The sequence below is a fragment of the Panicum virgatum genome, chromosome 5N, assembly GCF_016808335.1.
Source record: "Panicum virgatum strain AP13 chromosome 5N, P.virgatum_v5, whole genome shotgun sequence".
Lineage (NCBI taxonomy): Eukaryota > Viridiplantae > Streptophyta > Magnoliopsida > Poales > Poaceae > Panicum > Panicum virgatum.
Window position 1 is genome coordinate 51,483,945 of NC_053149.1, and position 132,789 is coordinate 51,616,733.

At 46.7% G+C, this 132,789-nt stretch overlaps 12 protein-coding genes, 2 long non-coding RNA genes and 2 pseudogenes across 20 annotated transcripts in view; 8 read left to right on the forward strand and 8 right to left on the reverse strand.

Moving 5' to 3' along the window:
- Positions 1-1,792, reverse strand: part of LOC120675247 — a 2,513-nt gene extending 721 nt beyond the window's left edge. For 2 of the 4 annotated variants that reach the window (XR_005675275.1, XR_005675274.1), the window contains exons 1-3: positions 1,021-1,791; positions 218-828; positions 1-60 (exon numbers count right to left, since the gene is read on the reverse strand). The exon at positions 1-60 is cut by the window's left edge and continues 11 nt beyond it. This is a non-coding gene — a long non-coding RNA (uncharacterized LOC120675247). Of the gene's footprint in view, positions 61-217; positions 829-1,020 lie in introns of all 4 variants that reach the window. The other 2 variants (XR_005675277.1, XR_005675276.1) reach the window with 2 other exon arrangements.
- A 12,450-nt stretch (positions 1,793-14,242) lies between these two features.
- On the reverse strand, positions 14,243-17,293 carry LOC120675249 (two pore calcium channel protein 1-like). The gene is made up of 7 exons (XM_039956362.1): positions 17,191-17,293; positions 16,775-16,855; positions 16,584-16,689; positions 16,379-16,456; positions 16,191-16,252; positions 15,581-15,653; positions 14,243-14,883 (listed from the first exon to the last, which is right to left on the reverse strand). Exons 2-7 carry the CDS (start codon positions 16,828-16,830, stop codon positions 14,791-14,793), a joined length of 468 nt encoding a protein of 155 aa, XP_039812296.1. The 5' UTR covers positions 16,831-16,855; positions 17,191-17,293; the 3' UTR covers positions 14,243-14,790.
- A 703-nt stretch (positions 17,294-17,996) lies between these two features.
- LOC120675250 (translation initiation factor IF-2-like) lies at positions 17,997-19,285 on the reverse strand (the record flags this gene model as incomplete). Its single annotated transcript, XM_039956363.1, has 1 exon — positions 17,997-19,285. A coding segment is annotated over one exon (1,053 nt), but the record flags the coding sequence as incomplete, so codon positions are not given.
- A 1,552-nt stretch (positions 19,286-20,837) lies between these two features.
- LOC120675251 (30S ribosomal protein S20, chloroplastic-like) lies at positions 20,838-24,368 on the forward strand. The gene is made up of 3 exons (XM_039956364.1): positions 20,838-21,092; positions 21,207-21,403; positions 23,825-24,368. Exons 1-3 carry the CDS (start codon positions 20,942-20,944, stop codon positions 24,059-24,061), a joined length of 585 nt encoding a protein of 194 aa, XP_039812298.1. The 5' UTR covers positions 20,838-20,941; the 3' UTR covers positions 24,062-24,368.
- A 1,104-nt stretch (positions 24,369-25,472) lies between these two features.
- LOC120675252 (transcription factor-like protein DPB) lies at positions 25,473-29,420 on the reverse strand. Its single transcript, XM_039956366.1, has 9 exons — positions 29,237-29,420; positions 29,018-29,139; positions 27,791-27,834; positions 27,325-27,375; positions 27,089-27,229; positions 26,938-27,006; positions 26,725-26,820; positions 25,948-26,018; positions 25,473-25,845 (listed from the first exon to the last, which is right to left on the reverse strand). Exons 1-9 carry the CDS (start codon positions 29,326-29,328, stop codon positions 25,770-25,772), a joined length of 762 nt encoding a protein of 253 aa, XP_039812300.1. The 5' UTR covers positions 29,329-29,420; the 3' UTR covers positions 25,473-25,769.
- Positions 29,421-32,579: 3,159 nt separating this feature from the next.
- Positions 32,580-33,413, reverse strand: LOC120675253. The gene is made up of 2 exons (XR_005675278.1): positions 32,937-33,413; positions 32,580-32,827 (listed from the first exon to the last, which is right to left on the reverse strand). It is a non-coding gene; the product is annotated as an uncharacterized LOC120675253 (long non-coding RNA).
- Positions 33,414-35,142: 1,729 nt separating this feature from the next.
- On the forward strand, positions 35,143-43,551 carry LOC120675254 (annotated as a pseudogene).
- An 11,121-nt stretch (positions 43,552-54,672) lies between these two features.
- Positions 54,673-59,351, forward strand: LOC120675255 (aspartic proteinase NANA, chloroplast-like). Its single transcript, XM_039956367.1, has 3 exons — positions 54,673-55,684; positions 58,207-59,127; positions 59,218-59,351. Exons 1-2 carry the CDS (start codon positions 55,041-55,043, stop codon positions 59,114-59,116), a joined length of 1,554 nt encoding a protein of 517 aa, XP_039812301.1. The 5' UTR covers positions 54,673-55,040; the 3' UTR covers positions 59,117-59,127; positions 59,218-59,351.
- A 1,132-nt stretch (positions 59,352-60,483) lies between these two features.
- On the forward strand, positions 60,484-62,636 carry LOC120675256 (UPF0678 fatty acid-binding protein-like protein At1g79260). The gene is made up of 4 exons (XM_039956368.1): positions 60,484-60,775; positions 60,894-61,034; positions 61,759-61,827; positions 62,247-62,636. The coding sequence occupies exons 1-4, from the start codon at positions 60,599-60,601 to the stop codon at positions 62,364-62,366; spliced, it is 507 nt and encodes a 168-aa protein (XP_039812302.1). The 5' UTR covers positions 60,484-60,598; the 3' UTR covers positions 62,367-62,636.
- Positions 62,637-63,142: 506 nt separating this feature from the next.
- On the reverse strand, positions 63,143-66,565 carry LOC120675257 (60S ribosomal protein L37a-1-like). Of its 2 annotated transcripts, XM_039956370.1 has the most exons (5): positions 66,439-66,565; positions 64,198-64,237; positions 64,022-64,110; positions 63,554-63,636; positions 63,143-63,435 (listed from the first exon to the last, which is right to left on the reverse strand). In XM_039956370.1, the coding sequence occupies exons 1-5, from the start codon at positions 66,439-66,441 to the stop codon at positions 63,372-63,374; spliced, it is 279 nt and encodes a 92-aa protein (XP_039812304.1). In that variant the 5' UTR covers positions 66,442-66,565; the 3' UTR covers positions 63,143-63,371. The 2 variants fall into 2 exon arrangements, with proteins under 2 accessions (XP_039812304.1, XP_039812303.1); XM_039956369.1 differs by lacking the exon at positions 66,439-66,565 and having other exon boundaries at positions 64,198-64,264.
- Positions 66,566-74,260: 7,695 nt separating this feature from the next.
- Positions 74,261-80,438, forward strand: LOC120675258 (YTH domain-containing protein ECT1-like). 3 transcript variants are annotated; one of them, XM_039956371.1, is made up of 10 exons: positions 74,261-74,519; positions 74,619-74,761; positions 75,631-75,695; positions 75,841-75,985; positions 76,059-76,126; positions 76,936-77,391; positions 77,480-78,007; positions 78,486-78,698; positions 79,220-79,375; positions 79,683-80,438. In XM_039956371.1, the coding sequence occupies exons 2-10, from the start codon at positions 74,731-74,733 to the stop codon at positions 79,794-79,796; spliced, it is 1,776 nt and encodes a 591-aa protein (XP_039812305.1). In that variant the 5' UTR covers positions 74,261-74,519; positions 74,619-74,730; the 3' UTR covers positions 79,797-80,438. The 3 variants fall into 3 exon arrangements, with proteins under 3 accessions (XP_039812305.1, XP_039812307.1, XP_039812308.1); XM_039956373.1 differs by having other exon boundaries at positions 74,297-74,527; XM_039956374.1 differs by lacking the exons at positions 74,261-74,519; positions 74,619-74,761 and having other exon boundaries at positions 74,782-75,695; positions 75,875-75,985.
- Positions 80,439-85,999: 5,561 nt separating this feature from the next.
- On the forward strand, positions 86,000-87,656 carry LOC120675259 (probable purine permease 4). The gene has a single exon (XM_039956375.1). It carries the CDS (start codon positions 86,077-86,079, stop codon positions 87,247-87,249), a length of 1,173 nt encoding a protein of 390 aa, XP_039812309.1. The 5' UTR covers positions 86,000-86,076; the 3' UTR covers positions 87,250-87,656.
- Positions 87,657-92,954: 5,298 nt separating this feature from the next.
- Positions 92,955-94,196, forward strand: LOC120674909 (annotated as a pseudogene).
- Positions 94,197-119,272: 25,076 nt separating this feature from the next.
- LOC120675262 (transcription initiation factor TFIID subunit 11-like) lies at positions 119,273-123,132 on the forward strand. The gene is made up of 4 exons (XM_039956378.1): positions 119,273-119,669; positions 120,293-120,380; positions 121,802-121,901; positions 122,735-123,132. The coding sequence occupies exons 1-4, from the start codon at positions 119,359-119,361 to the stop codon at positions 122,860-122,862; spliced, it is 627 nt and encodes a 208-aa protein (XP_039812312.1). The 5' UTR covers positions 119,273-119,358; the 3' UTR covers positions 122,863-123,132.
- A 422-nt stretch (positions 123,133-123,554) lies between these two features.
- On the reverse strand, positions 123,555-125,834 carry LOC120675261 (cytochrome b561 and DOMON domain-containing protein At3g61750-like). The gene is made up of 4 exons (XM_039956377.1): positions 125,381-125,834; positions 124,850-125,246; positions 124,239-124,525; positions 123,555-124,089 (listed from the first exon to the last, which is right to left on the reverse strand). The coding sequence occupies exons 1-4, from the start codon at positions 125,543-125,545 to the stop codon at positions 123,829-123,831; spliced, it is 1,110 nt and encodes a 369-aa protein (XP_039812311.1). The 5' UTR covers positions 125,546-125,834; the 3' UTR covers positions 123,555-123,828.
- Positions 125,835-127,136: 1,302 nt separating this feature from the next.
- LOC120675260 (O-acyltransferase WSD1-like) lies at positions 127,137-132,296 on the reverse strand. The gene is made up of 7 exons (XM_039956376.1): positions 131,812-132,296; positions 128,792-129,430; positions 128,586-128,652; positions 128,407-128,483; positions 128,111-128,326; positions 127,774-127,911; positions 127,137-127,647 (listed from the first exon to the last, which is right to left on the reverse strand). Exons 1-7 carry the CDS (start codon positions 132,115-132,117, stop codon positions 127,471-127,473), a joined length of 1,620 nt encoding a protein of 539 aa, XP_039812310.1. The 5' UTR covers positions 132,118-132,296; the 3' UTR covers positions 127,137-127,470.
- Positions 132,297-132,789: the final 493 nt, after the last annotated feature.

Sequence of the window (132,789 nt, forward strand, 5' to 3'; positions counted from 1 at the left end):
CTATCCGGAACCTTCGTTTAGAGGAGGTCTACAACATTTCATACCCGCAGACTGCATGGTCTATCGCAAAAGCAGAATTGTCATATACTACCAGGCCATTCCAGTACTCGATGGTTCAATGGCATGATGATGAGAAAAGGAACAGAATTGTCAAGGAACAAAAAAAAAAGGGGGGGGGATGTGTGATTGAAAGCACAATCTCAGGCAGGTGGCTAACCTGATAGAAATCACCGAATGATAGGACAGGGAACCGCACGGGCTCGAGTAGCATGACTGCGATGTCGAGACTGGCGTTGGCTTTGTGCGCCTATTCGGTGAGCCACAATAGATTTATCTTTTCTTTGGCTAATAAGAGTTACAAAAAAATGGGTGGAACAACAAACCTTGTGAAGTCAACAACTATAACAAGAACATGCTAATAACTTGGGGCACTTAGGAATAAGTTTTCCAGTAATGTGCTGGTAGTCCAAATTCTAGAATAAGGGAAAAAGCCTGTCCCCAGCCCCAGGCACTGAAGTACTAATTCACCTGCTAAATGTACGAGCTGTACAGTAAAGCAGAGCGCTCCAAAACAGCACAAGTAATCTAGATCATGATCAAACCAAACACTTTTGTATACAACCCAAGTAATACAAATAACTACAAAATAAATAGGATGATGGAATATCACACCAGAAAGCTGATAATAAATTAACAGAAGTCAGAATACTGACGCAGTGAAGCTGTATTTATTACCTTAATCTCATGGTGCCGCTTCGGCAGCTCATCTGCAGACAATTTCTTGCACATCAGCTTCCTTCTTTTTCAGCTTCTCTGGATCAGAATTTCCTGCCCCACAAAGGCCAGAAACATTCAGCTAAATACAGAGTTGTCTTTATATGCTCAAACTCAACCATACTCTACAACACAAATGCAACATCAATTATCCACTGGCCCAACTTTTTTCCTGTAAAACTTTAAACTCCCAAAGAAAATCAAAAGAACGTACAACAGAATTTAAGGGGTTTGGGATTCCCGTACCAATAGCCCACTGCAGCATGCTGTGGAGGGAGCCGAAGCCACCACCGAACGCGTCCTCTTCCACCGACGAGCCTCCAGCAGCATCCCCCCTCCACAACCAAATTCACCTCCACAAGCCCACTAATGATGCTTCCATGGATCTCAAGGAGCTCACCTGTATTGGCAAGGTGGGCGCGATGGCATCGCCGAGGATGCCGGCAGGCAGACCGTCCGCGAAGACCAGCGTTGGGGGAGGCGGCGCGGCGGGGAGCACGCGTGCATCTGCGAGCAGCGGTCCGCAATGGAGAGGAAGGGGAGCACCGACGGAGGAGTCAGAGAGGAGTCCGCTGTTGGATCCGCCAGCTCGTGGTCGTCTGCCACTCGCCCTGCCGCCTCCTCCGCGCCGAGTGGACGGGGTCGTCGAGCGAGACGGCCCAAAGCGCGCCGCTAGGGTGGATCCGCGCCGGGTGGACGGCCGCGCGGCGAGGTCGTCGAGCGAGACAGAGACCGTGTCCGGTTGCAGGGGCGGAGGCGAGGGACGGCAGGCGGCAGCCGCGCGGACTGCGCCTCGCTTGGTCCGCGCCGGGAGTCCGAGGGGACGGGCGCGGGGGAGGGGGATTGGAACACCTCAGTGTTAGCGGTAGGCTTAAATTGCTAATCTTGGCCCTAAGCAATGTCATTAGCGCTAATCAAATTTGCATAGTAACCATCAACTCAGCTGAGTTCGAGCACGTTTTTCTCCCTAATCCAAACTCCAAATCAACTTTACCCAAAACCAAAGTTGTAGATTTTCTCTACTTCTATGATTTCTATTTTGGCCAAATTTCAAGTTCCAATATAAATTTTTGAGTTTTGGATCGTCAAAATCTGGTCAAAATATTCAAATGTGTTCACTGTGCTCCCCTGTGCACCACTGTGCTCCCACGCCGCCCATACCGGCGACTGTGGCCGCCGGCGAGCTCCTCCACGCGTCGGCCATCGCGCCACGAACTCGCGCGAGCTCAAGCTTATCCCTTCCCGGCGCTCAACTCCGTTTTCCCCTCCCCTTCTCCTTCATCCTCGAGCTCATGCCGAGCCGAGCCCGAGCAGAGCCGCCGCCGGCGTTCGTGCCGGCCAAACCCTGTCGCCCCTTTTTGGTTCCCCGCGCCCCAACCCTCCTCGCCTCACCCCGCACCCCCTCCACCCGTTCCCGAGCCCGGCCGACCCCTCTCCCCGGCCTTATCGGCCATCTGCGCCGCCAGCCGCCATTGTTGCCCCGCCAGAGCTCCCCCCACCCATCGAGCTCCCTCTCCTAGCCCTCCTTCGTCCGAATCGATCGCGTGGTGAGCTTCGCCGAGGCCCCCTCGTCCTCCCCGAACCCTTTCTCCTCTCCTTCTCGCGCCGCCGCCACTGGAACGCCGCCACACCGCCGCAACTGCCCTGCCTCCGCCGCCGCGCAGCCACGGGCCGCCCCTGCTCCGCCCGGGTGTGCGGGCCGCGGGTCTGCGCCACCCCGCCGCCGGCAAGGCCGCCCGCCTGCGGAATGCTGCCGCCGTCGTGCCTGGCCGGGCCGAGCTGGCCACGACGTGGCGAGCACGGGGCTGGGCTGGGCCTCTCACTGACCCGTGGGGCCCAGCTGTCAGCCCCTGTTTAGGGTTTAGGGTTTTTTTCCAATTAATAATTAATTGGCTAAAAATTTGAAAATACTTAGAAAAGTTTAGAAAAATGCTAAAAATGCAAGCTCAATTTTGTTAGTTTAGTTAGATCCAGGGCTTTAGAGGAAAATTATCTATGCCTGTGTTATATTAGTTTTGCATGTGATATATTTTGCTTTGTGCTCAAGCTTATTTAATTTATTCCTATTGTTCTGTTGCTCGCAAAAAGATGAAATTTATGCAGTGGCTTACTCCTTGCACGTGCAGTTCACTGTAAAATTCTCATGTGTAGAAGCTTAATGTATGTTGGTAAAGAATATTTTTGCTCAGTTTAGGTGGCTAGGGGCAAAGTAAATGCTTTCTTGTTGCAATAAATGTTATTAAATTTTTCTTGCATGTGATATCAGTATATTATCATGCTGGTAAAATTTTGTTGCTATGTCATGTCTGCAAGTTAAGGATTTGCAAGTGTTTAGCTCCTAGCTGCAGTTTTACTTTTTCTGTTATGAAATAAATTCTTTTCCGTAATGTACCTTTTCAACAGTGGCTTGGTTCCAGCTTAACCCATGTGTTCTTGCATTAGGATCAAAATAGGTTACACTTGGAAATATTTTGGTTCTATTTGCTTGCTAGTAATTAAAATCTCTAACAAATCGTTGCCAAGTCATTTCTTTCTTTAATTGTCGGATTGCATTCTGAGTGTCTTGCATCATTTCATTGCACCGTTTTAACTTTTGCACGACATCTTTTTAATACGTATAGACGCCGCGAACGAAGCAGTTTACGAGCTTGTTGCTGAGCCGGTCTCGGAGCCACAAGTAGGAGAGCAGCAGGAGGGCGCAGTCGAAAATGCTCCCGAAGAAGTCGCTAACCCCGCTGACCTGCAAAGCAAGCCCCGGAGCACAACCCTTACTTTAAATTTACACAATGTTATTAATTATGTACTTGTGCATTAAGTTTCTAGGAGTTGTATGGAACCCTAGATGCATAGTCTCTAGATTACTCCAGTGTCCCTACTAGTGTGGGCAGATCGATAGCACTGCTACGCTTAAGTAAAACCCGGTAGAAGACGGGTGATTTCCTTTCACCCGCGAGATATTGGTTGTTACTTCAGTAAGAGAAGTGAGAATGTTACGTAAGGCTGAAAATGGAGACCGGGCGGAAGAAAAGTTGGACATGATTATGGATTTAAGGAAAATTGAATCTCCGCCTGTGTCGATTGAGGACCGTTCCGTTATTGGCCTTTTGACTGAGGATTGAACAGTACTAACCACATGCCGGAAGTAGGAGGTAGTCGAAACCGGTAAGCTAATTACCTAAATTGTGGCGGAATCTGATTCTCGACCTGCGGTGCTGGGCAAGGGTTGACGGATGGGATAGTCGTCCACGGGTTCACCGGGTGTTCGCCGTGTGGGGCTCCTCATCCGGGTGTTTGCGGGCTTGATTCAGGCTTCGGGGTAATCATGGGAACAGTTGCTCGGTGTGACTCGACGGGGTCGCACTTGGCGTGTGAGTTAGGTCCACCTTGCAAGGTTAAATCAGATCGATTCGCCATGACTCACGGATATGAGAGCCTTGGTCAATACGTCACATCGTAGTAAAGATTGAAAGGACAGAAAGATGGAAGTTGGATGTATGGTTGTATTCTTCAAAATATAATATGATCAACCATATATGCTCTAGAGAACTAGGCGAACCTAGTTTATTGTTGTCAACTCAATTGGAGTTAAAATATTGAAAGTAAGGATCCAGTACTAGTGGCTTTTCAGCAAAAGAAACTACAGAGCCAAAGAACCTTGCATATTAGGAGTCGGCTAAGTATATACTAATAGTCGGGTAAGCCTTGCTGATTATTAGAGTACTCAGGATTTTGGTTGTAACCCTTCTGAGCAGGCTGCGTTCCAGAGGACTTCGAGGAGATCTGTGCGTCCTGGATTGGTCAGCCTCTTCCTCCGGGTTGGACTGTCGAGTGGGTTCCGTCTTCTCCGTGAAGTACGGGCAATGGGCCTCACATCAGTGGGCAAGATGTGAAGCTCGTCTTTTGGTCCTCGACGTTATCTACCGTATTGTACTTTAAAGCTTGTTTCAACTTTGTTGTACTTTCCGCAGCGTTTAAACTCTGAGGTTTGAAAGGTAACCCTGGTTTGTAAAACCTTATTGTAAATTAATCCGGTGACTTTTGTGTTAAACTCTTGTTGTAATTTATTTTGAACTCTTGTTTTTCTTGTAATCATCTGTGCTCGTCCTTTGGCGAGAGTTCCCGTGTAATCAATCCTGGTTAGCAGGCAATCTGGGTGTACTGGTTGAGAGCAGTAATTGTGGATTAAGCTTAAGTTGTTAATTATTGCACTTGATCGGTATCATTTTGGACTGTTCTGTGACAGGGATAGGGCGGAGAGGGTGTGGCGGCGGCGGCGGCGAGCAAGCGAGATGGGGAGGCGAGGGCGGCGCGAGTGGGACGGCGGCCCGGCGAGGTCATCGAGCGAGACGCGGAGGTCGAGGGTGGCGTCAGCAAGCGAGACAGGGAGGAGAGTGCGGCGGCGGCGGCGAGGGAGAGGACCGCGCGAGAGGGTAGGTGGGAGGCGCCCGGGCGAGGGAGAGGAGGCGCGGCGGCAGCGTCCCGGCCGCGAGGAGGGATAGGACGCGCGCAGAGGAGGCGCGGCGGAGGAACTGTCGGGGAGGAGGCGCGGAGGAGGAACCATCAAGGGAGAGTGGGGGAGGGGGGGCCGACAGACGCACGTGGTTGTAGGTGCAATCAACCATATAGCATAGTTAGTAGTCATAGTCAGAAACATGTGTGCATATGTAGGTGCAATGTATACGTGTGAAACGAACACCACGAGCACCACCACTACCACCAGCACCACCACCACCACCACCACCACCATCAGCATCAGCACCGTCACTATCATCACCATCATCGGCCGAGCTGCTATCCTTGGACTCCTGATACGGTGGACTATGCTCACCTTCGCCATCATCAGTCTCGGTATCGCTGCTCACTGGTTTTGCTGTTGTTTTGCATTTTTGACGCTTCGGGTCACCCTTCGTAGGCCCCTTCTGGAACTTTCTCTTCCCTAGGTGAGTGTCACCCACATTTTTACGTGCCCAATCGCTGATGGAATCATCCCCCGTAGCCTTACATAGATCTGAGAGGTTTATTTGATCTCTGGCAATATGGGACGGGAGAGGGCCGTCGCCCTCATCATCATCCTCGTCCAGAACTGGAGCCCGGTTAGATCTACCATATTCCATCCATTCCCGCACCGGATTATTCTCATCATAGAAAGAAAGATGGGCCAACTTTGGAGTACTTGAGCCGAACATCATCCACCAGGACGCTGCATGTGCAACCGAGTATGTAAGCAATATATTCGAATAGAGAAAAAACAATGTCGTACGGAATAACTCTTACATAGGGATGTCCTTGGGTCCATCACCATTTTCATTGCCATTTCACCGCCAAACTCGCCAACCTTCTGCCGAAACAGGTCAAGCTCCTGTAATGCCTGCACGGCGCTCTAGAGATCCATCATGCGCTGAAATGTATCCTTGAGTCCACGAAATATTTCTTGAGTTAGATCCATCGTATATGAATACCTCGGATTTAGGACAGCAGCTGCAAAATATAAATCACTTCAAATAAGCATAAGGTCAATAGAGATTAAAAATAGATGACTCGTATAGTCTTACCTGGACCGACATACGTGCCTATGAACACGTCACCCAACCTCTCATCCACCACCTCAAGATACTCCTTCAGAGTGGAAACATTTGTTCCAAAGAAAGACCGCAGCTCCCGTTTCATAGTCTGGTAGGCCATCACGATTTTGCACATGTTGGGCCTCTTGTCTTGATCAGCAAAGCGAAGGAACTTGTATATTGGTTGAACAGTGTCGATGATATATTTCAATCCATCCCACCACTCCAGACTTGATAACCTACCATGAGTAAATCTACCATCTTCGGTATCCACTCATTTACTATGTAAAAACTCAGTAGATGTCATCCACTGCATGAAACGATCACGTTTCCGATAGATGCTATCTAGGAATATGTAGTTGGTTCCAAATCGAGTGGCATTCCACTTGACCAACTCACCACCGATTGCGTTCCTCATCATTGTATTCAACTGACCATGATTGTGTAACCAATTTGAAATTCGCTTGCACTACTTGATCGTAATAGCATGTTTAGGCCTTCGAGCTATATCCTTCAACATCAAATTGACGGTGTGTGCTAGACAAGGTGTCCAAGCAATGTGTTCATACACCTCTCTTAGTTCCTTGCATGCTTTCTTGTAGTTGGAGCCGTTGTCGGTGACTACGTGCCCGACATTCTCCGGTCCAATCTCCTCGACTACCTTTCGAATCTCCTGCAAACAAAGACAGATTCTTTAGTAACATGTCAAAACATACTCAATGTGAATGGAACATGTTTAGGGGCTACCTTGAGCAAATATGCGGCATCTTGAGTTCTTCCACTCGCATCAATAGACTTGTGGAACCACATAACCCCATTGCAATATATCAAAAAGTTGATGACACTCATCCTCGTCGGGCCAATCCATGAATCACACATCAACGTGACGCCAAATAAGGGCCAGTCTTTCTGTAACTTTACGTACCTCGTCTTCAAGTCTTGCTCGTTCTGATCAAGGTACTTGCCATCAATATCCCGTCTAGTGGGTGATGCGATATCTTCACCTGCAACCATATGAAAATCATGAGATAGGAACATAAGCTCATAGGTGTCATTCCAATGAAAGAAAACTTTGACTGTCAGCCTGTCTTCCAGGTACTCCTGCAATATGGAAAAACTTTGACCAAGCTTTACCAATAGCTTCCTTTGCATTCTTCCCTTATGCGTCCAGGATCCTGTATCAATCCTTAGTTGCGTCATTCATCTTCTCCCACCGGCTGCCAAGTTATAGTCCTCCACCACAGGACTCTCCCTCTGTGAAGTGGCCCTTCGAAACATTCTCTGCATAGCATTCTCCCTCGTCGAACCACTACCCCCTCCACGCTCGTATGCACCTCCTCTCTGTTCCACCCCCCGTCGGAACTCTGCTTCCGCTCTCGATAGATCCATGGCACGCTGTAGCTGTGCCTCCTCATCTTCTTCATCACCGGGATAATTTCCTTCCGCTGCAGACTTCTCCCGTCTCAACCTCTCTCGAGCCCGGTCAGCAGTTGCCTTCTTTGCCCTCTCAATGTCACGCTGAAAGAACTCACGCACATCTGGTGGCACATTCCTGCAATGGACCACCCCGCCCCGCGCCCAGCCAAATGTTGTTTCAATCTAGTCGCACCACCTCCTCCTTTCTGCGTACGACAATAGTTGCATCGCCATCCGGGATAAAGATTTTCACCATGTTACCATATAACATCTCTATCTCTGGCTGCCATTGTCTATCTGCATAAATGGACAACAAAAACATATCAATCACATAAATAAAATCCTAAATCCTACACCTAAATTTTACCTAAAACCTAAAACATATCAGTCATACACCTAACTCTTACCTAAATCCTAAAACAAAACATCTAATATTCTAAATCATACACCTAACAAATCATTCTAATAAAAAAATCAGAGTTCATACCTTTGCTTTCGGTCGGACCGGCTTACCGGCTCCTACGCCCGGCTAGCCGCTCGACCCGGCCGGCTGGCCGGCCTTGCTCGCCGGTTGTGCGGTGCGGACCACCAGATCCGCGACCGGGCCGGCTTACCAGACCTACCGGCCGGCTAGCCGCGCGCACCCGGCGGCTTGCCGGCTGATGGCGCCGGTCGCCAACTGGGGGCGGCGGACAGGGCGTGGGGTGGGGAGGGTAGGGTTCTGGGGTCGCGCGACCCCCCAACGCTCAGTTGTGGACGCTATGAAGGTCGCCATATGTGGTGGGCCTTAATGGGCCGGCCCATTTTTTCTTTTTCTTTTTTGATTTAACTTCAAATCCCCGCAAACTATACTAAATGAATGATTTTTGAGAAAATTTGATACCATTAGATTCGTCGCACCTTGAAGTATTTTTAGAAATTTTTTAGAAATTTTTCATTTTTTTGAATTCAAATTTGATTTTTGAATTTGGGCCGGTTGGGTACCGGCCGAAACCGTAACCGGCCCGGACCGATTTGACCGGTAATTGGTCAAACCTAACCGGTTCCCAACGGTTTTTTTAACCCTGATCAGGACAAGCAAGCGGTTCGTCGTGCGGCTCAGCAGCAAGGGTGTGGGCTCGAGCTGAACGACCTGACGCTGACGGCGCCCGGCCGGAGCGATCGCCTTCTATCTTGAACCGGCGCAATGGCGCGACCCTCCCTCCCAGTGTTTTTTTATGAATCAATGATCAAGACAGGACGATCATTTCACCATCGGCCTCGCCTTAAACGACCATTTCGAAACTACCTGATAGTGTTCTACAAAAAAAAACGGTGGGTGAATAACAGGTATGTGAGCTCCGGCACTTGTGATGACGATTCTTTTTTTTTTTGGTAATTTTCTCATCTATATCTTTCTCTCTTTTTTTTTGGAAAGTTATAAGTTTTGCACACAATATTTTCGAACAACCTCTCCGGCAACTTGAAAGAAAAGGCTTCTCTACTCTCTAGAGAACCTTTTTGCAAAAACATCTCAATTTTTTTTCTGGGAAACTTTTCATGAAGGCTCTTCCAACAAGTTCTCCGGATAACTTTGTCAGGTATGTTTTCCTGAATACTTCTCCAAGCGAAATTTCTCAAAAACATCTACGGACAAGATGTTATCTAATCCGTCTAATCCGCTGTCGATCGCCTCTTCCGTTACACACCCTACTGAAAATTGCAACGACGTGGAGCTTTCTTGACGCGTGTTCAAAACAGACAAGCCCGAGATGGATCGGAAGCTCCCGTCCCACGTCATCATGAGAGTCCTCTTCTGCTAGTGTCCCAGAAAAAGGCACCGCGGACGTCTCCCTCGTCTCGTACGCCGAGAGCGACGTCTACACAAGTACAGCGGGCGCGCCTGCTGCTCGCCGACGCCGCCGCGAGCCCCAGGCTCAGAACAGCAGCTTCTCTTGCTCTGCCCTCGGAGCCCGGGTCGTCACGTCACCAAGAACAGGCTGGAGTACGGGAGCATGCGCGCGCCAAGCACCTCCCGCCTACCTGCCATGGTTGCGCGAGCCACGAATGAACGTGAACCGGGTGCGTTGCGCCACGAACGGTGCGGTGCGCGTGTACGCAGTGTTCTCCAACGACACGAGCCTGTGGGCGCCCTGGGGCGGGATTTCTATTTATCGTGCGTGCGAAACGGCGTGCACGCGTCGCAGAGGAGGGCCGGCGACCGCTGCAGGTGGGCCCATGCCGCACTGTGCTTCTTCCTCCTCACGATGGTGGTAGCCGCCGGGTTACTGGAAGGGGGATGCAGGGGTCTGGGGGTGGTTCGTGGTGGTGGGGGTAGGGGTGGGGGGAGCGGCGGCCGGTGAGGTTGCCGGCGGCCAGGTGGTGGCGGGAGGAGGCAGAGCTTTAGGATTTCGAATTGCTGGGGGCTGGGGCGGGCTCTATGGCCACCGGACCTAGAGGAGAGGGCCGGGGGGCGGCTCAAGATGGCAACGGGTACAGAAAACCCGTAAATCCGCGGATACCGAACCCGTTGGGCGCGGATTCGGGTTTGGGTTTGTACCCGCGGGCACGGGCGCGGGTACAACTTCATACCCAACGGGTATTTGCTAACGGATTTCAAAATTTGATACCCGAATCTGCAAACCCGCTGACATGTGGATATAAAACAGCTTCTAGGGTTTGCTCTCCCGCGTCCACCGCTCCACTCCCAGACCCAACTGCCACCCACGCAAACCAAGCGCCCCCAACCCCATCCGCTCGGGCGCTCCGCGCTCGGCCTCCCCAAGGCACCGGCGCACCGCTCCCCGCCTCCCCCTCTGGGCTCCGGCCGTCGCTGTCCCTTGCGGGCTCGGCATCTCGGCGGCGAGATCCCCTCCGGTCGGCGGCTCGGCGTTCCCTGCAGGCGTCCCTTGCCCAGGCAGCCAAGCTACCTCCGGTCGGCGCTTCCCCTCCGGCTGCCGCTCCGCCGGGCCCCTCCGGCCGCCGCTCCCCCTACGGCCGCCGATGCCAGGAGCCGAGGACCAGAACCTCCTGCACGGGCGCGGGTGTGCCCGCGGGCATGCGAATATCCGCGGGCAGCGGGTATGGGTATTGTTTTATGCCCGTTGCGGATTACGAACGCAGGTGCGGGCACGGATTTTGGCTCGCGGGTGCGGGTTTATCAAGTCCATATCCGTGTGGATTTCACCCGTTGCCATCTTGAGCGGCGGCGGTTCGGCCGGCGGAAGACGAGGCAGCGTGGGAGCGCCGCCGGCCGGGCTGGATCACCGGTGGGCGGTGGTGAGGAGAAGGCAGCGGCGCGGCGGCAGGAGTGGTAAGCGACGGCGGCAGTAGGAGGGCGGCGGCGGAGGCCACCAAAGCTGGGGAAAAACGGAGGAAGGCGGGGCGAGCTCCCGCGACGGGTCATTCCTTTTTTTTCTCGAAAGACGCAGGAGAACTGCGCTTCATTATATTAAGAAGAGAGGGAAAATTCCCCAAAAAAATACAAGAGAAACACACTCAGCTCAACCAGACACACACCACCACACGCAACTTAGCACCCACTCACTCACACACACCCACTAAACCCCAGGATTCCAAAGAAACAGACTCGCCCGTGACAGGAAAGGACGACCTAAAAACTTTCTTTCTAATCTACGGATGTAGGGGCTATTAAGAATGAAATTCCTCGAGCCCCTGACATCGACCACAGCTTCCTCTCCTCGCTGTCTAGGGTAAGAGCCCGTGCCACATCATGAGAGGCTCCATCAAAAACACATCTGTTTCGCTGAGTCCATATTGTCCACGCCCCAAGAATTGTAAGAGAGCTGAGCCAAAACGTCGCGGCCGGGGTGACCAAGCCGGCGGTGCCAGGTGGTGGAAGAAGGCGTCACGACAAAAGCAGAAGACGAAGAAGCCGAAGGTGAGGCAGCGGAAGCAGGAAGCCGAAGAGTGTAAAGGGGCCCCGGGCTGTCACATCGGAGGAGCGGACGCCGGGAAGCCGAATCCTTCACAGTAAGACCAGAGGAGTCAAATTCGATAGAATAAGAGTTGTCAGCAGTAAACTGGCAAATAGAAGGAAGATTGTGAACCATTTGAGGAGCAACAAGAACATTAGGAAGACGAGGAGCAGAACCCACGGCGGTGAAAGGAAGGCAAGACCCATCACCAACCATGATAGAAGAAGGACAAGAGGGGTGTGGGGGTCGGACAGAAGAGAGGATACCAGCATCGGGAGTGGTGTGGAACGAGGCGCCCGAGTCGGCGATCCACTCGGTGCTGGTCGGCGGCGTCAGTCCCATGGTGCTGAAGGACTGCGCTAGAGCGGTTTGGTCCCACCCCACAGGCCAGGTCGGCTGCTGGCTGGGCTGAGTGGGCGGGGTCCAGGACGGCGCGAAGGGTGGAGCAGCGCCAGTGAACATGGCCGCCGGCTGGAGCTGAGGACGAGGCCCTCCTCCCGGACCCTGAAACGGCCACATCGAGATGCGCCCTGACCATGGGTTGCTGAAGGATGGCCAGGGCGTACCTCCAGCGGTAGGGGCCGGAGCGGGAGCCGGAGCCTGTGTCGGCGCGCCCCGACGGCCCCCACCCGCACCGGTGCTACCAGAAGCAGGGCCACCAGTGCCCCCACCACCACCCCGTCGCCGGCGACGTCCACGCCCCCCCCCCCCTCATCCAGTCTGTCCGGCGGGAGCAGCACCAAGGAGGGAGGTGGCAGGAGCAGAGAAGGAGGCCGGTGGAGTAGCAACGAGCGCGGCGGGGGTGGGCGAGGACGATCCGGGCGCGAGACCCCTGGTGATCTCCTCGAGGGCGAGGTCGTCTCGGACCTGCAGGAAGGTGGGGAAAGGCCTCTGGCGGGCGATCCAGCCCTTCAGGTGGTCGTAGGTGCTGCTCAGTCCCCGTAGGACATTGAGCACCAAGACCCGATCGGACACCGGATCCCCGAGGTCGTGAAGAGCATCGGCCATGCTCTTCATCCGCCGGCAGTACTCACCGACGGAGAGGTCCCCCTGCACGAAGGTGCGGAAGGTGGCGTCGAGCTGGAGGGCGCGGTACTCGGCGTTGCCGAGGAACTGCCCCTTGAGCGCCACCCAGGCCTGCCGCGCGGTGCCGCCGTGTGTCCTGACGAGGTCCTGAAGATCCAGGGAGATGGTCCCGAAGATCCAGGACAGGGCAACGCTGTCGAGGCGCAGCCACGTCACGTCTCGTGCCTCGATCGGCGAGTCAACGAGGACGTGGTCCTCGAGGGCGTAGCGGCGGAGGGTGAGGAGGACCTGGTCCCGCCAGCGGCCGTAGGAGGAGGACGCGGGGTCGAGGAGGACGGAGACCAGGGCCCTGATGTTCTGGACGCCGGCGGCCTGGAGGTGGAGCTGGGCGACCATGGGGTCGGTCGGGTCGTACCGGGGTCCAGAACCAGCGGGCGGGGCCTGGTGGGAGGAAGAGGCGCCGTGCTCGGGGTCGACGGGCAGGCCGGAGGAGACGCGGAGGTAGCGCTCCGCCTCGGCGACCCGGAGAGCGAGGGCGTCGGCCGTGGCGCGCTCGCGCTCCCAGGCGAGGGCAGCCGCGCGGACCCGCTCCTGGGCCGCCGAAGCCTCCGACTTGGCGGCGAGGAGGGCCGCGGCGAGAGCGGCGTCGGCCTGCTGTCCTCGGAGGGCAGCGGCGGAGAGCGGCGCATCCGCGGGGGCCATGCCAAGGCCCAACCACGCGGGATCGAACGCGGCGGCGTCGGCGGTGGCAGCCTGCTTGCCCGCTGCGATCGCGGCGCGGTGGGCCACAGCGGCAGCGGCGGCCGCATCTTTGGCCAAGGGCTGCAGCAGGGGCTGTAAAGGGCCGGGAGGACCCCTACTGCCCCCTGCGCCTGCACCCCCCTGCACCAGCGCCCTGCAAGGGGCCGGGAGGACCCCGCTGCCCCCTGCGTCCGCGCCCCCTGCAGCAGCGCCAGCCGTGGTGGCGGCGGCGGCATCAGGGGCGCGTTGTGCAGGCGCGGCGGCACCCCCCCCCCCCCCCCCGCGCTCCCTGCGTCCGCGCCCGCAGAGGCAGCGGCGGCGGTCAGGGTAGTGCTGGGCGGGATCCGGGCCTGGAGGAGGAGGAGGCGGGCCGCCCGCGCCTGGGAGGCCTGTGCCGGCGGCGGCGGCCATCGCAACCGCGGCGTAGGGCGGTCGCGGGCCACCCAGGGCACGCATCGTTGCTGCAGCAGAGGAGGGGAGGCGCCAGGCGGCGGCGGCGGCGCCCTGCGCGCCCGGAGCAGAGGGAGAGGGAGGGAGGGGAGGGAAGGAGGAGAGGGGAAGGGAGGGGGCCGGCGGCGCCGGCCGACCATGGCCGGCGGCGGCAGGGGCTGCGGGCTGGTGGGAGGGAGAGACGAAGGAGAGAAAACCCTGACCCTAGGCTAATGATACCATAATGACGGGAATAATTAGTGTATTCCTCCAACCCTAGATGGGTGGATATATATACAACCTATACATGGGCCTCTAGATGGGCCTCTATACACATTGGCTCAATATTCTCCAACAATAACAGAATGAGATCATCAAAGTAGACGGTTCAAAGCCGTCAAAGCAGTACTAAACTCGATCTGAAAAGAACATTACGTTTACACCAGTGGCGGTCATATTGTTCAAGTGTAGGCTTGTAGCTAGTGCTAACAGTTAGCGCTTTCATGCAGGAAGGAAGCCAGAAAGTTATTATCAGGGGGGCAGGGCCATATAGCTGTAACTAAACATTAGATAATGCTAAGTAAAGTTTTTTCTCTTGTTTACATGAAACATTGTAGTACAATAGAGAAATAAATAAAGCATTGGGGAGCAAGGCTCCCCCTTTGCCCTCAACTGCATCCATGCCTGCTTATGGTTGAGCATAACAACACTATTATTCATACATTGCAAAAAAATTTGTATAGGCCCTGAAAAATGACAGTGTCTTTTTAGCGTAAAATATGATTTCATAAATTCTAAGTTCAAATATGCTGTATTATGGCTTTTGCTTGTATAATGACCACTTAGTGTTCAAAATTCTCAGTTAACTTTGGATCAAACTAGTCCAAATTTAAGCAAAAATTTCATGACACGGAATAAACATAGGATTATGAGCATCTAAGAAGTAAACATACTGGTGGTTCTTTCTGAAATTTTATTGCAATAGTATTGCATAGATCGGCAAATTCCTCCGGGGTAACCTGTATAAGGGTACACAAACCAAAATCATTAATACTGAAAATTATTATTTCTTCACCGTGATGCTATTGCTAATGATTTCAGCAAATTAATTTATTTTCTGATTTTATAAATGCTAGAAATCCAAATGCTCTTGAAAAATACCAAATAAATTCTAAAAAACAAATCACAACATTTTTGGAGCTCAATATTATTCTAACTCAAGTTGATATTTTATTTTGAATATTCATAGTAAATCAATTTTAAATCCAAAATTCCAATAAGGCATTAGACAAATCACCAAATAAAAAAATAAAAGCTAGTATTTAGGGGTCATTTTGGGAGAGTTCCAGCTCCAGCTTCTCCGAAGAGAATTACTCCCAACCAGCCAAACGCTCAAAATGCCAATTGATTCAGGTAGGGATCAGGGGAGAATCACTTCTCCATTTACACTAGGAACTGAGAGCTAAAAAACACCTGCTTCACCCTGCTCCCTGTTACATTCTGGTGGGGATCACCGAAGAATCAATTCGCATCACCTCCCCACCCAGCTCCCTCCTAGGAATCTCATAGAATCACTCCATCGGAGAGGAGCAGAGCTGAAGAATCAGGGAGCGGAGCTCTCCCAAACGGGGCCTTAAATATTATATAACAAACCATTTTGCTTGTGTGTGTGTTGGGGGGGGGGGGGGGGTATTACAATATAAGAACAGAGAATACCTTGAAATCACCACTCTGATCAAGCTCGGTAAAGATTAGTTCAAAATCTTCCCGTGAGGTCTTGGGCAACGACCTAGAAAGAGGCTCCATGGCATGAGTCATAAGGCCGTTAATCTATTCAATAATTTCTAATGCAAAAGTTCCATCTTTAACTTGTGTGTTCACTAATGAATAATTAAAAGTTCGAGTGTAAACTGAATTGAAAGTTTGTATCAGTAGTAACACATAGAAAAACTGAAAAGCAGAGTATAACATGATGCATTTACTATAGCTGCCAAATGAGGATATTTATACAAAACTGGTTCTGAAGTTAGTTATGAATGTCCTAAATAGAGGAGGAACTTTTATAATGTGTATACAATGCAACAAAAACAAAGCTTCTTAGACCCAAAAAACTGTAGGCTATAGATAAAACACAACCAAGAATCAACAGCAACAATGATGAAAACCAAAAGAAATTTCAACTAATAGAGGATGAGAACCAATATACAGTCAGAGTGTCAAAATAACATAAACTGATAATTAATATCATTGCTAAAAATTTAAAACATTTTTTGAATTTCTCAATAACAATAAAAATGTACCAGAGTAAAGGAGATGCTTCGGTTACCTGTACTTGTTTAGCTCATCAAGTAACGATAGGCACTGTTCCTTGCTGAGATAGCCCTGACCCTGGTGCACACAAAAAGGCAAGAAAGCAATATCAACAGCAAAACAGTAAAAGTCTTGGTAAATGCTATTACTACTAAGTGAAATAGTACATGTGTGTCCAAGAGAACATAAACAAAAAGTACTCACATTAGTATCGATGAGATCAAATGCCCTCTGTAGAATAGTTTTCCTTATAGAGTCCATCTGAGCAAGTTGTTTTGCTAGCTGGATCACAAAAACCATGCCATGTGCATATTCAAATTACATTTACGCATAGCAAGAACACACCAGAATTCAGAATATAATAACATACTAATGATCAAGATAATTAGGAAGTAAGGAACGAATCTACCTGCTCTTTAAAGCTATCATAAATGACGGCAAGAATTAAATTTGTTAGGAAATAAACTCCCAACAGCACATAGATAACAATAAACAGGGCGTACCAACGAGAGCTCCTGGTCAAATATATGTGAGAATATATGAGCACATCAGAAAGAGGAATTATCATATACGCTTTCGGAATGGAGATAGGTAGCTTACTTGTAAGCAGGGACCCATACATCAGGATTATTGGATGTGGTGAAGAGGACAAACATCTGGTATAATGTTGTACCATATGAGTTAGAGCGCCCCACCTAGCCAACCCGACCATAAAACCCAGGTGTTATAGTGGGAGGGGTGGGGGCCTTTATCCTTAGTCCAACATTCCCCCTACGGCGTGCGAGCCCGGCGTAGCCCGCAGCAGGTTCTAGTGCCCGGCGTAGCCCGCAGCAGGTCTCAGCACACGAGAGACGCAGGGGAAATCGCGCAGCGGAAATGCGTGGCCGGGAGGGATCGAACCCAGGACCTCGGCTCTGGTACCAAGTTAGAGCGCCCCACCTAGCCAACCCGACCATAAAACCCAGGTGTTATAGTGGGAGGGGTGGGGGTCTTTATCCTTGGTCCAACAATATGACGTAAAAATGGTCTTTCCTTGTGGTGTGTCCTCAAATGTTACATAGGCTAGCCAGCTTGCAAACAATAGAAATAACAGCAAAAGAGCCTGGAAATGCAGATGGCAAAATTATATGATGAACTGAAAAGTTAATGTGCACAATGAACTCATGGAAGCAAGAATCTCAACATGAAGAAGCGCACAACTGATGAATGATGAAATCAATTGCAGATTAAAAAAAAAAGATGACCACCTTACTACCAGTATCGCTATAACTACACCTCAAAAGGTATTTAGTGCAAGGATGATTATGGGAAAAAAAACACTTACTTCACTATAGAAAAGCACAAATAATTACGAGCAAATATATGTGTAACTGAATGGCCCAGCATTAGATTAATCATAAAACTAATTACAGAACTCGTCTGTAAACTCTGAGACGAATCTAATGAGCCTAATTAATTCATCATTAGAGCATTGTACTGTAGTAATTACTATAGTAATTTAGTGTCTAATCATAGCCTAGTTAGGCTCATTAGATTCGTCTCGCAATTTACAAACAAACTATGCAATTTATTTTTTATTTCGTCTAAATTTAATACTTCATACATATAAAATTCTCTTTTGATGTAATAGATTTAGAATTTTGAATTTCACAACTAAACAAGGTTCAAATGCGCTCCTTGTTTGGTTGGAAGAACGAGGTGGTAACTATTATAACTCCATCGAGCACCGTTACATAGGGTCTACGGCCATGTTTATTTCCCAAAAAATTTCAAGATTCTCCGTCACATCAAATTTTTGGACACATTTATGAAGCATTAAATATAGTTTTAAAAAATAATTAATTGTACAATTTAGCTGTGAATGGTGAGATAAATTTTTGAACATAATTAGTTCATAATTGGACACTAATTATCAAATAAAAACAAAAATACTACAATAGCCAAATCCAAAAAAAATCGCCAACTAAACACGAGCTCCCCCAGCCATGGCTTCTTTTTCTCTCTTCCACCCTCTTCTCCTACACGTTGACCGCCCGAGTTCCTACCCCCACACCAGCTTCACCTGGGCGGAGCTCCCGCCCCCACGTACATCACGGCTCGCACCACCTCTACACCAAGCTTCGGTGGAGCTCCGCGACGCCGCTCAGCCCCTCCTCCCTTCGAGTTTTGGTCAAGTTTTGCCCCCGCTCTTCCGCCCTTGCCCCTAAAGCCCCGGTGGAGCTCCGCGCCCAGTGCTCCCACTCGAGCTCCGCCCCTCCCTCCCCTCCGAGCTCTGGTTGAGCTCCGCCCCTTGCCCCCCGTGCCGCACCCCGAGCTCGCCGCGCCGCGTTCGCCGAACTCCGAGCTCGCCGCCTCCACGCCTCGAGGTCGCCGCGCCGCGCCCCGAGCTCGCCGCGCCGTGCCTGCCGAGCTCCGCCCGCCTCGCCGCCCGCTGCACCCCGCGCTCGCCGCGCCACGCCCGCGCAGGGGAGGGAGAGGAGGACGGCCCGTGCGCTCTGCTGTGGCCATGGAGGACAGCCGCGCGCGCGCAGGGGAGGGAGCTCGAGACGCCGCGCGATTCCGAACGCCGATCGCTGCTCCCTCCGCGCAGGCCCGGTGCCGACCACGCCGCGCGCAGGGGCCGCCCCGCCGCGTGCCGGCCGTGCCGCTGCCGCCCCGCCCGGAACTCCGGGTCGCCGCCGTGCCCCCCCCCCCCCCCCCCCCGCCGCGCGCCATGGCCGCCGTCGACGAGGGGGGCCGTGGCCGCCGCACGCGCGCAGGGGACGGGGATGGCGGTAGAGCCATGGCGGTCGCGCACCGCGGCCCGCGCGGCTCGGCACGCCGCCGCGGGCGGCACGAGCGGAGGCACCGGGAGCCGCGCGCACCACAGGGGGAGGCCGGGCCGCGCGCCGGAGAGGAGGCGAGGAGCGTGGGCGGCGGCGGCTCCAGCAGCTTGCGCGGCTGCTCCGCGGGCGAGAGCTGGGGTCGCGGCACGCGTGGGCGGCGGCCTCGGTCGGAAGAGGGGCGACGACGGCGCGGGCGGCGTCCTCGGTCGGAACGGGGGCGGCAGCGCCTCTCCAGCGCAGCTGGACGGAGCGGCGCGGCCGGACCTCGCAGGCGGCTTCGCGGGCATCAGCAAGCTGTAGCGGCTTGCCGGTGTCCCGGTCCGCGGCCGCTGCCACCGGGCGAGCAAGCCACGGCGTCCGGGCGGCATCGGCCAGGCGAGCGGCGGCGCGGCCACTGCCACCGGCGAGTGGGCGGAGGCGAGGAGCATGGATGGCGTTGGGAGGAGGCTCGCCGCTGGGTGGAGGAACGCTCGCCGGCGAGGGAGATGCAGGGGAGGAGAGAGAGATGTGGGGAGGGGGGGAGATAGGTTAGGAGGGTCCCACTCGTGGTCAGTGACTATTGAAGTGGTGGGTAAAATTGATTTGAGTATAAAATATAGATGACTAGGATATAGAGGATGTGATATAGAGTATGACGAGTGCAGGAGAAATTGAGATAGAGTAGAGAATCTTGATGATCAGGACATAATATTTCATTTAGAGGAAGAATATAGAGGGTCACGAGTGCAGACAGCCTGAACTAAGGCTCTGTTTAGTTTTCTCGTCACATCGAATCTTCGAACACATACATAAAGCATTAAATATATAAAAAATAATTGATTACACAGTTTAATTGATTAGCACGAGCTGAACTTTTTAAGTCTAATTAATCCATAATTGGATATTATTTCAAATAACAACAAAATATGCTACGGTACTAAAACCCAAATTTTTTTCACCAACTAAACACACTCCAAATAGGATGGAGCGGCTTCCTCTGGGTGGCTACTCAATCAAACACACCCTAAATGAAAAATTCTAATACCAAGCTTATTGTTTTTTTCTAGAATAGGCGCGCAAGGTATCATTATATTAAGACGAAGAAAAAATTGGTACAGTATTTGGTTACAACCCAAATGGAACAGACTTCAGATGGACACAAATCGGCAAGTCAGCTGAACACAATCCGAAAAAGAAACTCTAACATAAACTACTCATATCCCGCACAAACTAAACGACTAACTCTAAGCTAACTCTCAGTCAATGCTCCATCCCACGGATGGAGAGCTCTTGCTCTTGTTCTTCAACATCGGAAAATATGTCATGCGTGTGTGGTGCAACGAATGTACTTCGCGAAAGAGTTTCTCCACCGCTTCCTCTGTCGAAGCCGCCAAGGGCAGAGGCGCGGCAACCTCACCGAGTCGGCGCATCAGGAGCACCGCCCTCGCTGTGTTGGCTTGACGGCCGAGAGAGGGTCTAAGGCTTGGCGATGGCTTCGCCTGAGGTCATATGCCTCAGACGAGGAATCTGAGGAGACGCGTCAACGAGGACAGAGTCAACTCGACGGCGACGAGGCGGCTTGTCCATAAGAGGCGACGGGATATTCTTCGTAACTTTGCTGATGAAGTCCTCCAAAATCACGGAATTGTCATCCTCCGACCCGATCAAGCTTATTGTAGGAGCTACAGGTACTAGTGTGTACCAGGTTAGAATTTTTAATCTAAACAAAGAACACACGTTTTTTTTAACCCGTTCGGCACTTCCTCACTGTTCATGCTAGGGAATAAACGTATGCAATGATCCCGTATCCGCCTTTCGCTTGCGTAAAAGGTAACCTCCGCCTTCGAACTCCTTGGCCTGACCACCATACCCCACCCGCGGTACCAACTCGTCCCGGATAAGATAACACCACCTGCACGAGCACGAGCAGCAGCTCGTCCGCGGTCCGCCTCCCAGCGCAACCATGGCCGCCACCTCTACCTCCCCGCTATTCTCCCTCTCCTCCATCTCCGCCTCACTCCCTTCCCCTACCCGGCTCCCCACCACCCTCTCCCTCCGCGCCCTCTCCCCACGCGCCTGCCTCTCGGTCTCCCTCCCCTTCGCCTCCCCACATGGTACGGCTCTTGCGCGCTTTTGGTTTCCCTTCCTCGATGTTCGTGTTGCATGTGATTCTTCCACATGTCTCTGTGTCGCCTCATCGGTGTTCGTGTTGCATGTGATTCTTTCAGGCGTATACGGGACCTGGGCCGCGGCGTCGACGTCGACGTCGTCGGCGGGGAGGTTGAGACGGCGGGGGCTGGAGGTGGTGTGTGAGGCCGCGACAGGCCGGCGGCCTGACTCGGTCGCGAAGAGGGAGCGCCAGAACGAGAAGCACCGCATCCGCAACCATGCTCGCAAGGCTGAGATGCGCACCAGGATGAAGAAGGTAGCTGACTGACGCCTAGTGGCGGCGGCTGCATTCCTCTCCCCTTTCTGCTTAATTTCGCCAGCAATTTAACGGGATATTTAACTTTTTACCATCATACCGGATGGCCACTCTTGAGATAGCATTCTTATTTTTGACACTACGATTTTATCATCAAAGCCGCAAAAGCGATACAAATTTACCACTTGGCACGCCACCTCTGCTGTCCACCTCAGATCTGAGTCACCAGGCAATGTGAAATAGCCGTCCCTGCCCCTGCCCATTTCCTCTCCTCACTCCTTCCTTCCACTGACGCGTGGGCCCCAATCGTCAGCTTCGTCTTCCACCTCCAGCCACTGAGGCTCACTGATTTCAGTTGCCCAGCTGCCCATCTCCTCTCCTCGCTCCTCTCCTCACCTGCCCAGTTGCCCCTCTCCTCTCCTCAATCCTTCCTTCCACTGATTTCAGTTGCAGCTTCGTCTTCCACCTCGGCGCTGCGGAGCTGGATCCCAGGGCTCGCCGGAGCCAGGGTTAAATAAACCGACCGGTCCGGTCAAACCGGCGTGGTCCGGTAGCGGTTTATCGGACCGGTTTGACTGGAAACCGGTCAAATTCAAAATCGCATTTTCAACCGGTTCCGACCTGACCAGTTTACCGGTTGGTTTGACTGGTAACTGGCCAAATTTAATTTTTTTTTCTTTTTTGGTTTAAATTCAAATGCCCGCAAAGTATACTAAATAAATGTTTGTATAACATATTTTAGCCTAAATGAACCCTCCAACCCTCTTTTGTACTACTTTTACATTGTATTTGTATACTTTTGTATACACGCTTTTTTTTGTTTAACTTCAAATCCCCGCAAACTATACTAAATGAACGAATTTTTAAGAAAATTTGACACCATTAGGTTCGTCGCACCTTGATGTATTTTTAGGAATTTTTTGGGAATTTTTCATTTTTTTGAATTCAAATTTGAATTTTGAATTTGGGCCAGTTTGATACTGGCCCAAACCGAAACCAGGCTGGACCGGTTTGACCGGTCCCACCGGTTTGGTGAACCATGGCCGGAGCTCGAGCGCGGGGAGGGCGAGGCCGTGCCGAGGCTGGCCACGAGCGCACGCCCTAGACTCGGCGACCTCCTGCGCGAGCCCTCCTGGTGCGCGCCGGCTACAAGAGCCGAGCGCTGCCACCTGCCGCAGCAGGGCCATGCCCCGTCGCCCGCCTGGCCTTTGCCCATCTCCGTGGCGCGCGGCACCTCCTCCGCCCACCTCCTGGCGCCACCGCCGTCCGGCTCGGCCGAGCCGAGCCCCGCACCCGAGGCCGTCGTGCCGTCCCTCCCCTGCCTGCGACCCTCCCCTGCCTGCGCCCCGCCGCCGGAGCTCCTCCTGTCAAGCCGAGCCGAGCCGCGCTGCCCGGCGCCCCCATCTCCCTTCCCCAAGACTCGCCAGGAGGGGGGTCCATCCCTTCGCTCGCAATTCCTCCCTTCTCGTCGGATCGAAGCAGCGAGCGCAATGCGGATTGGCTGGGAAGGGGAGGACCACCGGCGCCGGCGCACCAATGCCACCATGGGAAGGGAAGGGAAAGACCATCCGAGGGGCAGTGGAGGTCATTTCACACCTCCGGCTCTCTCCGATCCACGCTGGACAGCCTCGGTGGCGTGCCACATCAGCGAATGTGGCAAATATGTATGCATTTTGCACTGTAGCATGGTAAAATTGTAGTGCCGTTTGGTATGATGCTATCTGAGGAGGCGCCTCTCGTTATAATGGTAAAAAGTTAAATAACCCCAATTTAACCGCATTGTGTCATAGAATAGCTTTAGTGGCACTGCGCAGTTAGAAAGGGAGTTTAGTTTTGGAGGTGCACAGGCAACTGGCAAGATTGCAGTTATGCAGTACTAGTACCTTTTACCGAATTAGCTTTGTCTTGAGAAATCTGCTTGTTAGATGGACTCGATTTGTGAACCACAGGACCAATCGGATTACTGAGCTTGTTCGTTATAAGTAATTGGGAATTTTGGTCTACTTAGGAAGTTTGGCTGTTAGCCGGTATATATATCATGTGTTAATGTGTATGGATTGAAGGGCATGGAGAAATGCACAAGAATTTCTTTGGCTATGCATTTGCAGAGTAACGGTATGATAATGTAGATTGATTTGATGTTACTTGAAATATTAAAATGTCAGCTCATTATTTGAATATATGTGGAAGTAAATAGTTTGCTATTCAATTACAAGGTAAATAGGTAATAGTGTAGGAATCATTGCCATTAAAAAAAAGACAACAGCTCAAGAAAAAGGAGAGACCTAGTTAGTGAGTTTTATTCCTTCGTTTCTTGCATGTGAATTATAGTTGTTTTCTGTTATGAAACCCCACTCTCATAGAGCATTCAATACTGTTTTTCTTTTTAAAAAAAATCATAAGCTGTTATGCTTTCATTAGGTCTTCAGAGCACTTGAAAAGCTTAGGAAGAAAGCTGATGCCCAGCCTGAAGAAATAATTGAAATAGAGAAAATGATCTCTGAGGCTTACAAAGCCATCGACAAGACAGTGCAAGTTGGTGCCCTGCACAGGAACACTGGGAACCATCGCAAGTCCAGATTGGCAAGGAGGAAGAAGGCCATTGAGATAGTCCGTGGCTGGTATGTTCCAAATGCTGAACCTGTTGCTGCCACCTAGGATTCTTGAGAAATCATTGTCATGGATTAGTGGAAGCTTTTCATTAAAGCTCACCAATTTTGGGCGACATATGTTATTTCACGGATCTCAATTGCTTGACAAGTTTTCTCCATTCAAGTGGTCTGTTTATACCTTTTGTATCATCTTCTATTGTTATGTGCTTGGTCTGTACTAGAAGCCGTGACTAGAGTGGCAAGTTCTCCCCTGTTTCTGTTATTGTTCACCTCGCTGTTGTAAAACTTCAGATCGGAAAATTTGAAATATAGCTGTCAGCTGGTCTGTCCAGATTCTCAACTGGAGAAAAATATATCAGTACGCATAGTCCTATTACTGCCCTGCCAACTGCCATTGTGCAAATTGTTAGATATCCATCACGACCATTTTACTTGGTACGAGGGACAAGGTATGAGGCTGGATAACACGTTGCTTCCTTTCTGAATGCTTTAACTACAAAAGGGATTATTTCTTTTACTTCATACCCTGACATTTTTATCAAAATGATCCTAGATGCTTTGGATTGTTGCAATATATTTCAAACTTCAGGAACAGATTGCCAGCAGCTACGTATTACTGAATTTAAACTTCTGTACAATGCCCAGCAGTTGTGTGTGCGGAGTTCTCTTATGCTGCAGAAGCGCTTTGCTGGCATTTAAGGTCGGGCTTTCGGATTGGGCTGCTTGGCATGTTGAGCTCGTCTAACTACTAAGGCCGTGTTTAGTTCGTGAGGCTTGTAAAGGCAAAAAAAAATTTGCGTCGGAATCTTCCCAATTTGAAATAGTAAATGAAGTCTATTTACAAAACTTTTTGCATGGATGGGTTGTAAATCGCGAGACGAATCTAATGATGCTAATTAATCCATGATTAATCAATAATTAACGGTTGGTTAGTGTAGCATCACTGTTGCAAATCATGAATTGAGTAGGCTCATTAGATTCGTCTCGCGATTTACAACCCAACCATGCAAAAAGTTTTATAAATAGACTTCATTTAGTACTTCAAATTAGCAAGATTCATTTTCACTTTAATGCGTTTACGGCTTTTTTGCATTTATGGAGTGGGAACTAAACAGACCCTAACTAACTAACTGGAGCACGCCAATTCTTGCCACTTTGGATCACTTGGCCAAGCTGAGCTCTGTTGCTTTCTTGGGTTACATTATAAATGATCCAATTAGTTTCTTCCACACCTTTACTCTTCATCAGGTACAGGTTCAATTAACCAAAAGAAAAATCATACTTTAAACTATTTTTTCTATACTTGGAAAAAAAAGACTAGACAATATTATATGCTTAAAAAGGCTGCTCAACCAGGACCGCAAGAGGCATTAATGTTAAACTGAAGATTCATACTGATGGCCAGTGCAGCTAGAGAAATACATGAACTTCCAACAGCAAAACGCCCAGACACCATATAACAAGCAAGCTTGTGCACATGCTTTTAAATTGGACCAATTATAAAGTTAATACATAGCATCATATATGAAAATAATCTATCTCAGACCTAATAACCCGCTAGGCACAAAAAAGGGGGCAAAATTTGCAGGTTAAATCTTCATCCGCTTGATATGGTGTACTGAAGATCAGGTCAAGGTTTCATACTATATATACACCTAAACATACTAATGGCTGTGCAAACAAAACGGGTTGTCCCAGTCTTGTCACTTTCAACTGATCATCATATTCGCGAGCATCTATTGAAGAACGCGAAGCTACCCAGCTCTTCTTATGCTATTGCGCCTGATCCCATCAAGGATTGAGACATCATCATGCAAGGTGAATGGTGCACTGAAAAATGGAACCGAAAATACTTGGTTAGGACTTGGGAGCAAGACATGTTAACTTGGAGGGAGCAACAGTTTTGAATTTTGGTGGTGACCAGAGACATACCAGTTGAAATCGAAACCTGCGAACTTTGAGTCCTCTGAAATCTCAATTTCCACCCTTGCTTTTCTGGATGCCTGCTCAACAATAAACGTGGTTACTACTTAAAAAACTACCAAAGATGTCCAGCACAAGTTATTACAATTAATCTTCTTGTTTATCAAACATGAGGTGTGAATCCTTTCGATTGTGTAACTCAAGGAGTTGTGCGCTACTAGACGCCACCAAGTAGTAGATACTGTGTGGACGAGTCACCAGTGTGGGTAAGTAATTTGCTTTGAGATGTGTTGAGAAGCAAAGTAAGAAGTATCAGATTCATCTCCTGCCTGGCGTGTTCTTGTGTGTGTTGTTTTTTACTGTGTTGCGCCGGCATTTGTAAATCCTAAGTTCTGAACAAACACAAGTTACAACCATTGTTGATGACAAGATTGATTCTATTCTGTTCCTATATATGAGATTATGCAATAAAAATATAAAATTGAAATAGTGTACCATCTAAAGTGGTGCCTAATCACTAGTAGTTATACTAATCTGCATTTGAAAGGTAGCTGGTAGCATCTTTGCAGATACAAACTAGTCTAAACAAGACCATCTAAGTCAACCATTTATATGGAACATTTGAAACATGCAATGAAACAAGTCTGGACAAAACCATTTAAGTCAACCATAGTAGAACACTTGAAACATGTACAAGCCCAATATATGTACAGCCAGATGTCACAGCTGAGTTGCAAGCGACTTGGAGGGCAAGTAATTTCGACAGTTGCAGGTCAAGAAAAATACCTTGACCAATAAGAATGGAAGGCAGATACCATTCGCACTCTCTGCTGGCCTCTGTAGTACCTGGTTGCGAAACTTGATGTTCTGGAGGTCATCAAACTTGAAATACACAAAAAGGAATCATCAGAGAATAATAAATACACCAGTTATAAAGAAGTGGCTATATCCCTGCATGAAAGCAAAGAAGAGGTATTGCTAGATTCGCAGACAACTTACCTGTTTTTCAATTTCCTGGAGAAGTTTCTTCTTGTTCTTAATCCTGGTCATGAGTTCTTTGTGAGCCTCCTTTAAGATAGAACGTGACAGCAATCATATCACAAATCATCCTCAATTATTATTCATCTGTCTGAAAAGCACAAATACTGACCTCTAACTTCTTAATCTTTTCATATCTGAAATTAGAAAGGCCCACCCACTTTATTTCCTTTTTGTCTTTTGCAATAACACGTAGTGCAATTAGCACATTAAAAGCATCATTCACTCTCCTCTTAATATTCTTCTCATCAAACTACAAAGACAAAATTAGTTTCTTTAGATCAACATATTTTGGTGGGGAAAGTACACAAGCAGATCAAATTTGTGCAGCTTAATATATGAAGTAACCTCTTGACCATTAAGCGTCAACTTTAGCTCCGCACAAATTTCATCTGCAACCTGGAATGTACAATAACTAGTTGAGGTAGCTAACAACCCAAAATGAAAAAGAAAACATAATCACATTGGAGGGCTATGTATCTAGGGAAAAAAACAATACTTTACAGTTTACACTAATCTACCAATGTAATATGATGGAGATGCCTTTCAGCATTTATCAAAGAATTATCTTTTGATAACAATATTGTACCAAACTACCAATGTAGAGATGCCTCTTGTCGTTGGTAATATTATTGTTACTACTGAATTTTTATATTTGATTTGAGGTTTATTTCTGTTGGTGGCTCGTGATGTATTTTATCTATAGCCTACCCAACTTGCTTGGGACTCTTTGTTCTTCTTGTTGTTGTTTGTAGCCTTCTTTATGAATCACGGTCTGTTAGTGAGAGTTCGAGGGATACACATAAGAGAATACCTCATTATAAGTAGTCCGTCCTTTGGTCTCAACTTTTTTAGAAACTGCAATGTCAAATCAAATGCTGATTACATCATAGTATCAGGTTGGCAAGTTAGTTTACATCGTGAAGGGAAAACATATGTTAAGGATAAAACATCAATGTTCGCTTTACGTTTATCCTATTCTATTATCTACCGCTTATGTCCAAGCATGTGTAACTTGTAAACTGAAAGAACCCCAGTGGTTGAATAATGTTGCATGTACATCATTTGCACCAAAAGATGCCTGCACCACCCAATAAAGAATGCTCCATATGCAACCTCTTCACAGTAAGCAATAATTTTTTGAGCAAACGTAAACAATGTGTCAAAGTCAAAACATAAATTCCATTTCTCTCAGATCAAAATACACAGAAGAGGGCCTCATAAGTCACAGCAAACATTTTCCAACCTAAAAATGCTTTATATAATTTTGTTGAAAGGTAAGCTGAGTAACATTCACCTATACTATGCCAAAATGAATAGAAATTATCCTGTTAACCACACTAACAAAACTTGTTTCAGCAGAATCAAATTAATTTCAGTGCTGAAATCTGCCCAACAAAGTGATACATTCACCAAAAGAAAATACATATGCATCACACATATGTGGAGGGCAGTAGCATCGACGTCAACCAAAGGGACACCAAATTTCAAAATGGAAAACCATCCAAAGAGGTGTAGAAACAAGACCCAGGGCCTGTTTGGTTACCACACTTGCCACAAATGTGGCGCGCCACAGTTTTTGTGGTGGGACAAGGTCACATGGGCAGGAACTGTGTTAGTACTTGGCAAGAAAATGAGTCATTGACAGTAGGGTCCCAGTGAAGAGAATGGCACGGCTAAGTTGTACCTGCCACGGTTGGTGTGGCTGCCTAAGGTGTATCATTGTGCTGCCGGCCAAATCTCTTATATGCTTGTGGGATTATAACAAGTTATTCTCTAGAAAAAGACTAGAGGCTCACACACATCAAGATTTCACAATCTTTAAAGATGTAGGAGCTGGTAGCTTAGGGTTTAGATTTCCCATCACATGAGGATCATTTCGCAACTTCTGTAGATACAATTCCATACAGCTAGATCAAAATCGGAGCAAGTAGAAAATTTGCTCCACAGCTGTTACCCCTAACGCTCAATGTCATACTCCCACGACCTCTGTCAAGAACATAAGCCACAAATAGTCTTTGGGCGAGGCGACGCTTCTCACCTATCTTGCTGTACTCGCGGAGCCCCCACCCGGCGATCCGCTGCGCCCCGGCCTTCTCCTTCCTCGCGCTCTTATCGCCCTCCTCCTCCCTCTCGGCCGCATTGCCGCCCCCGCCGCCGCCGCTGCATCAACAAAACCCCAAAACCCAAAATCCTCGCTTGAAGGCTGGCACAAAAAGTTCGTCAAGGAATCCAAAGTGCGCTACAGAATGGTCGGTACCGTCTGGGAAGCGGAGGTAACCCGGCTCCATCGGGGATGCGCAGGCTGGTCAGCTCGGGTGCCGCCGCAGCATCGCCGCAGGGGGGCGCCATTGCGATGCGCTCTCGTTGGGAGAGATAGGGAGAGAGAGAGAGAGGACAGTAAAAATTGGGTTTGGAGTTTGGACGGCCTAGGACTAGGAGGAGCGAGAGCGCACCGCGTAAAGTTTAGATGCACCCATAAAGTTTTTGATTTAGAAATTTTTTATATTTGAAGTAATTATAAAATTACTTATAGATTCCGTCTGTAAATTGCGAGACGAATCTAATGAGTCTACTTAATCTGTTATTAGCATATGTTTACTGTAGCAATTTAATATCTAATCATGGTTTAATTAGACTCATTAGATTCGTCTTGTAATTTACAAGCAAACTATATAATTAGTTTTTTATTCATCTAAATTTAATACTTCATGTATGTAAAATACTTATTCGATATGATAGTTTTGGAATTTTGAATTTTGTATCTAAACAGGGGCAAATTTCGCAGTCCAAAAATGGAGAGCGCACCAAGCTTCATTAATTTTTCCAAAAAAACTTTATTATCTTCCTTTTTTCCCAATAAACACCTGCCATTAACTTTCTGCCGAAGTGAAACAATACCACAATAGTCATTTTCTATACTAAAAAACTTGAATCTATCTAATAGAAGTATTTGTATAGGCATCTCGATTTTGAAGCGTGTGGGTTGTCTGCTAGCGGCGGCTGCGGCTGCGGCTGCGTCTACCGCACAGCCATCCAGCTCCAATGTAAGACCGTTTAGAATAACTAGTTAGGTTGGCGCGCTATGCGCGTCTATTTAGAAGAAATTGACCTAAACTAATAATGAAAAAAATATTATCCCTTATTATATTCAAGACAATATGGTATCGACATATTGAATCGACATATTGAATCAAATATAAAAATTATAGTAAATTAGCATGGTAGTTTAGAGTCTGAGAGGGTGCCAGTTCCAAACATTTTAGTGAAGAGGTACATATAGTTTTTTTTTAGGAGTTCACTATTTTTTTATGCTAATAGATATAGTTGATGGATTGGTTTACATTGATTATTAGTTTTTGTAGAGGAAAAAAATAAGATTAGCGATGAATGAATAATTCAATTATATTTTTCGAGTTTATAAAGTGAAAGCAAAGTTCAAAAAGTAGTAGAGCTACCGCATGCGAACGTAATATACAAAGTCTAGCAATTATATTTGTATATAGAGAGTAATTAAATATATTTTGTATTTTCAAATAATGGAAGAAATATATTTTTTAAAAAAAGGGACCCACGGTGGGTCCCACGAAATAATATGCGCGGGTCCCAACTGAATAATACGTGGGTCCCACTTGAATGTTACGTGGGCCCATCTGAACAGTGCGTGGGCCCCACCTAAATAGTATGTGGGTCCAAGGGGGCCGCATGAACAGTACATGATTATGTGGGCTCCACGTGGGTCCCGCCTGAATAGTAAATGGGGCCCGCATGAATAGTATGTGGGACCCGTATGAACAGTGCACGGGCCCACGTGGGCCAGAACGCACGGCGTTGCTCCAAATCTTGGAGCCTTAGTATAGTATATTAATTAATTAATTCTGCGTTCGCTTGACCGTGGCTGATGGCTGGTGCTGAATTTGTTATAAGAGAATAATACTGCTGATTCGTTGGTAGCTGGTGGCTGGTGCTGATTTAGTATGAGAAAACAGTATTGCTGGTTGTTTGGCTGACAAGCCAAACAAACATAGGGTTTATAAAAAATATATTATATACTATGTAAATTTTTATATACTAATCAGTATATTTATATAGTGTTCTATAGCAATGTACAAGTATATTTATCAGTAAAATTATATGGAGTCTCGTACCCGGGCGGCAGCCGGTGCAACGAACGAGTCGAGTAGCTGTTACGGTCATGCTCAGCTGCTGCTGGTCACTGCCTCACCGCTGATTAAACCAGGGCATACTAATTTACGGGCGCCTGTTAGTTGGCGTCCGTACCGTCGATTTTTCGGCCAGATAAAATATTTTCATTTTTGGTAATTTTTTGTCGTTTTCTGAAAAAAGTTTTTTAGAGAAATTTTTCAGAGAGAGAAAATTTTTGATGAGAAAAAATTTGAAAGAGAAATTTTGAGAACAAATTTGAAAAAGAAAATTTCATCCAAAATAAAAAAACTCAGGTAAAAAAACTTTTGCATCCTCAGAAAAAAAGCTCGAGTAAAAAAGGTTTTGTAAAAAAATGAGAAACAAATGAGAAAAATTGGAAAAAAATTTTGCATCCAGAACAAAAAGTTTAGTAAAAAATTTTGCATCCACTCGAGAGCGCCGCTGCCCACCAGGGGGAGCGCGCCGCCGCCGCCAGGAGCGGAGCGCGCTGCCGCCGTCGCCGTCACGTTGCTCGCCGGCGGGAGGGTCGCTGCTGCTCCTCTCGAAGAGCGCACCATCACCGTCGGGAAGGTCGCCGACGCTAGTCGCCGGTTGAGCTCCCCCACCTGGACCTATCTGGAGGAAAGCAAAGGGCAAGGAGAAAGGAGAAGGAGCTCCTCCGCGCCGCGCCGGCCCTCCCCGCCGCCAGCACGCTGCGCCCTAGCTCCCTGCCGACGGCACGCCGCGCCGCCCCTCACCTTCCGCCGCCATGGAGCCGGAAGTGTGGAGAGAGATGAAGGAAAAAGTAAAGGAAACGGAAAAGGAGATAGAGAAATGATGACAGCAGAGGGAGACACGGCCTGCGGGGAGCATTGAGTGCGGTAGAGTGGGGCCCACTCATGTGTGCATCGACCGCGCCGAGCGCAGTGCGCGGTTGACTGCAAAAGCAACATTGGGGATTAAATCAATCCACCGCGCCCGCGCGCAGCTCACGCCTGGGGTTGGTATCACAACCCAACGACGGCTGCCCACCGGTCCTTGGGAAAGGTCACAACCGCCAAGCCGTCGAGGCGATGCGCAGTAGGGATGCTAATGGGTGACTCTTATGAGCACCTCCAACCCTATTTAGTTTAAAATATTGTACTAATTTTTCAAAATAAAATGCACCTCCAACCCTGTCTAGTTCAAAATATTGTACTAATTTTTCAAAATAATTTTATTTTGAAAAACTAATACAATATTTTGAACTAAATAAGGTTGGAGATGCCTCCAAGGATCACCCATTGTCACCCCCTAATGCACAGATCGAAGATCACCTACCTGTCTCTCCGGCTGTACTCAACTGAACTTGCCAGTAGCGCGCGCACTGCACTGGATGTAGGCGATGCGATGCGATGCAAATAAGGCACGATACTCCTCAGATGTGTCAAGGAATTGGTAAGTTGCAAGCAAGGGTAGATGCACGAACTAATAAACTTGAAGCACAGTTCGTTGATGTGGTGTAACTTGGACAATTTTACACGCGTAGTGAGTACTCGTGTTTTTCACAATCCACAGGAACACGACCTGGAAAGCTATCTACGCCGGTCGAGGGGCTCTACTTCACACCAGCGATCGATCTCCTTAATCCGTCGGCGACGATCTCCGCACCTCGATCGACCGGGACCTCACCCGATCTGTCGGTCAGGCCACGAACCCTAGGAAGCTGCGGAAACAAGAAGCCCCTTTGCCTGTGAGAGAGAGATCGCGCAGAAAAGAAAAGAAAAAAAAAAAGCCCCTCGCCGGGGCGCGGGGGCACACGGGACGGCGCGCACCTGATGGGCCTGGCGGCGACGTGGCGCGGGGCGAAGAGCGCGCGGAGGAAGAGGCTGGCGCCGTGGAGGAGGAGCACCACGCTGCTGCACCCCACCAGCAGGAGCTCCAGCATGCTTGCTGCTTGCTGCTTGATGGCGCCCGCCCTGCAGTTGCCCCTGCCTGCCTGGCTTCTGCTCGGGTTCGCGGTTCGCGTCGCGTGCGGCCGTTCGCAGGGGACGCTGGGGTCTGGTTGGGAATTTTAGATGGCGCGGCCGTGCGGGCCGAAGGTTTTCCCTTGGAAGCAAACCAAAATCGTCCGGCCGGCCGCAAGATTCCTTGCTTGCTTGCTTGCAGCCTCTCGATCCGCTTGCTCTTTGTCTAACAGGTGGGTGGGGGGTTAAGTACCGAGAGGGAGAGATCGGGGACGACAGGGACCGGCCTTCCTTTTCCCTGTTTCCTCTTCGCTATCACCTCAGAGACGGCCTTCCTTTTCCCGGATGCTGATGCTGTCCCTTTCGGAGAACTAATTGGGGGTTTGGTTTATTCCGTTGCGTTTGGACTTTGGAGCTTGGACGGGACCGGCGCGGCGTATAAACAAACAGGTGACGATGAGATAGTTCTGGTGGATAAGAATGATCGGCCGGGCCGACCCGACTGACTGATCCCCGGTCCAGTCATTGATCGGCTCATGCCTGGCTGCCTGCATACTTTAGATAAAAAAAAAAAGAAGCGCAATACTCTCCCTGCTCTAGTTTCTACGTCTCCGCCTATAAACAAAATTGTCTCCTCCTCCGTCTCTGCTAACATATAAACAGAAATCAAAGTTACTGAGATGGTTCCTGTAATTACGATATACCTCTGCTTGAACATTAGAGAAGAGTATAAGAGTGTCCCTTTCTGCCAATGCTTGAACATTAGAGAAGGCTAGAAGAGTGTCCCTTTCTGCCAAGGAATGTGTGTGGTGGTAGCGAAACAGAAAAGAGAAATGCCGCTCGCGTTTACCTCTTCCTACACGGATAACCCGCACCGCATTATTGCTGCGTTTTTTTTTAATCTGGATGCGGTCTGCGTGCCGATATGAAAGGCCAAAGACCCGCTGCAATTGGTTCGCGTCACTGTGTGAGCTTGGGATCAACCAATGGTTGGCTTTGGCTACTTGGCCCAGCGAGGTCAAAGTTTCTCTGCTGTCTGCTCCTCCGGTCCCCGGGGCTACAACAACCTATACAAGTTAAGTTTTTTGCGATTGATGTCATGTCCTACCTAGAGTTTATGCTCCGAATATCTTCATCTCAACCTTTCCTTTTAACTCCAAGCTCGTCAGATTGTCCTTTTCACCATGGTTCAGTGAAACCGCGAGCCACCTACAAGACGAGAGGGGGCTCCTATACATCTTGTGGAAGATAGATAAGCTATCTATCTTTAAAGTTTATTTGGCCTAATTATCTACTGTAAATATGTTCAATATTTTAATAGTATTAACTCAACATTTTTTAAAAAATAGATTCAACATTTTACAATCAAAATATTGAAAATTGTACAGACGAATGTTGAAATTGGAAGTACAAAATGTTGAAAGTACTGAATCGAAATGTTGAAGGCGCTTCTTCTCCGGCGAGCTCGGCACGAGGCGGCGGCGGTGCACGCCCGCGCGGAGGAGCGGCGGCGTCCGTGGGGCGGCGGCGGCCGGCGAGCGTGCCGCGCACCCGCGCAGAGCAGCGGCGGAGCATCGGCGGCGGGCGGCGGCGCGCTCCCGCGCGGAGCAACAGCGGTGCATCAGCGCGGAGCGGCGGCGGTGCGCGCCCCCGTGGAGCAGCGACGGCGGGGCAGCGCGCGGTGGCGGGGTAGGGGAGGGCCGACGCGTGGGGTAGGAGAGGGTCGGCGGCGCTGTGCGAGTGCGGCGGCGCGGGTCGGCGTGGGTGGCGGCGGGGGCAGGGGAGGGAGCGCGGGTGAGAGAGGAGGGTGAGGGTTTTGGTTTGGGTGTGTTGATCCAACGGTTATAGATGGTTGCACGAATCTCAAACACTGGAAGGTGAGTAAAAAAATCTACCGGAAGATATATAGGATCCACGGACTTGAGAGGGGATGGATCAACAAAAACCCATGGGCCGGCACGCGGCCCGGCCCAAGCACGACGCGAGCGTGCCTGGAGCCGCACGATTTTAGCTCCACCCAACCAAGCCCATTAAAAATACAGCCCATCACTCCTTGCCAACAAACCATCACATCCACTCAAAAAAAAAAACATCACACCGGCTGCTGCTCCCTCGTTCCCTCGACGAGGGTTTAGGCGCGGCGAGCCGGCGAGACCACCACCGGCCTGTCCGGTCCGGCCACCGCATCTCGCACCCCAAACCCCAGCGCATCCCTCGCCGCCGCCTAGCGCGCGGCCATGGTATCGCAGCACGGCATCCTCCTCGCCGTCAGCATCATCTCCGACCACTTCGGCCCCCTCGTATCCGTAAGCCCGCATCCGTCCCCTTCTCCTACTCCTCCCCTCCCCGTCGTTACTCGCATACTCGCCGAGCGACCGCACGCGCGCGTGCGAATGCGATGCCCTAACGCCCGCACTCCCGATTCCCCTTTCGCAGAAGGTGTGCGGCTGCCTCCTGCGCCACGGCGCGCTGTCGCTGCATGAGATCGTCCGCCGCCTGGGGCTCTCGCCGGGGCAGGTGAAAAACTCCCTCCTCGTTCTCATCCAGCACAACTGCGTCCAGGCCTTCTCGACCCCTAGAGGCAAGTCCATCTGTGAAATCCTCTCTTGTAGTATTTGATTTGCTGCACTGCTGGACTTTGACACCACAATTGGGCAGCTTGCAGGGAGCGGCGGTAAGACGGTGACAGTCTACTTGGCCATCTTCGACAATGTCCTGCACCGGCTGCGCTTCTCAAAGTTCCTTTCTGTTGTCCGTGCGGATATTCCAGAGTTAGTTTACATGAGTTTGGTTGTAGTCATTCCGTTTATGCTGATACATTTTAAATGTCGGATAAATTTGGAGTCAGTTGCCGCAGTTCTTTAATTTCTGAAATTTGTCAGAGGTTGCTGAATGTGTAGATGCATCTTCACCTTGATTAAAATTCCAGAGTAGTGGTAGGGTTAAGTTGAGTTTCTGAGTGGTACACTGAAGATTATTATGACATGCTAAACAACCTAGAATGTGCACAAGTAGTCAGATTTGGTGCTCAAGGTAGTTTGTACTCTTCGACTTCAGTATCATTTATGTATTCATAATACTTCAATCTGCACTTCATGTTCAGAAAACAGCAAGTAGCTAATGTTCCAAACATATTCTTCTCACTCCTTCAAAGAGCAAACTGTCCATCTTTAATTCATTATGCTCTCTTGCAATTTGTTAGCAGTTATTGGTCCGTGACAATTGAAAAGAGAAATAACGGACATGATCTTAAGTCTTCACATACAACTTCTCTTTAGTTGTTGTGCTACTTCTGGCACTGAAATGACTTTCATTTCATCTAGTTATCTATTAGAAAGAATAATGTGCTGTAACTTTAGGGATGTGTTTGGTTGCCGCCTGGCGCCTAGGCATGCTGCAGTTTGCCATGCCGAAGCTATGATGAACTGCCTTGGTGTTTGTTTGGCACACGAGTTGGCGTGTGCGACTTGCCAGTTGATTTTTGCTGCCTAAGATCGCCATAGGTGTGGTGAATGTTTCGTCTGTCGCACTTTAGGCGTGGCACCCTTAGGTGGCAACCAAACACGCCCTAGGTCCCAACATATTTTAGTCATCGTTGACATTTTGATGACATTATGCAACTTGCAGTCAGAAGCTCTTCTTGAAGGATTACTTCAGAATGGTAGGCTAACATTTGATCAACTTGTGTGGCGAACAGTCTCTAAAACACCAGATGGTATGTCTTTTATTGAAGTGGTCTGACCATTATTTACTCGTTTGCTTTTTTATTTTCTGTACTTTGGCCTTTTCCAATGGCATGACTTTTTTTTCAACTTTACTTCCCCCATTAATGGATCAGTACATGTTTCAGGCAGCCGCAAACCAACAAGGGAAGAAATACGAATGAACTTCAGCAAACTTGTATATGCGCATTATGTGGAACGTTGCCCAAAACCAGAACCTGTTTTTGACCCTCTTATAGATGACCAGTCTACGTCCACAAGGAAGCGAGCTCCAAGAGTAAGTAACTTTTATTCCTTATTGGCCATTATGGACATTAGTTTGTAGTGTTTAGTGTTCTGGACATATTCTACCTTGCTCCCTAATGTTCATGCTCGTTTTGTTTTACAATAATATTCTATTTTCATTGAACTTGTTATTTCACAAAGTCCATTGAGTGCCCCTGTTTTAATACTGTAGTAGAGAAGGCATTTGATAGCTGCATGCATAGTCCGATACCATGTAATGTCTTTGATTTGGTGCCTCCTTTGTTTGTGGCCATTGCTGGCTTGGACCTGTATTTCGAAATACTTGCATATGGTAATGTGTGCAGGAATTGATAAAAGTTGACTAGCCTACACGTAGCCATAGAGCATTCAAACCAGATTGTTAGATCACTGGTTAATGAGTGTCATAACTGACAGGAAAGTAGATGAGGGCAGGGATAAAAGGGAATAGCATACTATTGCCCCCACATGATAAGGAGTTGCACATCTTGTTTTGATCCTGGGCTGCTGATGAAAACATATCTTGCCATTAACTATGTTTCTCATGTTAAACTGGTTTTTTTTGTCTCCTCCCCTAATACCAGTCTTGATCTTGTTGCATGTTATATACATCATGATTGGCTGGGTTAGCTGACAAATATATCTTTGGGACATGCTGTTGAGAAGGTTCTTTCACTTGAGCAAAAAGTTGTCCGTACTGCAGCTCTATCTGATGCTGAAAGATTTTCTGAGATCCCATACTCCATGGAAGAGTCATCGAATGCAAATGATGATGATCATCATGCTGTTGCTGGTGGAAAGGTATTATGCTCTATTCAGTTCTAGTTTATTAGTTATCATTATTTTGTCACGTGTTGGCTTCATGCTTACAGACCAAAATGTCTATGATGATCCTGATTCTGCCTTGTGCTACACTAGAAAAGCAACATGATATTCGGGTTATTGTGATTGAAGACGATGATATATAGACTAGAGAGATGTCAAATCTGTATTATTACTTAGATCCAAATGAGTGATGTTTTCGTTGTCCACACCTCTTTTGTATTTTATAGCTTAATTTTTCCTAGATACCTTCTTCTTTAATATAATGATATTCCTGCATGTTAGCGATTTTTTTGACACAAGGTTGATTGGCAGACACATTTGCCTGCATGGTATTCAGGATATATAGACTTGTGAAACGCCAAAACTGAAATTTTACTTAATATGGATCCAAAGTTATCCCAACTCCTTTCTTTTTTTGAGCTCAAAATTTCCCAGACAATACATTTCTGGTGTCTGTTTACTTATTTAGTCGTACTGCAGATTCGCTAAATTAAGTTCTGGATCAGTTGCGGATAAACACATTTAATGGTGTGGATGTAGTCTTAATTAGAATCCACCAAATTTTGGACATATGTTTCCCCTTTTTATAAGTTGCAATACTTCTCCTTCTCTGAGATACTTCTGCCACACATCATCATTGTGATCTGCCTAGTTGAGGACTAGAACTTTTTCTTTGTTAGAATTTACATCATATTCTTTTTTATGAAAGCTTCTAAACATGCATCATTGGTTTTCATTATATAGTACTGCACTGTTTGAAACATGTATGAAATATGCTTCTCTATTCATCTGCTAATTATCTTAAATCATTTTTTCTCAGCGGAAACATGAAGCCCTAGAAGTAGATGAAGAGGATTCAATAATTGCAGAAAATGAAGTACTCTGGCGGGCAAATTTTGAGAGGTTCATATTTTGTTTAAAGAAGAAAGTGAGTACTCGTTTTTTTCTTGAACATGCTTATGTACTCATAGCACTACTATATATAGCATATCTATGTAGGTGCATGTATTGATGTTTTTTCCCATGTGCATTTGTGCTTACCTACTTTTCCATGTCTGCAAATGGGACTTCTTGAAGCAGAATCCTAGTCTAGCTAATTGCAAGCCAATTTATTCTAATGATGTTCTTTTCTCAACTAATACTACCTTTGTTCTTAAGTATATGACACCAATGAGTTTTTTCCTCAAATTAGTTAGTAAAGTAAAACAGGCACCACTAAATCTATCATCAAATGTATGTACTTTAGGTTTGACTTGCAATTTATGTATCGACATGAATATTTATATAAAAAAAGATGAAAATTCAAATGGATGAAAAAGTCAATGGTGTCATATATTTAAGAACGGAGGTAGTATATTCTATATACAAGCACCGTGCAACTTTTACCAGAAAAAAATTTGGGATAATTTTTTTTTGGGGGGGGGGGGGGCTTCTGGAAATTATATCAGCAGTCAGCACATAGAATTATGAACGGATTGGAACTACAGAAAAAGGTTTTGTTAAAATAAAAATTCATATATGTTAATTTCACATCAGACGTAGGTAAGTCGAACTTTGCTTCTCTATAAAGAAAAAAGAATCATCCACCGGGAGAGGCATCCCCTTGGCTGTCTTTAGAGAAGGGAGCACTGAAACCTTTAGAGAGGTTACTCACATGCTTCTTAACTGGAGGGTCTATCAACCGAGCTATTACTCGGTTCTCTCTGTAAAGACATCTTACAGAAGCTTATCATCTGTGGCACAGAGTTGGGTGTACTTTACAAGTTAAGTTGAAGGAAAATACAAAACTGTTAGCTTCACAATTTATTTATATATCTTGTCTATACATGCATGGGGTACAGAAAAAGAAGAAACAAATATTAACATCACATTTGATATACATTTTATTTGTCTATACATGCTAAGTGCAGGTCAGAGAAGCATGACCTTGAACTATGTCAATGCCTACTGCTTATTCTTTCTTGTACTGTAAGTTCTGTGCAGACCGAAAGAAAGCAAAGCTGAAGGTTGGTACCCTTGCTATATGCGATGCATTTTTTGAGGCCAATGTAATGAACAATGACAACAAGACTGGTAACATCCAATATCTTGCTCAAATGCTCTCAATACTTGAAATATAAGTGTTATGCAATATGCGCATTACCAGGAATTGAGCCTGGCTCAGTTATGTTATCCACACCAACCAAGTTCAATCCTTTTCAAGGTGAATATGGGTGCCTATTTCATATATAATATGAAGCCACATTGTTGGTCCTAGGTTGATCCAGCTTTTGTTTTTTAATAGCTCTCCTGCGTACTTCATGAAGTTAGACTATTTTTTAACATATATCTCTGTTCTGAATGTGCATCTGTTTTTGTCTTGCCTCATGGTGCTGGCTGCAGAGCTGTCAGGCCAAAAAAAAAAACTTGCTGTGCGTCCACAGCTCCAGCTCGAAGAATTCTTGGAGCTGTGTATTCCTAGCTCCAGAAATTTGTGGAGCTGAAGTTCTGTGTACTCAGCAAGTATTTTAGTGATAGAATAAAGTATATATTAGGCAAATTTATTTTAACGTCAAATCTGTCGTGGAGCCATTAGCTGGAGCTGTGCCAAAGAGGGCTTAGTTTGAAACTATACTAATGTTAATGAAGATACTATAAATTTTATTTTATAGTAAACCACAATGTGATATTTGTTCATTAAGTTAGCGATTTTGAACCTATTTATCAGTAAGGGTCTTCTATGAGCCAGATACTTGGAGCATGTCATACATTATTCCATTTCAAAATGCTACTCTATATGCAATGACCAAAGAGCCAAGAGGCATAAAATCTTGTTAATAACTAATGGTATTAGACCATTATTACTGACATAAGAGGCCACTCATATCGTTAACATCATTAGTAGCAGAGGTGAAGGGCTTGAAAACACAGTAATAATTGCAATGTTGATCTCTCTGTAGGATAACTGTTCAGAAATGTGGAAGCTCGATAAACTGATAAACTATTATGAAATGAAGTGACTAATAGTTAATTCAACAATTGTATGGCCTTAGATGAAGTTGTGCTGTTTTATCATTTTTCTGACTCCCTAAATCCTAAATTTCATTTCTTATGTGATCCTCACTTTACTATACACAATAAAAATGTTGGGATTGTCTAGGGCACTGTGGGGTGGGGGCATTTCTTATGTGATCTGCATATACAATTACTTTTTTGGTTTCCAAATCCAAACTAAAAATTTTGAAAGCTAGTTGATGGACAAAGTATCAAATTTGATTGTATCTTGTCAAAGTTTCAATTATTTTGATGAGATGAACTACTTTAGTAGTGAATTTCTGACTTTTGCAGTGACATCACCAATGAATGGAATTTTTTAGAGAGTAGGACAGAAGGAAGGAGGTTCATCAATGACAGTGGATCAGATAATAAGTGTATTGAATGATCTGGAGTGCATTTCTACCACTAGGGACCCAGAACAGTTCACTTTCGGTAAGACTTGTACTTAATTATTTGTTGTACATGAACTGGAGACTAGACTGTTGTATCACTGTATACATGAATTGTCTGGTTATCTGAATTCCTCTCTGCTTGAAACTTTAATGCTTCAGTTTTGTTTCATTATTTGGTACATACAACCTTAACTCTGCTCTCAAAATGAACTAGTTTGTGAGGTTGCTGGCCAAATGCCGGTGGTTTTGACTTAACATGCTATTTACCTATGTAGCCTTTCTTGAACTGTTGAACACTGATGTAATTCTTAATTTGGACTTCCACTATGACACTATCAGCCTTGACATTACAAGCTATTTATGTAAGATTTTTGCATGAAAGTTGTGTGTTCTTTGCAGATTTAAATAAAATGGTCGAGACATGTCGAAATGATGAGGTACGTCCGTACGTGAGTGCTTTACTGTTCGTCCTTTTATTGTTTAGGGTTACTCAAATATCCTTAAATCAGACCCATATGGTTCCTCTTCTTTTTGCATATAGGTAGAGTCTCTTGTGAAAAAGAAACATGGGCAAGAAGCTTATACAATTTTTAGGTTATTGCTGAAACAAGGCGGTCCAGTTGAGACTGATGAAGTAACTAAGTAAGTAATTTTCTATGCTGAGTAAATTGCACTCTTTTGTATGTTTTCAGACGCACTTTATATGCATCAATGATGCATTGACCTCCATTACGCTGGTGTGTTCATGTTTTTTTAAATTTTCACTCTGTTACAAACTTCGGTGCATGATGCTAGACTTCCATCGAAATTTGCAGATTACTGACAGGACAATTCTAGACAAGCAGATTATTCATGAAACTTTATACAAACTTTGGAAGGATGAATGCATAGATTCAGAGGTTTGTTGCACAAACTCTACACATGTAGCATTTCTTGCTTGGACAAGTTGGAGTTGCTGCTTCAAAATAGTTTTCAGTTGAAGAAAATAACAGTTATTGCAATGTTTTTGCTCTCTACCACTACTTTAATGATGTGAAAGGGGTTGACTGGTTTAGTATGTCATTTGATAGGGCAGATTTCCATATTACTTCGAAGATGATTTGAGACCTAAGTATACAAGGCGACGCTGGGTTCTCAGGGTCAGAAGAGGCAGAGAAAATGCCTTGACCCAGGGTCCAACAACCAAGTGCTGAAGTAGTATGAGTCCCATGGACTAGCCATTGCATCTCCAAGAGGCTCATTTCTGTGAATGTTGCTTGAAAACTCAACTTTTAACTCCTCAACCTACACGGAGACTTCTGCTAGCAACTATATTTAGCTAATAAATAATTTAGGTAAACACAAATAATTTACATGAAAGTGATTTTACGCAGCTGTCAATTCCTAAAGCTGAAGGCTAGAATAGGAAAATTTTAGATGCTTATATTACCACTGTTCTTTATGCTTTTGCTTGCTCTTAATGATTTATTAGTCTAAGTCTATTACAAAGTAACTATTCTTCTAGAAACATATCAGCCGTACCACCATGGTCCTTGCCAAACATAATAACATTTTGTGGAGAGTTCAGTTTTTATTTTTATGGAGCAAAAGTTTCAGAATACTAATACCTGATCGAAAGATTAAGCCAAGCATGGATTCAGCAGTGAAGACAATTGCTGAACTGTACACTTGCCAGTTCCCACGCATCCAGTAGAGTAGTAGTGAATTAAATATTTGTAAGCATATTGGTACTTAAAATGGACACAACAAAAGAACTGCTCCTGCTGGGAATATAAGTCAATTATTTTTGCAGAGAGTCCCTTCTGTGGCATCAGGAACAAGAAACACACAGTTTTTTGTTTGGAGAGTGAAAAGTACATATCGGGAACACTACATCGATCATCTTTATCATGCTGCTTTAAACTTGCGCCTGATGGTCAATTGCATAGCTGAACTCGAGGTTAGCTATTAATCATCTTCGGCAATTACAATAATTCCTTGTAGTAACTTGCCGTACTTGAAGTCGCGTTCTTTAATCTAGAGTACAAATTGCAATGTAAGTTCCTAGGCTTGCATCCCATGTTTGCCGTATCTTGTTGTCCAGATTTGCATCTGAACCTCATACATTGCACTCGAAACTTGTTCCGTCTGTCAGGTAAATTTGGTGTGCATATGCACCACCTGCTAATTGGACTCCTTTGATATGCACCGACCATTTGCTGCCTTTCTTTTCACAACCCAATAGTCATGATGCCAAATAATTTATCGTTCGGTGCGAAAAGCACTTGCTGACCCGAATCCTGCTCTTACCGGGCTGTCACCGATGATTGCAAGTGGATAATCAAGTTGCAAGGGCTCGGATATTGCGCCACTTGTAACGGCCACCATCGTTATCGTCTGAACTGAGAGGTCGCAAACGCGTGTGGCCACGCATGTATGACCATCAGACCATGGACTTCCCTCAAGACGTGCACTACCGTATCACGCCCATGTGCGTACCGGCGGTTTCCAGCTCAGGTACGCCGCCGTGTCAGGTCAACTGAAATTAGCTGGAGGCGAATACGGAGCCAGCCAACAACCGATGCTACGAACCATCCATCCGCGGGGGAATGTTCGGCGGCGTACCCATCGGCGCATGGAAAGGCTGTGCGCAAGTCAGAAGTGTTCAGCGTACAAGATAAATGCCGTACGTACTTGTCCATGATTGTACTGTAATCCGCGCATCAATCCAGCATGCGCGTGCGTATTTACACGATGGGAAGCAGCTGCCTTTGGCATGGCCCTTTCAGTGCGCGAATGTTAGAGGTCACACACTCTACCTGCGAGTAGACGCGTTGTGGAAGGCCCACTGGCGGTCCGGAGGAGCCGCTGCCGGTTTAGGGTTCCGGGGTTGCAGGATACTGAGGTTGTCGGGATCCTAAGCAGCCGAACCTACTCTCTCTGTTTTGAAATATAAGGCATTCCAATATTTTTAGAGTAAAAGTTTTCAAGTATGATCAAATTTTTAGAGAAAATAATAAAAAATTTATGAACCAAACAGATATATTATAAAAATATATTTAATGAAAAATTTAATGATATATATTTGATATCATAAATGTTATTATTTTATTGTATAAATTTGGTCAAACTTGAAAAACTTTGACTCTCCAAGAATATTGAAATGTCTTATATTTCAGGACAGAGTGAGTATAAAAAATCGTCGGGAGGTTGCCGGACTGCAGTGGGTCGGTCGAGATGGTGGGAGGTGGGGTGGTGGGCGAGTGGTTCACATCAAATTGACTAGTGAAAATAGAGGTTCCCAAGCTAGTCAGTGTCAGTCCTAAGTAATTAAACGCCCTGACTCGAGTAAAAATAGTGATGTTTTCATACTCGCCCTCGCAAGAGGGTTAGGGATGCCATCTGTGGGGATACGCATCCCATATACTAGATCAAATGAAGCTCCTTTCAGTCACACCGGTGACTGCGAATAGCCCCCCTTTCAGTGCGCCAAATAGATGTCAATATGGATCGAACGGAGCATACGGTTTTATATAAACTTTACTCCCTCCGTTCTTTTTTATATAACACTGTTGAATTTTTTCTTCAACTTTGACCAACATTATTTAATTAATCAGTTAGTTAAATGAAGTGAAATGAGTACTTTTACGTCTATTATCAAGAGTCTCTTGAATCTAACTTGAAGATTTGGCTATTTGTATAACTATTTGTAGAAAAGACGAATAGTCAAACGAAGAAAAAAAACAATGGTGTCATATATTTAAGAACGGAGGGAGTATTAAAGTATAGGTACTTCCGAGTGGCTTCTGAAAAATTACCATGTGCGTGTAAAAAAAAATTGACCTGGGGTAAGACCGCCCCCACGGCATTGTTTGAGAGGTAGAATGACATTCTCACAGCAGGCCAAGAAAACCCCCGAATCCCTGCCCCACCCGTACACGGGGGGCCGTTGCCTTGTGAGTTAGGCCAGGCTCCACAGTGCTTTGGACATGGGACAAGCGAGGGAGTTTTTTTTTCCTGTGCGAGCCGGGGATCGAACCCCCGACCTGGTGGTTTTCGCTGCCGCACTCCCACCAGCCGAGCTAGCGCTCGTTCGCTGTGCGTGTAGTTCTTATAACACATCTCAAGCTTGAATTCCCTGGATGCTCAAAAAAAAAAGCTTGAATTCCCTGTTTCCAGGCTAAATGTCAGTTTCGTAACACGGAGAATCCGGAGTGGATGAAGTGGTATGCAGCTGTAAAAATACCTTGCTGAGCAGTTCTCGTCTGAGTTCTGAGGTGAGCATGTACGTGTCTGCGGTTGTTGGCAAAGTTGGATGTCTCTTGAAGCGAAGGCTAGCTCCACCGCTGGCCGAACGGCGACGAGCTGCGCCTGCTGCTGCCACAACTTGCTGTAACATTGCAGTACAAGCAATCCTGAATCCTCCACGACAATCAAAAAAGAAAGAAAGAAAAAAAAAGCAATCCTCCATGCAGACATCCTCCGTCTGCCGCCCCGAGAAAGGTGAAGCAACGTGCCAACGTCAGTCAGCTTCAGCGTTATCACCAGGGAGGTTCGGATTTCTGTATGATCACCGAAGACTCGCAGAGGCAGACGTGCAACCTCTGGTGATGCCTCACCTACAAATATGAGCCGAAGAGAGAGAGAGAAAATAGAGGTCACGGAATCCTTTTGATTGGCTGAATGCAATGCAAATCACAGCAGAATAAGCACCGGTTCCGCATGATTGGAATGTGGAAGACCCTTGACCCGTCTGCAGAAATCGTACAGTATTCGTCCTCTGAGACTCTGGAGCAGCACCGAACACGCATGTGGTGGTGTCACCGGTCACCCTGCGCCCCTGACGCGCCACGGTCGATGGACGGTGTGCTGGAGCCCAGAGCACCAATGGGCACCACGCTCTCCGATCCCCTGGGGTCCGTCCCAGCAGCCATGTGAGTGACGTGACAGCATATTTGCCTGAGCATGTGGCCCGCCTTGCTTCCTCACCCCGCTGAAAAAGGAAATGAAAAAAGAAAAGCTCGATCCGCAACACGCAGGACGCAGCTGCGGATAAATTTCAAGCCTCTCAAGTCCCCCTCCGCGACGTCGCTTTTATCGTGTCCGACCGGCATGGTCCCGTTGCCGGGTGGGAACCAGGTTTTTTTCCCGACCGGAACCGGTCCGGAAACCGGTTTACAAACACGGTTTCCCGGTACCGGCCGGTTTGAAATCGGCTCAATTCAAAAGTTCAAATTTAAATTTTAAAAAATAAAAAATTTCAAAAAAATCCTAAAAATACGTCAAGTTGCGATGAATTTAATGGTGTCAATTTTTTTTAAATATTCTTTAATTTATTATACTTTGTGGGCATGTGAAGTTAAACTAAAAAAGAAAAATAAAAAATGAGCCGGCCCATTAAGGCTCACTTTGGCCCGAATGCGCCGGCGACCTATTGAAGAGTCCAGAACTCACGCCGCACCCCAGAACCCTACCCGCCCCCCACCGCGCGACCCCTCCGCCGCCCCCACGCCGCGACCGGCGCTCGCAGCCAGCCAGCTGCCCGGAGCGCGCGGCTAGCCGGCCGGTAGCTCCGGTAAGCCGGCCCGGTCGTGATGTCCACCGTCGAATACCAAATCGCGTCTCAAATGGGGGTCTTCCCATTCGTACGTTGAACTTTTATTTATGTGTATCAGTGTATGCACGATTATGACTATGGTATTTGTATGCACGCTTATGACTACGGTATTTGTATGTACGCTTATTACTATTGTATTTGTGTGCATGATTATAAATTATTGCTTTGGTGTGGTCTTTTACATTAATATGTGCATAGTTTATGCCAAAATTTTCATTTATTTCACACCGGGGAACCACTTTAAAACCGTCGGTTTTTTTGTTTAAATCACCAGTTACCGCTCAAACCGGAGCGGTTTGCTGGCCTAACTGGGCGGCTAACCGGTAGAAACCGGTTGAACTGTCATTTTTGGTTTGGAATTTAAATTTGGCCGGTTTTTTCCGGTAAACGGTCAAACTGGTCCAGTATACCGTAACCGGTGGGCGGCGGTTTGATCTCACCTGTCGATAAAAAAAAACCCTGGTGGGAACTGGGATTCGGACGCTGCCCGCCGGCCGCCTCCGGACTCATGTTACCCGCCTCCGTCCTCCTCTCGTTCGGCTCGGGCATGGAATACAGTTGGTAGCCAGAATCGGAATTGAGCGTTTGTTTAGGCAGATCAGATAGGGCAAAAAAAAAAGAAGCTAAATGATCTGGACGTAGCAACCGCTGACTGTTCTGGGCCAATCAGTACGGTATCGCGTCTCGTGAACATGCACGGTCGTATTGGCTCACACTGATTGCATGTTAGATCGAGATGATGCGTTTGTTTATCTGACGGCCTTCTGTGAGGGCTTGGATCATGTGACTTGTGAGCCCTCGATCCATGGGCATGGCCTGAGGGTCATGCAAGTACTCTTGCTGAGCAGAATCCGCCATGCGCGCGACGATGTGGCAGAGAGACTAGAACCAACGCCCCGCCATGCGCGCGAGCTCCGGCCAATGGATGCCTCGCGAACCAACGCCCCGCCGCGCTGGAGAGCCGCCGGCGGCAGGCCTCGGCCGCCGCGGGTGGAGGAGGAGGCCATGCACGCGCGTCGTGACGTGGGTTCCGTTGCTGGGGTGGCGGGGGCTGGGAGGGAACCGGGTGACACGATCCCCATGCGACCGTGACGAGGACGCCCTTTTTGTCATTAATCGACGCCATTACTGCGCTTCACATTTCAATAAAATCCAGCTTGCCTGCGATAGTCGTGTGCGTACACACAAGGGCTGCGTGCCGTTGGTTTCTTCTGTTTTCCCACCGCACGGGCCGCGCTTAATTAGTCTGCCATGACGATTCTTCATGCGTACGTTTTCCTCCTCGATCTTTCCCTCGACATCCCAAGGGTTATCGAGAAGCACTGTAGACATCGCATTCCCTCTAATACATTTCTAGTATCCTTCGATGCTCACTTATGATAATTGACATGCTAGGATAATCGTGTAGCCCATGCGCTGTTAACGTTGTCTTCGGATTAAGATTTCCAAAGGAGAACGGACAGCTAACGGTAGGATCCGTAGAAGCTCCGGATCCGACGGCAGGCGGCTCTCTCCTGGATAGGACGATATCGACCGCACAGTACGCTTAATAAGGTATCTCAAAACACAAAATACAAAATTTTTATAAATCATTTGTATGGTGTACTAAATGTAGTCGAAAAAATAAATCGCATTACATAAATAGACTATAAATCGCGAGACGGATCTAATGAGCATAATTAGGAAGTGATTAGACACTAAACTAATACAGTAATACTACAGTAAACATATTCTGATGATGGATTAATTAGGCTCATTAGATTCGTCTCGTAATTTACAGACGAGATCTGTAATTAGTTTTGTGATTAGTCTACATTTAATATTTCAAATATTGAAAATTCCCTTTAAAAATGCAAAAATTCAAAATGCACACCCTAAGTATGAGAGGGCGGTCAACGGTACGTACCGAATCCACACGACAGGACCAGCCCTCTAGCTAATAAGTGCTGTCATGATAACATTGATGATCACGTACTCTAGTAAGTACAGAGCACGGAGCTGGACATGCTAACCAACCAGGTCGTCCTCCCGCCTGCGCTGCGCTCTTCAATTCGTACATTCCCTTACACGCGTACGCGCCCGCCCCGAACGAAACGCGTTGACCTGCTCGAGTTAGTTGGCTTAATTAGTTATATAGTTACATATGTATTTACTAAACAAATATATTTGTGCATTATTATGGATAAAATTGGTATAATTATTTGATACATAAAATTGTTTGTGTGTTAATTTGTAAAGGATCTATGTGATCGAGTCGTTGATGAGGAGCCGGTCCGACTCACATACAAGATGAACCAAAACTCACTTGTTAATGATACAAGACGAATCAACCTAAAAATTTAGATGTGCATTTTAAAATAGGTATAGATATAAATATAATCACCGCAGGTCTGTCGAACCAGCCAAGCCAACGAACGGGTGCTCGTACGTTAATCAACCATGTTTTCAATCTTCCGCGGAGCCGAGAACGGAGCGATGACTTTTGCCGGCGATCATTTGGGCCAGGGGAGCTATAGCTCGTGTCGTGCATGTGGCTTGCGCGCGCGCGGCTGCCCGGCGCGGTGCGCCGCCGCGTTCAGCGCCGGGGATTAGGGGCCGGCGCCAACTTAACCACGCGCGTATACATTATCCAACCCGCCGCGGCGGTTGCTGCTGCTGTACAGCGCACAGGCGTGGCATTATCTCGCGCGCGCGTCGCCGCCGGCCACTAGCTGGTGTGTGATGTGAATAGTATGGCCTCTTGCATCACAATGGGCTCTATCGCCATGGCTCCAAGGTGACCTCCATTGCCATCCGTCCTGTCTTGTGGTGATCATCATCGCCATCATGATTGAAATCTCCATGAAAAGATACTAAGCTACTACATCTAATAGCTAGTGAAATAATTACATGAGGATTCAAACATCACAAGTCGACACGCAGGTCGTTATACAATAATGGTGCAATCTCAACCCGGTTGTGTTAACTTGCGACACGCAGGCCGCACAAATCATCACATGCATCATCACATGATATTGAGGCCATACCATTCACATCACACCCTGCAAAAACAAGTTAGGCGTACGACGTGTTCTACCAAAGTAGCGCTTGGGAAGCCGCTACAGCGAGAAAGCAACGGCGGTCCCCCGCGGGTCTCAGGGCAGCGCCCTGAAAACCTCATGGAATTACACAGATCGCATCTATGGAATCCCTATGAAAATCTCATCAGAGTGATCGCATCACCTCAAATCCGAGCCATTCATAATGCCTCAATTTTCACTAGGTCAATCACCTTGACCGTGCAAACATTGCACTTGAGAAGACTGCATCTACACATGACCTTGATCTGTTGGTTCAATCTGCTGACTATGCACACAGTTAGTCCCGATGGTGATTCCAGCCGGTAGGGACATATCGTATGCATAACAGAGAAAGAACACAAACTAATCTTTTGTCACATGCCGCGCAATCAACTCGCTCCAGTTTTAACCCCTTATGATCAATTGATCTAATCAAACCGTGCAAAAGTAATAGATCCAATCTACTACAACAACATATCACCTATATGCAAAAGATCCAGACCAAAAACTACGCAAGATGGCTCTGGTACCACTGTAGGGAAACGGGTAGGCTACGCTAGCATCACTACCGCATAAACCCAAGATACTTGCGAGCAGAAGATCATAGATCGTTACCACTAGACGCGCAGCGCAGCGGAAGAAGTCGCGCGTCGATGTAGAGGAAGTAGTCGATCACGTCCCACGAACCGAGCTCCTCGTACTTGATCCCGGCAGCCGATCAGCGCAGCAGTCGCAGCAGCGCCTCCACGGAGTCCACACGTACGGGGATGAAACGCCGGGCGTCGGTGTGCTAGCACCGCACGCACGGCAAGGGCGGCGGCCGAGAGAGAGAGGGAGGGGCGGCGGCTAGGGAGGTGGCGCCGCTCCGGTCATCTCTCCCTAGCCCCTCCCTCATATATATAGGGCGTACTAATGGGCTTCTATCTCATAGGCCCATTAGTAACCCTAATCCCTCTTGGATCAATATCCACATGGGCCTTTAAACCGTATTGTGATGATGGGCTCTTGGGCATATCACCAACAGTTGCACGTTATCCGAACGAGCGAGGCGACACGGCAGCGGCAACGCATGCTTGGCCCGGACCCGGGCCCGGCCCCCATTTGTTGCGTGCCGGCAACGCGGAGGAGTGCGATCGAGCTCTTCAGTCCCGACACGGCCAGCGGAGCCTCGAAAGCAAGAGGGGACGACGAAGAACGCCGGCCGCAGACATTGACAAGTACGCCTGCAGCTAGCTGCAGGCTGCAGTGGAGTGTGGATGCGATCGTAGAATAGAGCGGTCTATTTTCGTTTTCGGCTTCATGTACGGCTTTCCGAGGAGTGTGCGTAATGTTGCTTCGAAGCTTTTGGAAGTAAGGGCACCCGCAGTGGTTACAGTAAACAGTTTACTATAAAAAAGTACACATAAGATCCATATAAAATATAGCATGTATTATAGCATATTTGTCCACTAAACTATCTATAGTGCTATAATTTTCTAATCATGTGGGGCCATCTCTTCTTTCTTTCTCTCCTTGGCTGTGTTTAGATCCGCAAAAAGTGGTAAAAATGTCACATCGGATACTGTAGCATACTGAAGCACTTTTTATTTGTTTGTGGTAAATATTATCCTATCATAGGCTAAGTAGGCTTAAAAGATTCGTCTCGCAACGTACATCAAAACTATGCAATTAGTTTTTTTATTTATCTATATTTAGTACTCCATACATGAGACAAAAGATTTTATGTGAAAAGTAAATAGTGAAGTTTGGAGAGAAAGATTTTGTAATTAAACACAGCCCTTATTTCTTCCTGCCGGCTGCGCCTCTAGCCTATCACCGCACGTTGTGTTTGTGGGGCTTGCCACGTTCCTTGAATTTTGTGCTGTAGAGTGTCGATGGGTGTATCGGCAGCTCCTTCTCTCTGTTCTACTCTCTCTCCTACGTGGTGGACTATCGGCAACTGTTATCGACCCACTGCCGGTGCCCTAACGCAGCGGCAGCCACAATGTTTGGTCTGGCGTGCGTTCGTGCCGCAAGATCGAGTGTGATATCGATCGACGTGTAACAAAACCCACAAATTGCGTTGATGGAGATCGGAGAGATATATAGCGAAATGATGAACTGATCATGCAGCAGCGCTTTACACGCATCTGCTGGTGATGGGTTGACTCGACACATTATCAGTGGAAGCATTATCTTTGGATAATGCTCGGATGCTTATTGTTTCTTTCAGGTCTCTACTTGTAGATATAATGCCATTAATTAATTACAAGGGAAATTGGAAATGAGTTTGCCACATATGGGGGGAGCATAGCACAAGCGTTTGGATTCACCCTGCTAATGGTTTGGGTTGAAATGAGTTTCATGGATTGGATTTTGATATGAATTATGTTTGGGTGGATTCAAATGGGTTATATATCTAATGGGGTGGGTTGGAGTGGGTTCTATGTAAATATGGATTGGAGTAGATTGGGGTGGGCTGAAATGCAAAACAGTATGATTATATGTAAATGTCGGTCACGTAAGAGCCGGATCTTAAAAATAAAACTCCGCGTTCATATTATAAAATTTTATCGAAATTGACTGAAATTTATTGAAGATGTCTCAATATGACTAGTAGCTACTTTATGCAAAGCATTGTGACTAGAATTATACGTGGGTCCCACATCAAGAGCCGGACCCGAGAAATAAAACATCGCATTCACATTATAAAATTTTGTCGAACTTGACTAAAATTTATTGGAGATGACTCAGTATGACTAGGAGCTACTCAGCGTGGCTTGGACACGTGGGTCCCACATTAAAAGCCGGACTCTAAAAATAAAACATCGCGTTCACACTATAAAATTTTATCGAAATTGACTGAAATTTGTTGGAGATGACTCGATATGACTAGCAGCCACTCTGTGCAAAACAGCGTGGCTAGAATCACACGTGGGTCCCACGTCAAGAGTCGGGCCCTAGAAATAAAACCTCGCGTTCACACTATAAAATTTTATCAAAATTGACTAAAATTTGTTGGAGATGACTTGGTATAACTGACAGCTACTCTGTGCAAAACAGTATGGCAAAATCTATACTATAATTTATTTTTGGGAAATATGTTCTTATTGGGTTGTAACCATAGTTTGGCTAATAGTTTATTACATCATGAGCTGAAATGTTTGGGTGGGATTGGTTTGTGGTGGTGGTGGTTTGGAATGGTGTTGGTAATATTAATTTCTCTAATGAGAATGGATTGGTGTGGGTATAGTTTGGTTTCCAACCCATTTGTAGAGTGAGTTTGGATCCAAGTGAAAATAGGTAAAGGTGTTAAACTTTATTATTAGTGTATCCAAACATAAGTGCTAATAGAGCGCACTAAGTTTAGTTAAGACTAAAACTTTTTTAGCAAAAATATAAATACTAATAGATACCCAAATTTAACACTCAACTTTAGACCTTCAAGTAGATCTAAATAAGCTTTTGAAAAGTAACTCATGTAACATATTTTTATTAAAAAAATAAAAACTCATGTACGATATATACTTTAAGCAACCCATTTGGATTCACCGTTTCCAAACAGTTGGAAAACCGTCCTAACACCCAATCGATCCCAGACAAGGGCCTTGTTTAGATCGCGATAGAATCCTAGCATACACGTTTTTCGAGAAAAGAATCTCGCATGCATAGAGTACTAAATCAAGTCTATTTGCAAAAGTTTTTTAGAGATGTGTGTAACTTTTCGCGACGGATCTAATGACGGCAATTAATCGATGATTTGCTACAGTAATGCTACAGTAACAATCCTCTAATCGCGCGGTCAAAGGCCTCATTAGATTCTTCCGGATCACTAGCGCAGGGGTTCTGAAGTTGATTTTATAAACTGGTTTTGTTTAATACCATAATTAACGATCAAATATTACTGTTCCTAGCGTGGCCTAGCGTGACAAAGACCAAGGGCGGAGCAAGCACTGGTAGCAGGTCATAAGCTACAAGCAACTTGATCCGAAACAGAAGCATCGGCAGCTCGATCTGCCCAGCGCAGGTGACCAGTGGTTACGAACCGATCTGCGCTACTGCACGGCCCTCGTTGTCCCTTGTCATTACACCGGTTAGTCACCTCGAGCTTGACCTCACGCAGTCTACCAGTCAGACGACTGTCCAAACACTATCGCCGGTGCCTTCTGCCTTCCACGGTATTACTCTTTTGGTGTCGTTTTCACCAGGCTTATCCCTGCTTCACTTTTGGTGTCGCTAATTTTTTTTGCTTTTTGATAAACGTTGTGGCCAAATTGGGCCGATGAATCAAGGATTTGTTTCATAACTTTATTTATAGCATTTTTTTCAAAACCGTATCTGAGCACGTATACGATCAGAACGGAGATCCATAGTCCAATTTGCGAACCAAAGCGAGACATAAATGGACTAAATATGACTGACGTCATGTGCTCTTCGTAAGTACAGTTGCACATTGAAGCAACTTACCTTACGGACCACAAGGTGTACCAAAGTGTACCTCACTCTTTATCCCAAACTAGGCACGTCAAAAATGTGGCGCACCCGGCGGCACACCATGAAGTCTCGTAGCAGACGGGAAGACGGTCAGCCTTTCGGGCGGTCCACGGCCACCATCGCGGGGGCTTTGACCCGCGCCGAGAGAGCACCAACAGCAGCCAGCCGGGACACGGCCACAGAACCAGCCAGCCAGCCAACAGCGCCAAGCGTGGCAGGTGCCGCTTGCCGCTGCACACAGCCAGTAAAATAAACTAGCGAACCGGCTCCGCCCCGCAAGATAAATACGCGCTCCGAGGCCGCGCGCACACGCAGCCCGAAACGCGAGCACAATCAAGGCCTGACCACCACCACCATTGCCGCCGCCGCCGCCGCCGCCGCAGGTGCAGGAGCAGCGCTCGCAATGGCAGCTCGTCTTGCTTAAGCGTCGAGGAGCCGAGGAGCTAGAAGCGCGCATTGGCGCCGCCGGCGCGGGCGCGAGCTGCTGCGCCGTGCCACCGCGCTACGCCGATCGCCGGCGCCCATTGCCTCCGTGGGGTGGGTTGGCTGGCCGCCAATCTCGCTAGCGAGCGGCGCCGCCGAGGAGCGAAGCGGCGCCACCGCGAATGGCGGGACGCCGAATGACGCTGCCGCTGCTGGTGCTGCTGGCGGCCGCGTTCCTGGCCGCCACCACTGGCAGCAACAGCAAGTCCTCGGCGGTGTTCGAACTGATCCACCGGGAGCAGGCGACCTGGACCGAGCTGGCGCGCAATGACCGGGAGCGCATGGCGTTCATCTCCTCGCGCGGGCGCCGCCGCGCCGCGGAGACGGGCACGGCCACGGCCAAGCCCAGCAAGGCCGCGCCCGCGTCCGAGGCCTTCGCGATGCCGCTCTCCTCGGGCGCCTACACGGGCACCGGCCAGTACTTCGTCCGCTTCCGCGTGGGCACGCCCGCGCAGCCGTTCCTGCTCGTGGCCGACACCGGCAGCGACCTGACCTGGGTCAAGTGCCTCCGCCCCGCCGCCGCCGACGACGACCCCGCCTTCGGCGCCGGCTACGGCTACAGCTACGGCGCCCCGGCGCCGACCGACTCCTCCCCGCTGCCGGCGCCGTCGTCCTCCTCCCCGCCGCCGCACGGGCGCGTCTTCCGGCCGGACGACTCCCGGACGTGGGCGCCCATCCCGTGCTCCTCCGACACCTGCACGGCGTCCCTGCCCTTCTCCCTCGCCGCCTGCCGCACCCCCGGCAGCCCCTGCGCCTACGACTACCGGTGAGTCCCCCGCCACCACCACGCGCTCCGCGTTCCAATCCAATCCAATCCGTTCCGTTCCCCCTCGTAACATAAGCAGAGCCTTTAACCCCGTTGCTTTACTTATAGTCCCCTAAACCTCTGCCGGCGTTAATGGCGGTCTCCGTCGATCGGTCGCGCCCATCATCGGTCGATCTGGGGGTGTGGGGGCGTGCGTGGTTAATTCGGGCACTGGCATTGATGAGATGCGAGGAGGAGCAGCAGCAGCTGCTGCTGCCGCGGCAGCCAGCAATTAGTGGCTGTCTTGTTGGTTGGTGGGTGAGTGAGAGCCGCCCGGGAGATCTCGCGAATGCAAATGCGAGGCCGTGGCGCCGGCAACGACGAGGCAGCCCGGGGTGGGCATCGGGGGGCGCGTGTTCAATGCGGCACAGCTCCCGCCTCGCCAGCGTCTCGCCGCGGCAGGATGCCACTGTAGCACTGCGCTCTTCTTGTGATTGGGGGTCACGCGATGCCAGCCGCCAGCCGGAGCCGAGGCTTCTTGCTGATCGCGACTCCGGCCGGTTTCGCGGGGATTTGCGGGGTGGACGACGATTGCGTTGCAACTGAGCATTGAGCAAGCAGGTCGATTACGTCTTGCCGTCCCTTCTTTTCCAGTCACGGAGGCGCCGCGACGGCGAGGCACGGAGCGATCATGCGTCCAGCCCGCTGCTCACCAGAAAGCCGAGGAACCCCCGGGCAAGGCAAGCAATGACAGTGACGGCTGACGCCATGCCGATGCCGATCTCCTTGCCCCGATCGATCGTTCGATCACAGAGGCGCGCCTCGGCGTCCCGATACGTCATGTTACGTGCACGCGCGCGCGCATGTGCGCTGGATCCTAGCTCCAGAAAAGGACGCCCATGGCGGGCGTGGTGCGCATGAGCGCATCTCGTGGGCAAGGCATCGATGATGTGTTACTGCTGCCTGACCTGCCTCTGTTTTCCCCCCTGTTCGCGCGTCGACGCGGGAGGTCGCCGAGCGCTGGCCGTTTGCGGAGGCTGGCGTTCGTGTCTCGCCTTGGCGCTTCCTGGTGATCGGCCCTGCCGACCTGCCCGCCGTGTCCTGCCACCACCGGCGCCGCGAACATGGCGGGTGGCAGCAGCCACGCTCCGCGCGCTGCTCCGTCATGTGCGCAGCGGATTGGGGCGTACTCCATCCCCGCGCCATCGGCGGCCGTGTCAGCTTGTCAGGACATTGAACATATTCCTAGGCACACAACACAATTGGGGTCGGTGGAAATATCTCGGCCGCATCTGCGACCAGATGTCTAGTTTTCGCTTCCGCCATTGCCCAAAACCCTCGCCAATTCGCCATGGCGCGCCCGCCCGCCCAGAAACAGCCACCGCCAGCCGCTGCATTCTGCAGCGCCGGTACAAAACGCTTCGGGATTCCACGGGTTCGTTGGGGGGTTTCATGTGGAGTGCACAGCAAGATGTCTCGCCCCATCTGCGTGGCCAGGAGGACATCCTGGTCTCATCATGTTCCACTGCCTGCCAAGCTTGCAGCTCCCGACCTGATCATCGACAATCAAGTGCCGGCCTGCTGTCTGGAAAGAAAAAAAAATGTTTTTTTCGATAAAGAATCAAGATGTCGATGCTGCTTCGATTTTCACTAGTATCGCTGCCTTATCTGCGCACACTACCCCGTAGTACCTACCGGTAGCACAGAGTGCCCTGTTTCGGCAAAATACTATGTATCCATGGACTCGGGGAAACGGGGAGGGCGCCAAGCGTCACCGATGAGGCTATATACAAAATACAATCCGTTCTCCCGGAGCATGCCCGGGCCATGTTCTCCTCCCTCCGGTCAAAGCTCCTTGTGGGCTTGTGGCTGGCCGGGTTGTTAGAATACCTGATCCTCCAGTTCAAATGCACTGTGGCAGTGTGCTAGTGAGCAAAAATAGCTTGGCGTTCAGTGGTATGATCGAAGAGCGGCTACGATGGATGATTGCCATCGATCGCTGTCGCTCTGCCGAGATAAGCAGCGCAAGGCGATCGTTGGCGCTGAGACCACATGGATGCTGGGTCCATCCATTTCTTGGATCCTTTGCCCGCACAGTTCGTGAAATGAAAAGACAGGCGAGCACCTTTCTCCTTTGTTGATCCTTCAGTTAATGATTGGGCTCGAGAGGGCCTGCACCTGCTGAACGCGAGAGCAGTAGCTTGCAAGCCAGACAATCAGCCACGGCCATGGCGTGCCACTTCTGCTGCCCGCAAGTTCTTGTTGTTGGAAAATTGTACAGCTTTTGTTCCTGGTCAAACCTGGTAGTGGTAGCATTCAGGAGATGTTTCGATAGGCGTTCAGGCAACCAAGTAGTAATTCTTTAGCTGCAACTTGCAGAAAAAAAATAAAAGGAACTTTGTTTATGGTCGGAGACTGGGAGTAGATGGGGATTCAGCGAGGTAGCGGCGGCGGCTAGAAGAGGAGAGATCGATCGATCCTCGAATCGCGCCATGTGCCTGCCCATCGCATGCGGCGGCTGACCGCCACGTAACGCCTCGCAGGTACAAGGACGGGTCGGCGGCGCGCGGGACGGTGGGCTCCGACTCGGCGACCATCGCGCTGTCGGGGCGCGGCGCGGCGGCGGCGGCGGTGGCCAGCAGGAGCAGGAGACAGCGGCGGGCCAAGCTGCGGGGCGTCGTGCTGGGCTGCACCACCTCCTACAGCGGCGACAGCTTCGTGGCCTCCGACGGTGTGCTCAGCCTCGGCTACAGCAACATCTCCTTCGCGTCCCACGCCGCGGGGCGCTTCGGCGGGCGCTTCTCCTACTGCCTCGTCGACCACCTCGCCCCGCGGAACGCCACCAGCTACCTCACCTTCGGGCGCAACCCGGCCCTGTCGCCGGCCGCCAGGACCGCCTGCGCGGGGACGCCGGCGGCGGTGCCCGGCGCCAGGCAGACGCCGCTGCTGCTCGACCACCGGCTACGCCCGTTCTACGCCGTCACCGTCAACGGCGTCTCCGTCGACGGGGAGCTCCTCAAGATCCCGCGCCTAGTCTGGAATATCGAGAGGGGCGGCGGCACCATCCTCGACTCGGGCACGAGCCTCACGGTGCTAGCCAGCCCGGCGTACCGGGTCGTGGTCGCGGCGCTGAGCAAGAAGCTCGCGGCGCTGCCCCGGGTGATCATGGACCCGTTCGAGTACTGCTACAACTGGACGTCGCCGTCGACGGGCGAGGACCTGACCGTGCCCGTGCCGGACTTGGCCTTTCACCTCGCGGGGGCGGCACGCCTGCAGCCGCCGGCGAAGAGCTACGTGATCGACGCGGCGCCCGGCGTGAAGTGCATCGGCGTGCAGGAGGGGGAGTGGCCCGGGGTGTCCGTCATCGGCAACATCCTGCAGCAGGAGCACCTGTGGGAGTTCGATACCAAGAACCGACGACTCAGATTTATGAGGTCGCGGTGCACGCAATGATTGGGCCCGCGGTGATCCATCGTTCTTCCCCCCACTTCAATTTTTTACCCCATGTGGTGGTGATCTTGCTGATTCTTTTTTTTTTCTTTTCCCTTGTTCAGATACTAATGCAATGAGAAATGTACCTTCTTGCAATGCAGAAGTGATAAGCTGTAATCAGTTTTCTTTTCTCCTTTTCCACACCCTGTTGTTCTTCTCATTCCGGTGAATATATGTTCAGAGTGCATCTCCTCCACTTTTGTTCCTTATACTATCTCATCAAGTCACAGGATTGTACCTCTTCACGGTCAAATGTAACCACATCAAAACACACGAATGGATCTCAAAATTGAAAATGAAGAGCTAATATACACATAAACCACTGCATTTTAGGGTCTGTTTGAATCCACCAACTAAACTTTATCCGGCTAAAGTTAGATAATAGGGATCCAAACGGTCTAGCTAAAATACCAGCTACAGCTAAACCCAGCTAAACTTTAGCTGGGTCTATTAGCTAGATGATCCAAACACCTCAGCTAAAGTTTAACTGTAACAACTTTTAGCTGGCTAATGTTTGGCTTTAAAAGTTTAGCTAGCTAAATTGTAGTTGGGTGGATCCAAACATACCCTTAATTAGGATTGTTTACCATGTTGTAAATATGGGTTTACTTTTGTGTTCTAATTAAGGATTACTTTTTGGATTTTGGATCCAAATGGGCCCTTGATTTTAGTTGGATGGATCCAAACAAGCAAATTGGCCCTTTGAGTGGTTTCAAAGGCAGTTTTGTATTTTCTTAGAAAAAAATATAAAAATATAGTAAGATCTAAAAAATCAAAACTACTTCATTTTAAATTAGAAAAATAAAAAACTAGTACCAATTTTTTTCTAAAAGTGTAACCTATCTATTATTGTTCTATTTGAATCTTATTTATTCAAAAATTATAGAAATCACTACAAGCAAACAAATACTAGGAACATACAAAAATTGGATCTGAATAACTGATAAGTAAAGTGCTAATAGATATGTTACTTTTTAGAAAAATGAACTTAAATATTTTAAATTTTTATGAAAATAAAAAACTACCTTTAAAACCATTCAAAGCTCCAAATTTGCACGTGCGATTAGAAGTCATATTTGCAGAAGTCCATCCGAAATAAAAGTATTCTAAAAATAAAAATCATTTTAGAATAAAATAAAATGTTCTATGATAAGATAAAATTATTCCAAAGATAAAAATTGTTTCAAAACAAATAAAATGTTACAAAATAAGATAAAAATATTCTAGAGATAGAAATTGTTCCGAAATAAATAAAAATATTTTAGAAAAATGTCATCTAAACATAATCAAGTGTGAAATGTAGAAGAAGGCTCTGTTCCGATGGCTGTAAGCACTGCTGCGGGTTGGAGGAACGCCATTCTCAAGATGACAATATGTTAAATAACCGCTGACCACTTAACCAGGGCGGAAAGTCCCACGACCCAACCGGAGGCACCGAGGGGGATGGAATCCGCCGGAGCAGGCACGCCGGCGCCCACGCAGCCGCCGGTGCCGCACCCGGCGGTCGCTCCGCTAGCCTTCCTTCTGGGCAAGTGGCGCGGGGAAGGCGAGGGCAGCTTCCCCACCATCTCCTCCTTCCGCTACGGCGAGGAGCTCCTCTTCTCGCACCACCCCTCCAAGGTGTGGGCCTCTCCCTACCTCTACCTGCCATGTTCCCTCGCGAGAAATCTTCCCTTTGGTTGCCCCAATCTTAGACGTTTTCCTTTGAATTGCTGGATTTGTGGTGGGTGGGGTGCAGCCGGTGATCTCGTACACGCAGAAGACGTGGAAGGCGGCGTCCGGCGAGCCGATGCACGCCGAGAGCGGGTACTGGCGGCCCCGCCCCGACGGCTCCATCGAGGTGGTCATCGTGCAGAGCACGGGCCTCGCCGAGGTTCAGGTGAGCTCCTAGTGGCTAGTGCCCATTAGTTTCTTCTCTTCATGCATAACTTAACTGGGGTGTGCATTTTGGGGGAAAGTTTAATTTGATATACTGTTTAGTTCTGCAATCTGCATATGTCATCACCCGTTGCGTGCCTAGTGAACCACTGCACATCTGTTTGCTTTTTACCAAGAGGTACAGGAAACTAGCTGCATCACTGAAACTAGTAATGGAAAAGCATTTGCCATTTTGCCTCCAGAAGTTCTATGCTATTCCTGCACTAGGGAAATTTGTATTATCGAGGTATAGATGGAAATGGGTGTGAATACCATTGTACTAGCAAATTAGCTAACTAGTATAGTTTTGTGCATCAGAAATGCTATGCTGCTACCAGGCAACAGAATAGGAGTGGATGGAAGTATGGAATAGCACATATTCAGACAGTCTAGGTATAACTGATACATCGAGTATAAAGTACCTACAGCTAATAATCATCCCTGGGCCTCTTGACACTTCTTGATAAATTAAAAGTTCATTTTATAGTTGTTCTCATTTAAATTTAAATTTGACATGCCTGCGGCTAAAAGGTACTCATAACTCAGATTCATCATGCTACAAATTAGGATCCATCAGGTGGGGCTAACCGAAAGCTATGTTACTTCTCTGGAGGTCTGCATCTATTCATATTCCTAAGTGATGTGTGTTTGATTATTGAGCCACGTTTTTTTTTCTAAAATTGCAGAAGGGTTCGTATGATGCTGAAAAGAAAACTGTGACACTCCAAAGCGAACTTGTAGGCAATGCGTCAAAGGTACTGCTCCCTGTATAACTAGTGTTCCCTGTTATCCTTTGTTTCTATTAGATTTTCATGTCATATATCCCCAGAAAAAAAATAGATTTTCAAGCACTATACTGATAGCCAGCTACTCATGAAATTTTACACCAAGAGATCCATCTTTGCTTATGAAAGTCTAATTGTTATATATCTGAATTATGATGCGTTTTGTGTTCATAAATTATGCAAGTATAGCTTGGTTGGTCCATCCCATAGGCTCAGTCTGTTTTAGAATTGCTATTTTGAACTTCTGAAGTTTGATTGCAATAGCCTTCGCACATTATCGTAAAATTATGAATTACATGGGGTCTCATCCGATTCTGATGACCTTGAAACCCACTGGATATATGGAGGTAGCTGTTGTCTTTTCTACTAATACTGCTTAATTTTGCCAGGTGAAGCAGATAACGAGAGCTTTTCAAGTGGCAGATGGGGAGCTCTCGTACGTCGTTCAGATGGCAACAATCACAACTAGCCTACAGCCACATCTCAAGGCCCTTCTCAAAAGGATTTGAAGATGGCTGCCAATCTGGTATAGTCAGGCCTTCTCGCTAACATAGTGGGGGGTTGTACTGAGCTTGTGCTGTTCCGTTCATTACTATCGGGAAAGTTAAAAGTTCAATAAGCTCTTAGAAACCTCACATTCAACAGTCAACATAGATTTCTTTTTTGAGTGTTTGGTTCAGTGGGACCTCCATTCTGCTGTTTCATTCAAGAAGTGGAATGAGTTGATCCATTCATTAATAAGCGTTCTGATAAGTAAAGGTTACCAGTGTTTCAGCGAATGTTAAGGTCTCGTTTGATTTTTTTTAAGTTGTCGTATATCGAATGTTTCGGATGTAAATTCGAATGTTCAGATGTCAACTTAATATAAAAATAATTGTATAGGTTGCAAGCTTAACTCTAGACGAATCTATTAAATATAATCAATGCACAATTAGTGGATGATTACTGTAGCAAATAGTGATCGAATTATGACCTAATTAGGCTTGTTCGTCTCGTGATTAAGTCGCGATTTATGAAATTAGTTTGGTAATAAATCTATATGTAATACTCCTAATTGGTGTTTAAACATGCGATTGATGGTAGGCCTAAACGAGGGGAGCAAATGAATTCACGTGGCCCATGTTTCACTGAACCGAGGGAAAAGTTCAAACGGATTGTGCATTCCCACGCCGCCTCTTACGGGTGGCAGCAACCAGAGCCTGCTTCAGCCAGGATCTAGAGAACAGAAACACCACACAACAAAGAGCTTGGCCCTCGATAATTTCGAGAACATGAAACGAAAGAATAGCAAACCGGAGATGAGTGTAATAACGAGGGAATTCCTCATCATGATCGGAAGCATATGATCAAGACAGGTCAACTTTGCAACAGCAACCAAGTACAAATTTTAGCACCATAATTTTAGATATCCTTAGGCATAACCAGAATATTGAAGGATGTTCTTAGGCCAAACAGCCATATAGTGATTCAAGGCACTACAAAAAGCCCAGGACTACTGCAGAGAAGAGCTCCCATCATGCTTCAGTCTGCTCTCTCAAGCGCCGGATTGTGCTCCTGACCGTGACTGCACTGGCAGTGCTGCAAACACAAACAAAAGAATTATGACATTTGCAAAAATGTATGGTTGTGACAGGAGGCAAAAAAAAAAGTAATGGGTTTCTTCTGGTAGAAAAGATGCGATTGAGAAAGGACGTACTTCATGGTGTAAGCACCACCAGCCTTGAACTTCCCACAGTCCTTGCATCCCCAGATTCCAACTGCTTTCCTCTTCACAGCAAACTGGCAGGAGAGCAAAGAAAGGATGCATTAGGGCAAAATAACATAGTTTACATCTATAACTTGAATATAAAGTGCCTATCATGCCTATGCTTAAACATCTTACAAACCATTCAAATATGATACCAAACAAATAAAATTGACAATAAATAATTTAAACCAGGCCACTTTCATGGGATAACTCACTATGCAGTCAAGTTTTCACTCTAGTTGACCATTCAAAAATGAGACCAAAACAAACAAAATTGACAAATAAACATATTTAACACAAGATGTTTTCATGAGCAATAGAGTATTGTTCCGTCCAGTAGTGGTGATATACATATAGTAGTCATAAATAAAGACTGCAGTGAATTGATAAAGAACAGCCAACAGCAGCCTGACATACCTTTCCGCAGAACTCGCAGAAGTACTCGGAATGCTGAGATACCTCCATCTTCTTGATTTGCTTACGCAAGCTAGCACCATACCTAGTTCCTACAACAATGTAATTTGCAAGGGTTAGCTTCAGAAAATCCTAGAAGCATGGATAAGGATATAGGTCATATTTTTTTTATTACATACCATATTTGCCAACGATGTGAGCCTTCTTGGTGCGCTTCGTCTGCATAGGCATTCCAGGAAACAACAAATTAGACACCAGTTTACCAACAATCTTCAATACAGTGTATACCTATAATGCATCTTTGAGAAAAGCTAGTGGTACTGCTACTGATTCATGATACCATCAAGTAAAATGACCACGCACACACTGGTTGACAATTCTAACATTAGAAATGCATAATGTTTTCCACTGGCAACCTGTGCAAAAAAAACCCATTGCTAAACTCTATCTGGCAGGATAATGCAAACCTGTGCAAAATAACCCATTGCTATATTTGGCCAATAGCCCAATACAGACAAAGATCACCACCACCGTGTTGCAGACTGTGTAACATGAGGACCTACTAAAGTTCTTCACTAGTAACACTTTAGTAGCAGGTGCTTTGTGCCTTACCTGCTAACCTGCACAGAAGGCAGGTTCCATCCAATTACCGTAATATCACAACCAAAGTACGTCCTCTACCCTACCAACGGCGGGTTTTTTTTACATTTTTACCATTATACCAAGTGGTACTCACTCGAATATCACTCTTAGGATGATGCCTACAACTTTACCATTATTATTCCGAGGCTCTTACATCTTTACCACATTTGCCTATGTGGCACGACACGCGGCGCCACGCGGCGTGACACGCTGGCACACAGTCAACAAGGGCGTGCGAAATGTCCTTCCTATCCCCGATCAGCTCCTCTCTTCTTCCTCTCTGACAGCCGGGTCTTGCAGTTCCTCTCACTGCCAGGTGGGCCCCGCTTGTCGGCTTCGTCTTCTACCTCCGGCGTCCTGCCGCTGCGGACGGGAGCGCACTGCGCGGGGGCGGGGCGGGTGGCCCTGCCGCTGGCGGATGGGAGCGCGCTGCGCAGGAGGCTCGGCGTGTAGCTGGGGCCCAACGATGTGCCGCTGTTCATGGCGGTGCCCCCGGTGGTACCCGGCGTTCATGGAGTCCGCGCTGAGCCAGTTCGACGGGCCGGAGCAAGCCGCCGACGTGCTCGTCAACTCCTTCTGGGACCTCGAGCCAAAGTTGAGCACTCGCATTCCGTTGATTTCTTCACGAAAGCTCCAGCGGCGGGATGCGTGCGAGACCAAGGAGGCAAGGAGGGTGCAGGGGGTCCTCGCCGTCGCGGCTGTCGGTGAGCAGCAGCGCCCCGCCGAGGCCTCTCTGCGCGGGGACAAGCCACATCCCGGACGCGCTCCCTTCTCCAAGCCTGTGCGCCGCCCCTCTTCCTGTCCGTGCGCAGGTGTGCAGCCGAGGCCGCTGCGCCGGTGTCCTGGTCCCCGCGCGCAGCCGTAGCCGTTGCGCCGGTGTGCAGCAGCGCCGCCGGGGCTCGCGCGCGTCGCTGGCCGCCGGCCGCCTCCTATGCGGGCCCACGCGAGGCCGCCGCTCGGCGAGGGCGTCGAGGTGCAGGAGATGGAAGAGGGCATCGGGGGAGATGTCGACGACGGGGATCCACGGCGCGGTGTGGTCGCGAGCCAGGTCGAAGGCTTCTCCGAGGTCGGCTCGCTCGTCAGCGGTGCTCGTAGCCGGAGCTGACCATGGCGCTGGAGGTAGAAGACAATGCTGATGAGCGGGGCCCATATGGCAGTGAGAGGACATGCGGGACCCAGCTGTCAGAGAGGAAGAGGAGAGGAGCTGGTCAGGGGTAGGAAGGACATTTTGCATGCCCTTGCTGACTGTGCGCTAGCATGTCACGCCACGTGGCGTGCCACGTAGGCAAATGTGGTAAATATGTAAGAGCCACGGAACAATAATGGTAAAGTTGTAGGTGTCATCCTAAGAGTGATATTCGAGCGAGTGCCACTCGGTATAATGGTAAAAATGTAAAAAACCCACCAACGGCTGCTCAACATAACCCAGTAGCTCGTTCACAACACTACATCGAAGCCCTTAATACCTAAACCCAACCAAACACATGCAGGTTCCAAGAGGATTGGGAAAACACGGCTGGGGCTCCAAGCATTTGAAACCCAAATCACATCTCAACCCCCCAAATGAGTAGCTTCGTGCACTCAATACCATTACTGCACATCAAACAGCAGCCAGACTACGATCCTTAGCGCCCACGAACGATCCCGCAAGACACATCCTGACAAGCCGCATAGAACCACGCATCACACCGGAGAGCAACACGGATCTATGATGGCAAACCCACAGAAGGTACAGGACTTGGGATGGGGGAGATGCGGGGAGGAGAGAAATGGCGTACCATCGCGGCGGAGGGGTGGAGGCGTCTGCGGCGACGAGGAGCGGGGCGGCGGCGGCGCGGGTGCGGCTAGGGCTCGAGGCGGAGGCACGAGAGAGATGTTAGACTGTCCGCAACAGGGGCACTCTAAACGACGCGGTACCCCAAATATAGAGGTTTGAAAGACCGGTATGCGCTCCAGCGGTGCCCGGTATCCGAGCCTGGATATTCGGGGACCCCGATTGTCCTCCACATTCTCAGGATCCTCCATCGTCTCTTTTCCGTCTCTCGTGTCTCTCTCCATCTTTTCCCAGTTATTTTATAGTTTTGAGGGGAAGAGATAGTTGGAGTTAGTTGGAGAGGGAAATATAAAATATTATATGGTGAGGTATAGGGAGTGTGGTATGGAGTGTATTGTTGAAGAGGATTTTAATATGGAGTGCAGAATCTGTTTAGAGGGAGAGAATATTTCTTTTTAGAGGGTTGGTTTTGGAGGAGACGGCTGGAGACAGTCTTATATAGCGGGGCTAGGGTTTGTATGTGGATCGGGCCCTCGGGTTGTACGTGGATTGGGCCTTTTCACTGCAGTGCGTTCCTTGGCCCTTCAGATCGGCCCATTGTCAGGCATCTCCGCCTATTGGGCTGACCCCTTCAGATCGGCCCATTGTTAGGCATCTCGGGCTATTGGGCTGAGTTTGCGCAAAATGGCTGAGCTTCTCCAAACTTCTGTCCTCCATCAGCGTCAGTGTTCTCAAAACAAAACAAAACAAAAAAGGCATCATGTTCCAACTTTTTTTTTTTGAGCCTGCATCGTGTTCCAACTTGCTAAGGACCGAGAAGAAGAACATAGAAGGGGAAGATTAAGACGTTGGAAATGCGAGCTGAACCACCGTCGCGGCCACGTTGATGGAACAGCATCTTGGCTGGCTCCTCGAGTAACGACGATGGTTAGGTCCTGTTTAGCAGGGCTCCGGCTTCTCCAAAAACGGCTCCGGCTCTGGCTCCTCTAGTGGAGTGGCTTCTCTGGTGGAGCTGAAGCCGTTTTTTAAAATGTTTGGCAAAACAGCTTCCCCTGTTAGATTGAGATTGTAAAATGTCTAAATTGCCCCTTTTTATTTTTATTTTTTCCTTTTATTTATTTTTATTTTTCTTTTTCTTTTTTTCCTCTCTCATTTTCTTCCCCCATCTCCTCCTTATCCATTCGCCCCATATCCCCATCACCGTCTCCTTCTACCTCCGCCGCCCCACCTCCCCTCTCACCGCCGCCAGCCCCCTCTGCTGCCGCCTCCTGCCGCGCCACGGGCTCCCGCCACCGCCGCCCAGCCTCGGCGCGCCGCGCCTCGAGCTGCCTCCGCCGTCGGCCTCTCGCTGAGCCCCGGGCTCCCACAGCCACCGCCCGGCCTCCCGCCCTGCCTCGCTCGCGCCGTTGTCGGGCCCGCACCTGCCCCTGTTCCCTGCCCCGCGCCGCCGCAGGCACCTCTGTGCCGCCGCTGGCCTCCGCCCTGCCCCGGCCACCTGCTCCTCGCCCTCCCTCCCGCCACCGGCCGCCGCACTGCCTCCGCCCTCTACTCTCGCTGCTGACGCGGGCGCCGTCCACCCGGGGCAAGGCTGGAATGGGTGAGGCAGAGCCGGACGGAGCCACAGTTTTGTGGCTCCGCCTCACCAAAACAGCTCGAGTCATCGGGTTTCTCGGGATTTGGAGTCGGAGCCGGTCGTGGAGCGCCCCCTTTCACCCTCTTTGGCAGGGCTTCCCGTGGAGCCGGTTTTGGAGCAGGAGGCGAAGCCCTGCCAAAGGGGGCCTTAGCGGCACTGATCTTTTTTAAGTAATTAGCGGCACTGATCTCACACGCTGAGAACAGCGTGGAGGCTTAAACCACCGATAAACAATGCTGCTGCCCTGATTGGTGCTCATTAAGAAGCTAGCTGACGGCGACCGACGGACCATCATATCGCCGCCGCTGTGCTCCGCCCACATGCTTAAAAACAACACGCTAATTGGTTCTTGTCTGTTGCCCCACGCTTAATCTGCAGTGGTTACGCCGGGCCTGTCAGTAGTTACGCGCCAGCCGCAAGGCACCTCCTCCAAAACCATCGCACGCTTGATCACCAGCAACCTGCCGGTTCAGAACTTCGAACGCGTCCTCGAGACCTCGACTCGACCTCCTCTGCATCATTTTCTTTCCTGTACCTGTACCTCATGTCGAGCTCCGACGACGACGATTCCTTCACCTGGCTCTGGTCAATCACCAGGATTAAAGCTGCGTGCTGCTGAAAGGACTCGTAAGTTGTCGGAGGAGTAAGCCGCCTGTCACGTTTGCTTTCGAGAACCCGATGCCTGTGTAGTTGTGTGCTAGGCAAGCGAGTCGCGCGCCTGTCCAGGCCGCTCCCAGAATCTGTTGCGGCAAGTAACGGACACCTTTCGGTCTGATGGACCTGCGCAGGTGGCGGCACGGCACGGCACCGCAGATCGACCGAGCGAGCTGCTCTTAATTACTTGCACATCGCCGTCGCGTGGCCAGCGGCGGCGGGCACGCGACGGCTTGCCGGGAAGGCGACAGGCGAAGACGTCCCTCCGGTAAGACGCCGTCGCCGGGCATGGCACGTTGGGGAACGGAGCACGACGCGCCGCCGAGGCCTGGCGCGTGCTCGTCGCCACAGCGGAACCTGTCGTTGGACCAAGCGGGGGCGTCCGGCGGATCCATCCATGGGTCGATTTCAAGCTGGCAGTGGCACGCGTGTTGTGTTGGTGTCTTTCGGAAATCCTTGCAGTATAGACGACGAACATCTTTTGGAAAAGTAATGTGTCGTGATTCGTAAGGATAAAAAGGGTAATGATGTGCAGTTCCTGTTCTTTTTTCTACATTTTTTATGCGACCATTTACAGTACTATTACATGCATGCCTATAGGCGCATTGTACTGCTACAGTATCGGGGAAAAAATTGCTGCTCATGCGTTGCTTTGATACCAATGGTTCAAGGACTACGGCACAAAATGGCTGTATCCCGGTGAATTTTGTGCGCAGTTCCAAGGAGCTTTGTGTTTGTTGGGTCCACACGTTCAAGCCATCAACCGACAAAACAAGTTGGGGGAGAGGCTCAAAGGCCGCCCGGGAGACATGGTTCATGGCTGGACACCAGCGTTTGGCTATGACCTTTTTTGTGTTTGCTGATGAGGCGTTAGGCCATGATTTTTTTTTAGCATTCAGGAGCTCTAGGGAATCGTGTATGAACTTAGTTCGAGCACCCGTGTCGACCGCGCACTCAAACACGGTTGAACTGCCGAGAAGTGTGGAGACATGCATACCAGTAGGACTGGACACAATTTTCCAAACTCGAATCTCGAAGCCGAATTACCCAAACTCGATATATCCTATTACTATTTGGGGTAGGAAGTTAAGAAACCCAAATTTAATTCGAATAATTCGGATATTGACTTCCGGTACCCCGAACTTTATTGAAAACCTAATAGATCATGGCTTAACCCACCCACTTGACCCTAACAACCCAATAACAAAATTGTTAGTTTGATTTGTTGATTGCTTGTTTGTTTGATTTGTACAATAATAATGATATATTGATCTTATTTTTGTATTTGATCCCTTTTTTACTTGTGCCTAATGGGAGAAATAAAGACTTAGTAGTTGATCGGGTATTTTGGGAAAATCCGAAGACGACCCCGATATTTTTGGGTACCCAAAGTTTCGGGTATTTCATTTTTCGGGTAGATTTCGGGTAGCATTTCTAATTACCCGAACTTCTCATTACCCTAATACCCAGAGCTACTTACCAGAGCTCATACACACACCCACACTCACACACATACACATAGGAGCCCCAGGACCCCTTAGGAGATAAATCTGGAATAAATTCTCGATGCGACACCAGGGTCATCCCTAAATCAGATCATGGGCCACCCGAGCCGATAAACCCAATCCAATCTGCCTGAAAAAACTCAATCTAACTTGAAAATTACACACAAAATTGCAGGCCAACCCGATCCAACTCGAAGCCGACTTGATCCGACAGATGATCACATGTAGTCATCCCTAAGACCTCGACGGAGATCGAACCGTGGTGGGCTGCCTGGCCAGGCCAGAGCTAGCCACCGAGCTGGCTTTCAGCTCGTTCGCGTTAGGTCATGACCATGACCTGACCTGACCTGTTCTAGTGTAGGGCATCCTTTTGCCATTGTCAAAGTACAACGGGCAGTGACATCACGGCGACATGAGCGCATCCATGTAGGTCTCAAGGAGATAGATAGATAGAAATATTCGCTTGGGAATTTCCATTTCCCCAAGGAGAGGTGTGGCCAGGGTACCCTACTTGGCCGACGGGACAAAATATATTCCGCTACAATAAAGGCAAAAAGAAATTGCAAGGGAAGATGCTGCGCCACTGTTCTTTTGATTCTTTTTTAGAAAATAGAACTCTTTTGTTAAGGCACACCGTAGAAAAGATGCCTCGGAAAAGTTACATGTATTTTTCTTCGCATTTTTTTGGTCTCAGAGGTGGGATAAAGCAAGAACCAAGAAGTGATAAAAGTTTAAGAACGGATGGTCTCTGGGAGCCCTTGGAGAAAACAATACAATTAGAAACTACAGGTGATTCTATCGCCGAGTTTTCTTTCTGCAGATGTCAAATCAGATGGGCGAAAATAGCCTTCAGCACTTTTTTTTCCCCTCTTTGTGGCTCCTTTTCCCTTAGCTCTTTTCTCTCTCGATGCTAGTGGAGCATCAGGCAAAATGCCTACCATCGTACGAGTCTAGTCACCACCAGGTGCCTTTTCTGGCATCGAAAGGTGGCAAAGCTTCTCCTTTGTAAAAATAATAATGGCGGTGTGGGTGACCATTGCACTTGCACCTGCCTTTTTTATAAATTCAGCAAGTACATGTTGAAGCCTCCAAATTAAGAATTCAGCAATGTTTTTCATACTCGCATGCTTTGCCTCTTTCTTGCATGTATTTCTCTTCTCACATCTTCCCAATGAAATAAGTAAATCTGTGCCTGCAAAAACAAGCGCAACCATGGTGATAGGCACAGGAGAATCACCCTGCAAATGGGTTGGAAACCAAATTATACCCACACCATTCCATTCTCATTAGGAAAATTAATATTACCCACACCACTCCAAAACACCACCACCACCACAAAATCAATCCTACCCAAACATTTCAGCTCATGATGTAATAAACTATTAGACAAACTATGATTACAACCCAATAAGAACCCATTTCCCCAAAAATAAATTATAGTGTAGATTTTGCCACACCGTTTTGTACAGAGTAGCTGTCAGCTATACCGAGTCATCTCCAACTAATTTCAGTCAATTTCGATAAAATTTTATAGTGTGAACGCGATGTTTTATTTCTAGAGTCCGGTATTGACGTGGGACCCACGTATAATTTTAGCCACACTGTTTTGCACAAAGTAGCTGCTAGTCATACCGAGTCATCTCCAACAAATTTCAGTTAATTTCAATAAATTTTTATGGTGTGAATGCGAGGTTTTATTTCTAAGGTCCGGCTCTTGACGTGGGACCCACGTGTAATTCTATACATGCTGCTTTGCACAGAGTAGCTGCCAGTCATACTGAGCCATCTCCAATAAATTTCAGTCAATTCCGATAAAATTTTAAAGTGTGAACGCGATGTTTTATTTTTAGGGTCCGGCTGTTGACGTAGGACCCACGTGTAATTCAAGTCATGCTGCTTTGCTCAGAGTAGCTCTTAGTCATACTGAGTCATCTCCAACAAATTTCAGTCAAGTTCGATAAAATTTTATAGTGTGAACGCGAGGTTTTATTTCTAGGGTCCGGCTCTTGATGTGGGATCCATGTGTAATTCTAGCCACACTGATTTGTATAAAGTAGCTGCTAGTCATACTGAGCCATCTCCAACAAATTTCAGTCAATTTCGATAAATTTTTATAATATGAACACGAGATTTTATTTTTAAAGTTCGGCTCTTACAGACCGATATTTATATATAATCATACTGTTTTGCATAAAGAATCCATTTCAGCCCACCCCAATCCACTTCAATCCATATTTACATAGAAACCACTCCACCCCACCCCATTAGATAATATAACACATTTGAATCCACCCAAACACAATCCATATCAAAACCCAATCTATTAAACCCATTTCAACCCAAACCATTAGCAGGGTGACCTGAGAAGTTTCTCTAGACACTTGATACTCATCAGGATATTTTTTTTCTAAAGAAAAGCACCGTTTCTGCAGAGTCATTTGCATGCTGTTGCTGCGGAGTTGTTGATCAGTTATTGACAACCTTTCTCACATGCTTGCCTCTTTCTTGCCTGTATTTCTCTTCTCACTTCTCACACCTTCCTCGTACGCCATATCCCCCAAGGAAACAAAAGGTGCCTGCAACAAACGCATCCGCCACCGTGGTGAAATAGGCACCTGAAAAGTTCCATCTAGACACCTGGTGGTCATCCAAAGATCTTGAAAAAACAGTATCGTTTCCGCAGAGTCATTTGCACGCTGCTGCTGCTGCTGCTGCTGAATTGTCAATCAGCTATTGATAGCCGCTGGTGACTGATCGAGCCGTGAAAACATAAATAAAAAATACTAAAAGAAATCTGTGATTAGACTAGTGTAACCTCAATTATAGCTTTGGAAAGGAATTTAGTTACTCGCGCCGTGTAGCATCTAGCATGGAGCAAAGCATGGGCTCACCGTCGCCGGCCGGGAGAGGATCCGCCGTCGTTGGTTCGTTAGCAACGGGCTTCCGTTCCGTCCGTGGTCCCTCAGCAGTCTAGTGGCATGCAGCGGCCACCGATTCTTTCTGGCCCGTTCCTTGCCCGCCGCACCGGCGATCGTCGCTGCAACTGCAAGTGCAAGCCAACTTGCACCGCCGCCCCCGCCCTGCCCACGCCTGGCACCCAATTCTCCGCACCATCCGGCTCCGCTCTGCAGCGTTAGTGCGTGACCATGCTCTCTGTTTATTGATGAAACCCGGTTGAGATTCTTTTTGGAGCATCAAATCAGAATTTCTCCCACGCAGATTATTTTGGTGGGATGTGTGCTCGACGTTGTGGAGGCTTGGAACCATCCGGGCATCCGGCTCCGGATTTTTTGTTGGTCTAGGGTCGTTTGCTCTCCGTCGTCTCTGTGATCTCTCTCAACTTTGACGAACTTGGTGAGCTAGTCCGGAGTTTGAGGTTGGTGGGTTTTACGTGGAGGCGGTAATGGGTGGTAGCTCTAATAGTTTTTTCACATCCAACTCGATATTTATATTTTTTAATTCGAAATCATAAAAATCTACTTTAGAGGCGGTCCTTAGATTATCTGAGTCAAAATTTAAGATCCTTAAAGCATTTCCAATAGGCTACTCATATCTTATATCCAAAAATATATTCTCTCCATTATCAATAAATAATTTTATATTTTAGGTAATAGTTGCTACACTAGACTATCAAATGCAATCACCAAAAATAGAGTAGAGAAAAAATTTCTTCAAATTTAGGGAAGAGGAAGGTGTGTTTTGGTCATTACCGAAAACTTATAGGTAATAAGGATTGGATTGATAATCTGTTGTAGCACTTTCATCACTAAAATATTAATTTTTTAGTATTGAAAAAAGAAATAAGTAATTTGTTGGAGATGCTTTTACCACCCTTAGTTTTACCACTCAACGAGCAGCGTATTGAGGCACAACGGTGATAGGAAATGGCATCGAGATGGGCATACGAAGGATCCTAGCCCTGCTATAACGCAGAGAATCATCCTAGTCCTGCCATGTGGATTCATCAAAGGGGTAATTTATAAAAAAAACAAAAATATATGTACTAGCATCCTGAACACTACAAAACTCTCGCAAAGAAACTGGAGGCAACCAAACCAAACACAACGCACACCGCCGTCTCGCGAACCAAAAGTTCAAAACCGCACCCCGAAAATCGCCATCCACCAGAAAAAGCCTCCACCCAATTAACCCCCTCGCCGCAACTAGCCGACGCCTCGCCTCGCCTTCCGCCTCCGCACCGGCGCACCGGCTCCGTCGCCATCGCCCAGGCCTTCGCGTGCCGCTTCAGTCTTCACGCCGCGCACCTCTCCTCGTTGGCTGCCGGCCTCCGCGGTACCGCCGTACCGGCCTCCTTCCCTGCTGCTCGCCAGTTCGCACGCACCGAACCCCGTGCCGTGTCCTCACTGACGCCTCGTTTTTCTCGCCCCGCAGCGGCGTCCGGAGCAGGCTAGGGTACCGGCGGCCCCCGGCCCCCGTCTCGTTCGAGCTGGAGGACTCGCGCAGCAGCCCCGGGTTCTTCTGCGGCGAGCTGTGGTGTGGCCTCATGGAGCCCAAGGGCGAGCCGGGCCAGAAGCGTATCCTTCCTTGTCATCTCGCGCCCCGTCGGGTGAGGAGAGGCGGATCCGATGGATGGATTCGTGGCGTTCATGTGTTTGCTGTTGGTGCTTTTGCATGCTTTCTGCTGGATCAATAAAATTTCTGGAACTGTTTTGATGTGGAGTGCTGGTGAATTTTGGCGTTCCCCTTGCTATTGAACTCCATTGTTGTCCTCCTAAAATGCTTTTGCGTTAATCCGGCTTCTGGGAAATAAAGAAGATGAGCCTCTCAACCCGGGGGTGCCCTATTGGATCACTGTTTGCTAGAACTTAACGCTGAATTGTCTGTGCAGTTTTTTTTCTTTTTCATGACCTGGCTCTGTAGAATTTTGATCAAAACTTTTGATCCGTTTTAAATTTGATCTTGACAGTTGACATTACTGACCTTTCGGTTCCATTTGTTATCATTAGCAATTCAGTAATATATACTATTATTAGGTGCCCTTCATTATTGGGGTTTGAGAGATAGTGAGAGCTGAGCCAACTCCCATTTATTTGACAGGTACACCAATAATATGGTGCCTGCACTGAAGGATTCCGGTATATTGTTTAGGCTAGTGGTGCACGTATCAATCCCTCAAATCTAGCTCGATCGGAGTTCCTTTGCTGCCCTTGATTGTGATATAGAAATTAAATTTTCTATACTTTAATCAATTGATCTGTATATTTATTATTAGATCTGTCCACATGATGAGTCGATGAAGGACAATTATTAGCTGCACAATATTAGCCTGGTGTTATGTTTGTGGATCATTATGGTGTGGTTGGCTTATTTTATTGGTCATCGTGGACAATAACCCTTAGGAGTATATATTCTGTTTGCAAACCTTGACTTTTCTATCATCCAGCTATCGAAGAAGCAATGGACAGCTTGAAGATTGATGCTAGCACGAAGGCAAGCAATGTCAACTTGGTGAGATTCTCATTCCTATACACAATATACTAACTTGCTTATCTTAGCGTATAAGGAACACCTTTATTTTCTTCTGTGCCCTGTGGTTGGTTAGGTGTGCTGTATCTACCTTCTTGTTGATGCCTTTCATCTTCGACCCTTGTAGCCTGCTAAGAAAGACGCAAGTTCTTCTGATGCAGTATCTTGCATTTCCTCGGGCGATGCCGCTAGTACTGTGAAGGAAAGTGAAATGAACCAAGAAGCTTCTACTGGGGACCAAGGGATGTATTACTACGGATATTACTATCCTGGTGTGTAAACCAGTATCATTATCTGAAGATAAAAACACTGTTCATTCATTTGACAATTTGATTGTTTGTGCAGGCTCATATGGAGGATGGGATGAAAATGGCTGCTTTGTTGGTTATAATGGTCTAGAGATGCACCCAGCAGTAAGTTATAATAATAGTGTACTCCCTCTGTCCCAAATTACAATTCGTTTTAGCCTTTTTAGATACATAGTTTTTGCTATGTATCTAGACATAGTGTACATCTAGGTGCATAGCAAAATATATGTATCTAGAAAAGCCAAAACAAATTGTAATTTGGGATGGAGGTAGTACTTCATAAAGTGTTAGATATGCCTTTCCTATAGCTGTCACTAGTGGTCCTATCTAAATCAAAACAGTGGTGCACTTTGTGCGTCTCTATGGTGCTGTGGTGGTACCAAGAAGCTTTGCACCTGTTGGCTGTCATCTTTTATTTGCCATGTTTGGGAAAGTGGCCTACTATTTTTGAATGCCTTTATTCTTCTATTGTTGCCCTTGTTCCAAAAATCTCTATGCAACGTATGTTAATGATTTTTTTAATCTTTGTGCCAGTTGCCATTTCACTACATGTGTTCATGACCTCATGACTCATGTTGTAGTGCTCGAGATAAATAAAGCTGAATCATTGCCCGTGAATGGGTATACCTATTAGTGAGGATTTGTCTTGTTAGTTGCGTGCATGCTGTTGAAAATTTATGGTCAACGTCCTTGTATATACTTCAAATTCTGATCTTAAATGATGAAGTGTAAATTATGAAAGTGATGTTTGGAGTACTCAATTTAAAAAGCATTGATTGAATTGTTGCTGTATTTGAGTTCCTTATCATCTATTTTAGTGGTGCCCTCATTTCTAGCTGAAGGTTTTTTGAAGCTGTTAAAGCTAACAGAATGCAAGGGAACTTCTTTTATATCTGCTTCATGTTCCATTTCAGGTGGTTCAAGGCGATAACGGGCCATATTCGTGCTATCTCCCGGGGTATGAAAATGGGTATGCTTCTTATAGTCCGGTTGTTCCTGGTGGCGTTACTAGTGCGGATGGTCAATATGTCAGCAAAGAGCCATATTACTCCACTGCAATTCCAATGCCAGATCCAAGCACACCTGGCATTTTTGCTCAACAAATTGCTTATGGACCTGAACTAGTCCCTGCATACTCATGGGACCCTTCTTTTGTTCTTCTGGATGGGGTTCAGGGACATCCAGTTGGTGTGCATCATACAAATTATGCTGCAAGACCAAAGTATTCTTCTAATAAGCATGGTGTTCCTTCTTCCAAAGCTGCCCGCAGTGCAAAAGCTGCTCCAGAAACTATCAAAGGATCATCATCGGCTCTAGAACCTTTACCAAATGCTGCGAATAGCAACCTATTATCAAAGGCTGCAAATAAGGTATTTGAAAATTTCTATAAAGCATAGATCTTGGCTCTTGGCCCATAAAGGTAGGAAACTTAATTTGGCATACTTGATCTCATGCTAGGCATCTGGTGCTTCCATAGCAAAAGGATATCTTCCATCTAGCAAGTTTGTGACGCATAATAATAACCAAGGAAAAATCGGTGTTTATCAAAACAAAGGCATCAATGTGAAAGAAAGTGGTAGAAGCTGGACCAACAGTGACAAGCTTAAGACAAAAAGTAAGCTAAATGGACATGGTGATTCTGACATATCTAATGAGAATAGCCACACTGATGACTCAAGACACAGTTTAAGCCCTCGAGGTGATGTTGTTGGATTGTCATGTACTGGAGATGCTAACAATACCATACCTTCACCTGTCACAATAAGCAAAAATGCATATAATCTTCCAGATTTTGTTACAAAGTATGAGCAAGCTCTATTCTTTGTAATTAAATCTTACAGCGAAGATGATATTCACAAGAGTATCAAGTACAATGTCTGGGCAAGTACTCCTAATGGAAATAAAAGACTTGACAATGCCTATAGACTTGCACAGGAAAGGATGGCAGAAAAAGGAACCAAATGTCCTGTTTTCCTTTTCTTCTCTGTAAGTTACATACTACTAATTGTTCCTAGCGAATTATTTTCTCATAACAATACCATGAATCTCAGAGTGGTGTGTTTCCCTGTGGTATCCAGACCTTGGCTCTAATTCAGTGTAGCTGACTGTTGTTCTGGCACTCAATTTCATATAGGAACTGCATAACAGGAAGTTTTATTTTCTAATTTCTCTATTTCCTTTAAAATAACAGAAAATATAATAAATATTGCACAAGTAAATGCCATTTGGTTTTTTTGTTCCATGTTGCTTTAGACTTTTGTTGCAGTAATCATTACAGGCGTCTAAACCTGCTGTGCCAGTATGTGGGTAGAACACAGAGCAGCTCCAACCTTATGATTAAACTATCTGATAAAACTTTTTGTGGCAAAAAATGAGTTGCATATCTGAGTGCCCCTTTTATGAGAAGGGCAACATTTAGTTTCCTTTTGACCTTTTATATTAACTAATAAACTGTTATGGTCAGGTTAATGCCAGTGGTCAGTTCTGTGGTGTGGCTGAGATGGTTGGTCCAGTAGATTTTAACAGGAACATGAACTTCTGGCAACAGGACAAGTGGAATGGTTTCTTTTCAGTAAAATGGCACATTATCAAGGATGTGCCTAATCCACAATTTCGCCACATAATTTTGGAGAATAATGAGAACAAACCTGTGACAAATAGCAGGGACACACAAGAGGTATGCCTTATTGCCTTCCAATATCTAACAAGAGATTCATGATAATTTTTTTATAGGTTAGAGAGCTTTGTAAGTTATTTTTTTGTTTCATGAGGACATGCCAAGAAATTCATGTCGATTTCATGCTACTGCCCATGTGGTTGCTGTTGAAACAACCTTGCAAGTTTTTTCTGTTTCATGAGAAATGTCAAGAAATTCATGTGTATAGGATTTCATGCTACTGCCCATGTTGGTCTCCTTGCTGTTGAAACAACCAATCCTATTTTTGATCTGCATGATGAATGACTTGTTTGGTCCTTCATTATCACTTTCTCTTGATTCTTCTTTTTATATAAAATGAATGCCATTATCTTTATAAGCATCACAGCCTCTTTTAGGTTCTTTTCTGTTCTCTTCTTTGGTTTCTCTGTTTCATTAATCAGTTATGGTGTTCTATTCTAGTCTAACATGTTTTTCTCGTACTATAAAAATGATATTTAACTTTATTTTAACCTGTAATCATGTATGCATTTCCAATTCAGGTCAAATTTCCACAAGGTACAGAGATGCTGAACATTTTCAAGAACTTCTCATGTAAAACATCAATATTGGATGACTTTGACTTCTACGAAAATCGGCAGAAAGTAATGCAGGACAGAAGGAGCAAGCCACTTACTACATCATTTGATCACCCATTGGTATGTATATGAACTCCATATATATCACTACATCTGTCCTCTGTTTGTATGGCTCTATTTTCTGTTCATATGTATTTTGGGACAATAAGGCAAATGGTTTTACCTGTTCAAATACCATAAAAATGGCAATTCTATACCTCATGGGTTATCATTGATGGTAGGGTATTGCAATTAAGATTGGCTGGCTTGTGGTGACAGAAGATTTAAGTTCCATATGTTATTCTCTGCAATAAAAGTAATTTGTCATCTACATTAGCATTGAGAAAAGGTGGTCATTTGTTCTCATTGATGTTTATTCTCTGTGCAGGCAAAAGCTGAAATATGCACTAATGTTGGTATGGTACCTGATACAACCAAGAAAAATGAGGAGCAGAGAAACGATGTTGCAGAAGTACCCAGCAAGGTTGCAACAGAAGGATGACTGTTTGGGCTACTTGATCTGGGGAAAATGAGATAGCCTCTGAAATGGACTTCAACCTGAAATGATAAGTTTGATGTGCGTAATGTCGAAAAACAATCATTCTGCAGAGTTGTCTTCATTTTCTCATGCCAGCGGAAAAGGAAAAAAGGTGAAGCCATGAAACTGTTTTTCCCACGAGAAACATTCAATGACTGGGAAAAAGGTTCCGGGACATTAGGTTCAAGGCCCTCAGCACCAAGGCACTAGAGCGCCCTCCTTGTCTATTTTTTTCATTGGGAGGGCACTTTCTTTTCTTCTGTTGAATCTTTTTCTCCTCCCTATTAAGCTGCTGAGGTTTTGCCAAGAAATTTGTGCTGTGGTTCAAAGAACTGTGGTTCAAAGAAGCTAGTTTGCCTCATGGCTGGGTGTTTCTTAGGGTATGTTTGTTGATGTGTGGGTTGTCCTCTAGAATGTGGTATGTGTTGGATGTTTTCTTTTAGAATCCGTGTCGTTGTTCTAAAAAAACTGACATAGAAAAAAAAAGAAAAAAAGGGGGAGGGGGGATACTGTGAGAGATTAGGAATTGCTAGAATTACAATAACTTAATATTTTGTTGCTATTTCTTCCATTATTATCAAGAAAAGGGACAAAAAGATTTGAAAAGTCGTTCATGTGCGCAGCCCGTTATTGGCCTTCCTTTCTCGCTCGCTTAGTTCTTTCTGGGCGAATTGGGTGTTTGATTCAGACATCTGTGGCTGGCCTTCGTCGCGTCGTGACAGTGGATATGTATAAAGTTGCCGCGCACTTTCCGGAATGATTTCGACGGATTGTGTACTGACATCCAGTCCTTTCAGAAAGGGACTTGCTATCTGATTTTGCGTACAGGTGGCACATGTATAAAGAATTAAAGATCACTTCATCGATGTTACTGCCTTTTGTAGTGCTGAGAAGACTTCTGTTCTATGATTCCATTTGTTATGGGGATAGTGCGGACTTTTCTGAGACGGCTGATTGCTTTCTCTCCCGTCTGAAACACGAAGGGTCCGTTTGGTTCTGCAGCAAAGTCTACCCTAGGGTAAACCCGGCTTCTGGAGGCAAGGTCGCCTGCGGGAGCAAGAAAATGCTTGCCCAGCTCTACCTGGACGGCAAGCTGGTGGTTCCTGCAGAGAACGTGTCCTTGGATGCAGTTATACCCTGAAATCAAACAAGAAAGCTCGCTTGCCAAGGCATCGCTCGGATGAGCTAGGTAATCGATAGCCTGGCAAAGCAAGCTGCACGAGAGATCCAAACACGCCCGAAGAGTTTGGTTTTGCAGCCTGCACATTGCTTAATTTTGAGAAGCGCTAGCTTCAGTTGCCTGCTTACGTGTGGAACACATTTTACAGTTGGAGTCTACGACAGAATGAATTCACACGATTCCTTTATCTTTTCCTTTTTTTTGGCAATGTTTCTATTGTTTCCGCCAGTTTCCTTTTTTTTTTGTTTCCGCCAGTTTGTGTCGAAGTACAGTCGGGAAGAATCAGCTAAAGAAACGCGCGGTTTCTTTTGCTGGGCTAAGCGTCAATTTGAACGTTGAAATTGTAACTTGAAATCAGTTCATAGGATAAGTTGTCAGCCCAGCCCACATTATTGTCCTTCTAGAGGGGGAAAGAAGGCTGGCTCCATCTCCGTTTCTGGGCCTGAACGATTCAGAAGCGAAGAAGATGATGAAATGGGAGCGAGAATTAGAGATTCCGGCGAACACAAAGAAACAGAAGAATTTCGGGTAGTATGTTGTTAACTCGGAAAAAACTAGTGGCAAACCTGAGAAGGCTTGGCTTGCGTTGGTTTGTCCGCAGCCATCGTCACTGAAAATAAACGCGATTTTCTTTCACAGGTTCAACTGAACTACTCCGTCTCCCACGCCCTAGGGGCGCCCTGCCTGCAGCCATGACGTGCGCCTCCTTTACTGTGAACCGCAGGCCACCCCCCCTCCGGGCTCCGGCGCGCCTCAGTTTCAGCACCAGCACCAGCACCAGTGTAAACTATGCTCTGCGCAGGCGATCAATCTGGACGCGGATGGGGACGGGAGGATGCATGCATGCTCAGTGTATATATTGGTTCATTCGTGACGCGCCCTCGGGCCCAGAAACCACGCGACGCGAGCGTCGCAGACTCCTCGGCGAGGCCGCGCGCGTCAGCTGATGGATGCTTCTCCTGTGTCTCCTCCCCGTCGCCGCCACGCGCGCGCTCTCGCGGCCTCGAACCCGGGAGCCCGGGACGTGACGAGGACGACGACGAGCTCCCTGTCCCTGGTCCCTCCTGGCCTCTTGGGCTCCTGGTGCTGCTCCTCGCCCGGCTCGTCCTCGGGCGGTGCCGGCACCGGCCCCTCGTCTCTCTCTCTCTCTGCAGAAGCGCTTTTGTTGCGGCCGTACTATAGTCCAAGAATTTGATCTTTTGCCATCCCTAATCAGCCGTGCATCAATTTATACCTCATTTTTGCCACTCGGGCAACCCACGCTCCTCGGAGGTGCCGGTGTCCTAGCAACTCTACTTAAAAAACTAGTACCAAGATTTTTTTTTGTAAAGTTTATAGAGCACTGCTATATCATTTCAGAGGGGATAAGCAAGTCCAAGTTCTTACAATAAAATCTAGTACTAAGCTGCTCCCACGGTAGTTCCGGACAGGGGCAGATCGGGGGGTGGGGTGGAGGGGGTGGAACCCTAGAGAGGAGAAAGAAGGATTAGATAGAAAAAAAATTGGGAATGAAAGAAGAAAAATGGAGAGATGGAGAAGGAGATCATCACAGTACTCTCTGATCCATGACTCTTAGAGCATGGCTAATGGTTTAGAGCTGCCGGCGAAATGCAACAGTCACGTCACATTGAGCCTTCAACACAGCCAGTCCGTATAACGGAGATAGCTATTAGATTAGGTAAGAGAGCCATTGATAGTGATCGGGTGCTCTAGCCTAAGAGGGGGAGGGGGAGGAGGTGAATTAGGCACTCTAAAAACTTAGACCTATAGCTCCAACTAGTTTGCACAAAACTTAAACTAAAACATGCTATCTAGATGTGCAACTAGGTTGTTCTAGTATGAAAACCCTATCCCAAAAGAGTTTAGCAACCTATAGCCTTTTCTATCAAGAAACTATTCTATGAAAGTAAAGGCACACAAATTGCTAGAATGAAATGCGGAAACTTAAAGAGTGGGATAGGAGATAGCAAACTCTTGACGCGGGTGTTTATCCCGTGGTTCGGTTAGCCACAAAGGCACACCTACATCCACGTTGTTGTAGCACTCACTAAGAGTATTGCTACTCGGTCACCAAGTCTCTTCCATGAACACAATCACGGTCACCTTGGCCCCGGGTTCCACTAAGGAGCTTCTCCACAAAGGATGGGGGTCTCCACGTCCCCCCGCACAAAGATGTCGTCGCCGCTCCACACCAAGTCGGAGGGTCGATGACGTTGCCGGCGAGCTTCACGCTCCAAGGTGCCGGCGCACCAAGCTCTTATTTTGGTTCGCTAAAGAACCACAGCACAAAGGCTTAAGGCCTTGCAATCTCACTCACTAAGAGCTAATTCTTTACACAACACTCTCAAAGTGTGCTAAGGGCTAAGGATATGATCTTGATGCTTTTGTATGGCTTGGAGATGTTCTTGGGTGTGTGTGGGATGTCCAGCAACTCCAGCAAGCTTCAAATGGCCGGGGTGAGGCGTATATATAGGCCACCAAGTCTTGTAGCCGTTGCTCCAACGGTTAGCTGAAAATCTGCATATCACCGGAAGAACCGATGCCTCTTGGCGGGGTAGAGTCGGTTCATCCGGTCACTCATAACCCGAAGTAGCCGTTGAAGTCCTGACAGCTGACGCAGAGACCACCGGTTGAACCGATGCTTTGCACCGATGCTTCACCGGTTCAACCGGTGCTGAAGGAATCTTCTCCTGGACGCTGACGTCATTACACCGGTGGTATGCACCGATGCACCGTCGGTTGAACCGGTGCTGAAGAAACTTCTTCTGGGCACTTGACATCGTCTCTGGTACAAAGGACGACCAATGCACCGATGCCCTTTATTGGACCGTCGGTTCAACCGATGCCTAAAGGCTGACTTGGCTTTGATTCCATCCTGCACCAAACATCATGGCGTCGGTTCTTCCGACTACCACCGGATGCTCCGATGCCCATGGCGTCGGATCTTCCGGTGCTCCTGATCCGAAGAGCTTTCAGGGCGCTGCCCTGAGACCCGCGAGGGGCGGCTCCCCCTCGACCCCCGTCCGCTAACCGGGTAGCGGAACCCCCGTAGGGGCGGCCCTTTGGGCCTTGCTACGCCTATCTTCTCTTTCTCTTTGTCATCACTTGAACCTAAAAGCCTGAGAATGATCATCTAAACAATCATATTAGTCCAAGTGTTGTGTTGTCATCCGATCACCAAAATCACTCGAAATAGCATAAATGGTGCCATGTTCGTTACAGCCATTTCATTTATAAGCAAAAACCTAGTGCAGGAATGCAGATACAATCTGATTGGAGGGGAGGAACAAATCACCAGCAGAATCGCCGACGACAGGCTGGGAGCAGATGATTCCGCTTAGGGTCTGCCGTTCCTGCGTTTCTCGCTCCTCCAACTCGGATTGAGCTGGCGGACGTGGTGGGTTGTATTCGCCGGCTAACTAGACCCATTATACTTTTTCTTTGCGAGAAAAAAATATAACTTCATTGATTATATCTGGTTATTATGCTCTTAGAAGGCTCAAGTTTAGGTCTCTAAGTGCAGCACTCCCCAGAATCCAATAATGTTCTTTACCCTTGAAGACAACAAGCCAGTTTGCTAATCATCAAAACTGCTCCAAATGCAATATGCCATGTGTGTGGGTTAAATAATTCGGATGGGCCATTTTTGAATTTAATAATGGACAAGGCGTATAGGAATAGTAGCTAAAAAAGTTTTAGAAGGACCAGCCTCTATCTAGAGTAAAGAACAAACGAAGTATTGTACACTCTTGATGCGCATTTTTGGATTCTCGAGTTTGAAACATGGCCTTTGCTTTGGTTTAGAAACAAAGACTGCAATTTCCTTTAACGATGTAAACAAGACTACTGTTTTCTTTGCCCTTCAGCTAATGGCACTCAATGCATAAGAAATAATTCCACAAATTTTAACGGGCATGTATTGTATTTGTGGGTATGGATTTGGGCAAGCAAAACCCAACGAGTTAGTCCTGTTGCCATCCCTAAAAAGATAAGACTATCGAAAGCAGCAATCGACTTCAGCTGCAGGCTAGAAGCAGGTGACTATTGCATTATTCTTCAGAGTTCAGAGTGGTATGTATACATCCCGTCACAAAAGTGAAGTTTTGATGGGCTGCGTTCATTCAACGCTTTTAAACCAAATAATTTGTTCTCAAAATAATATTACAAATATGCTACATTTTACAAATATTCTGGTATTAGCCATTAGCGGTCAAACTAATGTGTTGGTGAGTGGTGACTTCGCTTATTTCAAAAGCTGCCACTCTTTTATGACAAGACTCGAGCACCATTTAAAATTTAACCTCAAAGCACAAAAATGCTGCATAAAACAGAAAAAGAAAGTTTGACGTGTCAACCATAACTTTGTTCCTTTTCATCCCTTCCCTTTCACCTTTGACTTAACCGTATGTCATATTTCTTCTCATCTTAGTTACTTGAATTTAAACATCAGTAGAGAGGTATTAAATTGAAAATATACATCATCAACAACAACAACAACAACAACAACATAGCATTTATTGAAAATATACATCATTTAAAAAAAATAAAATAAAGCCAACGAACATTTTAAGTTTTTACTGAACTTGTTGGTCCACATGATATATTTTTTCTGCGACAGACAAATAATGAAACTTGAGGGGGCTAAAAATCAAAGTTCCGAATTATATCTAAGATCATGACAACACTATCACCTATACTCCTTACCATTGGTGAATGCTGATCAATATGCCGCGCCATCATTCACCTCAAGCTTTGAGGTTTATTGAAGTGCTATAGCTGCAACAATGATCTAGTGCACCAGCACAACCAAGCAAGAAAGGCCGGCGAGGATGCATACGAATTTGTCGAGAGCAATAACAAAACATATCACCGGGAAATTAATTAAGTCCCCGTTTATTCCGCTCCCACTATTTGCTTGATCCCCCATCACCCACGGCCACGAAAAGTTCGTAATCGCCTCGCCTCCCCTTTAAAAAGAGCAGCTAATCTCACGCAAATCACCCGCACTCATTCTCGCTTAAATACTCCCCACCACCGCACCCCCACAACCAAATTCCCTCGCCAATGCCCACTACCACCACCATTGCCACTCCGGCCCCGCTCCTCGACATGCCGGCGCCGTCGTCGTTGGACGCCACCGCCGCCGCCAATGGCTCCGCGAGGCGGCGGCGGCGGCGGCGGCTCCTGCTGTGCGCCAACTATGCTGCGCTGCTCGGCGGCTCGGTGGCGTCGAGCCTGCTGTCCCGGTACTACTTCGCGCACGGCGGGCACAACCGGTGGGTGGCCACGCTGGTGCAGTCGGTCGGGTTCCCGGTCCTGCTGGTGCCCGTCTACGCCGGCCGGCCGGCGGCGCAGCCCCGGCCGTTCGCGTGGTTCACGCGGCGGCTGCTGGCCGCGTGCGCCGTCATCGGCGTGCTCATGGGGGTCAACAACCTGCTCTTCTCCTACAGCTCCTCGTACCTGCCCGTGTCCACCTCGTCGCTACTGCTGTCCACGCAGCTGGCCTTCACGCTCGTGCTCGCCGCCGTGATCGTGCGCCACCCGCTCACCTTCACCAACCTCAATGCCGTCGTGCTCCTCACGCTCAGCTCCGTGCTGCTCGCGCTCCGGTCGTCCGACTCGGGCGAGCGCCCCGACGGCGGGAGCAGGGCGAGGTACTTGGTCGGCTTCGCGGTCACGCTCGGCGCCGCGGGGCTCTTCGCCGCCTACCTGCCGGTGATGGAGCTGGTGTACCGCAGGGCCGTGTCCGGCGGGTTCCGCATGGCGGTGGAGGTTCAGGTGATCATGCAGGCCGCGGCGACCTCTCTGGCGGTGGCCGGGCTGGCCGCGGCCGGCGGGTGGCGGGAGGAGATGGCGCGCTGGGACCTGTCGCCGGCCGCGTACTGGGCGGTGGTGGGCGCGCTGGTGGTGACGTGGCAGGCATGCTTCATGGGCACCGCGGGCATGGTGTACCTCACGTCGTCGCTGCACAGCGGCGTGTGCATGACCGCCGTGCTGACCGCCAACGTGATCGGCGGCGTCGTCGTGTTCCGCGACCCGTTCGGGTCGGAGAAGGCCGTGGCCACGGTGCTCTGCGTCTGGGGCTTCTCCTCCTACCTGTACGGGGAGTACAGCACGCTGCAGAAGGCGCAGGAAGGCGACGGCAAGGTGGCGGCCGCGTCCACCGGAGGCGGCGCGGAGAAGAGCGATGCAAGTGGTGGCGTGGGAGGAGGAGGAGGTGCAGTTGAAACAGTTTGAGCTCACTGGCCTTTTACATTTCTAGAGCTAGCACATCGTATATATGAAACATGGAAATGTGAAAGGGAGGAGAATATTGTGGGGAGGAGGATCATGTTCATGAAGAGTGCATCCATTAATTGCACAATGCATGCAACATAAACTAGGCATGCAGGGCACAAGAGTCAAATGCTGTGTACATACTACAGTGTTAAACAGTCCATGAGAGAGAGAGAAAGTTAAGGTTGGTGGTGGTGTTTTGGTGCTTACTTGTTTGTAAGGTTTAAGGTTTAGTGTGGCCATGGATAGATGGATGGATGAATGGAGCAGTAGCCACTAGTAGGTTATATAAAAATGTTACAAGTACTGCTCCTGTGATGTAGCATAACCAGAGTGATCAATCTAATGAACTGAACAGTTTCTTCGAATTTTCGCCTTTTCTAGCTGCATATAAGTAGTACGAGCTCGAGGTGCAACTACTATTCGGTCTGATGTTGTACAGTACTTGGATGTGAGCAAAATTTTTCATACGCTATAGTAACTTCGAACGCTTGGCCACTAATTAGGAGTATTGAATATGGATAACTAACAGAACCCATTCCATAACCCTCAGATGAAATCGCGAGACGAATCTAACGAACCTAATTATGCAATGATTAGATAATGTTGTGCTACAGTAAACAACCTCTAATGATAGATTAATTAGGCTTAATAGATTCTTCTCGCGATTTTCCGTCCATCCGTGTAATTAGTTTTATAATTAGTCTATATTTAATACTTCTAATTAGTGTTGCAAATGGTATCAAAAAAATTTGCCCAAATTTTTTTGCTAACTAAACGGGCCTAGCAGCACAATAATAATTTAGGGTGGCTATGCGTATGCGTTATTTGTTGGTCAAATTATATTATTGTTCATTATTGGGACGATGTTACCTACTAGCTACTATATTTTAAAATAACATTTGTTCAAATAGCTTTTTTTTTTTAAAAAAATAGTTTCTTGTGACCCATATATATGATTTGTCATATGAACAGTCTACAATGCAGTTTACTAAAAAATGTAATTTGGAAATCCAAGTGTTCGTAGTTTCACTTTTAGGAAGCTGCAATAGTTGCACAGCTCTTATTCACACAAGGAAATCCAAATTTTTATTAACATTGCTACAGACCCTGAGACCCTCACATGACCGCTTAATTCTTCACATATATTCTTCACATAAAACATGTTAGTGTGACATGAGAGTGAGGATAGCTCTTTGAGGTATACACCATCATCGTCATTTGGGTGCTCACCGAAGTGGATTGAATCGATTACATGACATCCAAATGTTAAATATATGGCTTGTTGGTTGTCCAACTCCATAATAGAAAATGCGGGTGAAGAAAGGGATAGGCGCGAGAAGGGAATAATCATCCTCTGAGATTTAAGTCCACACAAATGAAGGTGGACTATATAGTGCTCATACAGTTAATACTTTACTCACTCAGCCAATCATGCTTCGAGTTATTGGAGTTTGAGGATGCCTCGTGGCAATCATGAAACGGAAAAGCAGAAGCAACACAAAAAGAGGGAGAAAAAGGCCCATCAAGTGAAGTTGACATTAGCCTATGAATGATGTTACAGCCGCAGCAAAATGATAATGCATGGACGAACTGGTGTTCTTATAATAGCAATTGTACTTGAATAGTGATCATGGTGTAAGCTAATTAAAACTAGGTATTGTGCATTGTTTAGCTAAGTTGACATGAAGGGAGAGAACAATTTGATGTAGGGAAAGTAGTGCTTAGCTACTTGTGGCAGTGGCAAAGGAGAGATGTGTGGCTTTTGTTAGAAAGAAAAGGTTGAGCTGAGCCAGAATATGATGTGTGATGTGGGTGGGGAGTTAGCTTGGTGGTTATGATGTTTGTTCATCATTTTTGTGCTAATCAACTTGAAGTGGCGGCAGTGTTATAAACAAATCTCTGGCAATTACAATGCCACAAACTTTCTACAACAAAAGTGGGTGCACAATAGTACTATAATTGCTGATTTTTTCGAGTTTAGTGTAAAAATTAACTCCTAGATATTGCTGGACTAAGAATGCGCCAGTCTTTCTGAATGTATTTGCTAAATTTTATTGGGTGTCCAGGATGTTTACCTAGGATTAGGAAGGCCACCCATAAAAAAGGAACACCAAGTTTGCCAACCCTATCGTGAACTAAAAGGTTGCAACCTTTATACTCTGATGAGGAGCTGTCTTAGTAGCTAAATAAAGTCTAACGGTACGTTGAACAAGACATTTCCTTCATGTAAGCATTATCTCGAGATAGAAGAGTAAAGTTTTAGAGTAGAAATGAGTTGCAACACAAAAATGGAGATAGAAAGAGCTGGAAAGATGATAGAGAGGTTATGGCGCATGTACTAGCGCTAAAAGAATAATTAGCCATAAATAAAACTCCTACTAAGTTGGATACTTGAACCTAGATAAATGAATAGGTTCTACCATAAGAGATCTAACCAACTGAGCTACACGCCTAATTCACACTTGACAATTGATTCACAAGGATATAATTTGAGATGCATAACTGAGTTCAAAATATTGTAATAATTCAAGAACTGGATTGATCCTAAAATTTAGAAATGAACAATTTTTACAGTTTTTTCCCTAGTGTGGCCAGATTTATGGTGTAGGTTGATTGAAGCCACTATAGATGCATAGGATAAGTGCATTATATTAAAAGACAATAATCTAGGTTTAGGATGATCACGTAAAACATGAGCCATACCTAATGTTCTAGGTAAAATAATCATCTTTTTTGAGATCATCTAGAATATTTGAACGATTGTCGTGCTCCACCTTTACACACTTTCAAGATTTACCCTAGTACCATGTCCCCACCATTACTGAGTCGTCCTCTCCAGCTAGAAGGTCTTTTGCGTAGAAAATTGGTGTTTCTTTGACATAAACACACTGTTGTCCATCCATATGTTGCCAATTGCCATCATCTAAGATTAATGCCTTCCATTGGATGAGTCAACATATATAATTATATATCCAGGCAACTGGAAGGGAGGTATAGCACCAACTTCACCTTCAATATTAATGTTCATGAAAATTATTCTACTGATGATAACGATTTCCCTCATTAATTTGTTATGGGATGCTTAGAAATCTGAAAAAGTGAGAATGCTTGTGTGGTGAGCAAGTACTTAGCCTGAAGAGCTTTATTCTCCACGGCCTGTGTGAACATGATCTTCATAAAGGAATTAAATAATGCACCTTTTAAATGCATATGAAGTACATTATTACATATAACTGAGTTCTTTTACAATGATTGTAAAGTACCAATGTGTACTTTTAGGTACTTTTACCGTGAACTTTTTTTCTAGCAGTTAATCTATGGAAAGTATTTATAAAAACTAAATTAAATTAGTATTCGGTCCCACTTTTTGGTATTTGGTCCCATATTTTGGAAGTACCAGGTACTTTATCCTAGATACTTCTAGGTACTTAGAGCGTCCGCAGTGTTCATTTCCTAGTTGGTTCGATGCATTAAATTCAGCTATAGGACTGGGTACGAGACACTATGAGCTTGCTTCTATAGAGAAACAAGTCCCATGGAAAGAATCAAGCACTGTGCATTAAAAAAGAATATAACACTGACACAGGTGACATAGCTCCAACGGCTCCAACCGCCGAGCATTCAGATTTCAGATTTTCAACGGTCATGTGAAATGCACAGAGAAGTGAAATGCAGGTCACTTGACCGTTGCCTTCAAAAAAAAATGTTCTTTGCTGCTTCCTACAGCACGACGCTTCTACAAAAGGAGCCCCAGTTTGCTTCCTTCCTCCCAACAATCCTCTGCTGCCTCCTCCTCTGCTCCTAGCAATTTTTCTCTGCCTCATTGTTCCCAGCAGGCTACACAAAAAAAGAGAAGCAAAATCAAAACAACTCAATACTCATATTTCTTAGTTCACATGGAGCCCACAGAGGGAAGTTTTGGTAGGTTGCTTGGCACTGATCCTAGAAATCCAAGAGCTAACGCAAACTACCAGCATATGCTAAATTTCACACCCAACACTTTCAACCAGACTCAGGTCCCCACCCAACCACCATTCAATTACTCCCATCAACATAGTCAACCTATCATGCCATGCACAACATGAATCTCTATGGTGGTGTAGGCAACCTCCAACAGTATGGCCAATTTTCACCAAGTTTTCAAGGTTTTCAACCAGTACCCAACTTTGGCTTCCCAGGTGGAATGTTTGCAGGTGTTGTTGGTGGTGCATCTTCACATGGGTCAGATTCCGCAACCCCGCAGTCACAAATAAGAAAGCCGGAGCAAGATGAAGAGAAGGCAGATTCAAGTGATAGCAGTCCGAATGAAGGAAAGAGGGCTGCGAGAATCCTTTGTACTCTGAGGAGGATAACCTACGCCTTGGAAGTCTTTGTATTAAGCATTCAGTAGATCCAATTCGTGGCACAGATCAGAGCAAAGAGGCCTACTGGGGCAAGATAACAGAAGCGTTCAATTCAGGCCTGCCTGAAGGTGCACGAAGAAGGACAAAGGGACAGCTCAAAAGCCATTAGGTAAGAATTAATGCAGCTGTTACCAAGTTCAATTGGGGTCTATGGTCGAATGACGTATTGTAGTGGGGAATCTGAGGACATGCTGATGGACAAAGCACGTGCTACATTCAAAAGAGAAAACAAGAAAAAGCCATTTACACTTGAATATGTCTGGAAGATTCTGAGGAAGGAACCCAAATGGTATAGAACTCCTAGCATGGATTGTTCAGAGAAGAACAAAAGGACAAAAATAGATGAATCTGGAGCATACACTTCATCTTCCAACCAAGACACAGACGAGGCGGAGACATTCAAAGAAGTGCGGCCAGAGGGGCAGAAGAAAGCAAAGGCTAGGATGAGAGGGAAGGGAAAGGCCATACCACAGTCTCCCCTAGGGTCACAACCAGATGAAGACATGGTTTTGTTTCACGATGCTATTTTGAAGAGAGCAAGTGCACTAGAGAAAACAGTAGAAGCGTCTAAGGAGCAGGTTAGAATGGACAAGTTAAAAAACTATATGCAACAGTTGGATAAGGATACTTCGAACATGAGTCTAGCAATTCTGAAGCTCCATGAACAACTCTTACAGGGTTTAGCCAAGGAACTATTTCCATCTTCAGACAACTAAGCAGATCATTATGAATTAGTGTGTCCTGTATGTGTTGTAGTAAATGTATGTAGCACTACTATTATGTAATAGTGTGTGGAATTTGTGTTGTACTAAATGTATGTGGCACTACCTTTATGTATTAGTGTGCGGAATTTGTGCTGTAGTAAATGTATGTGGCACTACCTTTATGTATTATTTTTCATTATTGATAATATCAATATTGGTTTGTACCTGTTTTTGCAATGTGCCACCTGCTCTCCTTGTTCTCATTATCTGGAAAAAAGGAGACATGAAAATCAGAAATAGCTGTTGGAGAATCTAGCTGTTGGAGAATCTAGCTATTGGAAAAACTAGCCATTAGAAAAGCCAGCTCCTGGGGAAGCCATCTATAAATACTATGAAGGACAAGTAACACACAACTCATTCATTCTCATATGCTACAATTCCTTCTACTCCATCCACCAAACCAGACCTCTACCAACAAATGGCTGAAGACTCTGAAAACCAGTCCATCACTAGTGAGGACCTCCAAAAACTAATGTTGGAGGAAGTCAATGACCCAATGGTGGCTCGTGTTGAAGCAAAAATGCAAGCTCTGATTGAAGCTAAACTTCAAGCTCAGTCAGGCACTAGCGTCAACTTGCGAAGGTACATTAATAGGGATCATGAAGCTGGCCATGCAAAATTAGTTGCTGAATACTTTGCTGAAAATCCTTTGTACACTGATTACCAATTTCGTAGAAGGTTTCGGATGAGAAAGCACATTTTTTTGCAAATTGTGGAAGCATCAGAAAATTGATCCCCATATTTTCAGTTAAGGAGAGATGCATTTGGTAAGGTGGGTCTTTCACCGCTGCAGAAATGCACGGCTGCCCTCCGAATGTTAGCATATGGATCACCGGCCGACCTTATGGATGAATCATTTGGAATTGCTGAAACCACAGCTTTAGAGTGTCTAATCAAGTTTGTTCAAGGTATTAGACACATATATGGGGAGAAATATCTTAGAAAACCTAATGATGAGGATATCCAACGATTACTGCAAGTTGGAGAGGCACGAGGGTTTCCAGGGATGTTGGGAAGTCTAGATTGCATGCATTGGCGATGGGGAAATTGCCCAGTTGCATGGAAGGGACAATTTACCCGTGGTGACTACAAGGTACCCACTATCATGCTTGAAGCTGTTGCCTCCTATGACCGTTGGATTTGGCATGCCTTTTTTGGCACACCTGGTTCCAACAATGATCTAAATGTGTTGAACCAATCTCCATTGTTCACACAAGTGCTACAAGGGAGAGCCCCAGAAGTTAAATTTACAATTAATGGTTTAGAGTACAATATGGGTTACTACCTAGCTGATGGAATTTATCCTAAGTGGGCAACATTTGTAAAAACAATCACTTTACCTCTTACTGAAAAGGATAAACTATTCGCTCAGCATCAAGAGACATCAAGAAAAGATGTGGAGTGTGCTTTTGGGATTCTACAGAAACGATGGGCCATTATACGTCATCCAGCACGTCTATGGGATAGGCAAGAGCTAGAAGATATTATGATGGCATGTATTATTTTGCATAATATGATAGTTGAGGATGAGAGGGACTCCTATCAGTTGCATATCGACACCACATACGAAGAGGGTCGAGCTACCAGACCAATTGAAGGACTGGACCATGGACCAATTAATGGATTTACCAGAATTCTAGAGATCAATGATATGATTCATGATAGAGAGATTCATAAACGTCTTCAGGCAGATCTAGTGGAACATATATGGCAAAAGTTTAGTGGCCGACAACCTTAGAACATGTATTATGTAGATGTCCTTTTCATGTATCTTTTGTTATTTTTATTTTTTTGTATTGTTGTTGTAAACCCAAATCAATGAAAAATTCTATTTGCAACTTCGGTTAGATGCAGAAACAATAATGCAATGCCCTAAACTATCACACCATTCCAAATCTATTAGACGAGCAGAGACAAACCATGCCTGGTGCTCTCGGTGCTGAGGAAAGATACGCCTGGTGCTCGTACAGGACGGCCGGCTTTTGCTCGTACAGGACGGCCGGCCACTGGTCCAGTGGTGACGGCGGCTACCTCGTACAGGACGGCCGCCTCGTATAGGATGACCTGGCCTGCCGCCTCGTACCTGGCCTGCACGGGTCGGCCGGCTTCTGCTCCAATGGTGACGACGGCGGCGACGTGCCCTTGGACGCTCCGCCGTTGGGGCTCTCCTGCACCGACTTGGGCAGCCCGCATCGGATGGGGAAGCGCAGGGGCCGCAGCGGATGGGGAAGCGCAGCGGCGGATTTGGCGAGGTAGTGGCCGGATTTGGCGAGGTAGCAGCCGGATCGACGAACTCGGATGGGAGCCGCAGGGGAAGAAGAATGGGGAAAGAAGACCGACGAAGATATTGGGGGAAGGAATGCTCTGTCTCTTTCCTTGTCTGGCTGTGGGTCCTCTTATCGAACCGCATCCATTTCTATACACTGTGAGATCGGTACTACGACCCGTCATTTCATCTGTGGACCCCATTATCGAACCATACTTGGTGCGACGCACTGCGGACGCTCTTACTACCTTCATCACCGTAGGATTTTATCAGATGGACGGTTCCTATTTTTTTCAATTATTGTAAAATTTCTGATTTAACAATTGTTGTCTATGGCTACTCAACCCTTGTTACTATTTATATAAAAAAAACCTTGTTACTATAGGGAAGCATTGAGACACGACATGTTTATTATTAGTTGCTTCTGCGAGCGTTTAGTGTATAAGTGAACACTGATCGTATGGCACAAACGCCTAAGAGACAATGATTCTTCCGGTATGTGCCACAAAAGCCACGAAACAGGCACAAAAGGCAGCCTAGGGATGACGACGCCTTGAGAATTTGCAGAAATGGACAGCCTCCCTATGTCAAAAAAGGGCTGACTCACTTTGCAGAAGTGTGTACTCGCTCACACACGCGCGCACATGATAAGGAACACTTGGGCACATAGTGGTGGGGCCAGCACCAGGTCTTATATAGCATTGACAAATTAAGGGGATGCTCATGAGCTGATTGGTGGCTGGCCTAATCATGGCAAAAAGATGGCAATTTGTGGGAACATTTTGACTATGCACACTCATGTTGCCCAAGAAAGAAGAAAGCCACACCACCACTCCGGGAATGCTATGTATATATACTTGACCCATTTCTCTCAACGGTTGCCAACATGATCTGCCTTGTCTCTTTCTGTTATACTAGGCAGTTGAAGCCTGCCAATATATATTTAATTTGTCGTCTCATGTGTATGCCTTGTCACTGTTAGAGTTCTTCTAGCTTCTTGGTGATTCCTGCTCAGTCAAAGGTACCTTAATTTGTTGACGATATTCACTGATGACCTCTAGTTATTATTACCTATATTAACGAAAATTCACCTTAGGGTCTCTGGTTATTAATTAGTCATTCTTTATCCTTAATTTAACTATAAGTAGTCCCTCGCAAAAAAAGGGTTTACTTTAAGCAGCCCAGCGGCAACCTTTTGCAGATTTGTCAATGTCTGATACGAGAAGAACTCGGTGGTAGTTATCCATCTTGAGAAAGCTACTAGTTGTTTTTCACATACAAAGAGCGCCCCGCAGCACACGCGTGCTTGTGGCACTAGTCAGCACTTATCCTACTGTTCCTGAACAGTGCATACAAGAGTGGGAGACTGAAAGCAAAATGTGAAGCTAGCTATATAGCTAAAACTTAGCTAGCTACACCAGGCTTATGCTTGCGGCCAGTTGCCATTATCTGTAGCTATATATATATATATATGTTGTCTACTCTACAAATGGTTATACAAACTAATGAACCATCACATCATACTACCCCGCCATTGGTGAGTTGGTTTCTCACTAAAATAAGTGGGCATACACTTATTATTCGTCCAGAATATTCTTATCTTTAGAATTTGAAGCTGAAAAATTTAGGTTTAGTTCTAGGAGCCTCTCGCAACACGGGCGGCTAGGAACGATCACAAGTTACCAGCATCGTTTCCTAAATCATTTTGTCTCGTATAGGGCACAGTCAGAATTCAGAAGAAAAATTAGAACTGTTGAAGTATCAAAAACAAATGAACACAAATGATCATAAATAACTCGGGCGCCTATCCTAAACTTCAACTAAGCATGGTCTGAGTGTTGTACATATAAAGTTATTATATGTTCATACTATAAGTGCAACTTACATTTTATTGACCGTAATATATTCTTTTCATATAAATGCATAAAACACACGGGCTTACAGGGTTAGATGACTAGCATATAAACTTTGGTAACAAAAACTTTAACCAAATAAAAAATTCCCAAGTTAATATGTTAGGATATGTATACCTAAATTTTGATAAAAAAGATTTGTTTCTCTCTTTTATATTTCTTATTTTTATTGGACTTGATCCTTGATCTTTGGGAGTTTCGATAACCATTTTCACAACTATATCCAATTGACGTGGCTATTGTTTACTTCTCTCTTTCTGTCTGTTGTGTTGTATGATTTTGAGAGCGGATCATGACCTGTGTGTGATGCCATCTTCCTCCTCTCATCGCTGTCGAATCTCTCAAATTCCATAGCAGTTGAATGTGGATCTTAACCTACCGATGCAAGGAAGTCCACCATATGATGGTGAACCCTAGATAAATCCGTACGGAAGGTGGTGACCTCCTCATCATAGAGCTTAGTGATAATGCGTTAAATTCTTTTCTTACAAGTGATTGTGATTGTAAGATGATGGTGAGTGTAGGACCATGTCTACATGAGTACTGTGTTAGAATATTTAAGAAATGAGAGAGATCAAGGTAATCAATTTTGACTAATGGTTATGGGCAGAACTTTTATTAATTTATAGTACTTATGTCTCCGAACATTAATAGAGCACGGGTTGATAGAGTACTAGTCTATAGAGCATATAAATGTTTTCTGAAGGAAAACTACACGGGCGAAACAAAAGGGTATCTAGGATTTTCTCCTTATATATAGTTGGAATCATGGTCTCCATCAGGCATATCGTCATTACTGCTTTAGAGGTTACCCACATGCCTGCCTGCAGCTTTAGGTTTTGCTTCTTTAGCATGCTAATAGTAAATTCTCCAGTATGCTTGCATGTTCTTAATTTAATCTGGTAAGGCTACTAATCTTATTATTACTAATTAGATGTTTCTTTTGAAGTTTCATTTGAAGCCACCTAGGATTCTAAATGGACACTTACAAAAAAAAAAATCCTAGAAATTCTCACAAAAATCAAACATTCGGCCATCAATCTAACAACCCTAATCACAATATATAGTCATTGGAACTGTTATCTTTTCTAGTAAATTACCCACCTCTATCATTATAAAAGTAGACTAATGTAACCCTCTAAACAAGTAACTAAATTACCCATCTCTGTCATTATATAAAAAACTAAAGTAACCCCTAATCTTCATGTAAATTTCCCACATATGTCATTATTAATAATACAAATAACCCCCTAATTTATATATAAATTATTCAGTTATGTTATTATTAAAAGTTAAAGTAACTCCTAAATCTAATTTATATAATTATAATAAAATATTAACCAAAATAAAATTTTAAATTACTATTTCTATCATAATAATATATTATTAATTATATAGAAAACCACCCACCAGATGTGTCACCATGTACTCATGTATGATGGAAAAGATAAAGATAACAGTCCACAAGTAAATGATTCAACTAAATATATATCAAACACATATGGAGGTGTGATGCAAATTTTAGAGTATGTGTTAGAATATTTAATAGACGAAAGATTGCGTGAGATAGATAATTATAATCATCAGCTATAAACTTTATTTTTATATGAATTATATTAATTATTATAAGTCTAATCAACTGTCCGCAGCAATAATGTGGCCTCGGAAAGAAAACTTATCGCTCACTGTAATGCAGGTTATTTATAAACCTAAAGCTGCATAACCACGCATATAAAAATTAAAGACCAACCGGTCAAGCATGATCCTGACAGCATGTCTATTAGCCTATGCAGAATTGCAAAATCGACACAGTATTGTACAAACAACAGCTCTGATGGCATTATTGGTTCATCAGCGCAGCCTGATATTTATAGTGCATGATGACGCAGCGATGAGCTAGCTGAAGCTTAATGGCGAATCGATCGATCACCAGCGCGCAATTTCCCGCTGATCGATAGGACCGGCCGCGCACGCAATGACAGCGCCACATTGTAACACCCCAGGTCCGAACCGGTCCGACCGGCATTACCGGCCGGTCAGACCGGTAGCTCGGCTCGGCCATGCATCGGGCGTCACCGCTGACGAGTGAGCGTCGTGGCCACGTGCCGGCCATCCTCGTCGTCGAACACTCTCGCCCCTAACCCGAATCGGCCGCCTGATATTTTTCCCCTTCCTCTCTCACGCTCAGCTTCTCTTTCTCCATCTTCTTCTTCCTCGAGCAGGGCTCGAACGAGCTCGCGCAGCCCGCATTCGCCGGCCAGATCCCCGGCCTCCACTCCACCACCTTCAAATCCCTCGCACCCGAAGCTCGCTCACCTCCCTAGCTCCCTCCTCAGCTCCTCCGACACGAGCTCCGGCCGCCGCACGGTCGGGAAACGAGGATTCCCTGGCCGGCGGCCATCCATGGCCATCGAGCTTCACCCCCAACTAGGGCTGGAAACGAGCCGAGCCGAGCTAGGCTCGGCTCGGTAATTTCACGAGCCGTTGAAAGAGGCTCAGCTCGGCTCGTTATTGGCTCGTGAGCCGGCTCGAGCCGGCTCGCGAGCCACAGCTAGTTATTGCATATTTGCATCACAGTTCACAAGATTCACAGATCACATACAAGAGTACAACCACATCAAGATTTTAACAGTACCACATAAAGATTTTAATAGTACCATAGCCACAACAAGGTAAAATGAAGAGAAAACATTTTAAATTACATGACAATTGACAAGTGGTCCATAGGTGGCTCAGCTCGCGAGCCGGCTCGCGAGCCAGAGCGAGCTGGCTCGGCTCGGCTCGGTATTTTAGCGAGCCGAGAAAAGAGGCTCGGCTCGGCTCGTTCCAGGCTCGCGAGCCGCTCTGAGCCGAGCCGAGCCGCTCCGAACCCGAGCCGGCTCGCGAGCCACGAGCTTTTTTTCCAGCCCTACTCCCAACGTCGAACTCCATCGTCTGGCCACCGTTTCTTTCATCCAAGGGCTCAAATTGAACCTAGGTGAGGTGCTGGTGCTCGTCCTCTCCTCGTTCTTATGCGTTCCGCGAGTTTCCGCGCTTGTTCATGGCGTTGCCGCCGCCGCCGTGCTGCTGTTCGTCGCGGGCCGCCTCCGCCTGCCCCTGTGCTGTGCCGCCGCGTGCGCTGGCTCCGCCCGGCCGCTCTGCACGCCGTGCCGCCCCGCGCCACCGCTGGCCGACCTCGTCGCCGGCGGAAGCCGCTCGCCGCGCCGCCGGCCATGGCCCTGTGCCATGGCTCAGCTAGGGCCGGTCGGACCGGTTGTAATAACCGGTCTGACCGGTGGTTGCCCTTTTATTTGTTTGACGAAACTTGTAGGTTGCATAATAATTCAAGGAAAAATCCTAAAATTAGTTTTGTTTGAATGCGCAGATTTAAATCTCTAGGGGGAAAATGTTAATTCCTGTGAAATGACCTTTTTGCCTCCATTAAAGTTTAGGTTGTGTTTTAGCCTTGTTTAATTAGTTTTGGCAAATATGTTAGTCTAAAAATTATGAAACTAGGGCAGTGGCTTATTTTAGGAATGTGTAGTCCATTGCAAAAGTTACAGGTCTAGGAAACATCGTTAGTGTGTTACTCAATTATTCACGTGCTAGTATAGTTCTTTTCTTTAAATTCACTTATAGTCTGAGTATAATTAGGAGTTTCGAAGCTTTTCGATTTGCAAACATAGGCTGTGGCTCGGCCAGCCGACCGTGACCGGTCTAACCGGTTGAGTCGGACGGTCCGACCGGTCGTGTACTTATATAATGGTTAGTAACCCAATGTCCGGATTATCTGGGCATATATCCGGATTATCCGGATATGCGCAGCACCAGAATGAACTTATGATCTACTTTAGCTAGTTATTTTACTTATGGCAAATCTAGCTAACTCGTGTTAAAAGTTAAGACCCTATTGCTAGGTTGAGTCTAATATAATTCTCTGGTGAATAAAACTCCATAAAGGTTCTATAAAATAGGTTGGTGGTGTCTAGGTATATTAGACTGTTCTTCGCCACTTTGTTTCCTAAGTTTGTATTTCTATAATTTGTAGTTACATTTGTTAATCAATTAACGGTTCCCTAGGTGTAATTAGAGTTATGCATTGCGTCAATTAACATTTTATGCATATACCTTGTAGAATCTTTAGCTAAAGTTGTCTTTCATAAATTGATCGTGAAAATCTGGCCATGGCTCCTATGTTGATCATAGTCCGACCAGCCGGTCTGACCGGTGTAGGGACCGGTCTGACCGGTATGGTATACCGGTCTGACCGGTAGTAGTAGGGCTGACAGTCGTAATTATATGAAAATCGTAGCGCTTATTCTCGGTCAATAGTTGCTTCGTGTTTGTAAAATTATATCCGTGTTATTTATATGCATGTGCATTAATTAGCATTTCATATGCATTCATATAGAACACGTGGTGAGAACATCGACTACAGATGGATTGTGAAGCTCAGGATCGGTGAAGCATGATTGAGAGGGAATTCGTGAAGATCTGGCCCAATGGCCGGAAGGGCCCAAGGCCGGAAATAATATTAGCACTGACTTAGTGTTACCCCCAGGCAAGCCCCGGTGCATGTCCTATATTTTAAATTATGACATCTATATATGTTTCTACTACTTGTGCATTACGTTTTAGGAATTGACTTGAACCCTAGATGCATGATCCTTAGGTTGCTTGAGTTATACTAGCATATTTAGGACGATAGAAATGCTATGCTAATAGTTCTCGATAGAAGACGAGTGATTCTTGTCACTCGTGAGATATAGGATTGTTGACACTCTTTAGAGCCCCAATTTACGTACCGCAAGCGCACGGATCGTGGTAGCTTTTCCCTTAGAGTACTCCCCCAAGATTTATCAATCCGTGGATCGGAAGCGAACCGACTAGGGTTTACCATCTAATCTATCGAACCTATCCTAAACATGAAGCGAAGATTGCATATAAACTGAACACTTGATAGATATGAATGAAGCATAAGTGTTCATCACACCCACAACCGTAGATGAGATAACACAACCAAGGAGCTAGGGCATATCATCTCTAGGTACAGTTCTAGTCAAAAAGGTGATCAAAACATAGATTGCATCTCAACTAAAGGTACACGAAATCATCTCTCAGAAAGGCGGCTCGCAAGCGGCCTACTTTCCCAAGGTCGCCATCGATCCTATTCCACATCATGTCATCGCTAGAATTTTTCCCTCCGCCATGCTGTCACCACACCGGGGTAATCAACCAACTAGCTAAAACACGCTACCTCAACGTATCCACAAGATATAGACTAATCACCACGAATAGATCTAATCTTACTATGAACATATGGATGCATCACATATGAGAAAGAAAGCATGCATTGAAGTAGACCAAAGTCGAGACAACTAGAATAAAGAGTAGATTGATATCACCATCGTGTGTGTACATACCCCGACGAATGTTGGGGGTGACTCCCGAACTCCACCATGGCACAACCTCGCAGGGAGACCATGGTGGCTAGGGGTGGCCTAAGCCATCTCCTAGGTACCCTTGAAGACTTGCGGCGGCCGTCAGCCTCCTCCAGTCTTGGCCCTAGGTTTTCGTCGAGTTCTGGGTGGATTGATGCTTCGAGTTGAATAAGGTGCGAGCTATTTATAAGCCGAGGAAGCCACCGGTCGAAGGAGAGGCCGAACTGCCTCAGAAACGGGCTAGGCCGGCCGGCCCCATGGGCCTAAGCCGGCCGGCCTACCCCCTTTCGGGCTCGCCTCGGTCTCATCTTTTGCGTGTAGACTCCTCGCATCTTCTAGAGTTTATGTCCTTCACGATTGCACCCCTTTGGACGTCGTTATCTTGGAGATATCTTTGAGGAAAGGATAGGATAGGGAATCCTTCCTTAAATCTTCATTTGCTTTGCTTAATCCCGAAGTATATTGATCTCATCTTCGTGGGCTCGGTCCTTTGGGCTCTCTTGTAGGATGGATGTGCGTGAATGAGCTTCGAATCAACATGGGCTTTGGTCCTCCCTTTGGGCTTTGGCCTTCGTCTTTCCCCGTGTCAGCGCTCGATCACGGGCCTCGTCATTTCATGCTCCAAAATAGGCCAAAAACCTGCAAAAACGAAGTTCCTCCAAAATATATGTGCAAGTGTGAAAATGACCAATAATTAGGCCGGGGTTAGGACGGTTAGTGATTTTGATATTAAATTCATGCCATTATCAAGGATAAACAAGGGATAAAAGGGGTACTTAAGGAGTGCCAACATTCCCCCCATGCTTAAACCTTGCTCGTCCTCGAGTAAGTCCAGGAGCTTTGCTTATAAAAAAATCAGCGTTGCCCCTCAATGTCCTCTCTGCACTTAGTCATACATAACAAGACATATTGCTCTCTCAAGTATTTAGCATTTAAGTTCATGTTGTGACCGGCTACTTTTTCATTATGGGAGATAGACTAGCAATTAAAGAACAAGCCACAATAATAGATAAATGCAATGCTCTCAAACTTAAGCGAACTTCAAACCTTTACCTTGTTTCATCGTGAAGAGTTTTCAAAAGAATGCATATCAAACATAAGTGAGGTTCTTTTGCAAAAGATCATGGAAATACTCATCTCATCTAGTCTCTCAAGCCTATATTAGATTGTCTTCAACCTATTCTACTCATATATAAAAGTGGAAGGCTTATGTGGAGCTTGGTAGGTAAAAACAATCCTAGCAAAACATTATATCTGAAATATTGTCAAACTAAGAGAGAGATCTAATGGAATTACCAAGACTAGTCAAAAAGGCCATTGGAAAATAATGTTGGAGAGGGAGAAAGATGAAACACACACATTTAGATAGGAGGACATGTGCAAGTGGCAAATGGATGATCCCAAGACACAAATGAAGTTCTTGTTATCGGATTGCACATGGTTGGAAGATTTGAGTATGGAATAATTCTTCAAAGTAACTTGGAAAATTAATGAAGCCAAAAAGAGCTAAGGAGCATTTTATTCTTCTCTTTTTTTCTTTTTCTAACATTTTTCTATTTTTCTCTTTCTTTCTTTTTTCTTTTTGCTCCTTAAAACTTTTGATAACATAGAATACTTACCCAGCCATCCCCCATGCTTGAACGAATGCTCGTCCTCGAGTATGAATAGTGGGAGAACCAACTAGCTAGGGTAAGTATTTCAAATTCACCTTCTTCTTCGTAGAACCTCTTGAATCTCCGGGGAGCCTTGTCTCCCAAAACTTTTCGTTATATGGTGCCATTGATTCTTTTGATTCCGTCGAAATGATAATCCATACTCAAATTGGGTTGTGGTCAAGGAGGTAATCACAAAAAGATATTTTTGGTTTAGGGTGGATATCCAGCGAGGTTTGCAAAATTCCCGAAGTAAAAATTCACAATGCATGAATAAATATGCTAGCAAAAAGAAGGTTACACAAAAAAAAAACGGAATGACCAGCTTCTTAGTCTCATACCAAAGAAATCAATCTTAATCCAACTCATCAAAATATAAGTTTGCAATCTAAAGGTTTCATCATGAAAGAATATGTATGTATAGGCTTTGGTAGGTAGAACTTTGCAAGAGAATCACAAATGTAGATAGCATAGAAATTAAGTTTTCAAATTAAACAACACAAGGTGTAAGATTATCGGTAGACTTAAATCAAAGAGCAACATAAAATATGTGGGTTTAGAATTTAGTCATTTAACCTCCACAAATAAAAGAGCCGGTATTTAATCATTTTAATTCCATTTAATTGAGAGCAAAGGGTCAAGTCATATACAACATAGCGAAAGTAAAACAAAGCAGCAACTTTCATCACTTTTCCATAAGCAAGAGCATATAAGAATATCATCATGGTGAGCTCAAGGTGATGGTGGTTATCATTCATTGAAAACAAAAACAAATCTAGGTTGTACTCCTAGTAGCCATGTTATTATAGGGAGAGATATACAAAGGTTGCATCTTTGGTTGAAGGCATATATATACAAGCATTTAGAAAAAGAGAGAGTTGAGGAAGAATTACCGTCCTTCTCGATGCTCGTAATGAAGTGTAGCGCGGCCTCCCCCATACTTAAGCATTGTGCTAAGCATGGAAGAAGAATCATGAGCATCTTGTGACAACCGTGATTATCTTACTCCATGAGATTTTTTTCCTTGTCCACAAAATCCTCCCCCATGCTTAGCATGATGCTAGGCGTGGAAGGAGAAGATGGACCATCTTGCAATTCTTGAAGTTCTTCCCTCATGTGTATGAATATCATATTCAATGTGTCTTCACCTTTGTTGCCTCAATTTCCTACAACTTCTTCTTGTACTAAGTCATGGTCCCAATCCTTGCTTCTCATTGTCGTCGCCTCCTTCAATTCCTCGTTGTCCCATTGCTGCCTCATCTTCATGAATTTTTATTTCAGTTTCCAGAACAGAACATATACTGAAACATTGCTCCATTGTGAAGTGCACGAATTTTTCTTTCCAACGAGTCCTTATTCGCCCAAAATTGATTCCGAACAAGAGAGTTATGTCCATTTTATCCCAGCGCTGCAATCTGTTCCGAATTTCAGAACGCGCAGCGTCCAAAGTTTTTGCCATATCTCCTTGTACGGGTCTTCAAATTCATTGATCTTGGATGCGTTGGAATGAGAATTTCATGGAGCTTCTGAATATCATCTTTTTTCTTCCTTGTATGTCTCTGTCCATGCACAAAAATTTGATGAAAACAGCGGGCCTTGCTCTCGAACTTTGGAGATGTTGACGAATTTGATTTCTTCTTTGATCACGAATTCATGGGAACACTCTATCATGCCTGCAAAACAATCAAGTGCACACACTACCCCCGGGGTGATGGTCGGGAGTAGAAACAAATGCCAACAAACCCACCATTCATAAGATCTCAATTTGTGGCATAGCTAGCTTAGCGAAACTAATGAGTGTACGTGTGTGCTAGTGTAAATGCAAATGAGAGAAAGGCATATAAACAAAGACAATGTTTACACCTAGTTCTAAGCACCATGTTTACAACTAGGTTGCCGAACTTCTCCATAGCCAAAAAGACTTATTTAACCAAGGTCAAAACACCATGTCTATCCCAAGATCAATAGGCCTTAATAGCACAAGAAAAAATAAAGCGCATTGCAAAGCTTATAAACCAATCAAATGCAACCTCATAGCTTGGTAACTAAATGATGATGGTCTTCAATCATATCTAAACACCATGTTTACACAAGATTGCTAAAAGGAAAATGCTCATGTGAAGCATTAACATGGATATGAAAGCTTTCATCAATAAAGTTGAGACCAAGCTAGCAAAATAAGTGCATGAACAATGGAATGGATGCAAAGTGCAAATGCAAAGTTAGCAAAAACAAGCGTTAGCAGGGTTGAAAGGACCTTTCGATGTTGTTCCGCAACTAGCTTATTCAAAAACAATTGCTAAGAGTGACAAAAAGCCTTCACGACACTTCATAAGAAGTGAGGCTTTTGTCAATGAAAAGGTTATTTATCGAAAAGGACCAAGCAACCGAGCTAACAAGGTTTTAGAAGTAGGTTCATGAGTTTCCTATATTTTTTTGGCTTAAAACAAAAAATTTGAAGAGAGAGTGTTGGGTATAGAAATTCTATCTAGGGTGGGTTTTTAAAAAAAAACTAGAGAGAAACAAAAGTTAGATTTTTTTTGAATGAAAAACATAACCTATTGTTTTAGCATTGCTCTATGAGTGGTTTTCCTAAGGGTTTTAGGATCTCAAAAGCGAGGCTAGTCAATGTTTTTAGAAAAGGTTTTTTTTAATGCAACATGCAATGCAATGCAAGGGTGAGACGAATAACATGGTATGCAATGCAACACGGGGTGGGTGAACAAAATGATATGACATGATGAGGTGGTCTAAAACAAAATAAAAAGTTAGCCTAAGTTAACTAGCCACAAGTTTAGAATCAAAGGGTGGTGCAATGCTTCATAAATCTCTCTTAAAAGACACAAAGAAAAAGACTCAAAACGCTAATAGGCACACAAAAAATTCTACAAGTTTCCCAAGATCAAATAACAAAGTGCTCCCTCAATAATATTTAGAATGAACAACATGAAGTTGTGGTTTTTGTTAGAGCAACGGTACAATGTTACTTGATATTCCGATTAAAGAGTGCAATGTAGACGGTCATATTAATATATATAAATAAAATGAACGGGTTGCCTCTTGCAAAGCGCTTCATTTAAAGTCATAGAGCTTGACTTTCTCACATACCTTCTCATTGATGTGAATCCATGGTCCTTCGTGCGAGAACCCGAAGTGTCCATGCAGCTTGATGTCGCCTCTTGTAATCCATCATGGTTTGCTTGCAACATCTTCATTTGTCGAAAGTCGACCGCTTGTGTCATCATTTGCCAATGTCATTGGGGTTCTTCCTCTGCTCCAAGCCTCTGAATTTTATCACATACGCTTGATGAAAGCATCGCCCAAGCTCCCCTTCATTGTTGTCATCGTCATCTTCTCTATCTTGTTCTCATCGCGTTGCTCCTGCCTCTTCTTTGTGGAATATCTCCTGTATACTCAAAAGAACATATACCAAAATATAGATATATTGAAATGTTTATGAAATTACCTTTACAATGAGTGGTCATTCATCTTAAACTGAATCCAAACGAGGGAGTCATGCCCGTTTCACTTTTGGCGCTGCGTGCTGTCCAGAAATTTTCAGAGTGCACAACCTTCAATGTTTTGGCCATACCCGCTTGTAGGAATCTCTGATTGACTTGGTTCTTGATTCGTTGGAATGGGAACTTCGTGGAGCTTTTGAATATCCAAAAATATGCTGCTATTTGCTTCTGAGGTCGGGCTGGACATTTATGAGAACAATATCTTCTTGTGAATTCGCCCAAAGATGTCAATGATCTCGATCATGTGGTCTTTGGAGCGTAGTGTCGTGCATCTCTAGGCTTCAAGGTCATCACCATTGATTCACCAGCAAATATCATGGCTTCAATGATGTGTCTTCTCCATTGTGCTTGCTTTACCCAAGTTGTCGGGATCGAAGATGCTCCTGTGCTTCGTGTTGATGATCCGAACGGTTTCCTTCCTTGATAGCATCACTCGATTAGAAGTATATCGAGCATCCCACTAGAGAAGATAGGTGGTGTCGTGGTTCTTCTAATCTTGTTGCCTCTAGCTTTGGTCAACTTCAAATCATCATCTTTTGTGTACACAGCCTTCAAATCATCCTTTGACATCATCACCACCTTCTTCGTCGGTTCCTACTGCCTCTATCCTTGTTGAATTACCCTTCATCCAGTGAAGAACATGTACCAAACTTCTCCTCCATTGCAAGGTGCATCAAATTATCTTTCCAACAAGTGGTTATTCACCCCAATTAGACTCCGGATAAAGAAGTTATGCTCGTTTTATTACGGCGCTGCAATCTGTCCAGAGGGATTTCAGAACGCGCAGCGTTGAAAGATTTTACCATAACTCTTCACACCGATCTCCAAAGTTGATGGTTCTTGATCCGTTGGAAATAAGACTTGATGGAGCTTCAAAATAATCTATTATTTTCTCATGGTACTTCTCTGATCTTGGACGAAAAACTCATCACAACAGTAACACTTCATAGATGATGATGATCGCACGATTTTCTTCGCGGGCATGCTTCATACCTATTGTTTGAACAAACAATTCTTAGAGCCCCAATTTACGTACCGCAAGTGCACGGATCGTGGTAACTTTTCCCTTAGAGTACTCCCCCAAGATTTATCAATCCGTGGATCGGAAGCGAACCGACTAGGGTTTACCATCTAATCTATCGAACCTATCCTAAACATGAAGCGAAGATTGCATATAAACTGAACACTTGATAGATATGAATGAAGCATAAGTGTTCATCACACCCACAACCGTAGATGAGATAACACAACCAATGAGCTAGGGCCTATCGTCTCTAGGTACAGTTCTAGTCAAAAAGGTGATCAAAACATAGATTGCATCTCAACTAAAAGTACACGAAATCATCTCTCAGAAAGGCGGCTCGCAAGCGGCCTACTTTCCCAAGGTCGCCATCGATCCTATTCCACATCATGTCATCGCTAGAATTTTTCCCTCCGCCATGCTGTCACCACACCGGGGTAATCAACCAACTAGCTAAAACACGCTACCTCAACGTATCCGCAAGATATAGACTAATCACCACGAATAGATCTAATCTTACTATGAACATATGGATGCATCACATATGAGAAAGAAAGCACGCATTGAAGTAGACCAAAGTCGAGAAAACTAGAATAAAGAGTAGATTGATATCACCATCGTGTGTGTACATACCCCGACGAATGTTGGGGGTGACTCCCGAACTCCACCATGGCACAACCTCGCAGGGAGACCATGGTGGCTAGGGGTGGCCTAAGCCATCTCCTAGGTACCCTCGAAGACTTGCGGCGGCCGTCAGCCTCCTCCGGTCTTGGCCCTAGGTTTTCATCGAGTTCTGGGTGGATTGATGCTCTGAGTTGAATAAGGTGCGAGCTATTTATAAGCCGAGGAAGCCACCGGTCGAAGGAGAGGCCGAACTGCCTCAGAAATGGGCTAGGCCGGCCGGCATACCCCCTTTCGGGCTTGCCTCGGTCTCATCTTTTGCATGTAGACTCCTCGCATCTTCTAGAGTTTATGTCCTTCACGATTGCACCCCTTTGGACGTCATTATCTTGGAGATACCTTCGAGGAAAGGATAGGATAGGGAATACTTCCTTAACTCTTCATTTTCTTTGCTTAATCCCGAAGTATATTGATCTCATCTTCGTGGGCTCGGTCCTTTGGGCTCTCTTGGAGGATGGATGTGCGTGAATGGGCTTTGGTCCTCCCTTTGGGCTTTGGCCTTCGTCTTTCCCCGTGTCAGCGCTCGATCACGGGCCTCATCATTTCATGCTCCAAAATTGGCCAAAAACCTGCAAAAACGAAGTTCCTCCAAAATATATGTGCAAGTGTGAAAATGACCAATAATTAGACCGGGGTTAGGACGGTTAGTAATTTTGATATTAAATCCATGCCATTATCAAGGATAAACAAGGGATAAAAGGGGTACTTAAGGAGCGCCAACAAGGATATTTAGAAGTCGAGTAATTTCCGGTTACTCGCGAGATATATGATATATTTATATTCCAGTACATGAGTATTGAATTTGATGTGGAATGAATGGAAATTGGAGACCGAACGGGGAGTGATGATGATGAATAGGTATGGCAACAGGACAGGGTTCCTGGTTGCCTTAGCCCCGTCTGAGTCGGTTAAGGACCGGTCGTTGTCGGCAGTGCTGATCGAGGATTGAGTTGTACTAACCGCATGCCGGGAGTAGGAGGTAGTCGAAACCGGTAAGCCGAGTACTGCTTTGCTTCGAAAGTACAGGAACCCGCACCCAACTCCTGGGGCGAGTCGAGTAGTCGCGGAGAATTGGGATGTATATGTTTACTTTTGGTGGTCTCACGTTGAGCTCGGCTGACCATATGTTGTTGAGCTGGTTCCTGTAGTTCAAGGCGGGGAGGGGAAAGGTCGGTGCGTGGGGTCCGACGGGGCTTTTGCGTGCCGTGTTGGTTAGGTCCACCTTGAAAGGTTAAATCGAATCGATTCGCCGTGTCTCGCGGTTATGAGGGCCTTGATCTCTTTGCTACATCGTAGCAAAATGTTAGAATGTGAGTTATATATATAATGTTGAACATATTGAATTATTCTTGATTGCACCACCATGTTTGCTATAATTTATTTATGCAAATATTGGATTAGGGTTAATTTGTATAGAATCTGGAGCTAAAATATGGAAATTAATGACTCACCTTAGTCACTGTTTTCTGCAAGATAAGTACCAGGCAAAGGCCTTGCATGTCTAGGTATGTGGGCTAAATTATACCCACTGGTCGGGTAAGTCTTGCTGAGTATTAGTTGCTCAGGGTTTGTTGTTTACCCTATTTCAGGTTTAGGAGCTAACTAGGTGTCATATCGGTGGGCTCAATGTGGCATCTTGTCTTCACATTTCGGTAGTTCTTGATTTATTTAGTTTGTTTTATTTATTCTCTAGAAAAAAAGCTTTGTATGTTAGATTCTTTTCCGCTGCAATCTTTTCATTTGTAAATTTTAAATTTTAAGTTGTTTTGTAAAAGTCTTAATATAATTTGCTATTTTTGTAAGATTGTATCATGCTGGTACCTTCTGCGCTCGCCTTCGTGCGAGACTTCTGGTGTGTTTCGGTCGGCATGTAGGTTAGAAACAGCCTGTCAAGTTACAATTAATTAAGCTAATGCGCCAAATGATGGCGGTTATGCTTAATTAAACATTTTAACTTGGCGCGTCTGTCACACACATCCCATAAAAATTTCGCCGTCGTCCAACCAGTCAACCACCACCGCGCGCCGTGATCGTCGCTCAAGGCCTCACCTGCCCAAGCTTTTTCCAGGACGACGACATCCAGCGAGGCAGCGAAGCTTCCTGCTTACCAAACGCGATCGTCCATAAGCAAGATCGCTAATTGCGCGCCAGATAGAGCTAAACAAGGAGACAAACAAGAAGAACCTATAATCTAGTATGATTGGATGCTTCTGTCGCTTCTTAATTTGGATAACACTACTATAGAAACCTTAGTTTGTTCCGGTTGGGAAACCTCAGTTGTCCCGATTTCCAAACCGGAACCGTCAGGCCGGGACCTTCCGGGTGTGGCAACCGGGATAAAAAGAGATCTTTTGTCCCGGTTGGCACCAACAGGGACAAAAGGGTGCGCGGCGCACCTTTTTGTCCCGGTTGGTAACACAACCGGGACAAAAGGTCCCTTTTTTCCTGTTTTCCTTTTCTCTTTTTTTTTATATTTCAATTATACTTTTGCATTTCAATTAAACTTATGTATTGGAATTCATTGTGTAAGATCTCCACTAATATATATATAGTTACTTATATAATATTTGTCCCAGATAGTTTTCATATATAAAGTAATTAGATTATATATATGTATATGTATACACATATCTATATGTGTGAATTTCTTTACATATGAAAATGTCTAGGACCAATATTATATAAATATATATATACACATATATATTATTGGAGGGCTTATATATATAATACATACATACTCATAAATAGATATATAATACATACACACATATATATTTACATAGGTATATTCGTTCTTAATTACACATATACGCGTATATTATTATATTTGATGCGATTGTTAATGTGAGAGTGTCCATCATAGTAGAATTTGCATTTTGGATCGAGGACTTGCTCAATAATAAATCCGAACAATTGTTCTTGAATCGCCATAATCTTTTCCTCTGGTATGAGTTTATCGCGCATCTCCTCCCAATCTGCCATGTTCTTTTGAGGACCTACCAGACCGTGGATGTTCTCGCAAACATAGTATGCGCATAAATTAGTGCCTAGTTTCTGCCTCATGCACTTTAAGAGAGAAGAAATTATTAGGTATTTATATCAATATATAATAAAACTAATGAAATGTGCAAAAAATCATCCAAGTGTGTACCGCAAAATCTGTCTTGATCTTCAATTCCTTGTCGAATTTACCTGGATGATTTTTAGCAAATTGTTTCCAAACTCTGTGCATAATTAGAACAATTATAGTCAAGTAACAGAGTGATTCAAAGTATCGGTCATCGAGGGAGTAGTGGTAGAATTACTTTTTCATCATGTTAAGAAGATCACTGTATTGTTTTGGAGATCTCCTTAATGAGTCCATAACCACCATCATGCTAATGTCGACAAGTATGAGCATTAGGACCCAATGTTCACTACAGGATTATATGGAATAGTTAGGATTTTAAACAATTCGATGATATAGAATAGAAAGAGTTAGACGGTAGGAATCACTCACGCAAAGTTGTAAGGAAACAATATCATGTGCTTGTTGTGATGAACGCTTAAGTACTTGAACAAGTTTTGGAATATCTCATCGGACTTGTCACGTAGAAGCCTCCAATTACAAGTAATTGGGTCGATGAAGCCGATGTGAGAGTATCCCTTTCTCCTGCAAGTTTGTATCAACATTCTACGTGATACCAAATAAATTAAGGGATCAGTATGCATGTTGAGATCATGCAAAACAATACGTAAGGAGAGTAAAATACTTACAGAACCCACAAGCCGACCATAGAGATGTCGAGGTCCTCCTGATAGAATAGTTGATATACTTCTTACCAGTTTATCCATATAATGGCCTCCTCCCATAAGAAATCGTCATCTTTAATCTTTGTGCCTTGCATGAAGTTGCATTTGGACATCGCACGCATGTAGAGCTCATGTAGATTATACATTTGTGTTGGAAGCACAGACACTACTTCTGGGGGTACAAGAGATTTGCCCAGCTCAAACGTCCATTTGACGACCACTTCGGCCTTTGGAATTTCTTCTCCCCTGCAATCTAAGCCGCCGTCAGGTTTGCTTCTTTCAGAAATGTAACAAAGTCTTGTTGTTGCGCTGTCTGTCCCACTACGAGAGGCTCTATTAATTGTTTCTTTTGGGCTCCGAGCTGTGGAACATCAGACGACGATGACTTTGATTGTCTCTTCTTTTTCTCAGTAGTTTTCATAATTCTGCGGTCATAGTCTGAAGGGGGATCTTTCGGAATGAATTTTCTCTTATTTGCTTTGCACATTCCCTTAAAAAATTTCAAATCTTAAGGATTTATCACTTTCTCGGGCTTCGGCTTCGGCTTGAAGTGTTTTTTAACTCTTTCTTGAGTTATCCGATCGCATTCTTCAAGGCTCATGTCCCAGGCTTTAATATGAGCCTCCTTGGTTTTTTTTCTTCTTTTCCTTCTTTGGAGGCTCCTTAACCGGTGCAGCTACCTTCTTTGCCGGCGGTTGTTTCTGTTTCTTTGCCGTCAGCGGAGGGGGTGACCAAGGACGTGACGGTGACGCTTGAGTGTTCATCGGCGCATGAGATGATGGTGATGGAGAATGTGCCGATGAACCTTGCCGAGACAGTGCTACCCTTGTGGAGTTTTGCGGAGATGATGGCCTTGGAGAGGCATGCTGAGATGCCACTCTTGGTGTTCGATCATCCGACTTTAGGACGATGTAGAGCTTATCCCATAGGATGTAGCCATGAATGGCTTCTGCTAGTGTTCTCTCCCCACCACCTCCAGGAATATCAACCTCAAGCGTCTCCCAACCTTGGCACACCTGCTCCATGCCAACTCTTGTGTATCCTGCCGGAATTTGCTGCCCGTGGTACATGTCGCCTGGTTGGGTTGGCATGGTGGTACCGTACGCAACAGTGAATATTAAGTTTTTAATGGCAGTCTATAGGTCACAAGGTGTCCGCTGGGTGATCTCATCCACTGGAAATCGCTACGGGGCCATCACTTCAACTGCGGCTAGGGTTCCTGTTGTCTCGACGGGGACGTCTGTGGAAGTACAGCTGCTTTTTCGCTGAGACAGATGATCGGCTGCGATATTAGGCTCTGGAGGCACCGGTTGCGCTTGTTGTTGCTAGCTCATTGCTATGGCCACTTGGCGTTGAACCTCTTCTGCCAGTCTTTGATCGTGTGAGAGGAGCTGTTCCTCTAGCCTTCGTAAGTGCTTCCGCTCATCATTCTTTCTTCTTTGTCGACTTATATATGATTCAATGTAATCCCTGAACCCATACTTCCACGGAACCACGCCTTTGCCTCTTGTGCGGCCCGGATGTTTTAGATTCCCAAGAGCGTAAGTCACTCGTCCCTCTCTCTATCCGGCTGGAATGTTCCCTCGGCCACTGCTTAGATGGCCTCCTGTAGTCTCTGGGCTGCTAGCTGGATTTTTTGTCCATAGATGCAGGCCCCAGTCAATGGGCCCAAGCTTCCCCCGTGACCATAAAACCAGGTCCTTGACCTTTCAGGCCAGTTCATGGTCGCAGGTTGGATGCCTCTGTCAACCAGATCCTGCTCCATCTTCTGCCATTTGGGTATTGCAAACTTGTAGCCTCCTTGCCCTAGAGTGTGATGGTACACTTTCTTCGAGGCATTTTCTTTGGCCTTCTGCACCTTCTGAAGCCCAAGCTCTGAAGACTTGTATTGCACAAATGCATCACAGTGACCCCTTAGCTTTTCGAGCTCGCCGGTAAACACAGGCGTGGTCTCGGTCTTGATATATTTCTTCGTCAAAGTTTTCTTGAATGACTGTAGCTGTTCGGCCATCTTGATCAGGGTCCAGCGCTTGCATATCTCTTCTGATTCAGCTGGAACAGTGAAATTCTTCTTTAGCTCCCTACAGCACCATTCCTTTTCTCTTTTGGGTACCGCATCCATTTGCTCGCTTGGATTGCTAGCTTTCCATAGCCTGAAGCTGATCGGTTTGTGGTCCCTAACAATACATCCTGATTGTTTTATGTACTTCTTAGCGGCAGCTACGGGAGCAATCGGTTCACTATCTGGAGCTAACTCCGTTATAATGTACCGCCCTTCCAATTTCATTGTCGGACCTCGCTTCGTCTTTTTCTGTTGTGACGATGATCCAGACGGCTACAAAATTTACATACATATGCATCATATCCATATCAATACTAGAGGTAAATATAATTTGAATACTAGTAAAGTGGTTGTGATATTTACATTAGCATCTTGGTCAACAGCAGCGTCATCATCTCCAGATGGAACCTCACATCCGTCACCGGACATATTCAAATATATGTCGGTATTGGTGCCATCATAAACTTGTTCATCAACATTTCCTCCTTGTCCATCACCTTCGGCAATCATATCCATCAGGAATTGTTCGTCTACTTGTTGTTGTCGCGGGTCCATCTTAAAAATTAAAAATTCTTACAATTACAATGAAAATATTATTTACTATTACAATTACAATGATCAGATTAATTACTCTTGCAAATAGCAATGAAAACATATAAAAAGACGAAATGTATCATTAATTGAAAGAAATCTCTAATTAATTGAAAAAATCTCTATAACTTCTAATTACTTTGACACCCTTCAGGAGAACACTCTTTTCAATATCCAGAAATCCTCTAGAAGAAAAAAATCTTTATTTCAGAAAATGTATATGTCGGTAACCTCGACCCTGCGGTGATGACACTGCCTTTCGGGGGGACACGGTGCGGTACAAGTGCGTCGACAATAGGCCAGTCGCAACACCAATATTTTCGGTTGATAGGAACACAGCACTTGCCACAGGCAGTATGCTCTAAGTAAAACAACGATCACGCTGACTGCACCAAATGCTGTGTTGGGATTAACCGAAAATGCTGTTGTTGCGACCAACCTATTGGCGACGTCCTTATAGCGCATCGTATATCCCCGAAATGTAGTGCCATCACCGTTGAATGGAGATTAACGACGTATACTTGTTTCGAAATAAAGATTTTTTAAGCTTCTAGATGGTTTCAGTGTGAGCCTGAATAAATACATCACTAGAGTGTCAAAATAATCCATTCATAATAAAAAATTCTAATATACTCATTTCATTAATTCATTCATTAATACAAAAATCAATTATCCATAATATGGCATATATACAAGTAAATCACATAAAGTGTCTACACTCATTTTAAAAATTTCTACTATCCACATACTCATCTAAATCTAAAAGAAAATCACACCTACATATATATGCAATTTAAATGTTCAAGAAATGAGCTACACATTTTCTTTGTTTCTAAAGCATGAAGTGAGCTACACAAGCAATGGAAGAAGAGAAAAACAAGCCCCAAACCTTTAGCGCAGATGGATGGACGGGGGAATCAAAGATCTTCATAAATGTGGTGAAGAAATAAGTAAGAACTCCCTTCTCCTCAGCCAAAAATAGTAAGAACAAGTTAGCTGAATGGCTCGGGCGGGAGGAGAGGGAAGGGGATAAAGAGGCCAAGGAGTTCCAACCGGGACAAAAAATCCGCGCAGCCTTTTATCCCTGTTGGAGCCACCAACTGGGACCAAAGCCCCCCCCCCTGTCCTGGTTGGTGCCTCCAACCGGGACAAAAGACCCCTGTCCCCCCGCTGGCCTGGCTACTTGTTGGACCTGGGACAAAAACCACCTATTGTACCGGGCCCAAAGACAGTCGGGACAAATGACCTGGAATAAAAGACTATTCTGTAGTAGTGTAATATAATGCATGCATGGGACGGAGAGTGGATGCAAGTGGCAGCAATGTTTGAATAATAATAATAATAATAATAATAATAATAATAATAATAATAATAATAATAATAAAGTAAGGAAAAGTTCATTTTATAACTATCAGAAAGTTCGATTTTTAACATGCAACTACAACACCGGATAACAAGGGCCACCGTACCTATCTGTCGAAACTTGACAAGTTGTCTCTAGAATGAACTAGAACGTCAGAATTCTTAATTTATTCAGTCCACTCATGTCTATTTTAATTTGTAGAGATTTATTGTTTGAGTTTTACTCAGCCGTTCCAAAAAAGATTGAGCAATGGCTACAAATCGAGCCAGCTGTCGTTGCACTTACACGGACCATGGTTAGCACTAAGCACTAAGCACATGTTCTAAGTCATTCCTTATCTTCACCCCGGAATAATCTCTCTAATAAGAAACAGTTGTGCTTGTACTGGAGGAACATGACTGCTGTATTATATTTATATATAGGTAGCCAACATATGCTCCAAACAACATATACGATATATACGCACCTGAAAATTTCATGTGAGCACAAATAATTAAAGCACTCCACGCACACAACTCATCACAATCGCCCCATAATGGCCACTAGAATCGCACAAGGGGAAAAGGTCATAAACACAACACAGCAATGCTCGATCGTTGTCGTGGGAATCGCACAAGCAGGGGAAAGAACAAGAAAAGCCAGCGGAATTGCCCCACAACGAGCAAGAACAAATTAAAAGGCCCATCAACAAATAAAACTTGTCTCTACGGGAAGGCTTTCCATATATACGCATCCCATATATGCCCGGCCGAGACGACTCCATCGCTGCCTGCGGTCAAGCCACATGCCTGCATCCACCCGTCTCCCCATGTCGTCCCTGAGCACCAGCGCGAGCGAGAGCTCGACACATCACTGGTCACATAGACGAGCGGTTATGTTTAGTTCTAAAAAAGCGGTTATGTTTTTCTAAAAAATTTTCCTACAATACCGATCACATCAAATCTTCGGACACATACATGGAACATTAAATACGATTAAAAATAACTGTTTACACAATTTAACTCTAAACGATGAGATGAATTTTTAAAACTAATTAGTTTATAATTAGATATTAATTGTCAAATAACAACAAAAGTGTTATAGTACCAAAACAAAAAAAATCGCAAACTAAAAGAGGCCCAAGCCAAACAAACAAACCGGGCGATCCCTTTCTCTTGCCGGCGCGATCCTCCGGCGGCGGCAGCAGCAGATACGGTCTCTCTCTAGCTAATCTATGGTGTAGTATAATACATTAATACTACTGGCGCATTACTCGCTGTCAATGATGCTCGCTGTCAAGGACCAATTGCGCAAACAAAGAGATCGAGCAAGCAACTGGGGGGCGGGCATCTAGATCCTTTCCGCGAAAGCGAGACGTACGATCGAGCGCAACCGATTGGAGGAATAAGCTAAGCGCGCGCCGCGCAATCATCATGGCGCCGGGAGCTGGTCAGAGAAGCAGAGCTGCCGAATATTCAGTCTCGCTAGCTCTCCGTCGTCTCTCTCTCTCTCGATCGATCTGCCATCGATCGACGACGGCAAGAGAGGCGAACGCGATGGCGCGGCATAGATATATGTGTTGTGTTTGCGTAGAGTAATCTATATATGGGCGCCAAAAAGGACACTTCTGTCGTCTGCAGATAGGCGCCCAAGTTGGGCGCCTAAAAATGCGATCCGCTAGCTGCTGCATCTGAATAAACTAGCTAGTCGAGATCGATCAGCTTCCGCGATGGAAAGAGGGGGGTCAAATTAAAGACGAGCGGGGGCGGGAATCCTATGCGCTGGCCGCTGGGCGGATTAGGTTAACAAGTTATCAGAGCCCGCCACTGCGCGCGCGATACGAATTGTACGAAAGCGCCGGGGGCAAATCCTATCCTAAATTCCTGCCCGCCGGAAGGATAGGGCTAGCAGCTAGCTAGCTTGCACGCGCTCGTTAGCCTGATGCGCTTCCTGCACCTGCACTCGCGCGCCAGTTTGGAAGGGAAAGCCAAATCATGCTGTCGAGCGCACACAAGCTCTGAAGCTCAAACGAATCAGCAGCAGCTCAACATGGAGGATCAGGATTCAGGATGGCGCGCGCAGTCAGATTTGGTGAGAGATATGATCTTGTTAGCATGAGGATGGGGTTCTTGATTACCCTTTAATCGTACACTGAGAGACATCATCATTGTGTTATGCAGCTGTAATAAAGCTACTGACTAGAGTGGATTGCAGACGTTGCCGCTGATGTGTGGTTAGTGGTCGCGCACTGTCGACTAATCGTGGTCTGACGAGGCTCGAGTTGACATGAAGCCCCCCATGGGCTATAGCCTATATAGCCAAACCCACGGGATCCAGCCCACAGTTACTAGCACGTCGCCCACAGCAGGGCCCACGGGATCCACCTGTTTGCTCCGATCCAAAGGAGTAGCCCAATGCCGGCCTGGTCCAAAGCTCCCCCAGCCCAACCCACCCGACGCCTCTCGCAGCTGCCGCGCAAGAAAGGCCGTAAACTGACGCGCCACGGCCCACGGGCTAGCCGACCCCAAAGAAGAGTCCAGAGGCAACTCAGCAGCCCTTCCCTTCTCTTCTCCGTCCGAGCCTCCGGGCCACTCGCGTCGGACTCGCCGATCCACCGCCACCGCCGCGCGTCGACCATGAAGGACCCCTTCGAGGCGGCCGTCGAGGAGCAGGACTCGCCGCCGGAGTCGCCGGCGCCGCCAGAGGAGGAGGCCGGCGCGGCGGGCCCCGCGGACGACCCCGACGACTACGACGGCGGCGGCCCGCGCGCCCCGCCGCCGCGGCAGCCGCCGGCCCCGGCGTCGCTCGCCGCTGCCGCGGCCAAGGCCAAGGGCCGGGTACAGAGGGAGCAGCAGGAGGATGAGGACGATGAGGAGGACCAGATGGAGGTCGACCTCGAGAAGCTCCCCACCAGCACCGGCGACCCCGACAAGCTCGCCAAGATGAAGTTCGTTCCTGATTATGCCTTGCCTGTTCAACACTCGTATCTAGTAAATCAAGTTGCCTTGTTAGCGGTAGAAATTCGTTGGGCTTTCGTATTCTTAGTAATTCTCTTAGTAGTAGATAATTGATTGGTGATTGTCCAACTGCAAGCCAGCGAACCCTAATTCTGCCTATGTTCACTACAGGGCGATCAGTTACTAGTACAAACCAAGTAATTGGCCATTCCTTGGCTTATTGGAGTACAAATTCGTTGAGTTTGGGTTATTGTAGTTGCCTTCTTAGTCAGCTTTTTCTAACCGTAACATAAACAAAACTAACAGCTGTCAGTCGAACCGTGTCTTGTTTGCTCTTTTCAGCCATTTCGTTTGTGTAGTTAGTGTTCAATAGTTGAATGTTTTCAGTTATAATAATTTGTAATTTAGAAAGGAAGTTTTTCTACAATATACTTGTTACTTGCAATATTTATTTCTGTTTAGAAAGAAAAGGATTTATATTTCATTATGGATTCAAAGTTATAGCCTACCCCAACTTGCTTGGGGAAAAGGCTTGTTGTTGTTGTTGTTGATTCAAAGTTATATGCCTATGTTAAGAAAATTGTTTGTATATTCTAACTATCTCATTTTTCAGTGCTATACTGTCCCAATTTACGGAAGAGCAGATGAACCGTTATGAGTCATTCCGAAGATCAGGATTTCAAAAATCAAACATGAAAAGGGTATGACCAAAGATCATATAAATTGAATGATCTGATCTGATGCATCTTGCATATTTGCTTCAATACACCTCGATGTTTGGATTGTAAATGAATATATGCTTATAGAGTAGATGTTTGTATAGCGTAGTACCATTCTGTGGTATCTTATATCTCATAAATGCTGTTTGCTAAAGTGAATGTCTTATTTGTTCACTTCAGTTGGGGAAATTATTGTGCTGCATGCCTTGTATGAAGCATACCAAGATGATCATATCTGTAACATGTCTTGAGTTTTATTTTCCCAAAATGCATGGATTAATTTCGTCCTAGTTTTTTTCCCAAGTTTGGGAAGTTGGTTTCTTCCTTAGTTTGGAAACTTGATTTCTCATCATCTCTGTTGCACTGATACTCCAGGGATGTGGGGTATCCGTATCCGATACGTATCAGATACGGATACGCCATGGATACGCGTTGGATACGTTTCTGGCCGTATCCCAAAAAACTGGATACGTACTGGCGCAGATACGCGTACCGGACGCGGTTGGGCCAGATTGGATACGGCCCAACGCCTCAACTCCGCCGGGGAGGGAGCGCCGGGCAGGGCAACGGCGGGTGCGGGTGTGCTGAGGCGACCTCCGCAGCGGGCGCGCCGGGGATCTCGACGAGCGCGCCGCGGTCGCGCGCCAGCCGGTGGGGGCGCGGGTGTGCTGAGGCGGCCTTCTCAGCAGGTGCGCCGGGGATCTCGACGAGCGCTCCGCGATCGCGCGCCAGCCGGTGGGGGCGCGGCTGCCTCTTCTGGCCTCGTCGCCATGGCAGCAGATGGGATTTGGGGGAGAGAAGAACGGAGAGATTGGGGAGGCCGGGAGCCATGGAGGGCGGGAGAGAAGGTTGAGAGGGAGAGAGACGAGAGACAACTGGCAGCGATTCATGGAGGGTGGAACAGATAAGGTTTGGTTCATTTTTTATTTGCCCCTTTCTCTTTTTAGTAATTATAGAGCATATGACTATATGAGTTTATAACACATTCTAACCCCTGAAATTTCTATTTTCTCACATTCTAGTCCCTAGAACTTCTATCTTTTCACAAATGAACATATAAATATATGAATTAGTGATGCAAATCCATCAAGTGCTGGATGAATGCCTTCTAATTATTAGTTTTAAAAATATCCTAGCCGTATCCCCGTATCAGTGTTTTTTTGGAAATAGCGTATCCACGTATCCGATACGTATCGTATCCGATACTCGTATCCGTATCCGTGCAACATAGCTCATCATGCTGTACTCTTGAAATATTTGAAAGCTCAAAAACTTACTGTCATGCAAACAAATAGGCAGGATAATGACTGACTCTGATCTTGTTATCATGTGTTTGCTATCCAGTTACTCAAATCAGTATGGCAATGTTTGTAGAGTTGATATATTATTGTGTTTACCTGCAGCTATTGGCAAGCATCACTGGAAGCCAAAAGATTTCTATCCCTACGTCAATTGTGGTATCAGGGATAGCAAAAATGTTTGTTGGAGAGCTAATTGAAACAGGCAAGTTCATAATAGTCGCATTGTAATATTGACTAGCAACTTGTGTCTGAGCATGACAACCATAGCGTCCACCCGTAATATTGACTTGCACAATTTTGTGTTTTAGTTTTGGCTCCGGTGGTTGTCCCTGTCCAGAGGTCCATTCTTGCTTTCCAGCTCACTATATTATATGAAACACATATTTTTACAACAACAACAACAACATAGCCTTTTTTCCCGAGCAAGTTGGGGTAGGCTAGAGATGAAACTCGAAAGAAATAAGTTCAAGGTTCAGGCACATTGATAGCTAGTCTCCAAGCGCTCCTATCCAAAGCTATCTCTTTAGAGATATTCCAATCCTTAAGGTCTCTCTTAACCGACTCATCCCACGTCAGTTTAGGTCTACTTCTACCCCTCTTTACATTATCGACCCGCTCAAGAACCCCATTACGCACCGGCGCCTCAGGAGGCCTTCGTTGGACATGTCCAAACCATCTCAGCCGATGCTGGGTAAGTTTCTCCTCAATTGGTGCCACTCCGACCCTATCCCGAATAACTTCGTTCCGGACTCTATCCCTCCTTGTGTGCCCGCAAAACCACCGCAACATCCGCATCTCTGCTACACTCAGTTGCTGGACATGTCGCCTTTTTGTAGGCCAACATTCAGCACCGTATAGCATCGCCGGACGAATTGCTTTCCTATAGAATTTGCCTTTTGGCTAGCAGAATTTTTCAAGTATAGTTCACTATGTTAATATATTGTATTAAAAAAAGCACTTTTCAACAAAAAAAATGGCAGAATGATTTTCTTGATTGGTGCCTTTTTCCTAACAATTCGATTGTGTGTATTGCAGCCAGGATAGTGATGACTGAGAGGAAGGATTCTGGACCGATTAGGCCTTGCCACATCAGGGAAGCATACAGAAGACTGAAGCTTGAAGGGAAGATACCACGACGATCTGTTCCTAGGCTTTTCCGTTAGAGAAGCATCTCCGTTGATATCAATCAGGACAGAGTTGGGTCCTTTTGTCAAACGTGAAAGTATGATGCTAGATATGGAACAATGGCCATTCATTTCCCTTGTAACTGCAAGTATCATCTTACATATCTTGGGAAGAAAATGCTGTGTATAAAGTAAAGCAAGGATTATTAACCCAGTGTAATGTATTTTGACCATCGAACAAATTGCAATTGCCTGTACCACTTGGGTGTGTTTAAATATCGTGGTCCAAAAGAAGCAGAGGGCTTGCTACGTATTAGTGCATACGTTATACCGTATAACGTATGCACTGTATGGCCGCAACTATGATGAGCCGTGGATTTGGCTTTTGGCATTGTTGCATTACATCTGTTCTTGATTCTTGACTTATGCCTAAAAAGTCTCGGAGATTGGGTGTAAGCATTTCATTGTCCTGTTAACGCTGCTTTGCATCCAGTTTCTCTTCAATTTGAACCGCAATTTTGTGCACTAGACCTCTTGGAAAAAGAATCAGGTTAAGAGTCAGAGCAGCCAACACGGATTCTGAAACAGTTCGCAGGACCGAAATCCATCCTACTCTGGGCCTGGGGACCTCGTGAGGCTGTGCACGTACGCTTCCCAGAAGAGAGAGAGAACCACGCGCAGTTCAGGCAGGCAGAAAAAGATCCATCATTGACCATTCACACAAAGGGAAATGCGCAAACCATCCCTTTCCATTTGGAGCACTCCTAAATCCCAAAAGCACCGGAACGGCAAGCCTGAACACAGACAAGTCCGCTGACCGTCTCATGATTTTACAAGCCAAAAGGGCAAAAATGTCATCATATAGGCTATTGATCTTGCAGATCTTTGCTGCTACAAAAGACCCCGCAGCACGCATGAACGCTACAGCAACAGCATAGCACACAGAAACATCAAAAGAATATGAACCTCCTTCAGTTATACCACGACACAAGAAACTGATCGTCCTTAGTATGCCGTCGTAGAGCTGCTGTTATTTCTCCACCTCGTCCACAGCAGGACTTCCAGGGCGATGATGGTGATCAGGAGGACAGCAAGGTTAAAACCGTAGCCGACCTTCCACGAGCTGCCAGCACCGCCGACCTTGATCCCGACGACGATGTTGATCGCAGCAAAGAAGAGCGCGAGCCGGCCTACCCAGTGGTGGTACCAGTTCCAGAATTTGCGGTACTTGGAGTCCTTGTTGGGCCTCAGGAAGATTGCTAGGATCTGAAGAAGTAGACAGACATTTCAGGTCTATGTAGCAAGTTTATGTTGAAATGCTGGGGTTAGAGTACTACTTGAAATGCTGGGGTTTTGACGTCAGCTAGATGCCATGATTTCAGCTATACAGAAGCAGAAAGCACTTAAGCACATACCTGCAAGATGCCTAACACAAGCACAAATATGCCGAGGCCCCTGTGCGTGGGGACGTTGGCTTGGATCTTGTTGTACAATGATACTCCAGCCACAATGCCGGCCAGACCCAGGATGAATCCCACAAACTGGATGCCGGCATGGAGGTAGAACCACAGAGGGTCCCATCTCCTGCAGTACCTTGCGACGATGGCGCCAATTGGCAGGAGCACACCCCACGCGAACAAGTTGAGCGCCCCATGAGTCCTTTTCAGACCTTCCTGGAAGGATGACCCGCTTGAAGAGCTGCCTGCAAACAAGTAAGTGTTTGTTTTCCGTGAGGAGAATGATTTGGTGGTTCAGTCGTCAGATCAGAAGTGCATTCTCCATTGACTGTCATTTGCCAGAGTTATATGGTTCTCTAATTTGGGAAGGATAGGTCAGATCAAAGTGTTGCACAACCACTTTCAATTGTTCAAATTACTTATTTGTTTTCCCTAAGCAGAGCCAATGACCTGAATATACTGAAATTTCAATCTCCATCAGAAAACAAAATACTGACGGTACACATTTCTCTTCCCCAAACCTATCGGCATCAGTCGGGTGGCACTAGAATCAAGCAATCGAAACGGACCTGTGGTGAAATCGAAGGTGATGGAGGTCTTGTCCTGGTGCTCGGAGAGGCGGTCGTTGACGGGGATGGCGGAGCCGATGGCGAGGAGCACGTTCTGGCGCTTGAGCGGCGCGGTGAACCTGAGCTGGAAGGCGAGGTAGATCTTGGCCTGCTGCACGAGCACGGTGTGGTCGTGGTCGTTGGAGACGAGGGAGCCCTTGTCCACGACCACCTGCGAGGGGACCTTGCCCTGCAGCGAGAACTGCTTGATGTGGGCGACCCCCGTCTTGCCCATCCACCCCACCATGGCGCTCGAGCCCACCATGAGGCCGTCCTTGGAGAACCCCATCCCCACCCACCCCGTGCTGTACATGGTCGACAGCACCACCCGCAGCACGTTGTCCCTGTCCTGCGCGTACTGCAGCCGAGGGCAGAGCAGCGGAGTTCAGTGAGCGCCAATGGGAGCGCGGGCTCCGCACCGGATCGCCATTGATCTAGCGCGAGGCGGCAAGAAACTCGCGAATCGAAGCACCGGTGGCGAGAGGCACGTACCCGGAGCACGAAGTTGTTCCAGACGGGGGCGCAGGCGAGCCCCGAGTAGTTGCCGACGAGCTGGGTCGGCAGCTCGTCGCCGCAGGACTGCGCCGTCGCCGCCGGCGCGAGGACGGCGAGCGCGACAAGCAGCGCGCCGACGGACGCGCGCCCCATTCCCAGCATTCCCCTTCCCCGCGTCAGGGAACCGGAGCCGGCGACGTGGGAGAAGTGGGGTGCAGCGGGCAGCGGCCTATCAACTGCGACGTGCCAACCACCGGTACTAGCTTTACCTTTACTGGCCTCCGGAACGAGCTGCTTCTGCTTGGTGGAGGCGGCAGGCGGCAGCTGCAACCTGGATGCAGCTTGCCATTACGCTTATGATATTGGCATGCTGCTAGCGGCCATGTGTGCTTGCGAGCTCGCCAGATCTGGAACCAACTGGCAAAGGGGATCCATGTGTGCGCACGCGCTACTTGGAGCTTTCTGGGATTGTGCTTGCCTTGTTTTCGTGTCATTCAGAAAATGCAGTGATTTATACACTAATCTTTGAGGTGGATTACGATGGTTTCTGGCAAATCTCAAGTTCAAATCGCGCTCTTTCGTTTGAGTTCTAGAGGAACTTTTGAGTTTCCGGTAAATTCAGTGCATTTCAAAACTGAATGTGTTATCAAGCGTCGACATGTATCAGGGTCTAGTTTGAATTTGAACTCCATCTTAACAGCTGCCATAACAGAGGATATCAGAAAATTACAGAACATATACGGAGAACTAACGTTCCAACGCCGCATAACACGCCGGTAGAAACATGTTGCCAGGTTGGGGTCTTTTAAGAAAAACGCTCGGATTCACGCCTACACATGCAAGCATGTTCTTCCTCCATCCAACCCTCTCAATGTGCAGTACTGCGGTATATAAAATCACACATATATATACTCTGGTTCGCTGCAGCCACCTTGGGTAGCTGCAACCACCTGATAAAATATCGAGTCTTGAACCGGATCCTGTTCAGAAGCGATATACTACCGAGACCCTCAATCATATCCCCATCGTTGTTGCAGAGTTCAGAGATGGCATTTATTTATATTGAATTCGCAAAAAGGAAAAGAGATATCAAGATGACTGGAAATTCAGCTCGGTGAGTTCTCCATATATCTTACATGGAACACTTCCCTGAAAATGAATTGGGTTGCCAAGAAAAAAAAATCTTGTATGCAGCAAATTCAGCAAGGAGATGAATCCATCACGCTGTGTGTCGGTAGGCAGCATCATGTACTTGCTCTGTACTTCATTTTCTATGGTTCGGAGGGAGTCTCCTGTTTATAGTCGGTGGGAGGCTGTGTGAGTATGATTCTTTCCTATGCGTCGCCTACAGCTACAAGTGGCCCACGTGCGCAAGCCTTTGATGAGCTTTAGCTGAAAAGAAATGTTTTCAATATCATTGCCTTCTGCAGTATCCCTGTTGAAAGATCACCCAAGATGTTTGTCCAGGCTCCAGGCCAGCAACAAGATTTCAAATGCAAAGAACCACAAAGTGAAGCAAGAATTATTTGCTTGCAATATGATTGCGCTTCGTGCTGCATTATCCAATTTGAAAGATTATGTAAGCGGTAAGCCTGAAGCCATGAACCCCTGGGAGGGCCGGCTCTGACTTTGGTGGCCCGATATGGAACAAAAAATGTAGGCTCCCATTCATCACCATAAAAATACAATATAATATTGAAAAACTTAATACTATTAACGAACTAGGCTATGTAACTGCACATACTGGGCTATGTAGCTACAAATATTAGGTTTTATTGACACTTGAGACTTGATAGGCCTATTAGCGTAGCAATTTTTGGAGGCCCTTAATTTTTGGAGCCCCGGTGCGGTCGCCCAATTGGCACTAGCCCAGTTTGTCCAGATCAGCAACAAGATTTCAAATGTAAAAACCACAAATAAGCAAGAACTTCAAGCAGATCTGCACAACTTGATATCAGCTAGGTACTGTTTGTTGTATGTTTCTTCTGTCCAGTGCTAATGTTTCTGGCAGATCAGCTCACTGACGAGCAATGAGCCAATGCTCATGGCTGCAGCACAACAAGAATCCTTTTCAACTTATATACACATCAACTGCGAGTACCAACATGGGCCGCCTCTGGTTTCTGTGGAGCCGCCTCGCGGATGAGCCTGAGGGACTCGGCGAAGTCGTCCAGAAGCTGATGGCAATCCGGGAACTGCGATTCATCTACCGACAGGACCAGCTTCACTTTGTTCATGTAACTCTGGTAATGTATGGTCAGGGCCTGCACACACACACATCCAGACCAAATGACTGGCCAGTCACTGCAGGTTCCTCAGGATTGCTGATTGCGTGTAGAAACAAGGCACAGGCATGAAGTTCCGGCCTTCCGGACAGGAGAAGAACCTACATGTGGGTGCCCGTAGGTGCCGGGGGCGATGTAGACGATGGGGTTGCCGCAGAAGAGCACCTGCTCGGTTGGCCCGACCATGTTGGAGAAGGACAGCGTGGTGTGCGTGAACATGCCGTAGCAGAGCGCGGCCGCTGCCTGCACATACGCATCCAGGTTGCAAGCTCTGTCAGGGCGAATCTAGATCGAACTGATCACTTTTATTTCAGTGCTGAACATGCATGGCAACAGACAATGGTCGGTTATTCCCGTCCGTCACATGGTAAGATCGAGCTCACAGCCAAAAAACAGAGGCGCCGGGGTCAGACGTCAGAGATAGCAAGCAAACTCAGCGCACCTTGATGCCGAAAAGCTTGAGGACCATGTAGCCGCTCCAGAAGGTGAAGACGGACTCCATGGAGTTCTTCTTCCTGCGCGCGACCTTGGTCGCCCTCCGGACGTACTCGACGGGGTCGTCGTGCCTGGCCAGGTGGAAGGGGATCAGCATGTAGCCGATCTTGTTTCCCCACCTCGCGCCGTTGTCCTTGCCGGACTCCATCATGCTCGCCAATGCCTGCTCATGCCACCAAGATCACAAAAAAATGGTGTGCGATGTGATCGACGACGAAGTGGTAGAGAGGCTCTGAGGCTCACCTGAATGCCAGGCGTCGGCCGTAAGTTGACAAGAACAGCGGAGCGCACCGTGATGCTCTTTTTACTGTCGCTTTCTCCTGAAGATTGTGGTTACGGCATCAGTTGCAAATGGTCCACATACAGTTACCTGAATTACTGCACTGCCAAGACGCATTTCTGCATCTCGATCAGACGCTCACCTGTTTTACGAAAATAATACCGTGACAGCGCCGCGGAGGTTATTCCAAGCAGAACATCGTTTACAGTCTGAAAAGGTGCGTATATATGTTAGAGCAAAACTTATCTGTGTGTTCAATGTTTCTTCGATCTTTAAAGAAAAATAACCAGAAAGCGGAGTAGAGTAGTAGCGGGCTAGCGGCTAAGAAGAGAAGAAGCTCGTGCGTACGCAGCTCATGACGTTCTTGACGAACTTGATGTCGTCGAGGCTGAGCGTGCGGTTCACGAAGCGCTTGGGCCTGAACTCGGTGCCCTCCTGGGCCTTGAGCACCGTGGGCGCGTCGCCCAGCAGCGACGCCGCCGTCGCGACGAAGCGCGCCACGTCCACCACCGTGTGCCACGCGAGCACGAGGAACGCCACGACCCACGCGGCCAGCGACGCCAGCGCGTCGAGGAAGGCGCCCGCGGGCGAGGAGGGCGGCGGCCGCCGCCGCCGCCGCACCGCGTGGATGGGGCCCGCGCGGCGCGCCGGCGGGAGCGCGGGGAGCGCGCCCGGGTCCGCAGCGCTGCGGGTGCAGGCCATGAAGAGGGAGAGCATGGAGACGCCGTCGCCGACGGAGTGGTGCACGCGGAGCGCGAGGGCGGCGGCGGCCTCGGCGGTGGGGAAGTCGAGGACGTGGACCTCCCACAGCGGGACGGAGTGGTCCATGGGCCGCGTCGACAGCGACGACACGTAGTCCTCCAGGGCCTTGCCTGGGTCGGCCGACGTGGCGGCCGGGTCCAGCTCCGGGACGATGATGTGGTCGTCGAGGTTCACCGCCGTCCGGACCCATTTGGGCCTGGCGTCCTTTTCGAACTCGTTTAACACCTGCAGACATTGTTGTGCTCCTCAAAAACAACAAAGAAGAAATTATGAACAAAAGACATGCATGTGTGCACGGTGTGCCACCTCCCACACGCTTATATAGAGACAAATGCACCACCATCAAATGGGGCTGCATATGTACAACGGGTGCACTAGGATAAACTTTGATAAGAGACTCTACCAAACCACAACATCTGAGAAGAACAGAGGAAAAAGAAGAAAAGGAGGAAGAAGAGGTGGAGATATAGATGGCCAAACATGGCAATAGGGTACGACACTGAAAACACAATACGAGCATGGCCCGACACGGTGAGCATAGTGCTCGTGCCAGCCCAACACGGCTATAGTGTCGTGAATGGCTGGAACCCGGCACGATACGACTAATGGCCCTGGCACGGTTAGGGATGGCAATAGGCTACAACCACTCATATATATACTTCCTACCCCCTCTCTCAAACTCTAATCTCTCTCCACTCTTTCCTACCGACCGACCACCACCTTCCTCCTTGGCTCTTCCCCTCTCCATCTGAAGCGCATCTCCCCTCCCCGCCATCCTCTCTCTCTCCCAACCCCCCCCCCCCCCCCGTCGTGCGCCGTTGCCCCTCCTCTCGTCGCGTCGTGTGCCGCCGCCCGTTGCTCTCCCCATGTCACGCACCGTCGATGTTGCTACTGCTCTCCACAAGTAACTTTCTCTAGTGTCGTGCCTGGACCGATGGCACGACTAAACCTTAGTGTCTAGCCATACTATGCCGGATCATGCCGTGTATTGTCGCATTTGGCAAAATTTAGGTGGAGATGGAGAAGTAAAAAAGAACCAAGCCCCCAAATTAATCCCTGCCTCCGCCACTGCCCTACAAGGTTGATAGTATTTGCAAACTGTATTTTTCGATAATATCGGTGCCTCAAATAATCACAATCAATGTTCCTTAATTAGATCAACTACTTAGTTAAACTAGTTTTTCGATGCAACCAACTAGGAGTAGGACGCGTCGAAAGTAGCAACCCAATCCTACAGGTAAAAAGCAGCCATATATGACTGGACTACTACTGGACATGCTCGATGACGACTGAACTCGGCACGCGAACCAATTGGCACTTCACAAGAGATCGCGCGCCGACCGTTCAACGATGCCAAGAGACCATGCGTGTTCCTTTCACATGGCGATGACGCAGCTACGTACTGAAAGCTGCCTTGTCTTAGGATAAAAAGACAGCAATGCATGTAGGGCAAATGTTAAAGTTTCAGCAAGTACTCGCTCTATAGCCACAAGTCACTCCTTTGTTTTTTAAAAATAATTTTGATCCGTAGAAATTGCACCAACATCTGAAACATCAGGTTAAATATTCCATGAAAATCCTTCGTGAAATATGTCATGATGTTGTATTTATCTGGTACGTAGATGCTATTTATTTATACAAACTCAGTCAAAGTTAGGTATAAATTATCGCAAAAAAAAGTTAGGTATAAATTGAAAATTTTTACCTTTTTTCAGAACGGAGAATATAGTAAGCAAATAAAACTGCCAGTACTTTTCAAACATAGCGCTACAGTTAAACGCAACTAGTCTACTGGAGGTCTGGTCACTGCTAAAAAAAAGGCATTCATCCACCTCCGTTTTATACCAGTTGCTTTAAACCCGGTACTAATACCAATTTCGTACCGATTCTACAGCACAGTGCCCTCATGACTATTTAGTACCGGTTTTTAACACCACCCGGTACTAAATGCCATTATTTAGTACCGGTTAGTACTATGACTCGGTACTAAATAGCTCCCGGACCCCAGCCATTTAGAATCGGGTCATAACATCACCCGTACTAAATGGTGGCGTTTAGTACCGGGTGGTATTATGCCCCGATACTAAATGGTTATGACTTGGTACTAAATGGTCAATCCCGGTTACTTTAAAAGGATAGCATCTTCAATGCACTCACATGTGCAGTGTGGGTGGAATGGTAAAGGAGACTACGCGCAAGATTACAGGTCATGAGTTAGAACCCCGGCACACGCGTATTTATCGCGATGTATTTTTTCTAAGAGATAATACATTTAGTACCACAGCCGGTACTAACAGCGGCAGGCGCGCGATACTAATGTGACTTTTTCTTGTAATCAACCGAGAGCTTACAACCAATTAGAACCGCACAATCTTGCAGAAACTACTAAGCTTGTTGAAAAGTCTGTCTAGACTCGAGACAACAAAGAAAAGGAACGGCAAAGTGAAGAATGAAGATGGCCAGGGCTTGCCAAATCTTCTTCGTTGATACGTCAATCGGGCAGCAAAAATATCCCGCATCACGAACAGCTGATGAATCAATGGAACGCGCGGAACGGACGGGCGATGATGGGTAAGAAGCGAGCGCGCATGCATACATACGCGTACCTGGACGCTGCAGAAGCGTGGGTGGCGGGCTAGCGTGGCGGCGACCCCGGCCCGGAGCGCCGGCAGGTCGACCGGCGCGGCGAGGCCGAACACGGCCACGATGTGGCAGCGGAAGTGCGGCTCCCGGAACAGCCGCCCCGTCGGGCTCACCGGCTCCTCCTCGGCCACGGAATCGGCACCGACCCCCTCGTCATCCGCCCGGGCGCCCGCCGCCTTGCTCCCGAACTCGATCGCCGCCGCGGCCGCCGTGTCTATGGACAGCGCCCGCTTCCGCAGCGTGGCGCTGGCACCGGCGCCGGGATCCATCGCCTCCGTCGAGTGAGCTCGATCTCGTGCGCGCGCGCCTCCTTCCCCGACGGCGGACGCGCGGGGAATTCTTCCGGTGTGCGTGGGCGCGCGCGGTGCACGCAGGTATGCGCAGCTGCCAGTGGCGTCCGTGCCGGGGAAGTGGGAAAAGGCGACCACGCGCGCGCTCGCTTGCGACTAGCGCGAGCTTCTAGTAGCAACAGCCAGGCCACGGGCGGGGAACTGATTTGTGCCGGCACGACGCACGTATCGCACTTGCAAGCCGAGCCCGCGCGGGGTACATAGCGGTATCGGTGGCGCCTCTCGGATCGGCGGCCTCTGACATAGGTGGCTAGCTGGGACGATGGGTCGACGGTCCACTGATCCAGATCATTATCCCGACTATCCCGACTGTCTTTGGACCCAAGACTAAAAGTGGTTTTTGTCCCGAGTCCAATGGCTAGCGGGGCGGAGGATGAGAGGGGGATGAGCTTTTGGTCCTGGTTGGAGGCACTAATCGGAACAAAAAGATCCTCTTTTGTCCTGGTTGGTGGCTCCAACCGGAACCAAATGCTCTGAACATTTAATCCCGGTTGTTGGTTTCGACCCGGACTAAAGGGGTCTTTTGTCTCGATTGGTGACTCTAATCAGGACTAAATGGTTCTTCACGGGTTAGTTTAACAGTAATGCATT

Coding starts and splice junctions, on each gene's coding strand:
- LOC120675249 (XM_039956362.1), bottom strand. CDS start 16,830: ATGTTTGTCCTCTTCACCACATCCAATAATCCTGATGTATGGGTCCCT. Junction 16,690..16,774: donor GTATGGGTCCCTGCTTACAA/GTAAGCTACCTA, acceptor ATATTTGACCAG/GAGCTCTCGTTGGTACGCCC. Junction 15,654..16,190: donor GATGAGCTAAACAAGTACAG/GTAACCGAAGCA, acceptor GCCTCTTTCTAG/GTCGTTGCCCAAGACCTCAC.
- LOC120675261 (XM_039956377.1), bottom strand. CDS start 125,545: ATGCTGGGAATGGGGCGCGCGTCCGTCGGCGCGCTGCTTGTCGCGCTC. Junction 124,526..124,849: donor CACCTTCGATTTCACCACAG/GTCCGTTTCGAT, acceptor ACTTGTTTGCAG/GCAGCTCTTCAAGCGGGTCA. Junction 124,090..124,238: donor TTGTGTTAGGCATCTTGCAG/GTATGTGCTTAA, acceptor CTACTTCTTCAG/ATCCTAGCAATCTTCCTGAG.
- LOC120675256 (XM_039956368.1), top strand. CDS start 60,599: ATGGAATCCGCCGGAGCAGGCACGCCGGCGCCCACGCAGCCGCCGGTG. Junction 60,776..60,893: donor TCTCGCACCACCCCTCCAAG/GTGTGGGCCTCT, acceptor GGTGGGGTGCAG/CCGGTGATCTCGTACACGCA. Junction 61,828..62,246: donor TTGTAGGCAATGCGTCAAAG/GTACTGCTCCCT, acceptor TAATTTTGCCAG/GTGAAGCAGATAACGAGAGC.
- LOC120675259 (XM_039956375.1), top strand. CDS start 86,077: ATGCCCACTACCACCACCATTGCCACTCCGGCCCCGCTCCTCGACATG.
- LOC120675262 (XM_039956378.1), top strand. CDS start 119,359: ATGAAGGACCCCTTCGAGGCGGCCGTCGAGGAGCAGGACTCGCCGCCG. Junction 119,670..120,292: donor GACAAGCTCGCCAAGATGAA/GTTCGTTCCTGA, acceptor CTCATTTTTCAG/TGCTATACTGTCCCAATTTA. Junction 120,381..121,801: donor AAAAATCAAACATGAAAAGG/GTATGACCAAAG, acceptor GTTTACCTGCAG/CTATTGGCAAGCATCACTGG.
- LOC120675257 (XM_039956369.1), bottom strand. CDS start 64,249: ATGCCTATGCAGACGAAGCGCACCAAGAAGGCTCACATCGTTGGCAAA. Junction 63,637..64,021: donor TCTGCGAGTTCTGCGGAAAG/GTATGTCAGGCT, acceptor CTCTCCTGCCAG/TTTGCTGTGAAGAGGAAAGC. Junction 63,436..63,553: donor GGTGGTGCTTACACCATGAA/GTACGTCCTTTC, acceptor TTGTGTTTGCAG/CACTGCCAGTGCAGTCACGG.
- LOC120675251 (XM_039956364.1), top strand. CDS start 20,942: ATGGCCGCCACCTCTACCTCCCCGCTATTCTCCCTCTCCTCCATCTCC. Junction 21,093..21,206: donor CCCCTTCGCCTCCCCACATG/GTACGGCTCTTG, acceptor TGATTCTTTCAG/GCGTATACGGGACCTGGGCC. Junction 21,404..23,824: donor TGCGCACCAGGATGAAGAAG/GTAGCTGACTGA, acceptor TGCTTTCATTAG/GTCTTCAGAGCACTTGAAAA.
- LOC120675255 (XM_039956367.1), top strand. CDS start 55,041: ATGGCGGGACGCCGAATGACGCTGCCGCTGCTGGTGCTGCTGGCGGCC. Junction 55,685..58,206: donor CCCTGCGCCTACGACTACCG/GTGAGTCCCCCG, acceptor AACGCCTCGCAG/GTACAAGGACGGGTCGGCGG.
- LOC120675260 (XM_039956376.1), bottom strand. CDS start 132,117: ATGGATCCCGGCGCCGGTGCCAGCGCCACGCTGCGGAAGCGGGCGCTG. Junction 128,484..128,585: donor GTATTATTTTCGTAAAACAG/GTGAGCGTCTGA, acceptor CACAATCTTCAG/GAGAAAGCGACAGTAAAAAG. Junction 127,912..128,110: donor TCAAGCTTTTCGGCATCAAG/GTGCGCTGAGTT, acceptor GCGTATGTGCAG/GCAGCGGCCGCGCTCTGCTA.
- LOC120675252 (XM_039956366.1), bottom strand. CDS start 29,328: ATGGCGCCCCCCTGCGGCGATGCTGCGGCGGCACCCGAGCTGACCAGC. Junction 27,376..27,790: donor GACGGACTACTTATAATGAG/GTATTCTCTTAT, acceptor TGTACATTCCAG/GTTGCAGATGAAATTTGTGC. Junction 26,019..26,724: donor TTCCATTCTTATTGGTCAAG/GTATTTTTCTTG, acceptor ATTGTTGAGCAG/GCATCCAGAAAAGCAAGGGT.
- LOC120675258 (XM_039956371.1), top strand. CDS start 74,731: ATGGAGCCCAAGGGCGAGCCGGGCCAGAAGC. Junction 76,127..76,935: donor GTCTAGAGATGCACCCAGCA/GTAAGTTATAAT, acceptor GTTCCATTTCAG/GTGGTTCAAGGCGATAACGG. Junction 78,699..79,219: donor ATAGCAGGGACACACAAGAG/GTATGCCTTATT, acceptor TTTCCAATTCAG/GTCAAATTTCCACAAGGTAC.